The 121,857-nt window shown below is 42.5% G+C and overlaps 4 protein-coding genes and 1 long non-coding RNA gene across 9 annotated transcripts; 2 read left to right on the plus strand and 3 right to left on the minus strand.

The window, feature by feature from the left end:
• Nucleotides 1-669: 669 nt before the first annotated feature.
• Nucleotides 670-64,325, minus strand: syt6a (synaptotagmin VIa). The gene is made up of 7 exons (XM_084365532.1): nt 63,968-64,325; nt 14,562-14,970; nt 11,881-12,442; nt 5,083-5,203; nt 3,890-4,061; nt 3,026-3,176; nt 670-1,840 (listed from the first exon to the last, which is right to left on the minus strand). Exons 1-7 carry the CDS (start codon nt 64,122-64,124, stop codon nt 1,769-1,771), a joined length of 1,644 nt encoding a protein of 547 aa, XP_084221658.1. The 5' UTR covers nt 64,125-64,325; the 3' UTR covers nt 670-1,768.
• Nucleotides 64,326-74,130: 9,805 nt separating this feature from the next.
• Nucleotides 74,131-82,612, minus strand: LOC311264565. Of its 2 annotated transcripts, none has more exons than XR_014623473.1 (4): nt 82,546-82,612; nt 75,108-75,279; nt 74,861-74,970; nt 74,131-74,216 (listed from the first exon to the last, which is right to left on the minus strand). It is a non-coding gene; the product is annotated as an uncharacterized lncRNA (long non-coding RNA). The 2 variants fall into 2 exon arrangements; XR_014623474.1 differs by lacking the exon at nt 82,546-82,612 and adding an exon at nt 81,730-81,807.
• Nucleotides 82,613-90,106: 7,494 nt separating this feature from the next.
• Nucleotides 90,107-102,786, plus strand: klhl21 (kelch-like family member 21). Of its 2 annotated transcripts, none has more exons than XM_084367468.1 (5): nt 90,107-90,238; nt 96,878-97,962; nt 99,332-99,737; nt 99,861-99,933; nt 100,240-102,786. In XM_084367468.1, the coding sequence occupies exons 2-5, from the start codon at nt 96,936-96,938 to the stop codon at nt 100,573-100,575; spliced, it is 1,842 nt and encodes a 613-aa protein (XP_084223594.1). In that variant the 5' UTR covers nt 90,107-90,238; nt 96,878-96,935; the 3' UTR covers nt 100,576-102,786. The 2 variants fall into 2 exon arrangements, with proteins under 2 accessions (XP_084223594.1, XP_084223595.1); XM_084367469.1 differs by lacking the exon at nt 90,107-90,238 and adding an exon at nt 95,870-95,986.
• A 987-nt stretch (nt 102,787-103,773) lies between these two features.
• Nucleotides 103,774-113,859, minus strand: zbtb48 (zinc finger and BTB domain containing 48). 2 transcript variants are annotated; one of them, XM_084367465.1, is made up of 11 exons: nt 113,682-113,859; nt 111,336-112,060; nt 110,907-111,220; nt 110,731-110,836; nt 110,553-110,645; nt 110,377-110,463; nt 110,136-110,290; nt 109,881-110,017; nt 109,023-109,187; nt 108,854-108,942; nt 103,774-104,855 (listed from the first exon to the last, which is right to left on the minus strand). In XM_084367465.1, exons 1-11 carry the CDS (start codon nt 113,692-113,694, stop codon nt 104,454-104,456), a joined length of 2,286 nt encoding a protein of 761 aa, XP_084223591.1. In that variant the 5' UTR covers nt 113,695-113,859; the 3' UTR covers nt 103,774-104,453. The 2 variants fall into 2 exon arrangements, with proteins under 2 accessions (XP_084223591.1, XP_084223590.1); XM_084367464.1 differs by having other exon boundaries at nt 111,336-112,089.
• A 167-nt stretch (nt 113,860-114,026) lies between these two features.
• nol9 (nucleolar protein 9) lies at nt 114,027-119,974 on the plus strand. 2 transcript variants are annotated; one of them, XM_084367467.1, is made up of 13 exons: nt 114,027-114,386; nt 114,728-115,250; nt 115,347-115,557; nt 115,659-115,789; nt 115,901-116,036; nt 116,697-116,793; nt 116,910-117,007; nt 117,193-117,360; nt 117,455-117,707; nt 117,807-117,921; nt 118,036-118,210; nt 118,716-118,849; nt 118,935-119,974. In XM_084367467.1, the coding sequence occupies exons 2-13, from the start codon at nt 114,789-114,791 to the stop codon at nt 119,052-119,054; spliced, it is 2,100 nt and encodes a 699-aa protein (XP_084223593.1). In that variant the 5' UTR covers nt 114,027-114,386; nt 114,728-114,788; the 3' UTR covers nt 119,055-119,974. The 2 variants fall into 2 exon arrangements, with proteins under 2 accessions (XP_084223593.1, XP_084223592.1); XM_084367466.1 differs by having other exon boundaries at nt 114,027-114,310.
• The last annotated feature ends 1,883 nt before the right edge of the window (nt 119,975-121,857 follow it).

Raw genomic sequence — 121,857 nt, forward strand, 5'->3', positions numbered from 1 at the left:
TATAATACATGTTTCTTACCACAAAGCTTTATGGAACCTCCTTTTTTTAATTTAAAAGCTATAGATACGTTACTGTTTATCACCTGAACAGTTAAAGGACCGTACTGTCGGCCTTAACTGGAAATTTTGTGCATCTTCTATCCGACAAAAAACAAGTTATTGTGATGAGAACGAATAAAATGCAGGGACCCAATACAGGAATCGTACCGACGTAAACTGATGTCTTTTTCTTAATCACATCAAATATCTTCAAAGATAAATCCATTAGCCACATGTTGCAGATCAACACGCGCTAACAGCATGAGTAATGACCGGATAAACATCGAGAAAGTTGCATGTTTCTAAGTTCAAAAAGACGAATATGTTCACCTTTGTTCAGAGTTTTTCTCAGTCATCACCAACGACAAGGCTACATATATTCAAAACGTCAGTCTTTTTTTTTTTTTTTTTAAATCTATACCTATCATTTTATCTTTTCTGGTTTTCTGTTAAGACAGATGAAACATACATACAGCAACCGGCAGACGGCTTTCACATGAAACTTATACACATCCACCAAAAAAGACCTGTTCGGAAAAAGAACAAGAGGAGACGGAGAAGAAGAAGAAGAAGAAGAAGAAGAAGTGCTCTTGAACAGTGTGTCTGAAGGAAAAAACATGAGCGCTGACATGAGAGTTTTTTCATTTGGAAGAAAAAAGGGTGACATCGTTCAAAAGCAAACATCGTACAGAGAAGGAGGTAAGGGTGTGTAAAGTGTGCTCCTGTTTACAGAAACCTCCAGAGCTCCTTTGTTTCTGTCAAAGTGTCTATTTTAGGAATTGTCACGCTGCTTGTGCCGTCGTCAGGTTGTTTAACCTTCTGCTTCTTGTATCGAAAATTGAAATCAGCAGCCAATTTGCTCTCGTAAACACCGATAATTACGGTGTTTTGCACATAAAATCTGTTGTCTTGCTGCTTGTTAAAACACACCAAAGCTGCAAAAAATTGCCAAATTGAGAATATTTTGGATCCAGCCTGATCCACCCTCTCAGATAATTTGTTCGTGGTAGTTGATGAAACTGGAAGTACAGAGAACTCAGCTGGATGTCAGAAATGAATTTCAGTTTTTTTTTTTGCTATTCACAAACAATAACGACTAATGGAGCAGTTTCACATCTAACAGTTCAGTATCGTTTTATGCTAATACGGCACTGTGAAATTCAATGAGAGAGCGCTGTAGAGTTTTTGAAAATTGCTTCAGATCGTCTCTTTTTTCTACACCCGGCTGTGTCCTCAGCTTCTCTTTGTGAAACTGAAACCCGCTGCTCTCAGGGATCTAAATCCGGCTGAGTTTTTTTTCCCATCAAAGAGTCTCCGCAGCACAAAGCTGAATCCTCAACGGTTTGGAAAGTCTCCTGTGAGGACGCCGAGATCCGTTTCACCTCAGTATTAAAAGTCTGCAGGGCTGGACGTTCAGCCGATCTCTTTCCGAGGACAACGAGGGCAGGGCTCGGTCATCACAACACCCACATTTTCAAATCAGCGACCCCTAAAACCCGAAAAGACTGCGCTTCACACAACTAACTGACTGACGGTGGTCCTAGATCAGTTCTTGGGAGTGCTCTGGGACTAGACTTGAAGGAAGGGGAGGGACAGAGAGAGAGGCAGGGAGGGAGAAAGAGAGGGAGAGACAGTGGGGTTGTGTTTCTCCTCAATCAGACAGACGGGAAGTGGATCAGCAGGAGGGAGGAAACCCCCTTCTGGGCTGCTGGGTCACAGGTGGCTCTGCTCAGGGACTCGCAGGGGGCCGGGGTGAGGGGCAGGAGCCTTGGCTGTCAAAGCTGGCTGTCCTCGCCTTCCACTGCAGGACACACAGACACAAGGAAGTGATTCATAACACATATGTTGATTTTTTTTTATTTATTTATTTTTTAATAGCACCGTCACTCTCTGGTCAGTTTCAGCACAGGGCGAATGTCTGTGAGGAAGAGACTGTCGGTATTCCAGGGATATATTTTTTATGCCATTTTCGTATTTAGCTTGGTGATGGAGGAAAATAACACTGAAGAGACTGAAGGCACTTATACAAGGAACATGGACTCAATAAATAATACAGATACCCGCATACAATCTCATCAAACACAGAGACAAGACAAGAATCTCTGTCCTGGGTCGTTCAATTATTGAAATAATAAAAACAACAACATTAAAAGCCCGGACACACACCCACATTGTTATTTTTTAAACATTATTAAATTATAATGTGTTTCGGATAAATAAATTACACAATAAAATACAAGACTGGTGTTGACAGAACATTCTGTTAAAAACATACCCACAACTTTGCCTCTGTTTGGAAGATAATTGTGCTAACTGAGCCACATTTTTAGCCAACATTTGTCCAAAATTTGGCAAATTGTCCCCATTCAAGTATGCCGAATGAACTATTAGCAGTTCCTGTTTGCAATGTACCCATTTATGCCCAGACAGCTATCACTGGATTATATCGGTACTGAAGAAAACTTAAAAATGCAATTTTTTAAGGCAGGTTCTGTATTTATGAGGAGCGTCTTTTTTCCATGCAGATTTATGGATGCTTATTCGTGATGGACATCAGATAATGACATCCTCAGAAAGATTAAGTCACACTAACTTTAAAAATGTGTGTATCACGTCGGTGTGTTCAGATTTGTCTGAGTTATGAGTCCGAAAAGGAGTCTGATTTTTGACCCACCAGTACCTTTAAGGTCCAGTGTCTAAAATTTAAGAGGATCTATGGGCAGAAATGGAATAATAGATTCATTATTATGTTTCATGAGTGGCTCTAGAGAGGGCCTTTTACATTGTTTGTGTTTTTACTGGCCATCATAGGGTTCTCCTATATTCTTGGAAAGGGAGGGTGAGGTGAGGGGTATTCAGTTGGTTTCAATCTGGAAGCTCACTGCTAGATGCGACTAAATCCTACATACTGGTCCTGTTACCTCATCCTAGATGATGATCACGTGCGGGATACTCCTTTATAATTTGTCTTCAGTACCAAACCCACCTCCTTCTCAGACTTCTTGGACTCCAGCAGGGGGTGCCAGTGTGCAATGGGCTTGCGCGGGTAAGCCAGCATTTCGTTCCAGTGGTCCCTGCCAAGTCCCTCGGCGTGGCATCCGAGCCTCATCACACCAATGATCTCATTATGACCTACCCTGTGGGGACACACACACACGTACTGTATAAATACGTCTGACTTAACCTGACACGACATCTCATACATCAAATAGTTGTTTATAATTGCAAGAAGGGCATCTCGTAATGAAAGGAGACACCGATCTGAATCCGGTTGTCCTGCCGATTTTATCCAGCGAGTCTGCGGCTGATTGTCTCTGTGACACTAGAATTGACTCATCTTTGGACGCCTATCAAAGGAGATCTTGATGAAAGCGGAGTGTTTTTTCTTGGCATGCTCCCTGGGTTATTAGCACAACCTCATTTAATCCCAGCATCATAGCAGCCAGTCAAGAAAAAAAAAGCAGGAAGCTGGGTTTCAAACTGGTATCTGCTCTTTTTATACTACACGGTATAAAAAAAAAAAAAAATACCACTCACAGTCTGACCTTTAACACGCCTGTTCTCATTCTGTCAGCTGCACTGCGTCCACTTTTTCTCTTTCCAGTTATAGCTTCACATACTGTAAATATAAAGGTACACTAGTGCACCACTCTGAGGGATAATCAGATCTCCTCCAGATGTATAAATACACTCAACGTTCAACAATAATTCACGTCTCATGTGGTTTTTCCACACAAAGATGACATATCCTCTTTCTACTTCACTGAAAAATCAAAAGGTTTTAACTACAGAGCACAACATGTCTCCTGCATGTCTGTGGGGTCGAAAGGATTCGAGTTTTTGTACGTACAAGTCGTAGTCCATGACGGAGATGTGCAGGCTGACGTGGTCCATGCTGTCTGGGGGGATGTCGAAGATGATGGCCTCGTTGTAGGTGGGATTCAGAGTGTTCTTCTTTATGCTCGTCTTCTTCTTTTTCAAACGTCTCCCGTCACATATGAGCGACACTTTGACGTAGGGATCTGATCGTGACGGGAATAGAGGAAGAAAAAAAGAAGTGACATTATCGAAACAGGAACTGCAGATAATTTCAAATCGTGTTTTCTGGAAACGGCAGAGCGATAATTAGCATGAAGAGGCTTTGGGGGATTATTCACAGAGAGCAGAGCTTTTTACAATGTTTGCCTTAACATCTTCAAAGATGTCTGTGAAGATAGAGACATCAGTGACCCATTTTATCAACCAGTGCATGTGTGTGCGTGTGTGTGTGTGTGTCTTCTTTTCTGGTTTCTACTTAAGCATGAAAGCCACCCTGGAGGACCTGGCTACAGTAATAGTGCATATAAAAGTAGATGAGTCAACGCCTTGTGTAAACAAAGAAGACGGGGAGGCCGCAGATAGCATGACGGAGAGAGCTTCCTGATGAATGCCGATTTCAATCTTCATCCCTCAGCGGTAAATCGCCTCGTATGATCCATTATGCTCGGCTTCTGTCAGACGTAAGCTGCCCTAAATCTATAAACAACAAACAAGAGTTGCTTGCTTTGCAGCCCCTAATATGCTCGAAGGCACAATTTGATAGCTGCTGGGTTTACGACGACCGAGATTGAAATAATGGCAGACAGCTAAGCCCCCTAAAAAATCCCGGGGATTAAAATGTCATTAAACACGGGAGGAAAAATGCCACATCCACTCCGAATTACACCTGAACCCTGGCATTTAATGCACAATAAAATGTCACATTTTTACAAGTGATATCAGTATAAGAGGGGGAAACATGGGCATTGGGAAAAAATGGAGTAGCAGTCGATTAAAACAAACAGACCGCCTGCAACTATTTGCTGACAATGTCTTAATATTGCAAGTGTTGAATATTAATAACTGCTGAAATCAACAGAGCGCAGCTGTAGAGACGGCTCTTCACTGTTTGTTCACTTTATCTCGCGCGCTCACAATTGGATATTCATGCAGGGGCTCATTCAGTCTGAGCCACTGCAGCTGTAAGTGAATGACACAAACACACACGCACACATAAACACACACCTGAGTATCCAGTGATGTCCATGGCCTTGAGGTTCCTGCACTTGATGACAGTAAGTGTGAGTCTGCCTGCGGTGGGCAGGTAGCATAGCGAAAACATGATCTCCCCGAGGTCGACGCTTTCCTGTGGGAGCACGCAAACAAAACAAAACAAATCCATTTTCAGATTCACATTTACATTCAACGCCGCTCCTTTTGATCCGGAGTGATGTACAATGAGCGTAGTGTCTCGTCCTCCAGGTCCGTATGTGCGATCGATGGTATTTTTTATTTATAGTCTGAGCTGTGTAACTGCCAGAGTGCACAGTCAGTGAAGCAAACAGAGCAGAAGAGCAGAAACACTATATTTTATGTGCCACTGTGTCATCTGTGATCCTCCTCAATCATTAAAAACATGGTAAAGTTTACGGTTCCCACAAGAAACACAATCCGATTCCAACAATTGGGTCTAATAAACGAGCTAATTGGAGCACAGATTAGACATAAAGCCGTGTAAAAACAACAAATATGATGTAAAATAATGCAACTTCTCAATTTGCATTTTTTGCCGTGAACAATTACTGTGTTATGAGCCTGTTGTTTGGTAACTGCTGCATTGTTTTTTTTTTTTAATCAGGCACAGGAGGAATGCAGGCGTATTGTGAGAGAAATGGATGATGTTTGTTGTCGTTGTATTGTCGACAATAAAAAGGCATAACAATTAAGAATATGTGCTTTTCTTACAGAGATTCAGCTGAGAGCATCGACACCACCCCCGTGTTTGTTTATGGAGCTACAGCCGGGAGGTGATTAGCTTAGCTTAGCATAGAGAGTGAAACCAGGGGCTAGCATGAGTACACCAGCATCTCTAAATGCTGGTCAGACCTGAAAATGGCAGAAAATTGGACATAAATTATTCTAGTAATGGTTTTATTAATGTGACAAACAGCTCTTTAAACTATTTTTGCCAGCCTTCTCTTGTGGTGTTAGCTGAGTCGCTAATGGGCCAGTAAGTTGTACAGTATTTGTACAATCAATTCATCACTTCAGACCATATTCACAGAGCAGCCATTTTCCTCTGACATCACACTCATGTCGTATTGCTGGGTCTCAGGCTTTAAGTCTTATAAAAGTCATTTTTCACCACTTCCTGGTTGAGAACAAACTGAAAAGACAATATTTGAAGGTAAAACAACATATTTGATAACACATTAGCCCCCGTTAGACGAAAGCTAACGTTAGTATTCAACCACTTTCTGACTAACATTTCAGTTTATACAGGAAAAGGAGGAAATTAACTCTAAAATATTAACGCAACACTGGATGAAATGATGAAGTTGATTGGCTGAATACTGCATGTAATTGGTCTGTGAGTTTCCTGGGCTGCTAGTGCCAGAAAGACTAGAAGATGGAAACACTCTTTCATAATGTGATGTTATCAGTTATGGGTCCACGTCCTATTAGTGATCTCTAGGGGGATGGCTGTTTAACAAGGGGATGCATTTTGGTCATTTTGCTCACAAGAGGGATGGAGTCCACCTTCAAATCACCTACTGGCTCCAGCTGCATTAAAATTATGAATCACAAATAATCTGAAACAGCCTGAAGCACACAGGGGAAAAAAAGGTCTAAAAGTCCGGCCAACAGCAGCACAGAGCTAATCAGATGAGAAGCAACAACAACATCCGGGCTTCACTTCAAGTCCTTCAAGTTATTAGGTTAAAAGTTTCTCCTTGAAAACGATCTGGTTCTGAAATTATATGGCCGACCTTCTGATCAACTCTACGATAAAACTGCCAAACGGAAAATTTCATTATTCTCACCGCAGGTTTTTATTGCATTGCCTTCTGATCATGTTCCAGATGATCACCGTGAGTAAATTAGAAACATCAGATTTACAGCTCAATAACTTCAACATAATGTAGCACAATTACCCACATAATCAACAAGTGAATGAGTCGAACAGGCAGAGAGAGATGCCTCGTGTGAGCATGTTTCATATAATCTGAATTACCTTTCAGACAAAACTTTCCAACCACAAATAATCGCCTTCTTGTGTGTAGAAGCAGCCGTGCGTGAGTCCCAACTGAGCTAATAGTCTCAAGTGGACTGAAAGTCCTGTTGTCTGTCTCATGCGAGTTCTCAGCCACCATCCTATAAACAGTATTAAGGTCGCGCAGACCCCTAATCTCTCTGAATGAGCTCGGTGAGAACCCCCGCTGATTGGCAAATCTCCACACGTCTTGTCTGAGCGCTGCAGTCTTAGCGTCTCTTCACACATGCAGCTGTGCTTCGGCTTTCTCTCTGCTGCGGAAGTGGGGGATTTCTTCTGAAGGGTGTGAAGGTTCAGCCATAATGTGAGAGCACAGCAGAAATGTCAAGTGTTGTAAAAGCATAAAGTGACACTTTGATTGTCCTTGTAGGAACACAAGCTGTTTCGGTGCCAGTCAGTATCATCTGCACGACATTAATCACGTTTAAGCCACGCTGGCAGCGAGACTGCGGGGATGACGATGTCAGTCCGTTGAGCGGTCGTTAGGTCAGACGGGAAAATCTTATATAATGAGCAGTTTATTGATATCTGTGAAATCCTGTGGAGACTTTTGTGATCCCAAGATGATGTATCCCAATAACTCTGGTGATCCCCTGACATTTCACACGTGATAAATAACGCAAAAATAAAAACACACGCTGAACTGAGGTATCAGTCAGTCGGCGGTTCTGTGCTGCAGCACAGCCTCTGTAACCTCCTGCTTATTGTAGGCTGCTGTTAAAATGCCAGCTGATAAAAGGCACAAAGGATTTCTTAAACTGATTCAATTTGCACCTCTGAGCTCCGGTCTGACGGTAACAGCTCACACTGAGAGTGCAGAGTGAAGCATGAATCACAAAGCATCTCTCCAGCCTGTTTTAAGAACAACGCTGGTCAAAGACACACTGAAGACTGTAATGATCCGTCTGACCGATGATCACATACTTGCACTTTTTATAAATGGATCTGTGCAGATATAATCACAAATAGCAGCTGCAACTGGTCCAAAAGATGTAAACATTTTTTTTATACAGAGCAGTAGGGGTCGACTGATATGGCTTTTTAAGGGCCGATACCGATTATTAGCAATCAAGGACCGATTTCATCCGTAGTTTGTGTTTAAATTTCGAACAACCGATGATGAAAGTACAGTTTACTCAAGTACAATTTACAGGCACTTTCGATTTTCTGCTGCTACATTAATTTGATACATTTAGTTACTAGTTACTTTGCAGATTCAGATTATTCAGTGTTTATGATTGTGACGTGTTACCAATCAGATATTGTTGTGGGCGGGACATAGTGTGAGACGATGCTGCATCAGCACCAAAGTAGCACATTTTGAATTAGTTTATTTTATCTGCAATCTGACAGAAAAATCACAGATACCGATAATCGGAAAATGCTGAATATCGGCCACGGTCGATAACAGGTCTACCCTGACAGAACAGGGTTGCAATTACTTTATATAAGGAACTAATTTGGATGTCCAAATTAATCACTTGTGTCCCCTCATGCTGGGAAAGTACCCTCTTGAACGCCCTCTTGGTAGCTAAAGTCTCATCCAGTGAGCTTTCTGCAGGCTGGTGCCCCTCCAACTTTTCCGAGTCCGCCACTGCTATACCGTACATGTGCTAATTTGCAAATGTTAGCATGCTAACACAAATAAACATCAATGCTAACATGGTGACATGAGGATTCAGCTCTAGCAACACGTGGCTGTTTGCTTTTATTGGCCGATCACACCAAGTAGCATTGCCATGCTAGAAATGTGTCTCACCTGCCATGCGCTCTTCTCTCACTATCTCATTACTAAGTTGAAATATTTGTAACTTTTCAGCGTAAGGTGCAAAGTGTCTGCTCTCTCCATTAATTACATATGATGACCGGTTGCCCACGCAGCCCTGCTCCACAGGCAAACCACGCAGTTTTGCCCAAAATCTTGCTTTTCCAAGGTCGGTTTTGAAGCGGCCGCACCTGTAGAGCAGAGTCTGCGTGTGATCATAATGACACTGTGTCTGCCTCATACAAAGACCGACCACCTCCTCCACATGATAAATATTCTCCTCCATTCATGCCCCTGATCAGCATGTAAAAACCTTCCCAAAATAGTTAAGTCAGATCGAACACACATGAGAAATGGTCTGAAATCAATAACTCTCCTCCGCGCTCATTATCTTAGTAATGCCTGTATAAGTTGGCGGTATTGATGAATATCTCTCCTTGATCTATGAACTAAGTAAAGCTGCCGGCTCTCTCCTTTCACTCTCCCTCCCTCTGCTCAATATTGCCAATTTTTCCTCCCATTAAACTTTGCAGAGTCTTTTAAAGCAGCGTCTCAATCTCACCCAAGACTTCACATTGCACATCACTTCATGTTTGTGTTTTGTTTCTACCGAGCCTCGCCATCTGTGCATCGCTTTATGTTGCCAATCTTGGATTTAATGTGAGCATGGGATTTTGTCATAAAATCATTTTGGTGGTTCAATAAAGTTTGTGTGCCAAGGATAGGCCACGCCGCTGTTCTGCCTCCTAAGCAATAACGTTGAGATTATTGAACGACCCTCGAAGAAGCTCAAGTTCAACAACTGGAGGGGTAAAACTGTCAGATGTAAGGGCTCTGTGGATGTGATGAAGTGGTGAGGGCTCTCAGGTCCTGAACATGGTGCCAAGAGACGGGGAACACTTAGTTCCTGAACACAACGTCAGCGAGTAACGAAGCCCGCAGAAACACGATTGCATGAGTCAGAAATTCTTCTTCTATGTGAGAGATGTTAACATCTTATGACTCATCCCTTAATGTATTTTCATAAGTGACAATTATGTTTTGAAGAGTATTAATCTGATTCATCATATTGCACTGGTTGATACATCTCCAGTCATTTGATTCACATTACAGGGCCGCAGCCAGGAATTCAATTCCCTCAACACACTTCTTACTGAAACCAGACACTTGGAAGACATAACTCTAAATCTTTTATTATTGTTGGGATTTTTTATTTTTAATTAATGAGATCACTGTTGAATTATATTTTCCTGAAAGTTGAATAAAGATGCTGAAATGTTGCCTCCTCTCCACACCGTCAGGAAGAAAATTCAGATGGAGGAAAACTGAATCCGTCATCGTTTTTTTTTTTTTTTTGGCCTAAAAGTAGTGAAAATTTGGCATTTTGGGACATATTTTGGGATATTTTAGCAACACTCGGCACAAAGTCAATTGGCAATAGCATCACGTTTGCATTTGTTTTTTCAGCTCTGCATAAAAATATAATCCATGCGAGCGTGTTTGCTTGCTGTCCAGACTGCACCGACTATCTCAGAGGGGGACTAGATGAAACAAATTGTAACTTACATTGCTGTTGGTTGAATAAAAACAAGCCAAGCCTCGTGCATTTGGAGGTTTTACCAAACTTGTACCAAACCGTGACCCCAAGTCCCTGGTGTGTATTGAACTGTGGCCTCTGCGTACCTTCACACCTCTGATGTGCAGCAGTGCAAAGTGCAAACAGGCTAGACACAGCTGGTAAAGTACGACAACAAAAGCTCAACAAAAGTGTCACTTTCCTTCGTTCTTTTGGCCCGCTGGTCGTGGCTGTACTCGTAGAGCCTCACTTATTCAGTCCTAATGTGTTGCAGCTTCGTGGTGATGACTTCAGACTTCAAAAAACACAAAGAAGTCTTTGATGAACACCTCTTGCGATGGCCACTCCAGATACATGCCTGGACTCATTCTTGTAACACGGGTGTGACATTGAGCCAGAAACTGTCTAAGATGTCTATTCTGAGCACAATGTCTAAGGTCCAGTTTCAACTAAAGTACCAAAAATGTGCTTTGTGCATGTGTGCACCAACTGCTAAAATACCCCACAGAGTACAAAGCGAATTTCAAGGTCAGAGAAATACCAAACCGTCAGAGTGCTGCTCGCACTCGTCATTGAGCTGCCACGAATGTACAACACATCTGAAGGGCTCATTTGCAAAACAGTGAGTTATCTTGCTCTTGAGTTATTTTCCTAAATAAGGATTTTCAATTGTGCACACCAGGGAATATCAGTCAAACTGGTGTTAGTTCATTCATTCAAGAATGGATATTATCTGTTGCTACAGCTGGACAGACACTGTTTGCATTTTTTTTTATCAATCTTGCATGTTGTCTTAAAGGACCTATTTGTGAGAAAAGTAGATTTTTGAGTCTCATTCCCAACTCAGACTCACACTATGGGATTGTAGGACGGGTCGGCCGCCATCCCAAAGCGTCAGTTGTTGACGAGTTGGGAATGAGACTCTTCTTTTTACAAATAGGACCTTCAATGTACACCACACATTTTACTTTGCCTTTCTGCAGGACCAGAACCCACAACTTTTATCTTCATCTCCGGATAGTTTTGTCCAGTGACATCTACAATAAAATGTATTTAAACAAGACAATCGCATCCTCAACAACTACCGTCTTTTAACGGCTCTCGTGACATCAACCAACCATGACGAACATTGGACCTTAAAAATGTTCAAACTGCACGAGGACCGAAAAAAAAAATCTGACATACCAGAAATCCATCAGATCATCTGACAGGCACAACGTCAAACGAAAACCAATCATTAAGTTGGCCAGTGGTGATTGATTCAGAGTTAAAATCTGTTGACCCTGTTAAACCTTCTCCCAGATTTCCAGTAACTTTCCAGAGGAACCTGACCTCAGTGGCCAGAGCTTTGACCCTGGGTGAAAATCTGACTCAGATGTATAGATTGTAATGCATAGTGTATCAGAGAAAAAGCCAATAGATTCTTACACTGGTGGCGTATTGGATGTCCCTCCATATGTTCGTCTCCCTGGAGAGGTCTGACGTCTCGAACAAGTTTTCCAACACCACCTCCCCGATCATATCATGTCGAGAAAACCGGTCAAAGTCAAAGACGCTCATGTGGAGCTTCCGGACCGCCAGCTCGTCGTAAGGCACAGGAAACTGGAAGCTCTCGCTGAATGTGGGGTTGAGTGTCTTCCGGTGGACGCGAGTCTGGAACTTCTTGCGGTCGGGCAGCAGGTAGATCTTCACGTACGGGTCAGATGTGCCGCATAAGTCCTTGGCGGGTAGGTCTACTGCCTTGAGGATGTTGACTATGAGGCACTCGTTTTCGTAGTCGTACTTGAGAGAGAAGTTAATGGAGCCACAGTTTTTGCTGCTGCCGTTCTTGGATGAGTCCTCTGATTCAAGCGCCTTCTGTTGGTAGAGCTCTGGCTGGATGCGGCCGATGCTGGTGGACGTTTCCTCTTTGTCCGGCACATAATCATTTCCCAGGTCTAGGCTGCTTACCTGCATCTGCCTGGGCAGGTGTCTTTTGAAGGAGTTGTGCCTGCAGGGACAAGAACAGACGGAAAGACAGAAAGAGAGAGTGACAGGGAATGGCTCGTGTTAAAGTGCTGCAGCGAAGACGAGCAGAGAAACTGCAGGTGGTTTTGACTTCACACATTCAAAGACGAACCGAGCTGACCTCAAACAACTAGCGCTGACAAAGGGTGACTGATGATGTCACCTCGTGTAACCTCACATCTCCTGTTAAAGTTGCAGCTGATCAAAGACAACAGCCAATGACTGGCTGGTTCTCCTGTGGGAGGAAATAGCTTGTTGCCTCTGGCTTGTTTGTATATTGCTTTTAAAAATGCATGAGAACAATTACCCTACTATTCTCATGCCACTGTCACTGCCTGGAATACCAATTAATTATGAATTATGTATAATTTGCAACAGTTAAAGGGCCCTATATGTACATGTTTTAGTGTGTTATTGATTCACACCCAACCTAGTGTTTGAAATCGGTCCAGTAGATCACGTCAGCTGGCAGCCGTGACACAGCTGCTATGTAATCCTTTGGGGCAACTGCGACTGTCAAAGCTACGTCCACTTAAAGTTCTTGTTTTTGCCACAGGCTGAGGTTGTTTTAGACCTTTTTGTCAAATAATAAGATCATTTTTCTAACCAGAAACACAAGGCTTGTTCAAGGAAAAGTCTTGCTCTGAAATCTCAGGAAGACGACGATGGAAAAATGAGCCAAGAGAGTTGGAGAGAGGAGTTTGGAGCATAACTAGACAGCATGTTCTCACTCCCAACACTTCAAATACAGCCTGGTCATCCCTCTAGCATCCCTTCTTGAGGCACCCTGTCTAGTACAGTAGTATAAAGACTTTCCCTCTGGCAACTGGTGCTCATGTATCATTGTCAACACTTTATTTTTTAAGTCTAACCAATGTTGTTGTTATTATTGCTAACTTGACTGTGAAGCCCTTCCTGTGCAAAACTGAAGTTAGACGTGTAGGTAGAGCGTCGTAGTTTGGAGCGTAAGGGCGCAGACCAAGCTGCTGAATTCGACGAGTCAGGAGTGAGAATGCGTTGACCTTGAGGAACTGCCGACAAGAAGTCATGGCTGATTATTGGACTGATTTTGACAATCAAGATGAGGCAACTGCAAGACTTCTGCTTGAACCTTGAAGGTTTATCTCATTCAGACACCAGAATAACAACCTCAGCCTGTCAGTGACAAAAACAAACACTTCTGCCAAAGGATTACACGGCAGATGTGTCACAGCTGCCAGCTGAGGCAATCTAGAGGGCGGATCCCAAAACTTTTTGGTAAGTATGACTCATTTACACACCAAAACATGTGAATATAGGGCTCAGGTTCAAAAATATTGTAATTCTCAAGTAAGTCCCAGGTCATTTTTTCTTAGGCAAGCCAAGACAGGATTTATCTATTTATGTTATCTTATGTTACCATAAATACCTGAGGAATAAAAGGTGCAGCTGAAAAATAAAAGTAAAGTCAACATAATTTAAAATGAATTCATGAAACAACAACAACAAAAAGCACAGTGACAGCCCAATGAGGACCAAACGAGGACCCAGGAGTGACTGATGCTTTGCTGTGTCAGGACCCTTAATGCAAATTGTTGCTGCTTTAATCCAAGGACAGAGAGACGTGTGCTTTTTAAAGGGTAGCTGCATAATAAGCAGACTGATATTCAACACTAACATGCCGAAAATGTGCAACTCTGCTTACTCTGGCACGGCAGCGTTTTTTCCTCCACTCTGTTCCATTAATTCTCATGAAGAAGCCATCACATATAATTAGCCTTACCATAATGACCTGCAATGAGCTGCCTCTGAGGCAGCGAGCAACACGATTTACAGTATTTACTATAATTAACTTTTGTAGATACCAAAGTGCTCAGATTGAAAATTCCTGCTTTCATTAGAGATATAATAAGGCTATTAGGTGCCTAGTCTCTGAAAATACACAATGAGTAGCTGCTTTTTTCTGACTTTTTTCCTTGTTTCATGACCCTCTGTGTCTTAAACTCTGCTTATGTGCGCACACATGCATGCTTGTATGTACCCTCGAGCGTGTTTTCACATGAATAACCACATGGCACAGTCTTGTGTAGCATCAGTTGCACATGCACATGTATGTGACTAACCGAGTCGAGGAAGTCGGCTCGGTGGTTTGCCTCTGCATGCGTTGCGTGCGGCGCAGGAAGTGCTCCCTCATGGACAGCTGCACATCAGTGGGGATGTCAGGAGAAGTATGGCTTATCTTCACGGCTGCCTCCAGGAAGCCCATCGAGCCCACGGGGTCCTTCACCTTCTCCGTCGCCATGGTGACCGCTGGCTGCTGGGGACTGGGGAGCAGGGGAGGAGGAGGAGGAGGAGGAGGCGGCTGCAGCGGGCAGTGCTCTGGGCCACAGGCCGGGCTGAGGGCCGGACTGGGGAAATGGGCCTTAGCGCGCCAAGGCTCACAGCACAGCTTCCAGGAGACGACCGTTAGAAGGCCGAGCAGAGCCAGGCCACAGACCACAAACACGCCGAGCAGGAGGCCAGAAGAAGCGTCTGGTGACGAGCCGCGGGGACCAGAAACAGAGGATCACACAATATGGACAAACAGATGGTGATTACAAGGGTTGAGGGAGGAGAGAGAGGGAGAAAGACAAGCTATTAGGATGTGATTTTTCAAATCAGTCTGGTGCTATATCAGTGGTTTTTATATATAAGACGTGGGACAGTGGGCCAAGTGCACCGGGAGATGTGCCTCATAAATATTAAAGTAACCTCCATTAGTCTTCAGTTAGGCCACAGGGTGAGAGCAGCATATTAATGTAAACAGAATTCAAAATGTGGGTATGGTACGCTCTCGTGCACATGTGCGCATATCATTTTCTATGGCAAGAGGGCTCGTTGTGGAGGTAAAAGCAATTATAGTCAGACAAATGATAAAAAAAAAAAGCAAACAATGTCATAAATTTGAATTTCTTTTCTACTCATGGGAATAAAACCAATGTGTCAGAAGCCTTTCTCTTAGCATGAAACAGATAAAAGGAGCAGGGCACAGTCAACCTCATTTATTTCCTGCCATTTGAATATTGAATATGCTTCTCAGGGAACACGCAGAATAAAAAGACCTGGAGACGCACCAAGAATGCTGACGAGGACGCAGAAAACACACAGGACTGTATCTCTGCTGGTTACCCTTTGGGACATTCGCCACAGTCCGTCCATTCCTGATTTTAAGTAATTACATTTCACCTGATACTGGAAGGTTTTCCACACTTTCTAAACAGTGAATTCAATTCTTTACATTTTTGCTGCATAGCTGTTTTTCACACATTTATCTACAATGACTTCTGCAGAGCAGCGTCTCGGCGGCCTCTCAGAGCAGCCCTGAACTCTCACACCCGACACTCCAGAGACAAGCTGCTTCGAGGCACGCCGAAGAAGCTCCTTTTTTTAATATTTACCTGGCTCAACCTTCGCCCACATTAGTAAAATATGAGCATCGACAGGCGCTGAAACCTGCAGGTGGGGTTGTGTTTTTTCGAGAGAATATGTGTGATTTATTATTTATGTGAAAAATCAGATAGTGATTGATGTTGTGGTCTCTGGCAGTGGTGGAGGAAGAAACTCAGATTCTTTGCTCAACTTAAAAAACTGCAATATCATGAATGGAAAGTACCAGAGATGTGGACCTGAGTCACTGTGACTTGGACTCTAGTCCGTGTTTTGATGACTTGCAAATTGACTTGACAGAAAAATAAATGACTTGAGAAGTTGAAACATGGTGATAAATGTGTTGGGAGGGAGTATTTTTTGATTAAGAACAAATTAAGAAAGCATTCATAGAGTTTTTTTGGTTTGATTTTGTTTATTTCACTGCATCTTAATTAATAAATTCAATTGATTAATATACTTTCGAAACAGGTTGGATAATTGGTTCTGATACCTCGTATTTTCTCTTGACTAACTGACTTGAGTCACATGTCTGGAAAACACTCTATTACAAGTAAAAGTCCTGTAGTGGCAGAATGTAAATACTTAAATACAACTTTGAGGTACTTAACTTGAGTATTTTGATTTTATGTTACTTCAGGACTTGTGGTACTTTTACTTAATCATCTGACTACTTCTTCCACCACTGAGTAGCAAAAGTAAAAGTGATCATTGTGCAGCAGAAAGGCTCTCGTCAGCATCATAACATAATTACTCTATTACTATTATTACACTGTATTATATTACACATTCTTGTGGACGGGTATCTTAATCTGTCGCAATCCATCACATTTTATCAACGCTTTCATGCATGATTGATTAAACCATAGAGTAATCATTTTTTCTGTGTTTGTAACAATCATGTCAATAAGTTTTATTCAACAGCGTATTTGTTATTTCGAAAGCATTAGATCGGAGACACCGTGCATCAGTGGTAAGAAAAGTGATCCAGGAATAACTTTTTAAACCAGGACTACGATACTTTTCAACTAAACAAGCTTCTAATATTTCTCTTGTGTATCTTAAGATACATCTGTGCACTCCAGGATGTTATGCACCAAAGGGTTTATTCTGTGGGCCTATAATTAGTGAAAATAGACATGTATTTCAATGAAATCTAAACTATTACTGTTTGATAAAGCTATTTAAGTGTTATTTAATATATCATAATTTTAAATAAAACATGCAAAATCAGGAAAAAGACTCCCGCACACTGTCTACTTCACTTGCGATTCAGTTTATTGACAACAACGCTTCAAGTATCGAAACGTTGTTGGGTTATCCAAGATAACCTGATGAAGGTCTAAGTACCGAAATGTTGTTGTCAATAAACTTAATCGCAAGTGAAGTGGACAGTTTGTCGGCCTTCGGTCTCCTACTGTGCAAAAGCTGCCCTAAAACATGCAAAAAAGGGAGAATTACCCTTTGACGCATAACGTCCACTGGAGTAGACGGACGTATTTTCAGCCCCAGAAAAAAAATTTACAAATAAAAACGTATTCATCACAACACTCCTCCTGAGCCGTTGCCTGTCTAGTTTTGAGAATAAGACAGTTATATGACTGCGGTACTGGATGCATCTCGTCTGCCCTCCATCTCTGCAGTAACCACAGGTGTCTGATAAATATGACGGAGTATAAAGTCTGGTACGACCCTCTGAGGTGTGGTCGAGTAGACTTATAAAAACAGCATCAAAGTAAGTTGCACTGCTGGTCTTTGATGTCAAACTGTTACATTTTTTAAAATATCTCAGTTTCGTGAACGACAATCTTTCATGTCTAAACTATCCTCAGTTGACCAAAAAGGCTGTAAAAAGACCACTTTCTGCACAAATTAAGAGCTTTCATGTCCAAAATTCAAACTAAATGGACTGTCCACTAAGCCGAATTTATAGCTTAGCCAAGCGGCGGACAGGATTTCAAGTCCGGAGGATTTATGCCTGAGGAGGAGGATTTCTCAGCTGTCCACAGCCCCGGTCTCTCTCCCATGTCATCTGAAATTTCACACAGCTCTCCACAAAGCTTTTCGCCTCGACTCGACTGTCGCTCGCAGAGTCTTCATCCGCCGTCACGGCAAATTGAAGCCGACCCTGCGCTCTGCACCGATATACGAGCGCCCGTGGTGACAGTGTATCGCTAGAAAACGCGTTGACAGGTCAGAAATGTGTATTTGAGTATGGAAGTGTGTCTTGTTTTACTTCTTTTTTTTTCCACACTGCAGCAGAATTTCTTCAAAGTGAAGTATCCACTAAAGCGGAGTTTAAAGTCTGACACTGCGTGACCCTGCCAGACGAAATCAAGACAACAGACCCCCCCGCGTCAGCCGGACGTTCTGAGTCCTACTCCTGTCAAAAACATCTATCGATGGTGAAACAGCAAAACGTTTATATTAATGGATTTTGTCACTCTCGTTTATATTCTTCGTCTTGAATCACAGAAAATCGTGACGCAACTTTTGGAACTACAGTTCCCATAATGCTCAGAGTATGTAAGCAGGAAGTATAATATTGATAGTCACTGAAGGTTCTTCTCGTTTCTGTATGTCCCCATTAAAGGTCCAGTTCGTAAGACAGTTGATTGTTGAGTCTCATTCCCAACCAACAGGTCGGGTCGGCCACAACCCAAAGCCTCAGTATTTGTGATTTCCTTTTGTGTTCATGAGCGCTTTTTGTTTTTATTATAAAGCTACTATATTTTAAAATGTGAAATAAAAAGTCCAAACCCGACTAGCTTACAATCAAACACTTCCCAGATGATTTAGGGCTCAACAAACGTAAAGAGTGCTAAAGTTGAGAATCAGTTATAGCAGAAAACATCCGACTTTCCGTTTGAAGAAAAAGCATCTGGATTATCAGTGTTTTCTCAGCATTAGGACATAAAGGGCTAACAATGAGAGCCCCGGACTAACCGGGAAAGAGCTTTAAAGCCTGTGAGTCTGTGAGTTCGGACATTGGGATCGGGCCTCTTTTGTGCCTCCTCGTCTCCTCGCTTGTTTGTCCTCCTGACTGTGACATGGAGAGCGATCTCAGCGTGTTATCTCTACGGATGTCTCAGTTCCTTAAAATGCGTCTCAAGGGCAGAGGAGCGAGTTGAGAGGAGGCTCGCCAGTCGTATTTATCTAAAGATGACCGATCGAACTTTCTGCCCTTCCTTGTTGATGCAAAGTGCTGCTCTGCCCACATTCCTTCATGCCAGTTCACCTTTAATTTCCTATTATTGTAACATAATGCCACGCTGTGAATTGAATTACAAATAAATATGTTGTCATGAACACTGTTCTGCTCATCAGACAGAGATCATAAAATACAGCTGTAGGCTATAACATAACCACGGACAGATAACGCAGCTGTCACATATAATTGACTTTCTTTGAAATGACGCTCCAACGACGGACGTCTCATTTTGTTGAACATTCGAAATCAGTGTGATGGGACGGCAACTGTTACTAGCAACCCCCGACGGGTTCCCTAAGCAGAGCCGGCTGTCTGAAACCGAGCGGGGGAATTCAAAACTCCCAAATATCAGGCCCATTCACTCAGAACCAGCACTGCACCAAACAAAGAGCCGCCAGGGATTTGTTATCAGCCAAGACGGAAACCAAGCGCATGTGTGCATCTCCCACAACCATTTACATTAGTGACATAACTTCACGAAACTTTTCAAAGTGTACCAGTAAAAGTCACGAATCAATGTCCACTCAGAAGGCCACAACAGAACGGGAGACCACACAGAGGCAAATAGTTAAAATAACATGTTATTAAATTGAATTTAACCGAATTAGACGAAATCTAAATGAACGCAACCAAAACTTAGATCCAGCTGTTTGTGTGAGTGTGGGAGACAGAGAGCGAGATCCAATCAGCAATCAGAGGAAGTTACCTCTAAAGAAGAAGGAAGGGTCATTACGTCACCGAATCTCCATCTGGTGCCGGACTGTGGTGGCAGCTGTATTGAAGTCAATGGGAGATACATGGAGAAACATGCTAAAGCCCACCATATCTACGCCGTCTATCACTTCTGATGAAGAGATGCCTCCAGACATTGAGAAACACACTTCAGAGAGCAGGTTAACCACTGATTTTTTTAATCAACACGTTGTTTGTGTAGGAAAGTCTCGTGTTCGCAGCGTAATTACAGTCTCATCAGCGGAAATCAAGTCGGACCTGCCCCGTTTGATCACAATATTATCAGCGCTGTCAATCAAATCAGCGATTAATCTACTCTCTGAAGAGTGTTCTTCGTTTTCTGGAGGCATTTCAGTCATACAACGTAGATACGTTGGGTTTCAATGTGTTTCTTTCCATTGACTGCAATACATCTGAGCCCAGAGCGAGACTCAGCGACGTGACGACCTTTCCTTCTGTTTTAAGTCCCTTGCCTCGATACAGGAACGGGTAGAAAGAGTGGAAGGAGTCGTCACAACTGTTGCCTCGACTCCTCCGCTTGCATCTTATAACCTTTTGTTCACATCACATCTCTAAAATAACACCGCCGCACGCTAACTTATTCTTTTCTTTACCTTTAACACTTGACGGATGCCACAGCTGATTAAAGACTTTAAAGAAGCGGATACTCTTGATTGTGTGTAACTTATGATGGCTTCTGTGATAATCACACCAGCTGGATCTTAATCACAAACCTGTCACCAGTCTAGCTCGGCGTGACGAGGCTAATGAGAAAAAAACCCCCAGCACTGTAAAGCGAGTAGTTTCTAACATAATGACTGCAAAAATAGACGCGTCGGAGCTGCTAAGTTCTCAGTCCTCGTCTTACAGCAGCACCTTTTAGCGTTCGAAAAGACAAGACGGACTGCATGCAGGGAGATAATGATGCGGTGATAGACAGAGAGGGGAGAGAACTGGACATGAATAGAAACACGGAGTGATAGAAAAGTCATTGTTCTCCCTCTCCAGACAGATGGGTAATGGAGCAGAGCTGTGTGAACAGATTACTCCCCCCGGACCAAACCTCCCCTGACAGCGTGAGACCAGACCGACCTCAGGGTTTAGCACACTATTAATGATTACACCCACACCACGGAGGAGTCGACTATCACTATCCTGCAGTCAATCAAAAGGGTCTTTTCGGATCCTTTCATGCTGCAAACTAAAATCAATACTTCAGAGCCTGAGTCATTCTCACTGTAAAGCTCCTTCAGGTGGGTTTCAGGGCAGGTGCAAAGGGCAAGGAAAGGGGAGGCGGCGGCGTGTGAAAGATTGGGATTTCATTTATAGGGAATGAAAACGTCCAGGTATTGACCTCCGGGGGCCGGGTGAGTTGCGTGATTGCAGTGACAGCTCCGGTGCTTTAAAAGCCGTTGTGGCACGCTTACCCTTTACCACAAGCTGAAGCACATCGAGCTCTGCGGCGAGCAACCGGTGGTGGCTGCTCTCCCCGCTGCCACTTCTCATGTTTCAGTACGATCTCTGTCCAACGGCCAGTTTCGTGTTCAATACCAAAAACACGACCGCATTATCAGGCGTTTCAGCGGGTGCACAAAATTTTAATCGAGGTTTGTTTTTGAAGAGGAGTCAGAGAGCAAAGTGGAGCCTGAGGGCTTTTTCTCAATCCTCTCCCATTTCAAAAAGTAACCCGGTCATTAGAGGGAATAAGCACCCTGTCTGTTTGCCGTTACGAATTGACACATCTTTGGCAGAAATAGTCCACTCCACCGAGGATAACACACACAGGTGATATAGACGTCAAAAGGCTCTGTAAGTTAATTAACGCAAGCTGCAGTCTGCGGTGTGATGAGGACACACTGCAGGCTTTGGTGCGCCAGCACCAGGTGAAGGCAGAAGGATTTCACTGTCACATAAAGGGAAACTATCAGAGGGGATGATAATGTAAGTTGTCTCTTTGTTGAAGGGATGAAGGTCTGCATGTGTGGATATCTGTTACAGTGGTTCCCACCTTTTTATAGCATCTTAAAAATTGAGCTTCAACATAATAGACCAAATCATTGTGACGCAGCTGAATACAACAGTCACTTCCTGGTGGGCTCCCCCAGCTGCATGTTGAAGTATCCTCCGGTAAGATACTGAACCTTCAAATTGCTCCTGATGAGCAGTTGGCACCTTGCGTGGCAGCCTCAGCCATCAGCGTATGAGTGTTGTGAAGCGCTTTGAGCGGTCAGTAAACTGGAAAAGCGCTATACATAGAAACGCAAGTCCATTTACCATCTGTTTGGTAGAAAAGCGGCGGTTGCTTTGTGGAAATCACCACACTTGTTTATTTCTGTTGTCATCCGCAGTCAAAGCTGTGAAGTTTAAAGCAGTATAGTTAAACACGATGGTTCGACCTTTCTGCTGTTTGTACCGTGCTTATTTTAAGTACTGTGTTGCTTTGATATCTACACGACAGTGACATCTCGGACTAACTGATTTTCTTAAGTCTGTTGCCCAACAGGTACATTTGGTGTCCAGCCTTGTGTTGTTATTAATGAGGTGTGACAGCATCAAACATGTATTTTTAGATGAAACTATAAGAAGAAATTGCTACGTGATTGTCTTAAAGAAGAAGATATTAATAACTATTGACAGGGCCTTCCAAACATTTAGCACCCCATTAACTGATACAGTCCCTGATCGATAGGCCATAAAACCACAGCTGCCTCGTGCACTGCTGGCCTCACTTACCTAAAGGCCATCTGAGGATGTTGGTGACTGCCGGTGCTGTCTTCGCCCCGTAGCCCACAATTACTCACGCTCGCTGCCTGTCACATGTGACATCTGATATTTCCGCAGGAAAAACACAAGAAGTGCAAAATAATGTTTGAAAAAAAATGTATGACAAGAAAGAAAGTTGACTTTTAAACTCTCTGACTTGTCTCTTCGGATTTATATTCCTTCTGACAGGCTCAAACATTTCTGACAAACGATCTTTTTCCTCCCAGCCGCCACAGATGCCATCTACATCTACACTTTTTTCTTCTGGCATCGGTGGAACGGGATAAATGGCAGCCAGCTTAGAAGTAATTTCAGCCGAGATATTAAGTGTAAGAGGATCATGTGCGGTTGGCTCGTTATTAACGGCAACCACTTCCAGAGAAAATTAAACTAGCTGAGTAGAAAGTACACTTTAGACAACAGGCAATGACACTTCCTGAAATTGGAAAAGTGCATTGAGTGATTCTAGCGCAAAAATAGGCTTTGTGGTTTCACTACAGTCGTCTTAAATTGTAAATGTTTCCACAACACACTTGTTTCAGGAGCTGTCAGTAGTGGCGCTCCTGTCTTCGTTCCCAAAGGGGGGAAATAATACCCTCTTAATCTTGATGTGGGTACCTCAGCCATTTTTGGATTTCTGTATCCCATGGTGTCTTTTTCAGAGCAATCAGAAAATCCCTTAATCCTCCAGATCCTCAAATCCTAAAGCCCCACCACATGCGAAGAGGAGTTTAGGCCCAGCAGATCAGCCGGAGGTGTGAAGATGATTTCGAGGCTGCGGAGGGAAACATTATACTAACTCTCACTGCACCGTGACGGGAGAAGAGATGCTTCATTTACAGGGAAAACTCTCTAAATTAGGCTCGCGAAAACATTTCTTTGTAATCATCCTTACTTAAAATGTTTATAAAAGCGCATTAGTCATTATTGATTGCTTTAATTCCGGGTTCGTCCGCGTGTCGACGTCGAGGATGTAAACAAGTTTTAATGAGCGCGATGGCGAGTCAACACTCAAAGTAGCGGGGATGGATAAAGATGTTTCCTTCCAGCTCACTGAGAATTGCTTTTTTATTACAGAGTAAACTTCCACTCAGAGCGCCCAGTTGTGTTGGGCAATAACGATGAAAGAGACAGGAAGTTCACAGCCTTAAGTGAAACAGCCTGAATATTGGGTACTGTGTCAATGCAAGCGGCGCAGACAAAAGATTTCGGGGGGGATGAATCTCCTCCACGATATCCCCCTGAAACCATCTACTCTTGTTTGTCAGAGGAATCATTCAGGCTGGTTGACAGCTCCAACCTGTGAGGCCAAGAGAGATACTGTCAGGTGGATATATGTCCAGATATTTTAGCAGCTGTGTGATGGAGCAGCGTGCTGTTTTTACTCTCCCGTCTCGGTTTTGCCAAAATATGCGACGGGAGCTGTCGTGTCCGGGAATGTGTCATCGTGAGAGCGTTCAAACTCGGTGACAGCGGGAGGATGACGGCAGGATGAGCGGATATTTAGCAGCTGAAATGCAAAATGATAAATATATTCAACTCTGCTTATAGCCATGATTTAAAATAATGATGAGTAGACCTCAGGTTGAGCAGCTGTTAACAGCTACGAGAGGTGTTAATGATTAAAGCCTCTTTAATTTTTGAAGGTGTTATGAGGGGAATTGTTTGCTATAGATGAGGAAATGAGTGTTTCGGGGAAATGTGCTTCTTTCCTCTCTGGTGGAGAGAGATGAGGAGATAAATACCACTCTCATACTGTGTAATAGCAGCTAGCAGCTTAGCTTAGCAAGAAGACTGAATCAAGAGGAAACGTCTAACAAAATCAGTAATTATCACGTTTTATCTCATAGAGTTTTACCGATATTTGTTGTGGACTTTCGCTTGGACGTTCAGGAGAGATGAACAAAACTCAGACTTGCGTTGAAGCAGTCTATACAACCTCGCAAGGAGGAACAAAATAACCGCACAACTGTATGCACAGTGCATTGTCAAGTTAATCCTCCCGAATCCTTCTCCAGTGTCTCGTTATATCCTTTAAGCTCAGAAAACGTGGGAGACAGTTAGTCTGCTTACAGCAGGTAGATCGAAGGCCATCCTATGAGTTTACGTAAACAACCTTGGTTTGTCAGTTTTGTAGACATATCTACGGCAGCAAAGACCACGAGAGATATAAACTCATAGATCAGACGTCGCTACGCCCTCATCCATACCTTATCGGGCCTGACGTTTACACAGGGTACGTACGACATCTTATCTCGTGAGGCCAGAGTCGTTCTGGGCCTTAGATTTGTCTCCCACACTCCCCTTAGTTTAACTATTGCTTTAATCAAAAGCTTCATTAGATGGATTTCCCATTTACAAAGACTTGGGGATGCGAGCACAGCATGAGCGTAGAAAACTCCACACTCCCATTTCACACTTTCAGTATTGAGAAAAAGAAATGACTTTGTGGAAATCAGTAAAACGACTGGTTGGGGGTAAATGTGGGACTCGTCAACGCACGTAAGCGACCGTGGCTTATAAAACTTATAAACGTCCTCAGTTTTCACCAGCAAATGTTCGTTAGCGTCGTTCTGTGTGATTCATATTGACGCTTTTCAGAAATCAGCTTGTTTAAAATCAATATTTCGCCACCTGGAAGCCACATTCTCTTCTTCGTCTGTTCCCACTATCTCGCTACGTAATGAGTGGAGTTTGCTAATGGACTTCAGAGGGTTCATACAATGTGCCAGCGCTCACACTCAATAATCCACCCAGGAGAGACTCTCAGAAAGCTGTTATCTCCTCCACAAGTGCGAAGTTAATCAAAGTGCAGTCTCTCTCCACTCCTCCACGTCTTCTAATCCTCCAAACGGTTAAAAAAAAAAACCTGTCGTCATCCATCCAGGAAAGTTTGAACATTAAGCTCATTACAAAAATTCAATATATTCTGGCCCGAGCACATTTTTTCTGTCGTGTCAAATGTCACTCGGCTGGCTCTGTTCTGCGAGCCAATCAGAAGCCACGGGGGAGGCTCCTGCCGGGCGCCGTGATTGTCGAGTTCAGGCCAATATTAGCATCTGGTCGTATCACACAATTAACCTGCTTGTTGACCAGGAGCCCCTATCTCTGTCGCACAGCCTGCAAGCGTGCCAGGCTGCCTTTACTCGTGGGGGCTGTTTGCAAAGGGCAAATGTTGAGGGAGACTGCAGAGCCCCACAGGCGTGTTCAAGGGAAAATAAAGCATCCAGAAAACAGGGAGGAGACGTTCACACTTCTGCATATCTGTTGCGATTTACATTACTAATGGAGGTGCGCCGCAAAATCAACCCATTACTCATTAGCGCTTAAAATAAATCATGACTTTCTGGAGGCAAACAAATAGACATTGATTAGGTACGTTGGTGCTGAATTAAATCTTCAAAGCTGCGTCTTATTATTTTTAAAACTGGTAACAGGACTTTCACACTTAAAAATCAATCATTTCCACGACCTCCTGATAGATACATGGGATTTTTTGCGTAAAAAAATGTGCAAAGAGATGCAGAATCGAAAAAACACCTTAAACAGGGCACGAGCGCACCTAATTTTTCATTTAGGTGCACGCAATAATACATTGCGACCAAAACAGTTGCACCCCGGAGGCCTGTTAATGGTTAAGTGTTAATTTTAAGTATGTTTTTTGCCTTTCTTCATAGGACAGCTTGGAAAGATGGCAGGAAACGGGATGAGAGAGAGGGCGGATGACGCACAGCAGGGGGTAACAGGTGGGACTCGAACCCTAGGCCGCTGCAGCGAGGACAAAGCAAAATATTAAATAAAAATATAAGCTGAAAATCATTTAAAGCTCCTCTACAACATGTCAAAAGCAGCACATTAACCCACTAAACTAACACTTCAAATTTAAACTACAACCATTTTAAATTCTGCTTAATTATTCTCGTGCACCAGTAATTTATGTAATTATGTATTCAGGTGACTATATTTAGAGTTATGATTAATTCAGACGGACAGAAAATTCAGATTTTTTCCATCACCGTTTCAAGCTGTGCAGGAAAAGACTCCTGTGTACGAACACCTCGTCGTGTCTCAGCTCTGTCGCCCATGAGACGCTGTACATCAGTGATGTTTACACACACTCAGAAAAAAGGAATCACCATCTCCTGGAAATGAGAATAATGAAAGCTGCATATTTATTATTAACTGCCTCCTCAACAGCAGTGACAGAACTTCTGCCCAGACATCTTCAGTAGACGGGCAAATTAAAAAAAATCACAGATAAGCAACGTTATGTTCAAGGATAAGTCTGGAGATTATTTTCTGATTGTCGGTAAACACACTGTCTCAACAAACAAGTATCATCTGTCCTCTTAGTCACTGAGCTCCATTGTTGTCACTGTCAGACTGGCTGACATTGTTTCGACCCGGCTCAGAAGGTCGCAACAAAAAGGGAGACTGCACAAAGGCAAAGTTTGAAAGAATATTTAATCAAATCAACTTGAACTAAATCTAAAGAAATCCTAAACTAATTTAAACACAACAAACTTTGAATCCTGCTGATTGGGAGCACAGGAGACAATGAGAGCAAGCAGGTGACTTGTTTTTAAAGATTTACAGTAGGAGCCAGAAGTCAGACATTATGGAGACTCATTCTAGTAAGTTAAGTAGGTAGGCCTCTATAAGAAGTAGGCCTATATTAAAAAAGTCATTTCATAGTCAACGCTTGAACAATGATTAAGCACCTTATCTGTCATAGAATGGCTTTTCTGACATCCTAACATATTGTAGGTGTAATATTCTTAACAACACGTCTTCATACGTAAGTCACCGAATAGGTCCACTGCCACCCACAATGACATATATGACTGTTGGAGAGTACCAGCGACAGGCAGAGCCTACGAGACCTCTGTCCTCACGTGGTTAAAGTTGTGATATTGTTAGGGTTAGGCACTGAAACTTGTTGGTTAGGTTAAGGAAAAGGTAAATGTATAGTAGTATTTCACCACTGGAGAGATGTGGTCCATCTATGCAGTAGAAAGACGGAAATAGTTTTGAAATTGGTGCGACTGAAAACAGAGAAAAGGAACCGTAGTAGTCACTCTGGCTCAAAACCCTTCCCCCTGATGGATGACATACTTCCTGCTTGATTTTAGCTCGAGTCTGTTTTGAAACAGTACAGCAGCCAGCTGGTAACAAACATAAAGCCAATCAGTCCACTAAAATACGTTTCTGATTACCTTTTAGACAAGAAATCGATGATGAACAGGATCGTGGTTCAGCACCGCCCGGCTCTACAGTTTGATCGAGGCTTTTCAGGCTCTGTTTTCACAATACAGTGAAATACATCTGAGGCGGTGTAGCAACAGAGTCTCAGTTTATAGGATCAGCACCGCCTCGTTTAGACTGTTTGATCCTCACTCGATCTGAGAAAGACAGAGGGGCGGCTCTGTCTCTTGATCCGACGACACTCTTTGTCTGCGTGCGTAGAAAACAACAATCTGTCAACAACAATAGTCGACACAACAGCCCTAAAATACGCCTGATGGCACATTTTGCGTCATTTCTGCAAGGGGTTCTGAGTGCAGGCGAACTGGAAAACAGTTTAACACTGTTCACTTGTATAAACTACCAACATTGGATCGATCCAAGTTACCATCATATATACCACGTGAGCACTGGACCTCTCCACGTGTGAACTGAGCTTATACTACAGTGTCCATCCACCCCTCCGCCCTGCACGTCCATACAATCCACCTCGCTACACAAAGGACACACTAACTCCCGCACTGACGCTGATCATGAGCATTAGATATAAACTGTGCGATGCAGAATCATCCAATATGGATGTAATTCCTACAGAGACACTGAGCTGAGACACTGTACATCATCCAGGCTCCACCCAACCTGTTCAGCATCATCCTTCCCTCAGGCGTTTTTATTTTTTAATACATTAACCCAGAGCAGTGAGATCCCTCTGCATAGTTTGGGTGTTATCAGCCTCTGACCTTGCGTCACCTCATCATCACTCCGGTCCAGCCCGAGTCAGAAGGCTAACGTGCCATTCCTCAGCCAGCTGACATGTGGTACGTCTGCATCCTGCCTGATCCATCATCCTGCACAGCCCTTGTCTCTCTAATGAATTTTTACCGCACAGTGAGCTATAAATATTATATCCAATATGAAGTCCTATGATTTGTTTTATATGAGATGTGCAGGAAAAGACTATCATAAAGCAGCCATAGTTAGAACCGCTGTAATACCAGAACCCGTGACACCAGCTGGACCGCACGATGCTATCAAATAATAAAAGGCTGACAATTTACGAAATTACAAGGGTGGAGAACCTTTATCGATTTGGCACATGCTTCCCGAGTGCCACTGCATGGGTGTTTTTAATTTCCAGGGGTATCACAATAAAGACTAACATGCTGCAATCCGGTCCCTGTAAAAATAGCTTAAGCTCATTTTCAGTCTCAGTAATTTTCATCACCAGGGATTTTAAATGGATGTGCTACATCCATTACAGGCAGAAGTTATAAGCGCCTGTACGGCACGATGAAAGCTTTTCCCTCCACTCAAAATGCTCCATTGCCCTGAAATATTGCACTGTTAATCATGACGAATAAATATGACTAACAGCCGGAGGGGGCGGGAAGACGCCATAGCTTCTTAATGTCTCTGATTAAGTTCAGGAAAAATATGTGGGAGCGACCTAATTGAAATGGAAATATGTCGTGGCATTCTTAAAAGCCTATTAAAAATGTTTGATTGTTTACCAGAGGCTGTAAGGGCAATGGATGTTTGATTGAGTTTGAGAGGAGACAGAGTGAGGCAATAAATCTGTGTACATTAGATAATACAAATATGTTCATTGTACTTTTGAAGGACTAGCTAGACATTTTTGTGCAACGCTATGAGATCCGCCATTTGAACAGAGCTAGCAGAAACTCTGAGATTTCTTTGCTGCCCTCGGATCTTTCCAGTTGAGGGAAGTTGTGTGCATTATACAACCGTAAAGTCATCATTCGACCAGGCTACCTGCATCAGACAAGAGTGTTGCTTGCCTTTCAGTAGCCTGGCGCCTGCAGGTTTTCTTTTGTTTTTCTTAACTAAGCCCTTCAGTGTTTTCCCATTTCATTTCAATGGGGACTTTAGGAGGTGGAAAAAAGTATATTTCAGTTTCGTTATTACCTTAAGAGGGATTTATTCATTATGGAAGCACTTGGGACATTGGTATTCCTCGTACAGTATATTTACATAGTTTTATGTGGTTTGGGACGGGTTTTTAGGCATTTTCCTGCCAGTACTGCAACAAACCTCCCCCCAAAAAATGAAGATTCATTCATTATCTCCTCACCCTCATGCTGACGGAAAGTTTAGTCCACAAAACATATCTGGAGCTTAACCGCAAAACAGCGTTGCAGCATCTCATGAACAACTGAAGTAGATGGGGAACAACCCAGAAGAACATTAAAAGTCTCCATACAGCTCGTCCTTGGTGATCCAAGTCTCCGGAAGCCCCAAGATCCCAAATTGATTTGAAAAGACATTATTGGCAGCCTCTGCATGCAGTGGAGCACCTGCACCCACTTCAGACGGGATGTACGCTAATGCATTTAGCTTGGCAGCTACACTGAAGATTTCAGCTTTAAAAAAACGGTGTAAATATCAGTCGGGGCTTCTGAAGACTTCCATTAAGCCGGACAAGCCTAATGGAGCCATTTCATATTTGTATTTGTTTAGGATTAGGATTTAAACATCGTCCCCACTTCAGTTGTTCAGGAGAATACTGCAACGCTGTTTATCTACGAAGCTCCCGAACTATTTTGTGGACTGATGTGCCTATTTTGGGTGAACATTTCCTTTAATTGTGTTGCTTTGCAGGTGTCGGTAGGTGGATTTGTTCAGGGTCAGGCTGACTGCTTTCTTCTGTTTCCAGTCTTAACGCTAATGTACGCTAGTGTTAAGTATGAAGCTACAGCCAGGAGAAAGTTAGCTTAGCATGAAAACTGTAAACAGCCTGACTCTGTCCAAAGGTAACAAAATGTGCCCACAGTCACCTCTGAAACGTGCTTATTGAAATGTGACGTGATGTTATTTATAAATTGTTTGATTTGAAGTGTAAAGACAACAATCTTTACAGGAAGTTATGAACAGAAGAAATAGTTAAACACATAAACTCCCCCACAAAAACTACAAATACTAATGTTGACACTTACACTACACAAAAATTGGGCCTAATGTGTCTTAATGGGACTTCATATTAAATTCCTCACATCAGCACAAAGTTTAGTCCACAAGGACACATCTAATCTTATTCTGTGAACCTCCTCGTGCAGTGAAAAATGCCAGCACGTCAATTTTTCTTTGTGGGGGCGGGACCTTGACTTGACCTGACCTTCGGCCTCGGGGCCCCTGAGTGACGGCGGACAACAAGTCACCACGAGGAAATGATGCATCCATCACTTGACCGTTGAATCAACCAAGGCCTGACATTTGGGGCCCGCGTGCTCAGAAGTAATTCGCCTCATGATGCATTATGGCTCAGCTGATAACAAGAAAAATGGCCAACACAAAGCGTTTCATCTCGAGGGAGCGTTATCGGGCTACAGAGAACCCCGGCGCTGCTCGGCAAGGCGGTTCACCTGCGAGGGTTTAGCAGCTCATTTCTCTGCTCAGTAGCCGTGTTGACTCGATCCATCAAAGCTTGATTAATGGATATTGATTGTGCAGAAGCAGCTCAGAAGCTCTCTGCATTGTGTCTGGTGGTGGCGTGAAGTATATTATTGTTTAAAACTGAAACAACTCCGAGTGCACTTTGTGTTCAAATGTCCTGCTGTTGAACGGTGCAGGATAAATAAAGTTCATCATTTTTATTACATTTACAGAAAAGCCATGAATAAATCATTGATTGAAAATGTTTCCCGTACTTTTCTGTGAGGACCGTTTATATGTTTAGTTCAGCTCCCGAACAAAAAAACCCATTAAAGCACTTTTCTCTTTCTGTAAAACATTTTGGGATGTAACCTCCAATGCAGAAAAAACGTATCGACTTTTTTGGGGCCGACCGTTTGAACAAACCTAAATTTACACTCCTCCGTATACAGGACAGAAAACAGAGTCAAAAAGTGCCTGGAGGGTGTTTTTTAGTATTATATCTGCTGCTGGTGTTTGGGAAGAGATCACAGTGTTCAGCAACAACATCAGGTTGTGATGAAAGATTTGCTATAAAGCTGCAACGTTTGAGCTGATAAGGAAAATAAAAGGCGAGTAAACAAACTGCAGCTTATGAAGTCTTGGATTATTCAATTAATTCATTTCCTTGCAAGTTTAGATAGAAAGTGTAGTTATTAAAGTGTTTTATTGATAATTATTCAACAGCATTTTATCGAGTCTGATCTTGTTAGGTGGTTGTTTGGAGGCTAACAAAATCTTTGGGGTCAAAACGATTAGCTGATTGATCGATTAGATGATCAACAGAAAAATAATGAACAAATCTTCTCTACCACGTTCAATTTTGAAGATTTAACTGCTGATAGTTGTCAGCGATTCCCAACGTGGTGGCCGGGACCCCTCCTGATGGTCACATGATTCATTGAGATGCATGATGGGAAAGATTAGGAAGAAATACTGCAACACAAATTTGATTTCTCATCATCAATCTTTGCTTTTTTGTGTTTTTGGGCCTCAAAAGTGTCCTCAAATGATACAATGTGAAGTTTAGAGGTCAAAATTAGTAAATAGTTTAATTCTGACGCCTGCAATCAGGGGTTATAAGTGGTCACTAGTTTATTTTAAGATGTTACAAACCTAAAGATTAAGGAAAATCTGACTTATCTGTTATTGAACTTCAAATCTTTTAATGTTCTGGAGTGATGGTCAGACAAACAACAGCCGATAACTGATATTTAAAAACGAAATATTGATATTATGCTGATGATACACATATGATAATATCGGATAAATAATACATCAGCTCTCGAATCATTCCTGCTTCTTTCTGTTCTCGCTTTGTCATAGTAGGTGGCGGTCATGCACCTTATCTCTGGTTGCCACCCAACATAAAACTGAATAATTCATTAAGTATAATCGGTCTTTTTGTACAGTTATGGTTACAGACTGTCTTCACCTCCTTCCACTTCTGTTTCGAGTGTATTTCATTTGCCAGAGAAGCGACACAACACACAAAAAAACAAGGTTACATGTTGTTATAGTGATTTCTTTAGGTCAAGATAATGGTTGTAGTGAAAATGTGATATCGTGACAGTCGTATCTTGGGTTGCAGGAAACTGTAACGGGTGATTTTTAAATAATCTGTACTGTTTTTTTATTTCCCTCAGTATGGTACCTAAAGGGCGGAGGGCTCTGACTGCTGCGTGACATTCATTAACCCCTCCCTGACTCACTTTGTCTTTATGCTGAGAGGGGAGGAAAAAAAAGGTGTTTGGCTCGTCAGCGGGGGGTTGTGCTACTGCACAGCTGCAGAAGCTGTGGATGCTAAAATAAAAACAACACAGTGGAAATAACATTACCAGTAAGTCCACTTTATCATTCAGCAAATATCATCTGAATAAACTGCCATTTTCTTTCAGCGTGGATGAAGCACTTAGCATTTACCTGAAGGCAAAATCATTGTTTCCACATAATGATTAACATCGGTAGTAAACTGAGGGCGGATCGCTTGTTCTTATCAAAACGTTGCAACATTAGATAAATATTAAAGATAATCCTTTAAAAGAAGCGACTTATTGTTCCTGAACATGTCATGAGTATCGATGATCAGTAAGGAGGTGGACCATGTTCGACCAGTCAGTCTATCTAAGAGAGATTGTGAGCTACAGATTCAATAAGGGATCGGTTGGCTTTAACTGATGGCACACTGTCGTGGCTGTAGAAAAATGACACCATCTGTGGATGGATCGGTTGTTGATAAGTCTTGCTTACACTAATCTATTCAGTCTGCCACCAGTTTCAAATTTCCCGGAAAAACAAAGAGTTGAATTACAGCACAAAGGAAGTGCGCAACCAAAACAGGAAGAGGCATTGATTTACCCGGTCGCCATCCCCAGGTAACGGTTCAACAACTGGAATAACTGGAAACGCTACACTGCAAAAGATAAAGAACCCCAATGAAGACGATGAAGTGGGCGAGTGATCACAACCGAGGTAAATCAAGAGTGAATAGACGAGTGTGCGCTGAATGGAGAGCACCAGTGTTGTGTCAAAGTCTGTTCCCCTGTTGATGTGTTCCCCCTGATCGCTGCAACTTGAGGCGGTTCAAAACCAGCAAGTTTTCTACTCGATCAATAAGTAATAAAAACCTGCCTACCTATTGATACAACCAGGTGTTTTACTCTGTCTTTTCATTGCACTGAGCTCAGGGAAATTCGGATTCTTAGGTTGGTTTTTGCTTTGGACAGTAGCCAGGCTGCGAACGCTGTCGTTGCAACAGCGACGCCAACAGTAATACCACAAGGAAACGCCACGAGGGGAGGAAAGTCGAAAAAATGTTATATTTCTGCTTTAAAGGTGCAATATGTAAGAATTGGCCACCTTGCTCAAAGCAAATAAGGGGCGGCATATCACCAGAGTAACCACTAACTGCCTCTAACCGCAGCCGTTAGCTTGTTAGCTCAGGTAGCCGTGTAGCTAGTGGTCTGGACTGGGAGCTCAGGGACCAGATGTGTGTCGGTGTTCGGACTGCTAGCACGAGAGCTTTCGAGCAGGAGGGGCTGGGGCTAGCTAGTTAGCATGCTAACTACTCTGCAACAGAATAAATGGACGTCATGAGGTCAAAATTGTTATTTCTTTACATTCTGTTGATGTTTTTAGTTAAAGGGGCAGTATGTAGTTTTGGAGACGAAATTCAAACTCAGGATTTTAATATTTACACTATTAAGGAGGTAATAATACAAACTGCAATATTTATTTTTTCCATAACTGAATAAACAAACTGTTCTTGGAGGAAAACACTGTTTGAAGCTAGAAAGGTGGCAGGGTCCACCACATATAAACAAAATAAAGCAGTATGAAGCTGTGTCGTCCTTTAAGGTGAGTTTGTTTATTCAGTTTATTTAGATCTTTCTCTTTCTTACCCAAAACTACAGAGTAGTTAGAGTAGAGACTAAATTCTTACATGTTGCCCCTTTAACAGCGTGGAGCAAGATTCAAAATGGCACCATCTTTCAGAGCCAGTCCCTACTTACTACACATCCATCTGCACGTTAGGAGCATCCTGTCATGTCAAGGCTTTTTGTTTTTCTCACAATTTAGAGATGTGCAGGAACATTTTGCCACCTCGTGAGCGCCGGCGTCTCCCCTCCTCTCAGGTGCTTTATTTAGAATTAGCTTCTTGTGCTTCCACTTAACGAGCGCAATCATTGTCTGTAAAGCATATCCTCTTGTTAACAAGAGCAATATTGTTTCCCCTCACGGAGGGCAGCGGCTGCGCGTATTGATCCGGGCCACAGGGCTGTCAGAATTCAGTCCAATTTTATAACGTATTGAAACAAATTGTGCCTGGAAGAGAGAGCTCGGCATTATCTCCCCCATCCTTGCAGCTGTGCATTCCCAGCTGTGTGCTTTACCGGTATTATCACAACGCTGTGCACTATTGTTCACACACTAAGCCCCCCCCCCCGACGCACAGGGACATTTTACAGTCCAGCCTCAGTGAGTGACATTTTAACAAGAAGTCATAAAACATGTCACAGGAGAGAGGAAGGGAAGACAAATGCCAGAATCCCTGAATCCGCTCACAAAGAAAAGCAAGCGACCCCTGAGGCTTCCCCCGATCACACACAATCATGTCAGTGCTGCTGCTCACCACACACCCACACACACACATGCATGCACTCTCTCGGTCACATGCGCTTTGTAACCATGTAAATGTGCACACAACCAGAGCGGAGCCACCACACACACATCCACAAACACACACACATGAACGCAGCCTGCCAGGAAGGAGGGCCACTGGGGTCCAGTCATGGCAGGAGCCAGCAGAAAACTGATAAGCCTGGCTGGATTTGTTTTAATTCTGCTGCTGGAGGAGGGGAAGGAAAAATATATAAACCGCACTGTAGGAACAGGTGGATCCAAGTGAGCCGCAGAGATAAACATAAACAGTGACAGGGTTTAAGACTCGGCTCGACATAACAGGTCGTACATTTTTGTTGCAACGTTTCCAGCAGTACTTGGTGGGATAAACCCAAGGCAGGGATCTGTGCTTATCATCACACCTGAAGTACTTCAAATCCTAAGTGACAACATGGCAGGCGATGATCAGAATAACACAATTTCCTCACACCCGGGCTGACGAGAGGCGCAGGGTATCCTGCTGTATCTCTCCTCCTATTAGCCCCGCAGCCCTGGCGCTTCATCAAAGTGTCATGATGCACGTTGATCAAACCCAGCAAGGGCGAGGAGGGGGGGAGGAGGAAGAGGAGGAGGAGGATGAGGAGGAGGGGGGGTAAAAAGTGACACAAGCATGTGCAAACACAAGCAGACAGGCACAAATAGAAAACACACACATGCACACAAAAGCTGTGACCTGACTTAACATTTTACGCTATGCAGCCGAGCGCGTCGCCTCACCTCGCCGCCGTACAGGTGGAGCATAAAAAGCACGAGTTCAGTTTGTTCAATAATTGATAAAAGCTGTGGAAAGGACAAATCAATATCTCTTCAATTTCACCAGGGTTCAGACAAGCGATATAATGGGCAGAGGTGTGTAAGACAGAGGCGGAAAGTGCAGCTGCAGACATCCACTCTGATCAAATATTAACACGGTGCTTCATAAATGATAGAGAGGAGTATGATATAGTCAGAAAGGCTGCCACAGAAGTAGAGTTCTATCAGCATGTATTATTCAAAAGTAAATACACTCTGTTAGACAAAGATTACCAATTGGAGAGGTTACAGCGGCTGATAATGACTTGATTAATAAATGAAAAAGCCACCGCCGCTCTGCATCTGTCTCCGCAATCTCGCCGTGTGTCTCACCCTGTCACATCCCACAACAAACTGACAACCTGCAACCTGCTTCTTCACAGCAGCACTGAAAACGAGCCAGAGAAATCAATCGGCAAAAGAAAAAAGAAAAAAAAGCGGACAAAGAAGAAGAAGAAGAAGAAAAAAAAGACGCTCAAAGCATCCGATTTGAACCGCTGATTCAATCTGCTGTGACAGCTTTGTACTCACCAGTGACAGTGTCTCTCACTTTTCCTTCTCTTGATCCCTCACTCTCTCCCTCTCTATCACACACTCACACACACACACACACACACACACTTTCTCGCTTTCTCTGCTCTGTGTTGCCTCTTTATTTTTCCCACCCCTCCACCACTCTTCTCCTCCTCGATCCTCTCCCCGGCTTGCTCCTGAGCAGAATGAGCCTCCACTGCACTCAGGAACCCTGTTTCTATGGCAGTGTGAGCAAGCAAGCAAGTCAGCAGGATACTGTAGTGCAAATGTCTGGGGGCAGATCCCTCACTCAGCCCAGCGAACAGTCAAACAAGCTCAATAAGCCTCTCACTTCAATCTTGTTGTGCTAAAACACCCGCGAGCCACTTCAACTTCTGTTGCAGAGAGCACTGCTGGGACTAAACGCGCAGTGGAAGGGTAAAACAATAGAGGAAAAGCCACTAAGGAAATGTTTATTTGCTCCCTAAAAAAAAAAAAAAAAAAAAACAGGCAATGCAGCAAAAGAATCATGCATAAGTTCCAGGAGGATGAATATACATGAGGACATCCTCATACATATCAAAGCTTTTCTTTGAATAGATGTCCAGATAACACATTCAAAGAGTTGTTTTATATATTTTTTTTATTTTTCACATAGAATGACATTAGGCAAATGCGTCGCGAGGGATCAAAAGGGAGTCTTTTTTTGATGAGCAACACATGCGAGCCCTGTGCTTTGTTCTGTGTCAAGAAGAGAAAGCTGCTGTAATGAACACATGTACATCCACACACACACACACACACACACACACACACACTGCTTCAAGAGGCACACACCGTTGATTTAATAAGCATGGGAGAAACTGCACCTCAGCCTGCAGTTCTGGCCATGGTCATGCGACATATTGCAGCACAATCAGTACAATCTGAGAGAGGAGAGAGAGAGGGGAGAGAAGGAGGGGAGTATGGGTGGGTGGGGGAGAAAGTGCCAGCCCCCAGTCTTCCCTCTATCTAAATTAGCATCAGTTCCTCAACAGGCTGTGGGTCCGCAGAGGATGCTTCTGTGACCGGAGGCTCGGACTGCAGGACCACCTTGAAATCAATTGGCTGTGAAACACGGGCAAAATAAATAAAAATTAATTGCGTTTGAAGCGCCGCAACATGTATGAAATGCCGCAGTTGGCAAGCGTTCAACAATTGCGATCCTAGAAAGTGTTCCTGATAAGACGAACATCAGGGGGAAAGAGGTTTTTTCTTTGCTATCTGTTACTGTGTAGCTAATGCATTATGTATTACTCTGAAACACTCCTGCAGAATGTTTTAAAAACTCTCATACGTCTGCTCGTCCTTGATGCATATTTTATCTTTTTAAATAATCAGGGAACCTCTGAGGGTTTTCGAGGGGGGAACGACAGCATGAGGCGTTTCAGGAAGTGTCCCGACGCAACATATACGTTCAAGTGAGAAAGCCCTGTACGAATTATAACAACAGGAAAGGAGGAAGTCGGGTGACGCTATTATTACATTATTATTATTGCATTAGAGCAAAAAAAAAAATATAGAGAGGATGTTGAGGAGGATGGATGGATCAGAGGGTGGGTGAAATTTTTACAGAAAAGTTTAACAGTAATGCTGCAACGTTCTCCCAAACAACTGAAGTACCTGGGACTTCTTTAAAAACGTCTCAAAACAAAACAAATCCATGCAGCTCGTCCAAGTCTCCAGAATCCCCGATATCCTAAATTTATTTGAAAAGCCGTTATTTACATCCTCTTCTACATCGAAATCTTCTCTGTAGATGCTAGGCTGAATGCGTTAGCACATACTCCGTCTGAAGCATGGATAATACAGTTAAAATCTGGATTCAGCTTCAGAGGCGGAGTCCTGTACATATGGAAGCTGCTCAGTGGTGCATGAAGCCAAAAAAGCTCGACTTCTTCGGTAAAAAATTACCCGGATCTTCAGCTTTGTGGGACCAATAGAGCTGATCGAGCCGGCTAACTTCCAGTTTAGCGCCCTGCTAACTCGAATAGACAAAATGATTTGAAAATGAAACTCTTCAAGACTTTTCTAAACGTTATGGGGCTGAATGGCTTAAATTCTGATAGTGAAACAATTAATTTCGCGGAGGTTGTGACGATTACAAAAAATGGATCCGCTGTTTTACGGCTGCTTCTTTCACAATGTCAGCTAATGGGAAAAAGTATTTTGCGGCCCCAGTACATCACGTGACCTGAACATGTGTCGAGGGTGGCCACCCATATCCCAAGATCCTTTGCGCGCTGCTCCTCAGTCCCAAAAAAAGAAGAGGGAAAGCAAGAAAAATGGCGACATCAAGTGGCGCAGACTTGACATTTAAATGTAAGTATTGGGTTTATACTCGGTTTTTACTCATTTGAACATCCAATGCCAGATATGTTTAACTTCAGCGGACTTTCAGTTAAAATGCGTGACGCTGGTAATGCATTAGCATACGGCATAAATTAGCATTATGCCGTTGGAAATAAAGCCTTAAAAGCCTTCACTTTCAAAATGTTAGACGTTCAGAAAACCATAAAATCCATTCAGTCAACTCTCTTTCGCAGGCCTGGGCGGCAGCAATCGTGACGTAAGGGTAAGGGCGGGAACATCTGGTGACGCAACCAGGAAATACTCCGAAGGCTAGACCGTCCAATTTAACAACGGTTGACGAGTCCACAAAGGCCGGGTCCTTCGAGGATGCAGCCCCTGAATTTGGACACAGCTATAGTCTGCAGTGAGCTGACCAATCAGAGCAGACTGGGCTTGTCGGCAGGGGGGTTCTTAAAGAGACAGGCGCTAAAACAGAGCATTCAGACAGAAGCTGTATAAACCAATCATTACCTTTCTCTAAACGTAACCAAGCCAACCACAGCATTATCAGGAAATAAAGTGGATTCTGAGGGCACGGACAGGTGATGTCAGCCCAATGATTGGGGTCGTCAGATCAAAAAACCTTCCTCTGTTTCATTCTCTGCATTGGACATAATGTAACCGTCGGATTTATCGTGTCGAATTTTTAGGTGTATTTTCAACCACCACACAGATATTATTCATCCACGCGCTGTGAGATGAGTAAATAACTGGTGTTAATGAAATAACTCCTTGGTGTCAGAGATTAGCTCCAGTAAAACCTGCATCAATATGTCTGTCTGATACCGACACTGGATTAAGTTGGGGGGGGATTTCATCACCAAAAGCTTCAACACACTGCACATCCTGCTAAGAAGCTTACTGTGATTTTGACTTGCAGCAATGTCCTTTCATTTCTTTAACAATTAAAATCAAATCAAGCATCTGTAAGCAGAACAACCCCCCAAAAAAAGAAGTGTATTATCAAAGAAACAGATGCACCCATAATCCGGTGGTCCTGTAGTCGAATCACATCACTTTCCAGCATCCTGTGATGGAGCTACAGCGAACAGCATACACAACAATATCCTTTAAACATTAACAATGCATGACAGATTGGTTTATAAGAAGCGAGCGGCATGACAATCAGCTGACAGCGGCTGGACAGGCCCTTGATGGGGCATTGATGGGTGTAAGCGGAGGGATTGTGATGCCTCAGCTAAAGGTAGACTGCTGATGAGCGTTAGCCAAACAAAATGCCACTACCTGAGCACAATACGTATGAGCCGGGACTGTCAGATGGAAAAAAAAAAACTGCTGTCTTAAACATGATTTATCTGATATCGATGATGCAAACAAAACATACTCATTCCTGGCAAATCTCATTAATCTGGCCAATTACAGTGGGATAATTAAAGGTCAGAATTTCAAACTCGGACTTCTTAAAGGGTGATTAATTGATTTTTTGCCATTTTAGGTTCAGTGAAAGACCTATGAACACAACATTAGATCATGATCATAACGTCGTTATGGTTGTCATGTTGGCAAACAATTACACATCCAGCAGACACAGAAAAACATCATCGTTCATCTCTAGTCAATGTTTCTGTCCAAGTCAAATAATCACTCTCCTTTTAGCTCTGTTTTGGTCGTCACCAACTCCTGAGGGGAAACATCTGTTGTTTCCTTTAGCTGCTAAAAGCTCTGCTATATGTGGAGCCGCCCACTTGCAGAGCTGCTTCAGAGCTTCGATACAGAAAACAGCCGCTGTGACTGGATGAGAATGGTGGGAGTGAACCAAGACAGTAAAGTTGTTGTCAATAAAACCAAAACAACAAACTAAAAGATGCTAAAATGTGATTAACATACATATAACAGGAGCCAAACACTTCGAGACACATATGCACTTAAAGAGATCTTGAGCACCATCTGAAAATCTTGTCTTTGCTGACCTCCGGTGGTTTAACGCACTCACTTCACTGCAGAGATGTACAGGTGTACTCCAGGACTCTGTGACATCACAGGTGGGTGTGGTTACAGGTGACAAAATTTGGAGCAGTTACTATGGAACGACAGCTAATTAACCATTCGTTAATGAGTAACTCGTCATCCATTTTTTTTACAGAGTAGTTAATGATTAAGAAACAAGTGAGGGAGGACTCAACAACAAAAGGGAAAAGGAGACTTGTTAACCAACAGACAGGAACTCTTGATGCAGTCCTCAGTAAGGACACAGTGTCCTGTCTTGTATTGTAAAGTGTTGCCCAGGTCTTTTATAACAGTGTTTTCACAGTGTGGTATTAGTACGTTTACTTTAGTCAATGATCTGAATCGATCCTCCACCACATCTCACCAGCAGGGACACAGGGACTTAATCTAAATGGGGCGAGAAGGTCTGAGTTTGGCTCGGCTCCCGCCATTGTCAGTGCACAGCGTCTGCTTCTTCTATGGCTCTCGTGAGGTGCATACAATCGGTGGAGGGACAATATCAGCATCAACATAAATGACCAAGCCTCCTCATTATAAATGCAAAGGACTACAGCAGGGTCTGCCCCAGCGGGACTGGATGAAATGCTCTGAGGCAAACAAGAAACGAGAGAGGGAGCTGCCCATGTGGCTCAGAGTAATGAGGGTCACGACATGGATCTGGAGCCTGAAGCGAGGCGCTCAAAGGCCCTGAATCCATACGGTCCAAGGCATAGGGGCCAGGGTCATTCATAGGGTCATCCATATCTGCTATTGCCCTCGAGTCTTCACTGTTGAGAGACACGGCCTTGTATCAAGGCACTGATGCAGCAGGTATTCGTTGATGACTACACCTGGAGAAAGCACGAGGTGAGCTCTTTTCTTTCTCTCTATATATACTATAATATTCTATGACTAGTTTTGCAGAGAAAATGGTCACCGTGGTGTTGTTTTCTTTGTGTGCTTGTGCTACTGAAAAGAGCTCAGCGTGGTAAAAGCAAAGGCACGACGGGATAAAATAGCTGAAAAACAGCAGCAACCACAAACCCAAATGGAAAGTCAGCCATGCCGCCCAGGTGGTTTCATAGCCTGGGGACACCGGGCAACCAGCAAACACACTTAGATATGAGATGTGAAGCTAACGTAGGTGTGGGAGAGTACACAGGCACCAAGCTGAGGGGCAAAAATAAAAAAAAGTAAGGTTCACTTCGAACTGTGCCAGAACCAGCAGGCAGAATTTATCCCTGGACAACAGGATAAAGTTATTCCCTCCGGAGCGGTAACCCGAGCATCTGTAACTGACAAGCATAAGTGGATTAACACTGATTAGGGGGCATTAAGGGCAGATGTCTACCCAAGAGGCCAAACCGAGAATGCTACATAGCACAAGATACACTTTACTGAGGTGTGGCTGTTACTACAATCGTCTGTGTACAAGCCACCAAGCCAGAGAGGCCTGGAGTAAGTGGTTGTACATGTAGTACAAACTTGCGGTACTTGTACTTGATTATTTCCATTTTCTGAAATATTGTACTAGATTTATCTGACAGCTGAAGAGACTGGTTTCTGTCCATATTCACATTTTACATCAAAAATAGATGAAGTCCATAAAACGCACATACTGTAGTTAAATATTAAACCGGTGCTTCTTTTTCCGGCTTGTGACCTCTTATATAAAGTAGTTTCTTGTGTAGAGGCCATTCGACATGCGCCAGATGTCTTTGAGTCGTTCGCAGTTTAACTGAAGAGACATTTACTTTCTAAATGTCTGATGATTGAAATACCAACATTGGGAACCACTGGACCAAACTACTTAAAGATATAATATGCAAGAATTCTGCATTGAAACATATAAAAACGACAATTCCTTTGTTATATATTTTGGTGAGTTGTGTGCTTAAATTTCCAACAATGTTCATACCCAGAGAAATCCAGGTTAAGGTGCATTTCATTTGCAAGTAAAGTCTGCAAATGGGACCAAACATAACGTGAATGAAGCAAAAATCAACACCAGTGAAGCTAGTTTGACTTCGGACACATTACTTTACTGTACATTAGCCCTAAGCTAGCAGCAACAGCACGCACCAAGGGTGTGTGTATGGCATTCGGGTCAATCACTCAGCTCAGCACTCACTAGAGGCTCTGGTTCTCCTCTCTGTAACGCTACATTCATGATTACATTTTTCCTCCAACAGTCAATATTACAGAACATAAACACCCGACAATGGAGGTCATTTCCGCGGATCGCTGCTGCAGTCAGGTTGATAAACAGGAGTGAAGATAAATCCCAAAAGTTTAAAGGTAATCTACGAGCTCTGCTTCCGTTGATAATCGGCTCTGAATCAGAGCAGAGACAGATGTGACTTTGGTGTTTATTCCTCCAGAAGGTCTGGATCTGCACCTGACTCCCTGGCCAGCTCACAAAACTAAGCAGCAGCAGGACTTTTGCTTGTAAAACAGTATTTTTTGTATTAATGTGTTACTTTCACTGACGTAAAACATCTAAATACTTATTCCACCACTTTCTGGAGGTGATTAAAAAACCTCACTACCTCCCTGATTTACTGAAACTGTGTGAAGCCCTCTTCAAGAGGATTACAGATTTTAAAAAAAGAAAAGATAAAGAGATACTCTGATGCTGAGGGCAAGGTGGGGGCATGATGTCAGAGTCTTTCCTACTTAAATCTCTTGACCTGTGCTTGTGTGTTAAGTCGATCTTATCCAGTATTAAACACTGCCTCAAGCCGTCAGGAAGAAAGCAGTTAGCACAGCTTTTCAATACCAATGTCATGATTTCTCTAATTGCAGGTCAGAGCCTCAATTCACATGCAGCTTTCCAGGCGCTTGATTACACTTGAAGGCTTTCACGGGATCTGAGCTAAGCTTATTCCATGATCAGGTCAGACCTCGAGTATTGGAGCCAATACTTCGATCGCTGTTTCCAATTTCATAACTAATCTATCATTGTGTGAAGAAATTGCTCTGGCAGCATGTTTCCTATATCCATTCATTCTGAAATATTTGTTTTTGTGGCTGACGTGAAGGACAAAACCTGCAGCCGGGTCACAAATCAGACAGTGAAGTCAAGTCTTCAGTGTCTGCCGACAGACAGACAGAGTGAATACTCAGCTTTAATGGACGACGGACATTATGAGGCTGCTGAGTGCTCCAGTAGACAGCTTGACACCAAATCCACACACAATAATTACACAATAGCGAATGAAACAAGACATAGACTGCAATAATAATAAAAAAAGCATCCTGCACTAAAAAGCACCCTGCACACGTCCAGATCAATCACCCTGCACACATTATTGACAGAAGGCAGCTTTACTGACCAGGGCAGAGTTACCTTTGCACACATTTATCTCAGAGACCACCACGTCTTCACCAAACTTTTCTACTTTGGGAGTTCAGGCCTGTTTTAGAAGAACTAAGGCCCCTCGTGGCTCCTCCAACCCCAAGTTTACCCATCTTTGATGGATGTCTCTGACTGAGGATGTTTCCACGGTTTCCCCTTGACACTCTTTCTAGGTCAGCACACAAACTCCAAACCTGCTCAAACCTCTCCCTGCGAAGAACATTTTGTACTTCCAGGGTACAAAAAATGTTATATTCAATATTACTTTTAGCATAAGCTGGTTTGGATGGACCCACCAAGCAGACTCCAGACAGGACAAAAGTTCAGGGGGTTTTTAATTGGGCACAGGCCGGCACCCTGACAATCAGGCCAACAGGCAAAGGTATCCAAATCAGCAGGCAAAAAGGTAGGTAATAAAGAGGAGCAAAGGTCTAAAACTATGACAAAAACTAGAAATCTCACACCAAGGCAAAGAAGACGTGGCACAGGAAGGAAGGGAGGACACGGAGTAAATAAACTAGGAGAGCTGAACTGAACTCCTGTCAGTCAAAGAATAGATGTCAAAATCCTGCTGTTGGTTCATAAAGCACTGAATGGTTTCTGATCTGCTGCAACGTTATGAACCATCCAGACCTCTGAGGTCGTCAGGTACAGGTCTGCTTTCAGTCCCTAGAGTCAAAACTAAACATGGCGAAGCAGCGTTCAGTTATTATGCGCCACATATCTGGAACAAACTCCCAAAAAACTGCAGGTCTGCTCCAGCTCTCACCTCTTTTAAATCAAGGCTGAGGACATTTTACTGTTTGCCACTGCCTTTTACTGAAGCAATTTAAACCTCTTCTATTTTAGCCTACTTTAATATTTCTGCACACTTTGAGTTGCCCTGTGTCTGAATTGTGCTGTACAAACTTGCCTTGCCTAGGAGAGGGAAGACGATGAGAGGCAGGTGCAACACATTAGGGCCGGGGAAGGCAATCACAAACTTGACAGGAAGTGGATATGAAACAAGAAAAAGTGACCAAAATAAAACAGGGAACACTCTATATTGTTAGCATTAGCTACCATATTGTTAGCTTTAATTAAAGACAGAGCTTTAGTTCAACATGTGGACGGCGGTAAAGCACAGCACTGTTGCAGGCCGGTCGTCTCTGTCTACCTCCCACCCCTCTGTGGTATAATGACAATTCAAACTTCCTTCACAGGGACTTTAATTTTTATGTTAGTTTTCAGCCTTCAAGTGCATCCACATTTCTTGTGCAGCCAATAGATGGGCAATTTCTTTTTTCCAGGAACAGAGGAGCCATTTTCTGCTGCTGCCGCCTGTTTAATTTCAGATTTTCACTCATTGCGATTCCTTACCTCTTACACGAGGACATAGAGTAGCCTAAATATACCCGAGAGGGAGGCTTTTGTGTGGCTCATCCGCTCCTTATCGTTCTCTTCATCATGAAAATGTCAGAGTGGCCTGGCACAGTGTGCTTTGAAAAGGGAAGGAGAGAGAACTGATACCTCACCGAACCTGGAATTGTGTTCCTAATCCCACTGAGTTGTGGCTAAATACCACAAAACTATAATTAAGAATCAATCAGCGCTTCACGTGTGCTTGTACGGCCTCATCTGTATTTGGTGCCGTGTGGAATTGATCGTTAAAACTGGAGCCTTTAATCCTCATTGATTAATAAGCCTTGTTATCCCTCCTTGAACAAGTGATGTACTGATAAACCTGGATTTGCTTTTGTCGAACATTAATATAGCACCACTTGTCAGAGTTTGACTAAACTTGAGTACCCCTCTAGTGTCCCTTTAGCACATGAAGGCTTCTGTGGTTGATACAGAAGTAATACGTAATATGCAACATGCAAATACAAAATGTCCAGTTCACATATCATGAGTTAATCTGACTTTTCTCTTCATTAGCGCTGTTAAAAGGTTGTGGTTTGGTTTGGTTAGGTTTAGGAAAAGATCATACTTTGGGTTAAAATAACAACGTTCTGCCTCGTCGATTCACCTAAAGCAACTGATGGAAGTTTGTGATTTATGTAACGTAAGTTAAGTCATACAAATATGTTAACTTGCTTCGTAACGTAACTTTAAACAAATCATTCTTGATTCTGGGTCACCAACCCAGTCGCCACAATTAATGTTTGCTAAGCACGTTTCTGCAAAACCACAGGAGTTACCATTTATCTCTCGTCACAACGCTGTGCTCAGGCTCGTTTGGTTTATTCCAGCACTTGATTAGAGTCAGTCTTCATCTTAAAATACCTGAATTGGTCGCCGCGTTCACAAATGGAGATGGTCCGAATTTCGTGGACGCAACAAAAAACCCACTGGAAGTGTCCGCAGGTGTCCTTAAAAAACTGCGGTCGGCCTTGCTGACTTGTAATATTGCCACTACCATCCCCTCCTCCACCTCGTGGTGTGAAAGGTGGCCAATAAGTATATAATAATAAAAGTGATATACCAGGTTTGTACAAATGTCAACCTCTGTAGTTCACTGATATATTAACCACCAACATTATATCATGGCGACTGGGCTGTGGTCACAAAGGAGACGCGACCCCTGGTTTCCAGAGGGAAAGTCCACTGTATGACCCATCCAAACACCCCAAACACCCCCTGACTTGGACTTTTCTCGCTGTTAATAATACTGCAGCAGAGGCGTGACGCTTGAGGGGTAACTACAGCATCAAACTTAGAAGAATTGAGAGTGAGAATGGGCTGGAACTCACAGTCCTTAACCTTTGTCTTCTTGTCTGTTTTCTGGTTTGTTGTGGTGTCTCTTGCTCCGTTTCCCTCTTGTGTTCCTGAGCTCCTCCACACCTGTCCTGCATCAGCTTCGTCAGCCCAGCCTTGTCCATCCTATCAGCTCCTTCCCTGCTCTTGTTTCCTCCCCTCATCCTCCACCTTTCTCCACCTGCACCTCATCCCCTCATTAGTCTGTATTTTGTTTCTAAGTCCAGTCAATTGGTACAGTAGATCCTTTGTTCTTCACCTGAATGTGAACACTGCATGTTCTATTTCTATGTATTCATTATTTGCTCTTCCCTTTAATAATGTACACTCACTGGTTTTTCTTGTGTCTGTAGCCGACTGCCACTATTCATTTGTTTCGTATTCGAGCCCTGCACTGTACAATTGCAAGGTAATAAAAAAGATGTCAAAGAAAATTCTCCAACAGTCTCAAATGTATTGATTCATGACATTTAGCGCTCTCAGGATGCTCGACATGGTCAAAGCGGCCGGTGAATGTGGAGAAAGCGACGGTCTGAATACATACATAACTTCAAGAAACACTCTGGCACATCCACCCTGGGTCGAACCTCACCAGGGATGCACTCAGCACAATTCATGTTTCTAATCAAGCATACATCAGGCGCCTCCTGTCCTCTCAGGTCTCAACAACACATTGGATCTGCTTACGGCCGGTTGGCTCGGCGAGAAAAATCTAAGTAGAGTTCAAAGGGAGCTGAGCTCAGGCTGGAGGACTGTGCTCCCCTGAGCCCGACGCTCTGAGAATAAAAAAAACCTAAATCAGAATCCACTCAGGTATTCGCCTGAGGTGATTTAATGCAGCGCCCCCTGAATCCTCTCATGTATCAGTAAAGGCTAGCCTGGACCTGGGAGCTCACTCGGTGAGGATGGGGAGAAGGTTGAGAGCTGCAGGCATGCGAGCACGTCGAGGGAACGGAGGGCATCTTCTTCTGCTTTAATCAACAACAGAACAGCTACAGGCTCGATCCTCTTTCTCTCTGGTATCACATGAACTGCATTAATTACATTTCAAAATAATCTCATGTGAGATTTTCACTTACTTCAGCGCCTGATCGCGTCCTTCTTTAAGTTTATTCACACGAATCTATTTTTACACATGAAGACAAGACAAAGTCAGTGTCGGTGTGTTCAGGTGCTGAATAAATTGATCGGGAAATTAAAAATAACTTTGTTCTCATTACCGTCCGCCTTTTTCATAATAGCACATCCACATGTAGTCGTTATTGGATTTAGGGTGAAGTTAATATACCAGCGACCCAGGATGCCTGAGTTAAAGATACTGTTTGAATTACATTAAAATCAAATGGGAGTCTGATTTTACATTTTTTATAATGTTCCTTCTTCATTTCCACATGGATCATCAGTATGGAGGCATGAAACTGCCAAAATCAAATAAAGAATTAAATACATGGCTCAATAAATAAATTAATATTCCATTAATGCATCAAACATACTACTGAAAATAAATGCAGGCATTTGTTTATTTATAAAATGTGACGTTAATTGATATTTCTGCTTTAATTCGCCTCCGTGTTTAACTTTGTATTGATTCAACTATTAATACAAGGGTAGTAATAGCACTTATATTTGTATACTGAAGCAGAAAGGCATAAAAACATACAGAAATAATTAAGTTTGTGGAAATAGATGGGGGAAATGCATAAATGCAGAAGTAAATAAATACATTTAAAAAAGTATGAATGAATAAATAAACAGTTTGATTGGCATATTAATTAATTCAGTCCTTCATACATCAAATTGTGTGGATGCTGACATAAAGTGAGAATCAGCCACAGTCTTATAGGACAGCATCTTGTGCATATAAATCAAATACATATTAAGGACTCAACATTAAAGCCGCTGTATCGCTGTAAACCACATCATGTCACGTCCGAGACGTCAACACTTGACACGCGGTGCAGCGGTAACAAAGGTGGACGGGCCTTAACAAATGGTCAGTTAACTGTAAGAGTGATTGTTGTATTTTTAGTCCTGATCCTGACAAAGAGTGAGCACAGGAGCTCTTCGCTGCGGCGCAGAGGGATATATCAGCTCCTGATCAAGTCAGGCAGAGGCCGGATATTACAGGACTTCTCATTCGAGTGGTTCGAGCGTCCTGGGAGAGTGTTTCCATTTCCTCCCTCGGACTGACCTGCTCCGCTCTGAATGCAGGGCGGCTCTCCAACACTGACACTTTCTCTGTTCAGCCCTGGCCCGATGCCACGGGGACTGTCTCTATAAGAACGCCCTCCTATCCAGTGTATAATTTTTTGCATTGTATACGATCTTGGAGGCGGACTAATTACCATGAAGCTACAGGAGAACCTGTTGGCAGGCTGAAGGGTATTTTTAGAGTCGGGCCCACGGTGGATTTACGTGAAGGAGTTTTCTCAAAGCTGATTAAATCAGAGTCGGCTGTATAAAGTGAGAGGGAAGCGAAACATCTTCAAACCACTTTATAAAAACCTGTTTAAGCTGCACACAGGACTGTCTATGTGTCACATGTTGGTGACTACCAACTATTTAAAGCTGTTAATAAGTCATTATTGTGTATGCAGTTTGTTGCACTGCCCCCAAGTGTCCGAAATCGATAACACTGATTAAAAAGTGGAACTCAAACTGTGATCTCTTTAAATATGAATTTGCCAATAATATGTAATTTACCCAAATTGCTAATTGTACTGTTCACCAACTGTTTGCAGAACAACATGTATATCCACGCGATTATTTCAACACACAGTCGACCTAACAATGAATTAATACATATTTAATTTAGAGTATAACGTCCCTTTTCAACTGCCTTGTGACAAACAGCAGATGTTCAGCGGTGTCTCTTGATACAGCTGTCAAACACCCGAAACAAACACATAAATATTGATATTAATATTTAAAAGGACGGACGTACCGGAAACATAAATTCACAAACATATTTTGCACACTTGATTATATTTGTGTTGAATACTGCTACTCGGTGTATTACTGTGTTATACTGACCTGCACAGGCCAGATGAGAGGAAGTAGATCTCAGATTAAGTGCAGTCATTGTTAAATCTGTATTAATTGATTTTTTTTGGCCACTTTGAGGCAGCAGAAACTAGTCCTGAACATAACACAGACATATCATCCCTTATAAATTCATACGTTGAACTAACCACATCTTTACAGAGACCTGTGTCCACCACAACACTCTACACAGGACTACAGCGAGACGAGGAGAGGTGGACTCTGTGTTTACAGCATGGATGCTTGGTGCCCAAACACAGTCGGCATTAATGGTATTTACCTGATGTTGAACTCTTAATGTGATGATGTCATGTTATCATCACCATCTTGTTGCAGCTGTTTACATTCACCTTGACACAAATTCAAAAAACGCACTTCTATAATTATTTCCTGGGTGCAACGTGTTTATATTTTTATGTTTAGAGCCATAAATAACTATACATTCTATGTTTGTGCAGCATGAAGGAGTTACAAACATTTATTTCATTTTGCACCTCTGTGTTGTATAATGACAATTAAATCACCTTGACGGTTGAACCTTAGCAGTCGTATTTACACATCCAGCAGATGTGTAGCAACATTATCATTCATTTGCTGTAGTTTCTGGTCACCTGACAAACATAAAACCTCTATTTTTGGTCTGTGCCAACACCTGAAAGAAATATCTGGCCCTATAGCGACAAAAAGCTCCGCTATGTTCACCATCTGGCTAATAGCTAAACGTGTGTGTCTGTAAACTACCTGCTCAGCATCAAAATGCAGTCGGGTTTTTATAGGTTGTTTCTTTACTGAAACCAGCTGCCTGCTGCAGCCAAACACGACACTATAAGAGCAGTGAGAGTCGACCCAAACAGTCAAGTCTCAGGCCAAGAACAGTTTTTAAACACCCAATAATGCACACATTGCATTGGCAGTTTATTTGATCTCACTTCTTACAATATCGCTGTAGGTTCATGTCGAGCACAGCAGAATGGTAGATGAGAAGGTGGCCATCGTGATAATATAACGTATAACAGTAAGTGGATCGCTAAATTCTCGGAAACAAACTCTCAGGCACCATTCCTGCTGGACGGACGTGATCATGACAGGGTAATATAGCGGTTTAATATGGATCCAACATTGTAAAGGGTGGTTTATGTCGGATGCTCCAAACGTTGACTCTTCCCCGCGGCCCGACAGTGCAACATTTTCAAATAAATATTCATGGTTTTGTCTTCTGCAGAAGAAACATCTTGTGCATGTGACAGACTGCGTCTGTCAGGACGTGCATTTTATAATGATGCTCCATTAATCACTCAGTAATGCTTCCTCTTCTCTGTCTTCATCCGCACCTGAATTCATAAGTGACTGTTTGGTCAGTAACAGTCGGTGACAGGTGATTAGTTTCCACACTGATGGCACGGACCGCTTCCTCGCTGTCATGTCGCAGGCATGCACCGCATTCCCCGCGTACCCGACTCAGTTCTTAATTACACGCTTGACTGCGGATTAGCTTGTCAAAGAGGGGGGTTATGATCTACCAGGGGATGAATTACCATCTGCAAAACTTATTTACATAAAGACATTTCCATAAGTGACCCGCAGGTCACCGCTGATAGCTTGTAAATTGGGGTGGCTCATTCCTGTCCGTCTCCCAACACGTCTCACCTGTTGTAATGTTAATACCGTACTGGTACGTCTTAATTGTCATGCTACAGAACGCACATCAGCTGTTTATCTAGATGATGAAACCAGTATGATGCTGACTGGTAACACTTAGTTTAACAGGTTTGTGATTTTCCAGTGATTTCCTGCTGATATTTTGAAATTCTGCAGGAAATAATTATGTAATTTGTTATTAATTATCGGGGGAAAAGTGGAAGTTCTGACATATTTTTACAGATTAATTTGTCGTGTTGAGTTTAAAAGCAGTTTCCCTGAAAGAAACGCTCCATTAACCCAAATAAACATGTTTGTTTTTTTATCGTTCATAAATTATTGGATACTTTACTTTCACATATGTTGAAGTGCTTTCTTGGTTTGCCTGAAGACAGTTCGTACCCACTGAACACAGTATCGATTTTCTGTATTTCCATTCATTAGCTATGACCACTAATCCTTAAGAGCACCATGGGGGTGCTTGAGATGATTCCAGCTGAGAGGAGAGGAGAGGCACGCAATAGACAGGTCACCAGCCATCAGTCATCTCACTGAAACTGAAGCAAATTTCTATGCAGATTTTGATGTACTGCAGTATTTAAGTTTTATGTTTGAGGTGGTTTTTGCCCTTTTTTCAAGAAAGACTTCATACGTAACTCAAGACTGATCAGTTTCCTCTCAAAGAGAAGAAGAAGACGTTGTTTTTTAGCAGATCACTTCCTGAAGAGCTCTCCAGAAGCCAAGAAGTCTTGTTCCTTCAGTTAAAATCAAAGAAGATGTTTTTCTGACACAGTTGTTAATCTTTTGTACTGATGACTCAACCAGGAGAGTTTCAGCGCTCCAGCTGTCAGAGACGAATCACTGTGGATGGAATAAATTACTCTGGAAAACCATCTTTCACTTCGCTATACTGAACTTGAGAGGGTGTGTTTTATTACTTAGCGTTTCTACTTTTCATTTGCAAGAGATTTACTGCCTGTCAAACAGTTTCTCCTGAACTGCTGATTCATACCAAGTTTCTACCAAAGCACTGGGAAATATATTGATATTACACTGTTGTCATGATATGAGACTGTATGTGGTCTTTGACATGGATACCGTTACATCATGATGTGGCATCAGTGTTGTCTTTTCCTGATTTTAAAGGCTACGTTACAGTCATGTCATTTTCTGAGCTTACCAGACTGTTCTAGTTCTAATATTTGCCTTTATAAGTCATTATATCCACATTGCTGATGATTATTTATCAAATGAAATATCAAGATATATATTTATTGCAATAATTGCCTAAAAACATTGCAATATTTTTGGCAGTGGAGCCATGTGTGCTGCTATTTTCTTTTCAAAAGTTTTACTCTCTCCCGCAGAGACACCCACTTTCTGGAGAATCTGTTCGAATTATTTATATATTTCAGAAAAAGTTACACTTCTACTAAACTTTCTCGTCACATTGTTGTCCGGGCAAAACCTCTGCTGCAGAATTAATACATTTCGACTACTTTTCGTCATTGGACACAATCTCTATCTGGATATTTATTACTGCATCTAACAGACAAATGAAATATGCAAATGGTATGGATGCATCTGTGAATGAATAATGGAACAAGGCCCCCAGAGTGTGTGTGTTCGAGGGTGATTATAACTTCCTGTTGTCTGGCTGGCTGTATGTCAAAAATACACAATCTACCACATATTTTACATTACATTACTCATAGGAGTCGTTTTTTCTAGATCTCTTCTCTTCTGATCTCTTCTGCCACAGTCTGGTGAACGACGGGGGATAAAAAACACAAACCTGGATACACGGCTGTTTTCGCTTCTCCAATGTTTCACCGAAACCGCGGAGCAATTTTCCGCTGGTGGACAAGCTGTAAGGTCATTCCATCAATTCTTGTCAGCTTAGGTAACATCATTTCGGACCAGGCAGCGCCTGCTTTGCAGAGGGCGGTAATATAATAAGGGGATGAAATGTCACAACAGACCTCAAATTGCACCTCTATTTTCCTGTTCTGTGCAAAAAAAAAGGAGGAGAGGGAAAAAAAATCTAATTCCGTATTTAGTTTTAATGAAACATGATCACCGGGTTGTTCAAAAGCCTTGTTTTCTGCCGCCTCCGTGACCCTACTAACACACAAAATAACACATTTGCACACAGATTGACATCCTCACAAATGTAGCTCACGCACACAGACGCACTTTTTCTATGCCTCCGAGTCTTTTGTCATGAGGTTGTTATTCAATTTGTCCTTCCTCCCCCATCTCCCTGATTGTACTTTCTTGTGGGTCATGTTTCCTCAGGGGGTTGTTAATGGCAGTATAAGTGAAAACACAAAATATAGGAAGCAGCAGAGATTCCAGGAAATGGGAATGATACAGTCTGGACGGATGGACGGCCTCCGGCTCCATATGTTCTAGGTGCTCAGTGACTAACACATTTTCTGGCAGCTCACGAACACACTGGATTTATAGGCTGATACAAAGGAGTCCCGTCCGCAAACTAAAAAAAGATATTGTATCATGGAGTATTTTATCAACCGATATATAAATCGGTGCTCTTCCCCCCCTTTGGCTGAACCTTAAAATAAATTAAGAACAACATCTTCGATCACTGTCATAACAGAATTGAGGACACTGTTGGCAAAACAACGCAGCGTTGCATACGTATTACACCCTTGGTTTGTCCCTCAAGCATTGATATTTGTATTTAATTTAGCCTCTCATGCGTGCAACGTCTCTATCTAATTAGTGAGTAAAGTTTTAATATAGTAGACCTCCTCCTCGTTAGGTTGTCATAGCCTGTGGTTAGTTACAGTTTTAGTATAGAGGAAAAAAAAATCTCACATCCTCCATCCGCAGGCAACAGGAACACCTCACGCCCTTCTGTTGACTGGACCGCTTATTGTCAAACATGACATGTACGTCACTCTCTGCCTCGTCCGTAGGAGAGTGATGGCACTATTGAATCACTCTACTTATAGGTGATGCACGTCCGTAAATGCAGCGTGGTTTAATCAAAACTTCCCCCTGAAGGAATTTAAAATCTGCCCGAGAGGAGAAAGATTCAGCGCGCTCCAAATATAAGGTTGGTGCTTCACCAGGACTACAACACAGGATGGTTATGTTGGGACTGAAAAACAGGATCGGATTTGTCGGTTATGTCAGCTCAACGAAAATGAAAATGTATTTTTACTCCCGTCTTTTATATCATGATCTAAGCACGAGGTTGTCGTGTAAAAACCGGAGAGAAAAACACTCTTTGTTCGAGGACGCTGGTGTGATGAAAAGGCTTTATGCAACTGACACTGTTGAGTTGTACCTTTGGACAATGCGGGGTGTGTTGTCTACATAGCTTTTTTATATTTTGTTTCTATTCTAGTGTGTTTCTGTGTAAAAAGCCTCTTTTGTTTGGTTCGGGAACTATTTACGCTCTGTGGTCTGCAGCGCTGTGTAATTATGAGTCGTGGAATCCCGTGTGGGACGCACAATTACAATCGTATCACAGGAAAAAAATAATCCATTCATCCATTTATTTACTTCACAGCTCCAATTATATCAACAGCGAGCCCTGACATATATTTATTATTTTACATTACTGCCCAGATGGAAGAGCCTGCAGTCGATATCCCACTAGAAACACCTTTCAGTATAATACAGCACCTCAGACTACAGCTTGATGATGATGATGTTATAATAAGGATCTTGGTCAAAATGTGTAACTGTGAAGTTTTATTTCTTGTTTTTATTTAAATATAGTCTCCTCTTAAACCAGTGCTGGAAGATGTATTGAGATTTTTTAAAACAAAACAAAGCCAGATGAAGATCTTTATGACAAAAGAGGCGGTGGTGCTCACGCTGCTTTTGTCCACAGGGGTCGCCAGAATCAACTAAATGAAAGTTCCTCGTAGCAGCTTTAAAGCGGTAACCTCGAAGATTTCTGTTTCTTTCTCTTTGGCGACACCGTTGGCAACAAGCGACAATTGCAGGTTTATATTTGCTAGCTCGCTAACAGAGACAATAAATTAGCCCTGAAACGGTCCTGTTCGTTGTCTGCAAACCTCATGACTTCCACAAAGATTCATGAAATTCGGGCCAAATCCAAAATCCTGCTGACAAACGGGAGGCAACCACCATTCCGACATTAGGCCCTAATTGTCGGAATGGCAACACTTAAACCTTTAATGAAACATCCCATCATTCTGACTTTGTCTGAATGCCGGGACGTTCGCATGTCGGAATGGCGGTATGTCGGACTTTTGGGATGTCGGAATTTTGGGATGTCGGAATGCCAGCATATGTAACCCTGACAAACGGCACCAAAAATACAACCTCCTTGGCGTTACGTTACCCCAAAACAAGGTCCACAATTGAGGTAGAGTCGATTTTATATCTGACATTATAAACTTTAGTAGTACCTACCAGTCCAAGAGAAAGACAGCAACATCTGTGCCTCCCCTCAGTCTCTTTTCTTATTTTAGTGCTCTCCATCTTGGCATGGCAACGGCGATACCATCTCTGTTTTATCCGTGCTGATGGCCGCTTTCCTTTGTAGACCTTTTGCCTTCCTCTGAACGTCTAATTGGTTTCTGGGATTTTTTTCCGCATCTTTGCTATTACAGCAAATGCAAGGGCTTTCATCAGTGGGCCGAAGGCTCAATCATCATTGTGTTACCCCATTCGGTGATAGATAAGTGAATTAACAGATATTTATTTGCATGAAAATTTAAGCAAAAGTAACAAAAACACATTTAAAAATACTCCATTACAAGTAGAAATTCTGCATGAACATAATTAATCGAATAAAGGAACAGTAATGACTTATTTTCAGCAAAATATACTTAAAGTATCAAACATAAGTTTACTGATCTGCAGCAGTGTTACATGATTATGTATGAGGTGTATTGTCATTGTGGATCCATCACTCTTACTATTGTCTGACCAGTGTCTTTACATTTCTCAGTTTTGATTATTTTCTTTGCCGGGAACAACAGAGTATTTACAGTGTTCAACCATTTAGTGATATTAGCCTGTTAGACTGCACATTAATTTGTGTGATGAAGTGTTCAGGCTCCATGTCTGATTCTACACCATCAACCCTGCCAGCGTGACAGGAGTGTGGGCCCCCGAGGCCTGAAGCTTTCACCGTGACAGACAGCTCAACAGCCATTATGACAAAACAGCAACATGAACCGAAGCAGCCAGTGAAACCCCGAGACAGAAGATGTACACAGAGCTTCGTTAGAACAAGAGAGGAATGAGAAGAAGCTTGACATCGGTGACAAGACGACGTCAAACGAGGCAAAACAAAAGACTATAAACTACTTTCTTCTCTGGTCTTGGCTTCCACCTAAAAGTCAGACCAGAGCTGTAATGAGAGCAACAGTTTGGAGATCCAAGAGACTGGATGAAAGAGTGTTTGTGTGCGCTAATCTAAGGTTTTAACGATAGCATCTCCAGCTGCAACACTAACCCAGTACTTCTAAAAGTCTTCTATGTGGATCATCAACTGGTGATGCAGACCTCTTCAGCCTCAGTCATTAGCACCAAAGACAACTCTTGAAGCGAATGTTAGCTTGACTAGCTATCTCTTTCAAAAAAAAGTCTAGAAGAGCCGCACGATGAGGTTATTTTATCCCCTTTCAAGATTCAAGTTAGCCGGGCGCTAAACCGAATGTTAGCCGGCTTGGTCAGCAGAAGCCTCTTGTGCACACAATCTATTAGCCCAACACAGGCAATCCAGGTATTTTCATATCCGGAGAGTCAAGCTCTTTTGGCTTCGAAACACCATCGAGCGGCTTTCATAGGAATGAACGGGGCTCCACCTCCAACACTGTGTCCAGAGTTAATGTAGCGACCTTGCGTATATCGAGCAAGACACTGTCTATGACAAACTGTGACTTTCATGACTATATTTAAAATCGATAAATATCATACGTGTGATTCATGGCACAACCTGAGCGGATCAAACCTTTATCTCGCTTCCCCCATTGACTAGTCGGCAAAATAAGGTCCGATGGGGGACAACAGAGGGGGTGGGACGTAGCCTCCCTACAGTAACGAAAAGGGACAGGGTGTAGCGAGCGTTCAATTGTGTGTCAGTACTAAATTGTAGTAAAATGCTTCACTCCAGTGGAGCGGAAAACAAAAAAAATGTTCATCCTCTGTTGTGTTCGCTCTGGTCCTGTGAGGCTCTGATCGGCTCGGCTCGCTCGGGGCCTGATTCTTTAATCAATAAACCGATGTTGCTGCTCGATGCCTCAGCAGAGACCTCGCCCAGCGCGCTGACCTGAGTATCACACAGCAGGTCGCTACATCACTCGTCCACCTAACTCCTTTGTCATTAAAAGGGGCACTGTGTAGTTTTGGAGAAGAAATTCAAACATTCATGAGGTAATAATACGAACTCAGAAATAATGATCTTTTCCACGACTGAATGAACAAGCTGTTCTCAGAGGAAAACGGTGAGAAGAGTTTGTTTAAACAAAATCAGTCAATGAAGATCTCTCTCTTCTGATTACGATTTCTTCCCCGCAGCTACGTAGTGCACCTTTAATGACACTTTTTGGGGGGAGGGTGGTGAGAAAACCCTGCAGAGAGCTCGGTCCTGTCTGACACTTATAACACAGTGTGGCATCTTCTGCGCTGAGTCCAGGAAGAAGGATTTTTATTATTTATTCATGGAGATGGATTCACATTCAAGATAGTTCCACAGCTGGGGGAGCAGATAGCATCACTAGAAATTAGCACCTTTGGGGACGTCCCAGCTGCCATTGAGCTTCAAAATTAAAGTGTTGTGGGGGGGAGGAGGAAACACCAGAGAAACCTTCAGAGAATAAAAGAGATGGAGGCGTTCCCGTTCGTGACGCCGCTCGCGGGCTGCTTACAGATCAGCTGATTGGTATTCCAGCCACTGTTTCGCTTTTTTTTTTTTGTTTTAGCACACACCTTTTAATGAAAAATGTGTTCCACTTGGCCGGTCATTATTTCCTCCTCCCACTGAACTGACTCACTGACCGCACTCCACCGTATCTGTTTGATTTTAACCCCGGTGTCACTGAACACTCCTACGTTCAGATCATCTTATACCTCCTCACTCTGAAGAAACGATTAAGGGTTGGATAAATAAATGCGTGCACGTAAACCTTTCCCTAATGCTGGATCCATTTCCCTGCCCACCTTTGCTTGAGTGAACGCTATCATTTTATTATTGTAATGATTACAGCAATAAAGGGCTCGGGGGCCCTTTGAGGACTGGCGTTTGGTCTTTTAATGTCAGCTGAGACGGACATTTTTCCGGGTGTTATCTCCCGCAGCAGGGACGGACAGCGTCTCCAGTGTTCTTTTGTGGTCTACTGTGAAATGTTGTATCAATAAAATACAGAGACGGTAGACAGCGGGTATGAATTATTGAAAGGCACTGTGATTCGGCTGGGGTCCTAATCTCCACTGTGCAGTTAATTTGATGTTCTTGTTTTTCTTGTATTTTCGGATTCAACCTGCAATGCACCATCCGTCCCTGCAAATACCACGGACAGAGAGAGGAGCACACTGGTGGGAACTAAATGAATGATCGGCTGATGCTAATGTCCTCTGCCAGCCAAGGTCTCGTTTAATAAACCTCAAGATGAGATGGGCGTGCGAGAAAATAATGTGATCAAAAATAAGCCTCGTCAATTCAAGCCCACACACCTGAAGCTGCAGCTGATAATGAAAGTGGAATCGGTAATGAGGGCGAGCGTTGTGTGTGTGTGTGTGTGTTTGTAAGAGGATCCTGCCATTCAGGAGCTACACAGGCTTAAGGGATGTGTGCTGTAACCTGGATCAAGGCTCTGGAGAGAATATCAATATCTAAGGCTGGGAGTTGATCAGTGGGAAATGTTCGCTCAGCAGAGTGTGCGACGCTGACCCGAGCTCCCATTTATCTCCCTGAAAAGAAAAAAAAAAGAAAAGTCTTGTGTTGCCTTTCGCACGCACAGCAGGGCGAATCTGGCACGGCGACTTACAGAGCTTTGATTGGAATACAATCAGCCAGCTCAGGATTCAACAAATTGGTCGATAAAGACAATGGGTTATTATCTCCCGGCTGCATCAGGACCGGGGAATTAAAAGTCCCAGGCTTTCTAATTAGTCGTTCTTATTTTATCATAATCGATTTTGAAACTAGTGAGGGGGGATACTCAGCCACCAGCGTGGGGGGAAGTTCAGGGCGAAATTTGCTCCGGTAAAAATGAGTCTGCTGCGAGAGCGATATAATAAAACAGTTCGCAGAGCTAATGCGCTCTTTTTGCTCCGTCACAGAGGAGAAAATGGGGCGAATTAAAGCCGCGGATTGCATTTTTGTCAAATCTCCTCAAAAGCCGAGCTGAAGTCGAGAAAATCATGACAATTACAAAAATGATGATATAACGCTCAGTGTGCGTATATTCAGTAACAATACAAGTTAATTTATAGTTTCAGGAAAAAACACTCCCAGTTAACCATATTTAAATTGGCAATAGACAAGGTTTATGCTTCAATTTATCATCATGTAGTAAATGTTAATTGCACAACGTAAGTTAATGTAATTGCTATAGAATAATGACACCATATAAACCTCACTCTCACTACGGCATGAAACCTCTCAGCAAAACGAAGTCTCACTGGCGATATCCATTAGCCTTTCTATGTGCTTTGACGTTTTCATTAAAGCCTAAATGACTGAATAAACTTGTGTTTAGTCCTGTGTTGTTGGGACTTGCTACTCCGAGGAAACTGGAAACAATCCAGTTGTCTTTGCGACAGCAGAACCAGCAATAATACCACTTGGAGATGTGCACACGCTGCATGTTAGAAAAACTACAGTTCAAATTATAACTGAAATTTAAATTCTCTTTACATTTAGTGCAAGGAAATATGAGCTATTATGACATAATAATGATTACACTGGCATTGCTAGGAGAAGGACAACAAACTTGAGAAGATTTATGCATTATTCTCTGAGAAATTCAGGAAAAATGCTGAAAAATGCCCTGTCTCGCAACGCTAAAGACAGGAAGAAAACAATCCTGGATCCGTTCATTTATCCGGATCCCAACCAAAACTTATTGGGGTCTATTCTGGGCCGAGATCCATCCTCGATCCAAGTTTCGTGGAAATAAGTTCTGTAGTTTTTGTGTAATCCTGCCGACAAACCAACCCGACCGTCATACAAATGGACACGGATGAAAACATAACCTCCTATTTCACTCACAAAGTGAAGGTAAGCAAGCTACATAAGAAACTACCTCCCAATTGCCATTTGAAGGCTAGTCAGCTCCCGTCTGTCTCTTTTCCTGCATATCCATGTACTTCAGAAAGCCCCAGGAAACATGACGCCCAATTTAAACATTTTCGACTTGTTCAGACACACTTTGAAGTAAATTCGAGCACCACTCTTCCTTCTATCAACGTCCACTGTCTGAAGAGCCAGTCTTACTTGCCACTGATTACCACTAAAGTTGTGTTATTTCAACACCTGCTAAGTCACTTGCAGGAAGCTCAGTGTTGTGTTTGCTCTGCATCATATAAAAATGATCAGGCTGTCAAAACTCACAGCCAGCAGAAGTCCTGCAGCCTCTGCAGTCCATATTCAGACTGTGAATCCAGCCACAACATGTCGGTGGGTACGGATGAGTCACAGAGGAACAAACAGACAATGTCGTCCCCCCACACGTTAACTCCATATGTCGAGATGATGCCGATATGTATAGATACATCAATCTAATGTTGTTATTTATTTAATATTTCTGTTTTTAGTGGCTGTTAACAAACAGTGTTATCAAGAACATTGTGAAAAGAGAGGTGAGTCCATGAGCGAGTCGAGAGGCAGCAGCTAATTAAGACGTGTTAAAAAGTTAAAAAAGACGACAGAAGAGACGTGTTGACGGACAAAACCAACTTATAATGAGAAAGTACTTCAGATGTTACACTTGTGAAAGAAAAAAGTATAGTTTAATGAATAAAAAATGTATTTTAGCTATAGAAAAACTTATTACAAGTATAGTTTTACTTTTTGGGCTTAATTTAAAGTATTTTTAAAATGTACTTTTAAAAAGTGTACTTCAAAATAGACGTGGTGAAGTTCAACGTCAATGTACTTAAATATACTAATCCAGCAAATACAAGTGATATTTTAGTGTACTTCTATTATATCAATTATATACACAAATACTTATAGTTGTAATTTAGTGTACTACTTCCATGTCCTTTTTTGAGGTTTACTTTAATTTCACTTCTTTATCGGTATATTTTAGTATATTTACAAACGGTGCACTTTAATGCGTTCATTTATTTTAAGTTGTACTTCTGCGTACTCTTAATGCACCGTAAGTGTATGTGAGTATACTTAATACATGATTTATCTATAAAATGTACAACGTCCACAAAGATTATCATTTATATGGAAGTTGTACATTTTGTGCGAAACAAATTAATCGTTTATTTTAATAATTATAAACGCGAATTCTTCAGCTCCGAATAGAAAATAATATCAAAGTGCTGCAGTGTTTTCCCATTTTTTTGCTGAAATGCTGAATGAAACATGAACTGAGTTACAGAAACCAGTCGATGGAGGCGAGTCCAGGAGTTATTTTCTCTGATGAGGCAATATTGCAGTATTTTAGCACCTGCCATCACACAAAAAAAACCTTGTGTGGAGTTTCAGACGTCCTGTCAAACGTAGCACCACACATTTCTCTGTGTGTGATCTATACAGCACCAAAGACAATATATACAAAGAGACGTTCCATACAACCCCCAACCTACATTATGAGGAGCAGCTTGTCTTTAGCCTCCATGTGGCAGAAATAATCTACATCAGTGACTACATAACATGCGATGGCATTTAATGTCCCCACAGCTCAGTGGTGGACGCCAGCGGCACTGTGATGTACGTTCAATTCCCCCACTGAGAATGATGTGAGGCGACAGTGGATTTGGTCAGGATTGGTGTGACATGCACTCTGAGAATCGGAGGCATTCCTTGAAAAAGAAAGCACAAATGATATTTTTCCTCTTTGCTCGTGCGCCTGAAGACAAATCAAATATTCTGGAGAGGCACAAAGAAACTTATTGGTTGGAAGAAGAAACGTGAAATTAGATGGATGTGTGAGATTACAGTTATGCTTATCTGATATGCAATAGATTGTGTAATTGCTATGAAATCACATGAGCTGAAATCCAAATAAAGTGGCTTTTTTTTCTTCAAATTGTGCCCTGAATCATTGTTTTCCCTTCAGCTTATCTGAAGATCTTTACACACTGCCTGATCGGAGCTTTTCGCTGCGATTCTTCACACACCCTTCGGTCACATCTAGTGTGATCCGCATTTTAACACCACGTTCACCAGTTTTTCCACGGCTTTTAGACAGTTGAACCGGCGTTTCATAGATTTTCTCGACTAGATTTCACACAGCAGAGAAAAGCATGCACGTCTGTCAGAGCCCGACAAGAAGAGCTGCTCCACTAACAATGCATCTGAGTAGAGAGGGGTTATTATAGAAGCTGAAGCCCACTACAAGTGCCAAAGCAACAGCTGCGCAAGGCTGCAACAGATGTGTAAATTAACCCTCATGAATAAGTCAAAACTCTCATTCAGGAAGTGCTGGAACTGTTTTATCATGTGTTCATATTTGTTGTTTTAAGCAGACAGACATTTCTGCAAAAGGGTTTTGTTTTGCTTTTTCTTTGTAAGCCTGAGTGGTCAGGACAGCATCAGCTGGCATTAGTCAGCCTTAAGGCTTATCTATTAAAGGTATAGAAGCTGTGCTCTATGGAGCAAACTGGGCAGTCAATGTGAGTTTGTTTTATGCACCTACTGCTCTCACTTGCCCCGGGGTCACAAAAACTCATTAAGATGTATTAATGGCTCTGTCTGAGGAGCCGTGATCTCTGACCGCACATGTGGTAAACAAGAGGAGAGATAAATAAAACCGCATGTTAAACGTAGCTTCTTCTGGCATGCACTTACATACTGTGAATAGTAAAGCATTTCTACACATAATCCTTTAAAATTAGCTGGGTTTTTTTTTTTACTCTTTTCAAAGCACACGAGGAAAAAAGCTGGCAGGCTTTCACCCCAAAATAGATCAGGAGTTAATTATGGTCCTTACCCAGATCTTTGTGGTCAGAGCTGTGGCTGGACAACAGGAAGAGGTAATCCTGACAGGTGTCCTGATCCAGCAGCGTGCTGTTGTGGAGGCACAGGTCAACAATCAGGGTCACAGCTCTCTGACAGACCATGTCATACTCCTCTCGGTCAGAACTCATGCTCCCAGCAGCATCCTCAGCCGTTGTGTGCTCATCCAAGAGGGACTAACACACCCACGCACACACGCGGCAGCCTGGCATGCAGAAGATAAATGCAACTTGTCTCCGTCCTCGGCTCATTCTTCTCCTTCTTCCTCAGTCTCTCAAGTGTGTTTACACACAAACACGCTGGAGTGCGTGTGTGTTTGTGAGCGAGCGAGTGAGTAACTGTGCTTCAGCGTGTGTGTGTCGATGGGCCGAGGTTGTGAAGTGCATTAACATGTTGTTTGTGTGTCTTTGTGTGTGTGTGTGTGTGTGTGCAATAATGTGTAAGGACTTAATGAATCACATTTGGCCCCAGGTGATGTAAGGACAGAATAATTGCATCATATATTTACTGAACAAAAACATTCATGAGCAGCCCTCCATGTGCACACAGGCACCAGAGCCGAGCGACCCCCCCACCCTCCTTCACCTCCTCGTCTCTTTATCGGTCTCTGTCCACATCACTCCCTCACACCCCCTCCTTTCATCTGAATACAACGCCGCTGCTGCCATCACTCCGGCTCCGAGTGTGCGCAAACCAAAATAAAGACATAGCGACCACTGGGCTTGTTTTTCTCAGGTCTTGTCCCTGCAGGTCAGAGTGTCTCCTGTGATGAGTCTCCCCCCCCCCCCAGAGCTAAACCACCTGTGACTGCCGCCGCCGATCCCTCGCCGCTCTGATCGTGATCCCTTGACTGTTTACGACCTGTAACGATGAGGGTGTAACTATGTGTGAGAAAGAGGGGAGAGACCAATTTGCGAGGCTGCGTGCGATGTGAGCGAATGTCGAAATGTGTTTGTTTTCTGTCTAACCTCGCAGCTGTTTGTAAATGTGGACTGGAATGTGAAAGTGCTTTGAGCATACATCTCTGGAAGATGATCCTTTGAGGATTCAATTCAAATTAATTTCTCGTATCTGATAATTGGAATAAATGAACATTCAGTTGTGTTTATGTTATAATCAAGCCGGTGAAAATGAGCAAAAAAAACCCCAGGTGATGCACAGAGAAAAAACTATAATTGACTTGACTCTTTTCTGCTCTGTTATGTTGAACTATGTGTGAACTTGCCTCACCTCATCCCTTAATTATGTTCTTACCAGCTTAACCGTTAATCAAGGTAATTCAATAAACCCTGTGACGAATAAGGCGTCAGAAAAATGATTTCATGCCAATCTAATTACACAGCGATATTGAGTTTAACCAGATCTCGGTTGACTCCCTTCCTTAATTGAGTTTAAACCAGGGCGTAAATGCTATGCTGTCCACGTTGGCGGGTTATGGGGCTTATCTTCACCCCCCCGCCCTCTTCACTTCCCTCAAAGTTTGGATCAACGGTCCCGTGTGCTTCCTGTTAACTGAAGATTGGATCTACTCTCTTTAAGCAACCGTGATTTACAGGCAAATAACAAATTGTTTCTGGCTGCCGGTTTTCAAACGAGTCAATTACTTGTGTGCGTCTGCTCCGGCTGATACTGACTCACCCCCTTTATTTGCCCTGCAGTCTTGTTAATGCATATTGGTTCGCTGCTACCTGCATTCGCATTCACAAGCGGGTGGTTGGATGTCAAGACAAAATGACTTAATGATTCCTTCCAGTGCTGCTAACACTCAGCTGTAATGGTGGTAGGAAATAGACCTGGGGTGTAGCAGTTCTTCCTTGTCCCATTACATTATTTATAGGGTATTGTCCAAGGATGCCCAGAATGTCAGAAAAGTAATGCCACTGTCTGTAATGGCTCCTTGTTAGCTTAGTCAGCTGGGAAATAAGCCACCATCAGAGAGTTAATGCACCATTACCAAGACAAGCTTCCTTCCCTCTTTTTCACATTAATAATTCTCGTCTATCCGCAACAGTTTGAGGTCAACTTCACTTCACAATACATACATATGAGCGTAAGGGGAAAAATAACACTCCCTTGGTTCCTGAGCTCCCTGTCTGGACCGCTAGCTGCACGGTTAACTGAGCTAACTAGCTAATGGCAGCTACAGTTAGCAGCAGCTGATGGTCGCTCTGGTGATATGCTGCCCTTATTTGTTTTGAGTATGAATAAGACAGGTGGCCAAAGTTTGTAAGCTGTGAAGGCAATGCTCTCTTACGTTAGCTGCCAAGCTAATGTCTATCAAATCCCAAGTGCTTCATCCCAGTGCTCCTCAGCACTCGTACCAGCACTTTTGCAGCATTCAATTACTATTATTTTTTATTATTCAAATTATATCCGACTCACAAATGTCGTTCCAACAGCCCTGGCTCTGATGGCGCTCGGGATTCATCAGGAGGGCGGCTGCTTTTGTACGTGTAGAAGAACACAGCACATTAATGAACATTAGATCCTGAGCGTTCCTGTTGATGTGTTGGGAGATGCAGCTAAGATGCTGTGCCTCGTGCATAAATGTGCCCAGCATCGGGAGACGCATTTTTAATTTCTACTGCTGGGGGACCCCTACAGGAAATGTAATATATTCCCCATTAATGATATATTATTTTACCCACGGACGACTCTTCCGCTATTAATCAGAATGTTCATTTTATGACCTGGACCACCCGATCCACAGATTATCCGCAGTGCCCATGGATATAATCACGAACGATACAGTTACATGATTTAAGTTGAAGGCAATATTGTTTAGGCTTATTCTTGGAAATTACACTCTGATGGGTAAAAATAAAGACATCATGTCTTTTCCCTCTCTCTCTCTAATAGCGGAGATCTATATCTGGTTTATTGGCGGGCTTTGTGGCTTGTGTGAGTTTGGTTTCTATGCTAATTCTCATAATATTCAATCAGTAATTTGATGCATTAGCCGGGAGATGATGCACCTGCTGGTATCCAGATTTAATAATCTTGTCTGCTGTATACATTAGATTTCCTCTAGCACCTTAATGTTCAAACTGGCAAGCAAAGCACACAGTGGAAGTCAGCACAATAATGCAACAGAGGCAATAGTACAGTATGAACAGAGGCAGCAGCCGCATCAAATCAAAGAGAAAATATTATCAACACTTTCCTCAACCAGACACGGTTGTAGTTATAAGCTGTTTTACCCGCTATAAGTAAGACAGAATAAAACATTGATTAAACAGCTCAGATTTAACTGTGCAGTGCATTTCACCGTCTTTGTTAATTATTCACGAGGCAACCAACACAAAATAGTGTCTCTCATAAAAAAGTGTTTCCAAGTCTAAATAATTCAGAAGCTCCGCAGCTACAGAAAGTGCTTTAAGTGTGTGAATTAATGCCGTAATCAAGACAACTGCTGAGAGAGCTTGTTTCAGATAACTACTTACTAATAATCTTAAAACATTTCTGTCTGCTGTCATTAGGAATTCCTCCTATAGGCCATAAATAAATGAGGAGGGGTAGTGGTGCTCACATTGATGATGTTGTAGAAGGTGCGGGCATATTTTTCACAGCAAATGAGGGGGGTTTGTGGCGCAAGAGGTCCTCGGTTTGATATGCAAATCAACTTCATCTGTGGCAAATCTTTCTGTGGTGACAGCCCGGTGGCTGCAAATGTTGAACTTGATTCATTGTGGCAAATGCATGACAAAGGGTTGGCTCACTCAAAGCTATGCTAATCAACATCAGCACTTCCGAACCTGTCCTGCGGGCCACGATGGCAGGATTTCTACAGTATATAGTGAGTGTGTATCGGCGTATTCGAGTGTGTACGTGTGTTTGTGTTTCATTGTCACAATGTGTTAATCAAAGATTCCCCACTCGGCTGCGGGGCAACGAGAGAAATATTTCTATTTTGACTCAAAGTTAAGCTCATTAGTAACAGTCTCTCATTGTGTGTGCAGGATTTGATGGCTTGTGCTCTGATGCTTCGATACAACAGATGAAGCCGATGATCTGTGAACAAATAGATGTGCTGATGAATATTACACAAGAGCCTGTAGGATTTACATTGAAACGCACGCATGCTATTTCCGTTACGCCCCCGAAAAAGGGGCTTAAAGTACTTAGTATGGAGTTATTTCACAATGTTTCTCAATAAGGCTGAGCACACAACACATGATGTATGAGAATGACACACCTGCAGTATGGATAAGGATCAGCATAATCACTCCATGTCCAGGTGAAATGTGCATATAGCGCTATCTCATCCAAACACGTCCTGAATGTCACTGAGACGAGGTGTTTAATTGAGGCGCTGTCAGCACGGCTAAGAGGAGCGATAGAGTCAGGATGAGTCGGTTCTCAGCGCCCGCCGTCATGCATATCAATCCCACGGCATGTAAGAGCTACCGGCTTCTTCAGTTTAATATTCTTATGGTTGCTTAACAGGTCAACACAAAGTAAAGCCAGAATTAGCCCAGAATTTAAAGGGCCGCTCCCTCTTTTCATGGACCACCGTTCAACTTATTATGTAATGAGAAGACAAATCATCTCTGTCTCTGAGAAACAGCTGTTTGGGGCGAGTTCTCAGGTTCCTTTAGGGTTCACCTATTTAAATTTATGACTGAAAGGACCTTTTTAATACAGCGCAGAGCTGAATTCAACTCCTGTTCGACAATCATAACTGGTCATTATGATGAAAAACCAGTAGGGGGGTTACGCTCGATGATGATGTGTTATTAAATCAGATTTTTTTTAGCACTTCCTAGCATTATATGACAAAGATTCCTAAAGATATAATACATTTAATCAACTTTGACCTGGATAAGCTGCATAACATAGATAGAAGCATGAACCAATAAAAGACTATGGATCCATGGATGCTCATCAAGCTTTTGCCAAAAAGTTACACTCACTTATTATATGTCAATGTATTTTTAGTTTATAGGCATTAAATATCTTCCAACAGCCTGCGATCAGGGCTGTTACTAACATTACTGCCTACAACAGGCAAGAGAACATACAGTATTTCCAACTTTTTTAAATGAAATCTATAATTATAAATATACTATAATCTGTAATTTTATAGCCGAGAAGTCAAGCTTTTTTGGTTTCATGCGACTTGAGCAGCTTTAATCGGAGTGAATGGGGCTCCACCTCCAAAGCTGTATCCAGGGTGTAACGTAGCGTCATTGGTAAAATAGCATATTTTACAACTCATTCGCTAACGTTAGCATTCAGCCACTTCCTAGCTAACATTACTGTTTGATACTGATACACAATATAATAGGAAAGGCTTAAATTCATTGGAAAATATAGGGCCAGGCCACTAATGAGGACTGAGATTTAGCTTTTAAAAAGCAAAAAAGTTCAGCAGTTTGGGAAAGATGTCTGTCCGAAAAATGTCTGTACAGGCATTGACAGATAGGAAGCAATTAGCTTAGCTTAGCATAAAGACAAACGGCAGGGAAAAACAGCTCGTTTCTCTAAAATTTTAAAGACACATCTACCACCACCTCTAAAGCTCACTTGTTCACACTATGTTCTGTTTGATCCAAACACAAAACAGAAAGCTAAGCTAAAACAAGTTGTGGTTTTACAGGAAGTTGTGTGCGGGAACTATATATTGACACACAACGCTCATGAGCAGTGCTCGCTGTTGCCTCCGGCTTTCCTTGCTTTATGCTAAGATAGGCTAAATGCCTGATGCTTGTAGCTTACAGTTTGTAGCATGAGTTTACCCAGCAGACAGCCATGAACTGGAGAAGAAATTATAACTGGTGTCACTTCCTTCCACTTTACTCCAACCACACAGCACTCTCACTGGTGACTGCAGTAACTGCAGCAGCACCTTCTCCATGTAGATTACTGTCGCTGAGTGTTACTCATCAGATCTGAGAGCAAATGAAGGCGGAGAAGATCAATGATGTCTTTGATCCATTCTCTGGGTTTTACAGAGAGCGATGCAGAAGAAAGGCTCTGCTTTGAAAGTTGGAATCTAAAAGACAGTGAGTGGTGTAAGGAGCATATTAATGTTTTATTTTGTGTTTCCTTTTTCATGTTTCAGTGCATTATGTGAAGCCATTTGAACTGTCTTTTCATATGAAATGTATTAAATCACCTCCCTAGATCTTAAACTGCTGGCAAAGCTGTTTATCTATGAATTTGGAGGGAAAAAACATGAATATTACTTTAGACAGTCATAGCAATGTATGAGCTCTATCACAAAATGTGTTGATAGTCTTTGCACACCAGCCCTACAAAACAATGAAAACCAAAAAATCATCACGTTAAATTATTCAGCTCCATATGAAACAATACTGTTCGCTCATGCATCCACATAATCTTCATTTTTTATCTTTATGTCAATTCCTGGAGAGGTGAAGGTGACATTTCCACCAAAAACTCGAGCTGGTTTCACCCTAAAGTTTCTGAAATTAATCTTAAGAGTCGGACACTCTATCTGGCAAAAACAGATATTGGACTTAACATAAACGCAATATGCTTTTCGGACCATATCGTTGAGTCCTACTTGATCTGGCCTTTTCCCATGACCGTGGGAAGCATTTTTAAAATGTGGGTGGGACAGTTTCAACCGAGGTTTGGGGCCTCTTCCCTCAAATTTTTTTTTAATAGAGTAGATGTAATTTCATGTATTCTGGTGCATTTTATAAGTGGTTACCTGGCTAAAGTAGCATGAGATGAATTATTGGTAGGTGTACATTTTGCAATTTAATCCAGAGGAAGTGCCCCAGATCACATATTTGTGCACAAGCTCGTGATATACTGCACTGTTTTGGCTAAAACTTGAAATTCAACACATAATAATAATAACAAAGAGCTCCTCTCTGCCTTTATCCCCTTCATCCCTTTTTTTGTTTACTTCACTTGTTCATTCCTCACCTCGTGTAATGGCTGCCGTGCCCATGCCTTTTCCACATCTTTTTATTAATGTTGCCACAGAAATAATGCTGCTGTTGTTGATCTGACAGCAGGTTAACTCCTGTTGATATTACATTGGCTAACTGTTATAAAACCTATTGCTGTCAAGACTGGCGATAACTTATTTTCGAGTTTTGGGACTCATTCCTGCAGCGCTCCATCCTCTCATATTGGCACAGTGCTTCCTGTCATTGTAGCTGTAATTTACAGTATTTACCATGCAGAGAGGCATATCAACCAAATGAAATCCACAATATATATGCAAAACCAAATATGATGGTTGTTATCCTTGCAAGTGTGAACAACACATAACTCTGTGACACTATCGCACTATACTAAGACTTTAAAACATTAGACCTGCTAAACATCAGCGTGTTAACTTTGACGTAGCCTCTTAGTGTGTTGTCATCGGCGTATAATGACCCTGTGACTGTATTTCACCTTAGATGTAACTATGGGGTGAAAAGATATTTCAGCCATATATCATCTTGTCCCTGCTGCTCGGTCAGGATTACCCCTCTGGCCTGAGGTGAGGGACATGCTGCCGTTTGTTCCCGTGCTGTTTCTGGCACCGGCGGTGTGTTTACAAGTCACAGTCAGCCAAACAGAACTCGGTATGGGAGAGATGACTGCATCTGCATTGTGAATCATTCCTGCTTGTAGGTGAGTGTCGAGTCAACTGTTCACCAGATCAGATAGGGCGGCTGCCTGATTCTGAGGAAAGATTCAGCCAGTGAGTAGGTGGAGGATGCTGAAATGGGTGCAGTAATGGCTGACTGGAAGGATGAAGTGAATAAGTGGGTAGATTAATTAAAGAATGGAAGATTGGATTTTAAGGGATGTGGCTCTAGGGGCTGGAGATGTCGATCTGTTATTAGGTTGGTTGGTCGACCACTTTGATCCACACTGAACTTATCTGAACAACTATTGACTGGCATGAACTTTGACATTAATGGTCCGCAGGCAATGATTCAAGATGGTGACATTTACTGACTTTGGTTCTCCTCTGACATTTGTCGAGTGCAACCGTGAGGGTGAGATTTTTGTTTGAGTTTAGTTTTCATGTTTTTATGTCACGTATCCAGTGAAATATCTCAGTGTTCACAGGCATTCTCCTACTTGATTGCCAGTGACCCCTAAAAAAAGTGACCGTTGCAGCGTACCAGTAACCGTAACTTCCTCGTACCGTCACGGTTGGGTTTAGGCAAGAAAACTACACGGTTAAGTATAGGCACTAAAGCTATTGGTAAGGTTTAGGGAAACACCATGGCATGGGTTCAAATAACTAAGTTACTTGTGTACATTGTTACAAATGTACTGACGTTCCGTACGTAACTTCAGTTATGCTACGTACGTGACGCCGCTCCATCAGAAAAATTAAAATAACTCACCGTTTGATGTCCTGCGCTTCTTTATCCCAGCTGTGAACCCCGTCACACTCCCTATGCAGACTATTTGCTCTTTATATTACTTCCCCTGATGACTTCCTCCTTTGCTGCCGTAATCGCGGCATCCTATTGTCCTGTTGATTTTAGTGATCCCATCACTAACTGTAGCATACTAACACGCTATACGGTAAACATTATTCTGGCAAGACATCAACATGTTAGCATTGTATTTGCAAGAATTTTAGCATGCATTAAGCTCGAGGTCACATCGAAATGCACCCTGCAACTGTTTTCTTCAAAGATTTGGCTTAATGTTATGTTTTCCTGTATTTCAGTTTATTCTGTCACGCTGTAACGTGTGCTGGGTTCGATACTAATACTCCAGTTTACCCACCTTACAACTGTAGTGATGGGTTCTTCCATTAGCGCTGATTACTGTCAGTTTTTAGAGGTTTCTTCTTCTTCTTCATGAGCCCCATAAAGCCCACCCCAGGGATGCACTGCCCCGGGTGACTTATATACGACCTGATAGGCGTGTTAATAATCGAAGACATTTATAGCTTTGCATTGAGCAGGTGCAGAAACACCGGACCCATAGACGACAGAGCAAATTAGCTCGTTTTCATTTCACAGGATGAAATGACATCTGGTCACCATGGCAACTGAACCCACTGATGAACGCAGACTTAAGAAATTATAGTTAAGGGGGTTACATGAGCAAAAGGCAAAAAGAAAAAAATCCATATTTGATTAGCAACGGGTCAGAAACAAACAAACAAAAAACTCATCTCCTTCAGGAATCTCACAAAAGTCATTGTTTTATCAAGTAAATGCCACAGAGATGTTTTTAGGGACTCATCCGAGGGTGGTTTTGACGACTCAAGATGTTTGTGAGTGAGTGAATCAAATAGCTCCTGGATCCCCTCAAGCATACACTAAAGTGCTGTTTGAGATCTAGCGGCCCTCGGAGCAATAAAGATGCAATATACCTGTGTTAAATGTGGTCAAAACAAATCAGTTTGTCTGTTTAGAAGATGCTGCCTCCCCCTACCTGATATATTCTGCTTCACCTCAGCCTCCCCCAAGCATGAAACCGTTCAGGCAGAATGATAAGATGTTTGGGTTATGGAGGGGTAGCGTGAGATTTGTTTCTGTGCAGATAAACACAGCTTTGACTATTGTCTCAGCATTTCTCAACATTTTTCTATTTCAATTTCAAAGCGTGCGAGGCAGAAAATAATAACACGAGGAACGAGCAGGTTCGCCAAGCTCGCCTAATTGCCTTTGATATCCGAGTTGTCCGTCGTCGGCGCATGGAAAGAGATTTTTGTTTTGATACCGCTCTGCCGTGACAAATACGTTCAAATTATACCCTGTTCGGTGTTTAAAAAAACGGTCTCGGATTCAAAACAACCCAGGGAAGAAACAAGCATGGAACCATTAAAACAAAGAAACTAAAGGTTGACAACAGTTTTGTTAACATCTCACTGTGTAGAGGATCTTTGTGTATGCAACTAGTTTCACAGGTAGAGTGTGATTTTAACAAGCAAAACACCTCATTTAAAAACTTGGAGTTACATTTCACATGGACCTTTGGTAAAATAAGACATCACCCATACAGCACCCTACCCATCTGGCCCAGTTCTTGTTGGAATAGAGGTGTAAGGTGATGTTTTAGGGCTCCAAACGAAGGTTTTTTAGAGGCACACTTCAAAGTATGATGTTCCTTTTCTTTATAACAAGCATAAATCCAATCGCGACTAGTTTGCTGATGTCTTGGACGTCCCATTGTTAATGCCCGTTTGTGCGTGACAGACATTTTGACGTATTTCAATGTTATATTTTATTTATATTGTCCTCTCATTCATTCTCTCAGCGCGCCTCTTCTTTCCCTCCCTGGAAAGAGAAGCAACAAGAGATTGCTATGATAAGTTTGATTTCATTATATATGCTACGCTTGAGTCGGGCTCACAGGACTCCTCGGAGTCTAGACTGGAGGGTTAGAGAGAGGATCTAAATGAGCGACTGGGCGGAGAATGGAGGGAAGCTCTGCAGCAAACAATGAATACACATTAGAAATTTCTACAACATAATTGGCTCGTGCACATCAACACCACTCCGGCCAAACTTCACCGATTCAGTAATTATATTCTTGATACTTGCTCTAAATGTAATGAACTGAGGGGAGCTTTGTTTTACTGTGTAAGGGTGTGGGGAGAGTCCCCACAGAGGTGAACTGTAAAATAGATGACTCCCTCAATATTAAAGGGATAGTTCCTTCTATATTCCTTCTATAAAACATAGTCCCTGCAGGATTTCTCGATTGTGGATTTGGTGATAGTTTTGGCCTGAAATGCCTGATTTTGCAGCAGCTTTTCTAAAAAACTGCAATGGAAGTTGTGATGTTTTTAGTTAAAAATTGCAAACTCAGTCACGCACAGACACAGTTTGTCAAGCAAACAGCTTCTATCACTTTTGCTGTTACTTAAATTTCACAAACGTTTTCACTAAATATGCACATTTAATGTTGACTTACTCACCTCTATTCTTTCAGTACTTGCAGTAGCTTTGTATGAAACAGCCTCTGTCATGGTGATTTGTCTTGCATGTTGTCCACATGTTTCAGCAATTCTGCGGCTGTGTTTCGCAGCTATAATGACATCAGTAAATGTCCATTAACACATGAAATTTGACCTATACATTCTTAAAAATGTATACATTATTTGCAGTTGCGCTTAAGTCGCAATCGCCAAATACAATCTCTGCAAAAAGACAGTGAAAACCCACCAGGTCGAATATGTCCGATCTCTCAGTTGCTTGCTGGTAATCGTTCATGCTCCATATTGTCCATAATGCTGTAAGGTCAATGTTGACAACACTGCCTTGACATTTGGGGATATGTCATAGATTTTTCACAGATTTTTGGGGGGGTGATGGAGACAGACCAACTGGATTTTCTCTGGAAAAATGAAAATAAATTATGTTGCAAATGGGTCCAGGATCAATAGATAGTGACTAGTGACTCTTTAAAGACATGTCTTTGGAATTGTGCCATCGTTCCAATGTGCTGTATGTTTTAATAAAAATATCGATATTTGGTGCCAGCGTATTGATAACCGATCTCATGAGATAGTATCACAATATATTGACGTATCGATATTTTGTCCCACCCCTAGCCCAAACTAGCCGCAGCCCCTTTACTCACTCAGGGACACGTTACATTTCTGGTCTGGGGCTTGTGGGAAATGGTGTTCATTAAAGGCAGCCAAACATATATAATATCTTTGACTTTTTCCGACGGAAAATTTTTAACCAGCCAGCGTCCTTAACTTCTTAAGACACCATGTAATTGTGCCTGGCGGGGCGGAAATTAACGTGAGCACGACCCGTGGGTGTTGTGTGTTCATCACAGCCGATCAGAACCGGAGTCGATAAACACCCGCGACTCCTGCAGAGTTCCTTGACGTGGGTTTAGATGCTGATTGTACACATTAACATTGAAGACAAAAGCCAGATGTTAGCGTCAGTGGGTTTTTGTCCAGTGTGAAAGGGGGACTGGACTCTCTCTGTGGTTTTCAACAGGCTGCCTCGGCACAGCGCTCCGCCTCTCTTCACCAACTGGCAAGTCAAAGATCCCCTTGAACATAAAAGGTCCCATTTTCAGTATGAATTTAACATTTAGCCTTTTTGTGGCAAAGGGTTCTTTGATTTGCACGACCCTGGGCCCCTTATTGAACCATTTTAAAGGAGCATTTTTTTAAAGCATGCAGAATAATTGCGTTCAAGCAGCAATCCAGCTGAGCGCACTAACAGGCAGGGCTCTTTGTTTCCCTAATAATCAGTTGAGGTCGTCCTCTGCCCACCACCACTGAGTAATCTCCATCCATAATAACACAGCTGCTTCAGAGATGTGGCAGGAGGCAGAAGCCCCCCAAATCTAAGCGCCTTTGGTGAGGAGGAGGCAAATCCGCTCTTCGAAAGACAGGCTGCAAGGAACATAAGGCTCCCCAGCCCTCCTAGGGTTTAATGTCTTATTATTTTCCACAGACAGTACCAAAATGAACAGTTTTGTCAGCAGGGACGCTGCTATGCTGGTGTCACTTCCTCTGTGCACACTGTGAGGGAGGGAGGCCGCAGGCTGAGAAATGAGGGAAACTAGAGAAACCAGCTTTTTCGTTATTAGCTATTCATTTGGTTGGAATCTTGCATCTGAAGATTATATGGGGAGGGCGCTGGCAAGAGATCAGTCTTGTACACAGGATTAAATAAGGTTGAGGATTGGAGAACACAAAGAATAAAGCCAAATATAGCATTATCCAATTATTTCTTTCAGTTGCTGTCACAGTCCTGGAGTGTCACCACATCTGTGGCTCTGTTCCGGTTATAACACTGATTGAATTTCTCTTTAACACGTTGTTGGATTAGGGCCGTTTGTTCACTTGAACTGGATGACTCATTTTATTTCTTGGAGACAAGATTAACTGCATGTAATGAGCGCAGTTAGAATAAGTGGCTGGGATGAGCAACAGAGTGCTGCGGGGATGACGTAATTCTGTAGGCTAACGCGGAAGCTGGCGTCGCTCTGGTGCCCTCGACAAGAAAAGCCTGTGGGATTTCTCTTTTGTGTTGTCGCAGAAAATAAGCTGTGTGGCAAACACAACGATGATATTTTGTTCACCAACAGGATCTTCAAAGATAAACAGCACTTCCGTGACGTAAATTAAATCGGCAGAAGTAGAAAGCTAATGCTAATCCTAATTTATGCTCCCTTTACGTACGAAAACAGACGTCCGCTTACATTTTTTATTGTTTTTTAAACCGTCGCTGCCCACATACAGTACTTCCATGCGTCTTTCATGTTGGCATGTTCAGGAATACAACCACTAGAGGGAGCCGCTCAGAGTCAAATCTTTCTTTTATGAACCTCCACTTTTCCTTCGCCACCCAACTCACATTTAATTTCCTGTCCAATCTCCTCCCAGCTGGTCTGTAGTAACGATTTGTCTCTCTCTTCAACCTTTCTTAAGACATGTTAACACTTCATACGTAGGCTATGTGTAAGCTTGTGTTAACCATAGACCTTAGTTAGGGCGCACTCACTCACATTGGGATATTTGTACCATGCCCAAGCACATTTGACCCCGAAAGTCCAGTTTGTCGGACCGTGCTTGACGGTACACGGTACACTTTCTTGGCCCTGGCACAGTTGGAAGAGGTGTGAACGAGCAAAAGTGCGGGTACGACGTATGTACGAGAGGTATGTAGGTGAACAAGTGTGAGTGCGCCCTGAAGGCTTCTTAGCAAAAACCCACTGACTTTGAGAGGAAGGAACCGGAAGAGCTTTTTATCAGGATTCAGGGCTCTGTTCATTTCTTTAGACAGCTTTTTTTTTTCCTTTTCATTTTTTTTTGCCGTGTCCTAAAGGAAATGACATCTCTGAGGACAGCTGACTGACGTCTGAATAAAGTGGACTCTGAGTGTACAAAGTAATTATGTAAAGGCGAGACGACTAATGCACACTCCGACGCTCTCTACTTGACTTAAGTCTCCCATGGTCGCAGCCGATGATAAAATTTCCATTTTTGCACATGCGAGAGTAGTTAACATCCTCTGCTTTTTTGTTTGACTGTGTCACTCTGTGCCTTGCAGCCCTGGGCCATCTAGCACTCATGCGTAGATGGTGTGACAGCATGATTAATTGCGTGGTGTTCGGGGGGCAAACTAAACTAAGCAGATGGATATGTGAGGAGTCCTCGGCAGTGGGGGGAGAAGTAACTGTTTTCTCGCTGTTTGAAAGAGACGACTGGTATAGTGATAAATGAAACCGCAGAAAACATTTCGCTGATGTCCTGGAAAATACGCTGTCTAGGAATCTCCAAACAGTATATTTTTTCAGAAGGATAAATGACTCCTAATCTCCCGTTTTGGCACTTTGATGGCCTTCTGTAATGGCAGCATAAACTATCACGGTCGCATTCGATTTGAAAGAGTGAGAACGGACGTCGGCCGATTTTTACTGCAAATGCAAAGAGAGGGAATAGAGAGGATCTTGCAAAAAATTCCCACTATATTTCTCTTAGTGTGCACTCAGCAAATGCAGATGTGCCAGCGGAGGCAATATCCACAAGTAGTGTCCTGCTCATCAGCTGCTATGATTGGATTAGACTGCAGATTATCATGTAGGGCTGTGAGCACGAGGCGAGCAGAAAAAACATTCCTTCAGAAATTATTAATCACAACAAACCAAGTCTAAAGTGTTTTTCCCCCTCAGAACGCCAAAACAGCCTTACATGTAAGATGAATTATAATATGCAACCGCAAGCACAGCACAACCCCGACTGGTGCAGAACACGTGCATGTTTCTTATGCACGCATTGCAATTTATGGAAACCAAACACAAAGAGGAAACACGTTTCAGTCACTTGAATTTCAATCTCATCACCGACACTGACAGGTTTTTATGATTGCGTTGTGCAATTTTGTTTTTTTTCTTCCGCAATTCTGCCCGGCGATGAGAAAGATGACAGCCGATAACGATCGAGACTCGCAGATGACTGAACACGAATGAGGGGTTTGTTGTACTTTTCCAATTTAGCTGTAATCTCAGCAGGGCATGTAAACACAGGCTGGGTGATAGGGAAAAAGGAGAGCGGGCTTTAAGAACACAGAGGTGGCCTCGATGTGTAATTTGGCATTAACCCTTGTATTACATGTGACTCATGGGAATAACACTGACAAGCGAATGTTTATCGTGGGGATTTTCAGCCTGTGATGGGATTCGAATGCACACACACTGTGACGCCCGGTTGAGAGATGCTCTTGATGACACGCTTGAAGGCACACTAACAGTGAAGCTGGGCTCTTGCAACGTGGAACAACAAATAAAATGTGGCTCGTGCGGATCACCTTTGAGCACAGGGGAGTCCGCTACAGCGCTCCACCACGTCTCCATCGCTACATATCAACAGCTGCAAGACGTTAACTCGTGGGCACAAACTCTGAGGTGCTGGAGAGATGTGTAAAGTACACGGCGACTTGAGATATACATGTCACAGAGTGCAGTGGGGAGTCATGAAGCAGCATTTTAAGAAAGAATTGATGTTTTGATTTTGCTTTAGGGAAGTCAAAGTAATTTCGCTCCTGCTCCGTGTGAATCAACCTAATTATCCCGGATAGATAAATGGATGCTGGGATCCTGATATAACAGTGCTGAAAGCGAATATTCAGGATCTTAACTGAAATAAATCTACTCTCAGGTGTGTTTCCAAGCGCTGTAGACAATCGCAAATAACCCTGCAAATAAAAGGTAATGAATAATAATACAATTTTGAATGCATGAATAAGTAATGACTTTAAAAAGAACTTGTATAGAAAAAGTTTAGAGCCTTAATTTATCCAGGGAAAGACGTAGCAGCATCCTGCCTCTCAGCGTGATACAGGCCTAGTGCGCATGTATACAGCTATTTTTAAAAACACATTTTTTTCCTCCTTCCGTTTTAAAACAATTCCCGTCCGCCACAGCGGTATTTAAAAAAGAAAATCTCTGTCCACATGAAAACGCAGGCTGTCAAGCGATGTCAAGCGCACGCCAAAGCAACAGGTGGCGATATAACCTCTACCGTAAGGCTACGCTGCGTGAAGAGTCATACGTGCGGACTGACACTGGAGTGGAGTTACTCCTCAGTGTCACACTTGAATATAAAGTGATTAATGTGATAGTATAGAGCGTCATAGTTGAAGCCGTTTTGAATCGCCTGATGGCCGTGATACGGTTGCTCGAGCAGATCACTGCCGTTATAGAAGATGCTCATGGTTCCACCGGCTGCTCCACGGCCCGTTTTCAGCAGCGTCCCAGCAGCTCTGCTCCACGGAGAATACGCGCCAAGTCTGTTTCTGATGGAAGTGGACCGCAGCCACGTCAAGCTGCACAGAGCAGATCGAGCCAGACAGGAAGTCAGACAGCGGAACGGCACGGTGCAATTTTCAAAAGAACACCCTGTGCAGACTCTACAGCACAACAAAGTTGGAAATATTAAGCATAAACACACTTAAAACAGACAAACAACTAAACAATTTACCTATGTAGCGTACTCAACCACAGTAGAAGTACAAAAATTAAGGCAAAATGATGAAATATAATAACAGGGCCCAGTGGAACGGGTAAGGCCACTGTCCAAGCTGCCATTTTGGACGAGCTATGAGTGAGAACGTGTCGTCAATGAAGATGAGTTTGTTCAATATTTGAGGCTGCGGCTGAATGTTTTTCTTTTTCTCCGACACCCAGAACCACAAATAACACACCTACTTATTCAACACGGCCGGGGTGCTTTATTACAGAGCTCTTCAAAGCTGTCACCCCGCGGAGAGGCGCCGCTGTGCAACAATGAATTTGGAATTCAATTAACTAAAGCACATCTTGACCTTTGATATTGTCGCACAGCACGAGAGGGGTAGTTATTATGGTGTGTTGTGTAACTGTGTCCTGGTGCAACGTGCAAAAACTGTATGCGTGTGCAAGTTGCAGATTCGTTTTCGAAAAACGGATTCAAACTTTTTTTGCAAACTTTTTTTCCTGCCGTCATCAGCAGCTCCGCGTTTGTCGTTTTCACACTTCTTTTGCTTTCTTGGTGATATTTTACTTCACTTCCTCTCTCGAGCCACCGCTCCGTCTCTATTGATCAAACTTCTTCGTCAGGGCTTTCTTTCATTTTCTGTCTCGGGGGAGATGTATTGACATTCAAAGCCGCCGTCTGTCATATCAATAATTTACAACAGTGACTGCGCCGTGCCATTAAATATACATCAGAACACATGAAACAAATGTTCGTGACGTGTTGTATGTTGTAGCTGTAACTACCGTCCAGTCGATTAACTGCTGCGCCATGAGAGCGCTTTATAAACTGGATGTTTGTCTACATTCATGCCCGTGGCCAAAAGATGATGTGGAAATGAGTTGATTGATTAATTGATGAATGATGCTCTTTAAAAAGCATGCTTCATACAGTGCTTGGAGGAGACTGCAGTTATTGTTCCATCTGAATTATTAACATGAATCCATTTTTTATTTCTAAAGGCCCAAACACTGAGAGGGATAATTGACACGTCTCATTTAAGGAGCACTGCAGGCGTCACAAACACCACAGAATCAAAACAGCATTTTAGGAAAAAAGTTGCTATTCAGGCAGAATCTGTTATTTATTACAGATAGTCTGAGATTCATTTGCAGCTAAAAATGAAACTGTCAACATTTCGAACAACCAGTGATGAAATAAACCCAAGTAATGTTCTTAAGTACAGTTTTGTACACTTAAGTACACTTCCTCTGCATGTATTAGATACATTTAGTTACTAGTAACTCTGCAGATTCAGATTATTCAGTGTTAATAGGCTAGTCATTATGATGTGTTACCAATCAGATATTGTTGTAGGGGGCGCCACAGTGTTGGTTGGTAGGGCTCGCGCCCCGTGTGCAGAGGCTGTGTCCTCGCCACGGCGGCCCGGGGTTCACGTCGAAAACTGTGGCCCTTTGCTGCGTGTCACCACCCCCTCCCCTCATCCCGTTTCCTGTCATATCTCTGAGCTGTCCTGTCAAATGAAGCCAGAAAAAGGCAAAACAAATAAATAAATACTTGCTGCATCAGAGCCAAAGTAGCACATTTTTAAATTAGTTTATTTTTTCGGTAATCTGGCAGAAAAGGGTTAGGTTCACTGATACCGATGATCAGAAAATGATGCAGATGCAGATATGTTGGGTTATAGTGGGTTTCACCTGCATCTCCCATTGACTTCAATACAGCTGGCACCACTGTCCGGCCCTGAAGCGAGATTCAGTGAACAAAATTATTACAAGTGGATCTCCAAGATTCTTCTCCAAGAAGTTTTGTTGATAAGAGCCACATCTCGTCCCGTACTAGAATACCAGACAGACATTAGTTTTTTCATGTATGTGGTTCAATTATGACCTCATGTCCTGTCTGGAAATATCTATGGCATATCTGTAAGTGTCACTGCACAAACAAATATCATGAACATATCATTACTCTGGATTCTCTACAGACAATTTCCTCTGTTACATTTGGCTAAAGGACCCAGATGCAGGAACGCACAGGGGGGAAGCAGGACTGGAAACTTAAAACGAGCTTTAACGTCAAGACAAAAAACTGAAAAGTAAAATCCAAACACTACAACAAAAAGCAACGTACAAATTGAAAAACCAGGAACATACCACAAGGAGACACTGGAAGAGAAAACCACAGGTGATGACACAGGAGGAACTGACAAAGACATCAGGAAGCACACAGGCACTGATTGACAAACAACACACAGGTGCAACACACCACACATGAGGGCAGACTTTCAAAGTAAAACAGGAAATCACACGATAACAAAACAGGAACATGACGTCCTCTGTGTATTCATGTACCGCATCTGGTCAAATATGGATGAAAGATACATTTTCCAGACATATTCTGGATTAGGATTTAAATCTTGGTGAAGATCCCAAGCATGCAGATATAACTTTCTTAATTCTCAGCAGAGAAATATTTAAGCATAATGTTTTGTTAATAATACTGCAGAAAGTGGGCTGGTTAGTTCTGCACACAGACATATAGACTTATGGAAATATGACATCAGTATACAGGGGTGTATAGAGTACAGTGCATTATTTATGACAGATCTCTTATTGATGTCGTTCTGGGTAAGATATTTAGAGCCTATTGATCCTAATATATAATATAATCAAGAATCTATAGATTTCTATCACTCGTTCTTCAGAACAGACGACTTCTCAGGATGTCTCAAATATTAGGAGTTTTGTCTGTGTGCCCTAAATTTGATGAAATATAACTCCGGGACATCAGATATGCAGCTGTCAGTCATTTCAGACACAAACAGGACAGGGCTGTCTGCCCCGTCTCTCTCCTTCTTACCCAACCAGTGGACTCTCTGCTGTCACCAGGCGGTGACGTGTCTTTTAAATGTCTCGTTGGTTAAACACAGGGAGGCTGGAGGAGTGAACAGCAGCAGATCTCCGACCTGACACAGAGAGCAAACTATGTTGTCAAAGTATGCTTCACCTACCTGGTAAATAACCTGGTTTATTGCTTTAATTCTGAAGTGTGCCATTATGGCAAGCCCCCTTAACGCTAGCTTACCCTGCAGCATGTTAGCTAATTAGCTCTGAATTGAAATGTGCTTTCTAAAAATCAGAAATGTCATTCTCAGGGGGTTTAATCACACTGAAAGATGCAATGTGTTTCACGTTTTTAATTTTTATCTTATTCGTCAGGGGTTTGCTCTGTAGCTGGCTGTACAAAGGGGGAAAAAAAGACTATATAGAAGAAAAGATTTCATGAATATTCATGTATCTACAAAGAGACGTAAGCTGATACACTTTGTAACAGGTATAAACAACATCTCTTGATGCCTCCTCTCCTGTACCAGCTGCTGCTGCTGACGCTGCTGTCCATGGCTGACCTCATGTTTCTCTCATCCGCCAGCATCTTCCTCAAATCTTGTGCCTTTCCCTTGTCCTGTTTGAGTTCCCTCTCCAGCTTGGCGCTGGCTGTTTTAGCAGACAGCAGCTGAATATAAAGGAGAAGTTAATTTGTTTTTCTCAAATACAAAAGAGCAACCGATTGATGTGTTAGTGCTAATTTAACACACAGGTGTGAATGTAAAGCAAAAGGAAATGTAATATAAGACTGTGTCAGTTAAGTATTTCAATGCCAACTTTGATTGTCTTGGCTTTCCTCTACCCGCAGGTACAAACTAACACGTACTCTCACTCGTACTGGAGGAAGGGTTAGTAAATGTTGTTAAGATCTGGCTCACCGTAATGATCTCCTCAAGGGTGAAGAAAGTCTGTCCGGCTGTCTGCTGAATCTCTGGCAGGTCATCGGTTTATTGTGAAATGTATTTCTTACCCAGAGAGCACTGGGGCGACTCCTCCGTGTGCATGAGGCAGCATCACCGGCTGCAGAAGTGTGTGAATCAAGACATCTTGCAAAAAACTCTGTCAGCATATCGCAGCATGTTGGTGGTATCCTCCATGCTGGAGTCTGCAGGACTGACACATGCAGTCATCAAAGTGTGTTTCTGTACAGCTTTCCCTCTCTTCATTTTCATCTCTGCGTTAGTGAAGAAAGTAAACACTAGCCAGCTATGGGTTAATTCATTCAAGTGAAAGTTGCACCGGCATGACGGATGGGCACTTTTTAGGATAGTGTGTATAAACACAACCGCGGCACAGAAACTATAATAATTCAAACTTTGATGAGATTTATTTTAGCTTCTGGACCGCGGCTGATGTCAAATAAAGTCTGACTAATAAGTAATTTATTACTCTACACAGACATTAATATTGTAACGTAATGCATTACTTCAAATTAGAGGTAACTGGTAATATGTAATATATTGCATTTTGAAAGTAACCAACACTGGTTGTGATATATTACTGTTACTACTAAGATGTTACTCTGACATTAACACACTTAACAGGGGCTTAGTAAGCTAGCAGCCTGCTTGTAGGCTCTCGTAGACAGTAATAAAGTATTTTGTTGCTAAAGTAGCTTAAAATCAAACCCAGTGGTCCCTTGAATTAATGATGCAAATGTATTTGCCATTTAGCATTTATCCAGTGAATACTACTAACACTACTTAAAAAACTTCTCCATGCATGTGAATATAAGTAAAACAAGGTCTTATTAACATTTATAAAAACTGGAAGTCATGTTACAGCAAACATTAATACATTTTTTCTAGCACTCTGAGGTTTTATTGGTGAAACTAGTTAGTAGTTACTTAAAACTTTGGGAGGACCTGACACACAGACTTATTGTTATATAATATTGTTATATAATGGATTAAGAAGTAAAGCGAGGAAGCTTCAAGCCTTTTCCACACAGCAGAATCCACAGTCACAGCTGGTCTGATGTACAGTAAGCAGACAGGGTGCGTCACAGTCTTGCCACTACATAATATAACCCCTCTGAACGGATCATTTTACAGCAGCAAAGTTTTGTTTACAGCCAGCCAGCACAATTTAGACAGGCACACCCAGAAGTGCCAAGATCTTTCCATTATAAATTAATGAGGGAGATATGAGTTTTTGTGCCGAAAGCTATTGGTCAACAGTTGTGAGTGTGGCTGTGACGCAAAAACTGTAAAATGTCTCCATCTAGTGACTGAACTGCAAACATTCAGTTTTATTTCTAACCTTGTGTGTTTGTGGAGAGCTGTGACATCTATCAGAGGAGTGGTACAAGCTCTGTTTTAAATTATTAGGGCCCGAGCAGGGAACCTGCGAGGCCCTATTGTATTTGCTGGGATTATTATTCATCATTCTGCGCATTAGGCGGCTTTTTGGAGCCCTGAACATACCCCAAAACTCACTAAACTTGGAATATACGTCACACCTGGCGAAATTTTTAAAAAATCTGTTGTTGTTCTGAATTTTCACCACTAGGTGCCGCTATTATCAAGTAAAGTGCGTTTTGCCTAATAACTCCCATATACTTTGTCGCACATTCAAAAACCTTATGTCCACGCGTTCAGTGAATTGTGCTGAATCTAGTGATATAGGCCACGCCCATATCCGCCTACCGTTTTTTTTTTTTGTGAAAGATTTGGTGAAAATCGGCCAATAGGGGGCGCTTTTATTGCTAAATGACAAAACAACAGCTTGACTGCCTTGACTTTTGATTCCTCAATGGAAGTTCTTGCATCAACAAGCCCCGACAGCAGCACATCGCAACAGCAGCATGCCCCGACGCGCGTGGACTGAGAGGGCCCGTTCATCGCTGCTTGCAGATTGAATTTTTTCTTAATTTCTATATGTAAATATTAGCATGTTAGCTCAATAGCTTCCAGGTCATGTGATCAATTGACTCAGAATCATGTTGGGATCATGTAACTACACTGGCTGCATGAGATACGCCTCTTGTTTTTACATTTTACATCTCTAAATATTTTTTATTAATTTTTAGAAATTTCTATATGTAAATATTAGCATGTTAGCTCAAAAGCTTCCAGGTCATGTGATCAATTGACTCAAAATCATTCTGGGATCATGTAACTACACTGGCTGCATGAGATACGCCTCTTGTTTTTACATTTTACATCTCTAAATATTTTTTATTAATTTCTATATGTAAATATTAGCATGTTAGCTCAATAGCTTCCAGGTCATGTGATCAATTGACTCAAAATGAGTGTGGGATCATGTAACTACACTGGCTGCATGAGATACGCCTCTTGTTTTTACATTTTACATCTTTTCATATTTTTTATTAATTTTTATTAATTTTTATTAAGTTTTATAGGTAAATATTAGCATGTTAGCTCAATAGCTTCCAGGTCATGTGATCAATTGACTCAAAATCATGTTGGGATCATGTAACTACACTGGCTGCATGAGATACGCCTCTTGTTTTTACATTTTACATCTCTAAATATGTTTTTATTAATTTCTATATACAAATATTAGCATGTTAGCTCAATAGCTCCCAGGTCATTTGATCAATTGACTCAAAATCAGTGTGGGATCATGTAACTACACTGGCTGCATGAGTCATGGGTCACCAGATTTGGCCCGTAGCTCGTTACACATGAGTATGTTAATTCGATACTACAACTGCCCTCATGTGCAGCACGATAGCTCAGTAGCGCCCCCTAATGCCCCCTTATGGCTTTTCCCATTAATTTTTTTTCATATCTACGCCTCGTACTTTATTTCACTAGGCCTACAGATTTAACGCCACAGACTTCACAGTCACCAAGACTCATCCTCATACCTTGATGATGAAAAGTTGTAAAAAGCTTTCGCCTACATTATTCCTGGTGGGCATGACAGTCTGAACTTTCAATGCTTGGCCACTGTAAATTTATATCGCACATTTAAAACAAATACAATGTAGCACAAAGAGCTTCACACAATAAAAGCAAGCACAACAAAACAGAAGTGAAACCAAAAGACACACACACACACACACACTTTCTCTCACACATAACACACACGCTATCTTTCGCTCAGCTATGTGCTGTGATGACAAACATCATCCAATTTACATGACATTCACAGGCTGTTTTCTCCAAATCATACATTACAACATGACATATAATTGATGGGTGAGCTCTAGGGCCACATAGTGGACAAACTTGCCCTCTGCGTCTGCCCTCCGACGGCGCCACGGCCCGACGTACGTGGGGGGACGAGGGCCCGTTCACCGCTGCTTGCAGCTTTAATTTCTTTTGTCTTTATTTTTTCAAGATCTTTATAATATTTGAAGCTGATAAGAGTTGAGCTCCTCAGCTTTAAGTCTCATTTAGGTAATTGTTTTGGTTTGTTGTGGACCACAAACTCCACATCCATGTACTGTTAGCTGCAGAGCTTACCGGGAGCCAACCAGACTGGGGGCATTGGGGTAGTGTCGGTGTTTACAGGGCTAGTTCAAGAGCTTTAGACAGTGATGGGCACGGCTAGCTGGTTGGTAAGCTATCTTTTTCAACAATATATAGGCGTCATAATATCAAAACTGTTATTTCTTCACATTTTTTGGATGTTTTCAATTAAAATTCCAACATATTGCGCCTTTATTGCAAATAAACTGATCACTTTCTCACAAGAGTTAGATGGCAACACCCCGCTCTCATCCGTCTCAGCAGTGAGTCTTATCCTGGCTAACAATATATAACATTCTAGTGAGCTTTCAATGTGCTGGTAGGTGGCTTTTGCTACCCTTGGTAAGGCTGTTTCCAACTGATTTCAGTTTTTCTGCTACGCTGAGCTACTATAAGAGTGGTATCAATGTCAGACTATGTTTTTTTAAAAAACTCTACTGTTTATTTTACAAGCACGTGTTCAGACTTTTGGCTCAGATACATCACCATTCACACTGGGGACGATAATCAAATGTCAGTCAGAATTTAATCAGTAAACCTCAGTAGGGTGATATAAAATGTCAGCTACAATGTGTGAACTTCCTGTGTGAGCACCTCATTTAGCAGAATTTGTTCAATGTCACCGCGACCCCCTTTGGAAGATGTCCGTCAGCGGTTCCCACACTGCCTGAGGGACACAATGAGGCCAGAAAGTTCGTCAGCAGGTCACTCTTAATTGCACTGCAAAGGGTATTTCGCTCTTTATTTTAAATTCCACACCATCACGTCCTTCTTGCCTCCTCATTATCCCCCCTCTGAGAGATGGAGGTAGATGGATGTACATGTGTCCTTCACGGGCTGAATTTTAAGCAGTTTATTGAATTAAACATCCTGATAGCCTGGGAGGAAATCCCCTGTCAGTGCTCTGCTGGTTAAAAAATTGGTGCAAAGCGGCCGAGGGATTAATTTATTAATACATACGAGAATCATGTGATTTTAAGGCCAGTTTCACATTTTGTGACAGTTTTGTTTGTTTAGGTTGACAAATAACTTTCTAACTATTATAAATTAGTCTCCATTGCCTCGAACAAACATCTCATGTTCAAGGTTTATTTGCACAAAGATTGCTTCTGAGTATTCCTTCTTGCAAATAGTTATTTTCTAAATGTGACCACCGGGAGATGGAAAATGTTAATGATGCCTGAGTTTAGTTTTAATTAAAAGATGAGAGAGAATGGCCAACACCCCGAGGCATGGAGGAGGACTGTTGGGATTTTATGATTTCAAGCTCAGACTTTTGAAATATGAGCTTGTCTCACTGATCACACAGCGCTGTTTGCAAACACAGCATCGCTCAAAAGATTACTTGGAATAACTTTTAAAGAAGAACGCGAGAGATGTTTATCAGAGTCGAAGAAGATATAAATAAGGAAAGCTTGATACACAGCGCTAAATGAATCTCACTGAATTCCACTTTCTTCCTCAAATGTGTCCGTTGATGGTAGTTGCACATAATTATCCTGCCATTATGGAAACATAACAGTAGCTCAGCTTTCACACAGTAGCCTAAGAGTAAATCATATGCAATCATTAATTTATTTTCTTACACATGTTTTTCTTCTCTTGACAAGTCAGAACATCTTCCATCTCATTTTGACCCTTTTGTCTTATTCTCCAACACTACCACCTGAGGTCTCTATACATTAGAAATGGTCCATTAATTGCAGACAATTAAAATCTCTCTGAACACAAACATCACCATGAGACGTGAATATGACCTTGACAGGAAACATCTGGTACTTTTAAGCTAATTCATTCATTGTGTTGCCTCATGATGTTTTACAAAAAAGAGAAATGTCACACAAACAGTAATCCTTCAGTGAAATGCCAAAAACCTGAAGAAAATTGTCACCTAGTATCAGTCGAGTGAGTCATGCCACTTTGTTTACGTGTGGTGGACCCTGCCACCTTTCTAGCTTCAGTGTTCTGAGGACATTATTTTCCTCTGAGGGCAGCTTGTTCATTCGTTTTATAGACGCTATGTTTGTATTATTAGTTCACTGATATTGTAAATATTCAAGATTTTGAACTTCTTCTCCGAAACTACGAAATACTCCTTTAAGGTAAAAACCTGCCCAATGCTGCGTTCAAGTACTCTTTCTGAAAGTTTTACAAGTTTAGTTTTGTGTGATTTTGGTCTGAAATAAATTAGAAACTATTTTTAAAATCGCTAATTATGGTGATACACGGTTTCATTTAGATAGACTAAGATTTAAAAAAAAAATTGTAATCTGAAAAGTAACTTGTAGCTAAAAAGTTGATTCCAGACCGGAGACTGTCGAGTGAGGGCTTGTCTGCGTGTTGAGTTTAATATTTCCGACAGCACCTGAAGGCGTCATCTCTTACAGTGCGGGGTGTCATGGCGCAGAGGAGGCCGAAGAGATCCGCGGCGTCAAACTTTCACTCCAGCTCGATTTCTGCCGTGTTAACGCCTCATACTCATTAAAATCGTTAACATCAGCTGAAGACAAGTGCTGGTAAGTTGTCTAAAAAGTGAGTTGGCGTGTTTATGAAGGTGGTTATTTTCTCGAAGCGGAGGACAGACGGACGGTTGTTAGCAGCGACGTTACGTCCGTTAGAAAAATTAGAAAAATAACCTGACGAGCTTCGTACAAACATGACATTACTTTAATGTCGGCTGTAAAATGGAGCTCTGCAGAGTCTTAAGTAGTCTGTCATTAACATTATGGAAATACCCTTTACATCACTTTGAGAATGAAGTCGTCATGTTGTTGAAAGTTGATTAAGCTAGCTAGACAGAAGTTGCTAAACAGTTTTCGTGTTGTTGTGTCATTAGCATAATAAGTGTGCCTCAGGTTATAGACACACTTCATCTCTGTGTGTGGCTTTGGGGCCTAGCTGTGTATTATGAGTATGATAGCACTGTGTACTACATTTGAATACATATTGAATATCTTTTTTTTTTTTGTCAAAGCAGTTTCAGACTGAGGCCTCACTGTGCTCAGCATGTCTGGGCTGCATGATGCAAATGTTTATAATTATTTCCAACTGTAAGTTACAGGAGCAGGAGGAGTTAGAGGGATGTAGGAGGCAGAGGGAGCTCACTGCCTGGTGTTTGAGATGGTGGAGAGGTCTGAGACATGACATTAAAATAAGCGTATTTTGCCCTGAATTTTATAAACAGGACTAATCAGTAATAAGCTGTTTTACACTTCTCAAAATGAGTCAGAGATATTGGGATATTTAAGTTTCACTTGATTGTTTATTCCGTGAATATGTGTTTTGGTCCCCAAAAAAATTGTGACTAGGTCTGCACGATATGATCAATGATTATGGATGATTAAATTCTATATCACAATTCTCATTGTCATTGAAAAACCAGTAAAATCATGATGATGTGGCATTTCTCCCTGTCTCTGCCAAACAAAAATGTTTTATTGCATCTGGAGAACAAGGTTGTAGGCCAGAGCATCTCTGCAAAACTAAAAAATGTCATAACTTTTGTAACTATAACTGTGAATTAAATGTTGTGGGGTAAAAGAGTACATTTATATATTAAAACATCACTTTCCCATTATACAGTATTGCACGATTCTAATTATTAGTTATTGTTACTACTGACCCACAAAGGAATGAAAACAGAAGGTTTTTTTCGGGGTTGAACAAACTCTTTATTATTATTTTACATAATATTATGCTCTGACCGACATGAAACTCGATATAAACTTGAAATATCTATCATTTTATAATGCTATTATAGAAGAATTCAGTACCGTAGATAAGCCAATGTACACAGTACAATAACCATCAATTTTCATACTGCTCTATACTTTGAAAACCCTAAAATAAAGTACTTGTTTATACTCGACGCTTGGCTGGACATGTGCTGACTGAGACCCTGCTTGATAATGGGTTGTTGATTTTCAAGGAAAGTGATTTGAAACCAATATTCAAGTAGGCCTCTTGCTCTGTGTGTTCATCAACAACAACAAAAGTGCAAGGTTCAGATGAGACACTGCTCTATCACCATACAAGTGATGCATCCACTAACCCTAACCCTATATCTCACACCGCCTCCTTATCTGAGAGCTGCTGCTGCTAGTGGCCTCGTGCTGGCCCTCCTCCGTGGGGAATGAGAGGAGTGTGGCGTGGTTGCCTTTTTATGGCCAGGCCAGGCTCAGCTGTGGAGAACCAGGGGTTTATGTCACTCCGCTCTGATGGTTGCCTCGGCCCCAGCAGCCTGTAGCGACAGCACAGAGAGCAGCTGTCTTAGTGTGGCTGTTAGGATACCAGGTGCTGTTCTGGACCACATCATTCTGGGTACTGTCTTTATCCCAGAATGGGTCAACGTGATGATGATTTCATGTCTGTGTTGCTGCAGAAAAAGCCTTCCAGGTTAAATGCAGCTTTTAATGTGTTCATCTGATAATCAAAGTAGACAGCGCTTAATATTTGCCTACTAAAACACTAAATTTGAACAGCCAAGCTTCAGCAAGGTAATTCTGCGGACAGTAGAGCTGTTGTTCTGTAAGGCTGACTGTTACTGAGATGGGAAAAAAATGCAAAACAGTGTTGAAGCCTTTATGCAAATTGTCTTTGGAAGTAATTGCAAGCTTGCACCAGCAAGGGGCAATGCTAGCGGTCAAACCAAGAGACAGAGACCAGACTGTAAGCAGCTACATGTAAGCTGAGCCTGTTTTTGATTTACACTGTTTACATGCAGAGAAAGGCTCGACTTGGACTCTTGGAAGCCACATAATTGTATGAAGCTGTGGCACAGTGTCATGTCTTGCAGTGGATAAATGAACCCAACTTTATTTTCTTTGCAAGATGATGATAATCCTTTCATGTATTTGTATAGTAATGTTTTTGTTCCCTTGAGTCTTCTGCCTTTGAATGTCTTACCTTTTTACTCTACGAATGTGGATCTTGATCTCTCGGTTTGTCGGCCCACCACTTGGTCCAGATTCAATTATCTCAGCAACAATTTGATGGATTGATGTGACATTTTGTAAAGACATTCATGGTCCCTCAAAGGAGGAATCTGACTTTTATGATCCCCTGATTTTTCCTCTATAGCCACCATCAGGTTGATGTTTGTAGATTTAGTAAAATATCTCGACTAAGCTTGCCACAATAGTCTGTGTTACCATACGGTTTTTGGGCATACACCAATTACATTACTTGTCCACAATCATAAACTGAAAGTGTCTGCTATGTGCAGCGGAGCCGCGGCACGAGTAAGAAGAGTAAGGACTCCGAGAGTTGACCAACAAGATGATGAGTGAGGATTTGTTGTCGCAACAAAGCAAAAAGAAAAAGCGCCTATTTTGCAGTATCTCAGATTTTAACCCAATGCAAATAGGGAACCTGATAACGTTAGTGAGGGGAAAGGAGTTGCTTACCTCACTGAGAAGTTGGAGGGGTGCAGCTGTTCATCAAACATCTAACTGAGCTGCTTCTTGTCCATTACTCCCACAGAAAACTACTACCTGTAATATTTCAAACTAATCTGCGTTCAGATGGCAGATTCATATGAAATTTAGTTAATAAATTCATATAATTCTTACTTAATCCTCAATTTTTATATCCAGCACCATAATCAGGTCAAAATATACTTTGCCCTTGGTGATAGGTCACCTGGTAGGGCCTCGGTAGAGTCCCCAGCAGTGGCCCAGGATCAGTTCCAGCCTGTTGCCCTTTGCTGCATGTCTTCTCCCGTTTCCTGTCAGTCAGTTGTACTTTGTGTTTGCTTGTTATTGGCAAAAGCTAGCATGCTAACGTGTAAAACTAAGAAGATAACAATGGTAAACATTTGATCCCAACATCAGCATGTAATCACTGTCATGAGCATGGTAGCATGCTGACTGTACTCTGTTGCAGTCATAGAGCTGCTGGCATGTCTGTAGACTGTTGTTGGATGTTTTAAATCTGATTCACTTGCTTCATTTAGTCAAGTCCTTACAAACAAGTAAAAGAAGACTGTCTATTTCCAGTAATTCTGATTGATTCACTAGTATCATGGTTCCCAAAATAGGCCGTCTCTACAACCTTTTTAAGGAATAGTACATAATGTTCGCCACCAATCCTCTAGAGTTTTTGCCAGGACATTTCTAAAGTACTGTGACTAACAGCATTGTACCTCTCTGAGTGTTTTCGTCCTGGATGTAACTGCAGGTCATGAGTTTAGCTCCAGGGGGCAGACAGGCTAATGCTGTTTTGGTATGTGATGAAAGGGGGCATAGGGTCCCTTTCACCTATATCGCCGTCCTGTGTAGGTGGTATACTGGCTGTTACACAGGTCTCTCTGTACTCCTCACTCATAGCAGTGACATTGTTTCCACTCACCACTGTTTCCCTCCCTCTCACCTACTCTCGTTCCTTCGAGAGTATAAATTTCTGTCGGCTATTCTGGGAGCTGGTTGGTAAACACACTGATTAAAAGTTGCTCAATACAATACTCACAGTTAGCGTATTGATCCACCCTCTATTTAAAGATTTTGACAAATTTTCCTCTTCTTATAATGTGTACTAAAAGATGAAACGGTGAAAGAACAGATGTGACAGTAAAATGTCTCCACTGAACATTTTCAGTCGACTGAGCGAAAGGAAACCTTGTCACATCTATGTAAGGAAATGTCATTATCGAGTCTAAAGCGAGGACTTCCAGAGAAGTTACAAAGATGTGTTTTTTTCAGTGCAGGTCTGGGTTGTAAAGTCCTGTCTGCCCTTCAGAAGAGCAGTTTGATCCCTCACAGACTCTATGTGCACCGCTGCATTGTTGAACCCTTGTGTGGAATGTGCATGTGAAAACCTTTTGGCCAGAGGACCAGGGGCTTTATTACAACCTTTAAACAAATCTCTGAAAGAAGATACCTGTGTATTTTGAGAAGGAATGATCATCTCCAAATATTGACACGAATCCTCAATAGGCCTTCCAGTTTTTCCCACAGGTTCTGAATGTACTGTGGTGGTGGTGGTGGGTGGCACGGTATGTGACGGGCAGGTCCAGTAATAAACTAGTCAAACAAAGGTTGATGAATAACTGTATTTATTGGAGATGTAGCACACAGCTCCTAGCAGTGCTGGTACTGGAGGACAGGTCAATTAGTAAAATAATAATCAGAATCATCACAATCAGAAGATACTCAAACAGGAGGCAGAAAAGGCTTTTGACTGGTTGAGCGTGCGCCCAAAGTACCAAGCCTGTAGTCCAGCGGCATGTCGACAGAAAGTCCAAAAACACAGTTTAGAAATAATGAATCTCGTAGCCAACTGTAAGTGTAGGCTGTATATCCAAGTATAAATCTCTGAGAACTGTTCATACAATCTACTTTACACTTGGCAGGTTTGTTGCTGAGGACCCAAGGAAGTGGAGTGTTGACTTTGGTGCAATTTGGACACGCTACATGTTCAATATTAATACTTTTTGAATAAACAGTGAACACCGCTGTTTGCTGCAGCCCCCTGGCTTCATTGCTCTGCAGACAGAAGCTGGGCTCCCACACGATCCCTCTCAAGTACTGTTGGGGAAGCAGACGTAAACAAAATGGAAAGTAGCGTGCGTGGTGTAACAACTTGCTGTAGCAACGCTTGGCAGTGAGAAAAAAACAAAAGCAGAAGGTTAAATGAGTCTGGTTGAGCGGGGAGACATGGTCAGCACAGGTTTTTTGCTCTTCAGCGAGAACAGGAGGTGAGATTTTAAGTTTCTGTCAACCGTAGTATGCTAGCACTGGGGAGCCTCTCTCATTGGTTGCTGTGGTCCAGCTTGGATATTAAAAATGGCGCTACACTAGTATCATTAATGTGAACACGTTCATAATGAGCTCCTGTTCCTGTTTGTCTGCTGCGATCAGAGCAGCGCTGTGGTTCTGTGGAAACTCATCGCAGAATATTATGACAGGACTCTGTGTTTTGGTCTGATGGCGGTCAGGAGGCCCGGGCTCAGCTGGTTACTCTCTCAAAGACCACTCACTTAAGCTGACTGACCACAGAGTCATACCAGTGGGGGGGGTTTATACTCTCCCCACAGCGTCAGCCCACGGTATGTTAGGTGTTCTCTCTAAATCCCCCCCCCACCCCTGCCTGGAAATGGACACTGCTGGTGTATTTATAGCCCCTGAGCACAAGCGAGCTCTCTTTCTTAAACGCGAGCGAGGAGCTGGTCATATTCAGAAGAGTCGCGCTGAGCGTCGCTGTCGTATATTCTAGACTGTTGTCTGCTGTCACTTTGCTTGTGAAACGCACTTGGAGGGGCTCGTCAGGTAGGGGAAAGAACAGATTGGGTGTTTTTAATCAAAATGTATTGATTTACTTCAGTTAATGACCTGTTTCATGTTTGGTTTCATCATACTCAAAATTACGATCACCTAACAGTGAAATTAACTCAAGGAAATGAATCAAGTGTTTTCTTTTAGGTACTTTCATCTGACACGGACATTGTAGAAATTGAACTTCACTCATGTCTCTGTTTGAACTCATGTTCGGACCTTTTTTAACTGGGAAACTTTCTTGAATGTTGTTGAAAGTCATCATAGCCATTTCTCATTTCTTTCATCATTATAGACCACCGTTTATGGATTCAGTTTGTCAGTTGTATACATGTTGTAAAGCTGCCAGGATTAGTCGGTTTATTGATTTGTCAATTTTTATTTATTATTATTAGTAATCCATTCACCATTTAATCCATATCAAGCAAAACTTCCCCAGTTCTGTCTGCTGTTTGTGAGCATTTACTGGTTTTCTTGGTCTTGAATGATTGTGAACTGATTATTTGGGTGAGTTTAAGTAAAGTGATGTCATTTTCTGAACTTAACAGACTGTTGTACCAACTGTCATTATATCCACATTACTGTTACATTAATATTTTTAATAGTACTTATGGTCATCCCTACAATATTATTGCAATAGCGATATTGAGGAAAATACAAAACAACTATTGTGATATTTGATTTTGTCCTAGTGTTACGAAGTGCTAATGAGATGTCAAAATGTTGAGATATATTGTGTATCAGGATTTAGCCTAAGAATATTGCAACATAAGTTGAAGGCCATATGGCCCAGCTCTACTTGGTACATATTACATAACATATACATGTATGTAACATGTGTTGGTCTGGATTTTGATGTATGTTTCTGGTGTGTATCTGTTCTAGATAAAAACAGGATTCTGAGCACAACCAACAGAAACTGAGACACCCAGAGAGAGGAGAGATGGAAAAGCCAGTCCTGCAGACACAACCATCCACCCTGCCTTTCTTCGACACGGCCCACGCCTTCAACCTGCTGCGGGGGATCCATGAACTCCGTGCTGAACGGAAGTTTTTCGATGTGACTCTCTGTGCCGAGGGCCGCGAGTTCCACTGTCACCGCACAGTGTTAGCCGCTGCCAGCACCTACTTCAGGGCTATGTTCGCTGGAACGTTGAGGGAGAGTGCTATGGACCGAGTGGTTCTTCACGAGGTGTCAGCTGAGCTTTTAGGTCTTCTGGTGGACTTCTGCTACACTGGACGGGTCACGGTCACTCAGGACAACGTGGACGTCCTGCTGAAGACGGCTGATCTGTTTCAGTTCCCCTCCGTCAAAGAGGCCTGTTGTGCCTTTCTGGAGCAGCGGCTGGATGTTTCCAACTGCTTAGAGATCCAGGACTTTGCAGAGGCCTACGCTTGCAGAGAGCTAGCGTCCAGTGCTCGTCGCTTTGTCCTAAAAAACATAATGGAGCTGGCTAAAGGGACGGACTTTGAGCGGTTGCCGTGGAAGCGCTTGCTTGAGTTTGTGTCAGACGATGAGCTTTCTGTGGACAAGGAGGAGACAGTTTATCAGATTGCAGTGCGCTGGGTTAAGGCTGACCTCCAGCGGAGACTTCACTACTGGCCCGAGCTCCTCCAGCAGGTCCGACTGCCTTTCGTCAGGAGGTTCTTTCTGTTGGCTCGCGTGGAGAGCGACCCACTCGTCTACCTTTCACCCACCTGTCTCCGCATGGTGAACGAAGCTCGCAGCTTCCAGTCCTGTGAGTACGACCGCCATGACAGGCCCTGCCACCGAATGCGGCCGCGGCCATCCACGGGACTGGCAGAAATCTTGGTGGTGGTCGGAGGTTGCGACCAGGACTGTGATGAGCTGGTCACAGTGGACTGTTACAACCCTCAGACCGGACAGTGGCGCTACCTGGCTGAGTTCCCTGACCACCTGGGAGGAGGTTACAGCATCGCTGCCCTTGGAAACGATATGTATGTCTCAGGTAAGTTATTTTAACAGATATTTTGCATCAGATTTCATTATTGTGAATGGAAATTTGTGTTCAGTGTAGAAAACTGAAATGAGGGACTGAGGATAATCCTAAAATCCCCAAATTAATGTTGTTCTGTCTGATTCTTGTGTGTTTCTTGACGCAAGAGATCCAGTTTAACTTGTGTCCCACTTCCTGTCAGACAAGTCACAGACGTTGTGCAGTGGTTACCATTTCTGTGTATATTAGATTCACTGTGGTGTGAAAGCTTGAGTCGGTAGATTTCCATTCCCGTTCCTGCATCTTATGAAATGGCCGTCTGACTGTGCTTATAAATAAACTGCAGCTCTTTGGCTAGTTGCTCTATGTGTGAACAAGGCAAAGTGAGGCAGGACATGGTGTGCTGCCAGGACAGCAGTGGCGCTATCATCACCATCGTCTTCCTCATCTTCACCACCCAGTGGACTGGCCTATCCTGGAGAGAGTGTGTTTCCCCTGAGAAATCATCCCAAAGCTTCACACAGAGCTTGTGTTCCCTGTAAGACTTTGGTGGTGGGCCATAAATGTAGCAGTGTTAGTTCACTCCCTCGACGACAGAAATAACAGCAGTATATGATTGCATAATGTTGACAGGCAGATTTTGTTTTTATAACCTCAGATACAGTTTCTGTGGAACAACATTTGAGATATGGTTATTTATGTATTTGGTGCAAGCGATATTTAATTTGAATAAAAAATGTAATTGAAACTTCAGAGTACATAGGGTTTTTTAAAGGCAACAGAGAAGATTGAAATATTATATCTTTGCATCTAGACAGAAAGAGAAGGAGGACTGCAACTAGTTACTGTAAAAATATGGAATGAAGAGTCTGCAGATCCTATCAAGAGTCCTAAAGCTGTAAATTGTCAAATATAGGCCACTATTTCCATCATATGAAATGTCTTAAATTTTGAGATGAAGCCTCAACCCAGGAGAAATTGTATAGATGGTCAGGTGACACCACGTGGTGATTAAATTTGAGGACGATTACCTGACATTGTTGGTGGAGCTACATAAACATTTCTAATGTACTGCCTGCTACAGGATGTCAAAACAGATTTAAAGTTGGTTTATGATCCACAACGCACACACTGATTTTGCAGAAGCGCAGCACACTGTTGTTGCACACACGTAGAGCCAAACATGTCATTGGCGGCGTGGACATTTTTTTGTTGTTGTTTTCCACACTGGATGCTGTTACCCAGAAGCCACTGTGTTAGTTAATAAGCCCCACGCACTACCAAACGGCCACACCAAAGAAGGAAGTAATAATATGACTACTGAGGAGCATGTTCAACCTCACAATATTAACTGTTGAGACGTCCTATCTGCATCCTCCAGGTGGCTCTGACGGCTCTCGCCTCTATGATGGCGTGTGGCGCTACAACTCCAGTGTGAACGAGTGGACGGAGGTGTCCCCAATGCTGAAGGCTCGCGAGTACCACAGCTCCTGTGTGCTGAAAGGTCAGCTGTACGTGGTGGCGTCTGACAGCACCGAACGCTACGATCACGCTCTGGACTGCTGGGAGGCCTTACCACCCATGCAGCACCCGATGGACAACTGCTCCACCACCACGTGCAGCGGACGCCTGTATGCTATAGGCTCTCTGACCGGGGAGGACACCATGACCATCCAGAGCTACGACACAGACACCAACCGCTGGTCCGTGGTCAGCTGCGGACAGCTGCCGCCATGGTCCTTCACACCCAAAACTGTGACCCTCAAAAGCCTCATCTACTTTGTCAGGTGAGTTACACATCCAAACTCATGACACATCGGTGTTGCGATGGTCCATAAAGTTAGCTTGAAAACTTCTGAGGCAGTTATAGTTTTGGCAGCAGTTTGACTTTGGTGTGTTTCTATTCGTAGGGATGACTCAGCTGAGGTTGATGTTTATAATCCTCAGAAGAACGAGTGGGACAAGATTAGTCCGATGACCCAGGTTTGTATTTCACGTCTGACTCTTGTCTGCATGCTTCATTAACGATCGTTTGTGATCTCTTATAGTCCTTGTTTAATCATTAAGGTATTTCCTGTTTTCGAAAATATAACACATCACCAGTTTTCCTCGTGCTTACATTGTGACGTGTGTGTCCATGTGTGTGGTTAAAATAAAGTATAAAGCATAATATATTTACACTCACTCACTTTTAATAAACCATCTGTGATATGTATTTGCTTATTTAAGTTTAATTTGTGGTTATGGATTACAATGTGATTTAAAAAATTATATATTTCTTTTATCCAGGTCCATGTTGGCGGCAGTGTGGCCGTCCTAGGCGGAAAATTATACGTCTCTGGCGGTTACGACAACACGTTCGAGCTGTCAGACGTGGTGGAAGCCTATGACCCAACCACCCGCTCGTGGTCTCTCGCTGGACGACTACCTCAGCCGACCTTCTGGCACGGCAGCGTCAGCATTTTCCGACAGTTCATGCCGCAGGTGTCCAGCGCGTTCGAACCTACTGACATCCCCGAGTCAAACGCCATTCACCTGCATCGGCACCAACGCCACCAAGCGCTCCACAATCTCAACAACAATATCAACCAGAACCAGAACCAGGATGTGAACCCAGCGCACTGAGTTCGGACCTGTGACATTTTTCAGCCTGCTCTCCCTCATTTGTGCCATGAGTAGTTTACCTCATCACTATGCTGAAGTGTGAAGAAGTCGGAGCTCCTTCTTATCCACTTGACTACCACGCTGTCATACTGATAATCCTTCAAGTCTGTTGAACAGATGATTTACTAAATGGGCTGATGTTTGTTCAAGGTTGGAGAAGATAACCAAACCAAACCAAAGGGTTAGTTCACAGGGTCGGGTTAGGCTTGAACAGAACTAGTGTACGACCTCGCTGGAAATGTTGTGTTTTTAGTTGTTCAGAGCGGCTACAACCAAAGGCAGAGGGAAAAGCGGGCCTTAGAAAGGGGGGGGAGGTATGATATGATTCAAATACAGGGATAACAGTGTAAATCTTCAGACTGTGCCTCGTTGTGTTGGACTGGGTTGTTCACATGAAACGTGAGAGAAGTAGTTGTGTGACGAATGAAAAAGGAGAAGTTGAAACCGTGGCTCCTGTCCCACAGCTGACCAATCACAGCATGTCGTGGGTGTTAATGTCAGATTTTTAGATTTTGGAAAGTTACAGAAATTGTTACAGGGGAGGGCGTTCATAAAATGTTCAAGAAGCAAACTGGCAGCTTCATCTGTACAGGAATTTTCTCTCGTAAAGCCAAAATATACTGTTGGACAGCATTTTTCCGATAAAGCAGCTTTGTGTCGTTTTCTGGAAAAAATGGTGCCGGTCCTCTTGTCCTGGAAGATTTCAGTGTCCTGGACAAATTCTAGTCAGGCATTACCTGTGTTTACTGAGCGATGAACCAATCACCCAACTTGTAATACGATTCAAATTATGCTTGGAGGGAATGATTTTCACCAAAGATTATGGACTGAGAGATTAAAAGTACATCACACTACAGAAAGGTTATTACTGAGTAATGAAAACTCTGTTCTTTGCCTCATTTTACTGCATCAGGCAGTAAACGACGATGAGCTTATCGTTGTCCAGCTGAGGCAGGAGAACGGACAACACCCACTGTGACTACAGTGTGGTGGTGTTTTTCCCTCATTGGCCACAAAGGGCGGCAACAAGTTTATTTTACACTACAAAAGAAAAAGTGGGACAAAGGTGAGATTTATGCTTGATGTCTATTTTCCAAACTGCTTGTTTTGGTTACAAGAAAACGACGGCCGTCCCCTGATCTTTTCTCTGTGAACCATCCAGGACTTATGGAAGAGACAGACCCGAATATGGTCAGGTGTTTCTGTGTGTGGACATCGTTCTGTTGGCAGCGAGTTACAGTGTTTGTTGTAAAAACACAAGACATGAAGGGAAACTTGCATATCATGTTAGCAGGTCTTGAGGTACTACCGCATATGTGAAAAAGGTTGTATAAAGCTTTTCTCTCAGAATGAGCCGCGCCAAATCTGATTCTGAGTCCAATCGATTTGCCTCAAGTGTTTGTCGAGTTGCATTCTGGGTTATGTAGTTTGGACAAGACAATCTCTGGTTCTGCTGCTTTGATTTTGATCCTTTTTTTTTTCTGTTCACCATGAATCTGACATTGTTAAAGGAGTGTGATGCTAAAGAGTTCGAGTACACTTTTATATCTTTTTATCAGTTTGAATCCCAAAGAAGGAGACCGACGTTTGGTCAGAAACGGCAATAATCTGATTACATTCCAAAAAACGGACAGCGATCACAATCGATATCTAACACTAAACAGACATATTGCTGAATAGGACGGGTTGGAATATGTTGTACTCACAGGTGTGCTGAGTAATCCTCTGTCATCATAGTAGATCTTCAGGATGCATGCGATGTCAACCTGCTAGTGATAAATAACGCTGCGCAGCATCTCCCTGTGTCCCCTCCTAGACCTTTAAACTGGGCTTCATCAGCCTTTATAACCACCATTCAAATGTGCATGAAATATTTTCTTTAAAAAATTGTATTTATGGATGTTTTGTATGTTTATTTATGAATATATTTGTGCTGTGGCTGCTTAAGATGTCTCTACCTGTTAGTTGCAAGACCTCTTGGTAAATGTCACAACTGGAAGTGCAGAAGAATCTCAGTTTGTTTGTTCTCATGTAAAATGATTTTTTTGCTTTAATGGTAATAGTATTTTGAGTGTTTTTACGGTGACGTTAATGCATCCTTTGTTTTCCTAGTTTTCATACGAGTTTGTGTTGTTGAATCAGTTTTGTAAATACAGTATATTCTTAACCTTACGTACTGTGTTTGTATAATGTTTACAGAGTGGTTACCCTGAAATGAAAACCCCAGGCAGGTCTGAGAGTTTTATTTTGCCGAGTCACATTTGATGAGCTGTTAGCAGGTTTGCTAAAATATTTCTTACAAACGATGGACAGTAGTTGTTGCTGAGAGTGAAAAGACAAGTGCGTTTAGTTTGTTATAAATAGCAAGAGGAAGCTAATGTGTTCACTTATATAAAGCTGAATATTTTAACACTAAATCATTAACCTGTGTAGCGTCTTATTTCCAAGTAAGAATGTTCTGATGTCTGTAAAGATGTGCATCTGTTCCAACATGTTTACTGAGGAGATGGTAAAACAAACAATTAATTTTGGTCTTTAACGTTAAATGTGCCCCCGTGGAAAATCAAAACTAGCATTTATATTCAGTGATCCTCACAAAATGTATTTTCTTCTGCAAAAAAATATTTGTAAAGCCCATTTTGAATTATTTTTATCTTTGTTTGCGTATTTCTTGCACTTTAGTAGTCAAAAACACCACAGGGCACCTTTAAACCAGGGTTTCTACATTGAAAAGAGTCGACATATACAGCATCTCAAAGCAAAAGTTTGACATTGTGGAAAAATATGCTAGTTTGCTTTGTGCTGAGAGATGAGAAGATTGAAACCACTCTTGCATCTCTGTGGGTTTAGCTTAGCTTAGCACGACAACTGGGAGCAGGGAAACAGCTAGCCTGGCTCCGTCCAAACAAAGCAAAACCTGCCCACCAGCTTTAGTTAACTTCAGCTCTCTCATTAACGCATTATATCTTGTTTGTTTAATATGAACAAAAAACAAAATGTAAAATGTGAAGGAGGTTATAGGGGAGAATGTATTTAATGTGAGTAGTGGGCAGGAAACAAGCTTCTTGAAACTCCAGGTAGCGGTCACCTCCATACAGCAGCAGTTATTATCGTTTCCGGTTTTTGTACTAAGCTAATAAAAGCTAACAGAGAACATGGAAAGGAGCAGCCAAAAGGTTTAATGAAAAGAGGAGGCACTTTCAAAAAAATACTTGGCAGGTGGTTGGACGAACCATCTGTCTACAACGGGCTAACTTCAACCAATCAGATAAATAGCAGGAGAGCACTGAATCAAACTCTTTCTAAAGGCAGTCGGGAGAAAAGCAAAAACATCTTTTCCATCAAGAGAAGCTTGTAGTGCAGTTCACTGATCTCCTCTCATTTAAACATACTCTCCAGCTCTGATAACTGATCTAAAATCAAAAGCAGCTCCTGGCTGTATCCTTGTATTTAATGAACGGATGTGAGAGTGGTAACAATCCTCTCATCTAACTCCGAGCCAGAAAGATATTAACTGTATTTCCCTTCAGTAACAAAACCAAGACGCCTTTAAGGGCTGCAGTAGGCACATCGATGAAAAGAGGCTCAATAAAACAAGCCGCAAACATTATTTCACATTCAAGCAGCCTTCACAAGCATGCAGCTCACTCACTGTGTAAACTAATAAAGCATGACACATCATCGCTGCTCCTCTCCTGCAATCAGACTCAACAGTAGCTCACTCGGATGCAGTTTCTTTGTCTTCTGCTCTGTCAGGCTGTGCCTCAGCATCTCTTACGTCACATTTAAGTTCATATTCAGGAAGTGGTCTTCACAGTAACAGTCTGGTCTTTCAGTCTTCAGGTCTTACTCTCTGATATATTCTCAACCATTCCCTCCATGTCCATCGAGGACTCGTACGCCTCGGGGCCCAGCTGCGTTTGCTGCAGCACCTCTGGCACAGAGAAACCCTCCCCTGCCGCGACATGTCCCAGGTTCTGGTTGGACATCACCGCGTCACTCGACCCGATCACCACCCTCACTATGCAACCAGAGCCAGGTCCTGGGTTTGTGGATTCCTGGACGTTGTCTGCGAAGGAATCAGTGTCGTCTGCGATCAGCGAGGATTCGCCTGCGTCAGCTGCTTCGTTCTCACCAGGACTCCGGTCCACATCCTGCACGATCACGTTCCTCAGTTTTCTCTGCCGGGGGTTGTAGTTCTCGGTGCGTTTGTGGATCTGAATGTGTCGTCGTAAGTGTGCCTGGAAGACAGAGCATGTAGAGAGTACACTTGAAGGATTAAAGATATATTATACAACATTTCTGCATTCAAATGTCAAAAAACACCTAGATCTTTGTTCTACATTTTGAGTAGTGAGCTTTATTTATCTGAAATATATCCAACAATGTTCGAACCTCAAAGAAATCTACTTTATACAAGGTGACAGTGCGCCTGATAGTATAACATCTGGGGATGATGCGTCAGAGTGAGGGAGGAAGCCGGCGAATGTGACTAAACAGCATAAAACTTTAAACACATTATCTTGTCTGTGAACATAATCTCTGGCTGAGTCACATCTGATGGCATCGATGGTTTCATCTCTGGAAAGTGACTCAAAAAGCATTACGTGTGAACCACCAGTGACGCTTTGAACACAGTGGCTTGGGGATTCACCTCACACAAAGGCATTCATCTCTGTCCGTATAACAGTGACTCTAACACGGTTCTGAGGATGAATACCACCAAATTCACACTGCAGCAGCCTCAGTGGCCTAATGGATAAGGCACTGGCCTCCTAAGCCAGGGATTGTGGGTTCGAGTCCCATCTGAGGTGCGTACATTAGCAGAGTGGCGCAGCGGAAGCGTGCTGGGCCCATAACCCAGAGGTCGTTGGATCGAAACCATCCTCTGCTAAGTTTTATACAGACCTAACAATGACATGATAAAGCATCATGAGCTGTAAGATGTGTAGACAACAGAGACACACAGCGCTGACGTAGCAAACCATAGAGTCACTGTTACATGGACAGAGATAAATGCCTTTGTGTGAGGTGAATGTGTTCAGTGCCTGTTCATTGTGTCGAAATCCCCAAGCCACTGTGTTCAAAGTGTTCACTGGTATTGACACTTAATGCTTTTTGAGTCACTTTCCAGAGATGAAACCATCGATGCCATGTCAAATTTTAGAGACTAGGATGACAACAGATTTTGTCATATTAAGTTAATATTTGTGAATCAAGGTAATCCTGAATATCCTGTATTGGTTTCCTGACCAAATATAAGGTTAAAGGTGCACTAGTGTAGTTTTGAGGAATATATTTTAATCAGAAGAGAAAGATCTTTATTGGCTAAACAAACAAACTCTTTGTTTTCATGACTGAATAAACAAACAACACAATTTCATACTGTTTTGCTTTGTTTATGTGGCGGACCCAGGGGCGGACTTACCATTAGGCAAAACTAGGCGGTTGCCTAGGGCCTCAAGTTCCTGAGGGCCCCATAATAATCCTCATACACTAATGGTTAATACAGTTATTACTTATTTGCGCGCATTAATTATGTTTTTGATTAAAATCCTCTGGCTAAAATGCCAGCAGAATGCTAATCGTATTATGTGTGTGTCGGGGCCCCCCCTTCAGTCTCCACTACATTGGATCAGTCCATCTTACTGCGCATGTGCAGAACAGATCCAGGAAGACGGCAGCAAAACGAAAACAAACGGTGCGAAGTGGCGAGAGAACAAGAGGAGAGTATAGAAGAGAAAAGTAAAGAAAAGAGACAGATGAAAAGATGCTACCCCAGCCGTGCTGACAAGAGGAGAAAGAAGGAGGAAAACAGAAAGCTGATCTCCAAGTTAAGAAAGTGACTACTGTCCCTGAATACATGTTTTGTAGTAAGAGCTAACAGAGAGGAAACTTTTTGTATTTTGCTAGGTGTTGACGTAACTGTCTGTGTCTTCCTGTTTCCGTTAGTGTGACTAGCTGAAATCCATGCAGGATGCAATCATTGTATCATTGTATTCCAAAATCATGTTGGGATCATGTAACTACACTGGCTGCATGAGATATGCCGCTTGTTTTTACATTTTACATCTCTAAATATTTTTTAGAAATTTTTATTAATTTTTATATGTAAATATTAGCATGTTAGCTCAATAGCTCCCAGGTCATGTGATCAATTGACTCAAAATCATGTTGGGATCATGTAACTACACTGGCTGCATGAGATACACCTCTTGTTTTTACATTTTACATCTTTTCATATTTTTTATTAATTTTTATATGTAAATATTAGCATGTTAGCTCAATAGCTTCCAGGTCATGTGACCAATCGACTCAAAATCAGTGTGGGATCATGTAACTACACTGGCTGCATGAGATACGCCTCTTGTTTTTACATTTTGAACCTCTTAATATTTTGTATAAATTTTTATTAATTTTTATATGCAAATATTAGCATGTTAGCTCAATAGCTCCCAGGTCATGTGATCAATTGACTCAAAATCAGTGTGGGATCATGTAACTACACTGGCTGCATGAGATACACCTCTTGTTTTTATGTTTTACATCTCTAAATATTTTTTATTAATTTTTATATGTAAATATTAGCACGTTAGCTCAATAGCTTCTCAATAGCTTTAAACACAGTATCTCTGCTTTAAATATCCCACATTTTTATTTTGAAAACAGGAAGTCGGTACACGCTGTAGCCATCTTCTCTGTGTGTTTATTGTAAAGTCTGCAATACAGGTGCACTTGAAATGTTGGAGTGGCTTGCGAATGTCGAATATCCACCTTAAAACTAACTTCACTGAAGTCTTGTCATGATGTATTTTCCAGCAGCCCCAAGATTTTTTAAAGAGCTTTGGCTTAAGAAGTCACCCCACAAAGGAAGACTCTTTCAGTTTATCACAAATATTAGCATTAAATCATCATTTTGAGGGTACATGGTTTTCACTGGGCAGGAAGGGTTTGAAATATGTAACCAGCAACGTAAATGATGTACAGTAGTGGAGTAGAAAGTGCAGTATTTGCCTCTGAGATACAGCGGAGCAGACAAAATTGAAGTTGCATGAAATCCTAAAATGTCTACGTCAGCACTTGAGTAAATATACTTACATTTCACCACTGGGTACGAGCCTTATACTGTGTTTTGTGTGTGTTTGTTTTCAGAATGAGGGAGAGAGACAACGTGAAAAAGGGACAGGAAGAGAGGGACAAAAGGTAAAACAAATAATACATGTGTATTCTGTTAAAATGTATGTGTCTGTATAATTGACCTGTTGTTTTGTGTGTTGTCTTCTCATTTCAGAGGGCCCCATGCCTGCCTTTGCCTTGGGCCCTAAATTTCTTAAATCCGCCACTGGGCGGACCCTGCCACCTTTCTAGCTTCATACAGTGTTCTGACCTTATTTTCCTCTGAGAACAGCTTGTTTATTCAGTTACAGAAAAAATAATTATTTCTGCGTTTGTATTTTTATATCAAGCTTTAAGAATATTTTGATGATTATCAGGATAATATCATGAATCTCAATTATGTTGGAGGATAATCGTGACTTTTCACATCGTCCCACATCTTAGAAACCTATTTTTTAAAGAGATTAATGGATTAAGTCATTTTTTAAACAGAAAATGCCCCCGAAAATTCACTGGTTGTAGCTTCTCAAATGCAGATATTTGCCGTTTTTCTTGGTATTTGCTGATAGTTAACTGGATATATTTGGGTTCGGGACTGTTCGTCAGACAAATCAAGACAAGACTGTAGACAACATCTGGAGTTTTGGGAAACCATTGAGGTCATTTTTCATTTTTTTCCTGACGTTTTACTGACTAGACTTTTAGCTTGGGGATTTAGACACAATGAACACATTCAGCTCACACAAAGGCATTCATCCCTGTCCATAGAAGAGTGACTGGCACGATGAATACCACCAAAAGCACACTGCAGCAGCCTCAGTGGCCTAATGGATAAGGCACTGGCCTCCTAAGCCAGGGATTGTGGGTTCGAGTCCCATCTGAGGTGTGTACATTAGCAGAGTGGCGCAGCGGTAGCGTGCTGGGCCCATAACCCAGAGGTCGATGGATCGAAACCATCCTCTGCTAAGTTTTATAGCCCAAATACTGGGATCGACCACCAATCACGACAACAATGTGGCAAGGCCACTGTTAGAAGATCACTGGTGCCTTGTGGGTAATGTAGGTATAATGCTAAATCAGATTAACTGATGGTGTGAATGATATCTGGTGCAGATGATCGTACCTGTCGAGTGAACTTGTAGCCGCAGTCGACACACTCAAACTTCCTCATGCCCTTGTGGCGACGCAGATGAACGCGAAGCTGCTCCCTTGCTGATGAAGAAGAAACACATCAGTGAGTCCTTCATGACGTGTTGACTGACAGTTAAAGTAAACATCACGGTATATCTCACCCTTGAAGGTTTTGCCACATATGTGACAGCAGTGAGGACGGCCCTCCTCGTGCTTGCTGGCCTTGTGGCGGACGAGGGCGCCTTTCTCCGTGAAGCGCTGCTCGCAAACATCACAGCTGAAAGGACGCTCGCCGGTGTGTGTCCGGTTGTGTTTATCTAGGCTGGCTGGCATCAAAAAGATAGTGATTAATACAATAATCAACATGGAGGCAAAATGGATTACATGCTGTCTGATTTCTGGCTTCCTGTAATGCAAATGACACGTCTGGGCTCTCTGAACCTGCCAAAGTAAGCAGCAGATGTCTGTTTCACGAGTGATCACAATATCCCCAGACTCCCTTAACAAACTGCACAATTCTGAGAGTTGTCTTGTGAGGACAAACTTCACAAACTTAAAAAAAGTCTGATGGTAAATTCAAACTCTCATTCAGGCCTTCTTGTAAATTCGGCATTAAACGCAACACATTAAGTTGTTTCTTTCATTGTTAAAAGTGTCAGATTGTCACGGCATCGCTGTACCAGCCTGTCTGAAGTGTGTCTAGTCTCCCAACATTAAGCAGCTGTTTGAACACACTGTTTCAACTGATTTCACCATAAACACTACATTTATAAAAGAAGGTAAATTTCGAAGGTAAACATGTCAAAAATTACAAAAAACTTAAACGGTAACCAATATAGTGTACTTCTGTCTCACCTGTGGAGAAAAACCCCAGACTCCCTTAAAAAAACGCTCAGTTTCATGTGTTATTAAGTGAAGAAAAACTTCAAATGTTATCTACGACAAATTCTGAACTATTTCAGTCTTCTTGTTAATCCGGCATAGTTGTGTTCAGAGTGATGCAGACCGAGAAGGATTACCTTGTGTCCTGAAGGTTTTGCCACAGAGGTGACACTGGTACGGCCTCTCTCCGCTGTGTATACGCAGGTGCATGTTCAGGTTGTTCTTCTGGGAGAACGCATGGCCACATAAGTTACATACGAAAGGGCGCTCATTCCTGTGAAGCAGAACGAAGGAAAGGCTCAAACAATGTGCACTGATGCCATCACAGATTTTATTCCCAGGTCTCTCTGGTGTGATCACAGCAACAGACAAAGCCGAACCCGTTCCAGTACCTGTGAATGGCTTTGATGTGCATCTGCAGGCCGTTTCGACTCGAGGCTCGGTGGCCGCACTCCTCACACACAAACGGCTTCTCTCCTCGATGTTTGGCTGCTTCGTGCACGCGCAGCTCAGTCCGAGTTAAGAAGGTTTTAGGGCACTGGGGACACTAAAAAGTAAATATATATATATATTTTTTAACATAATCAAGGTCATAGGCTTCTGTCTGTCATTGAAGCAGTCAGGAACACTTACTGCGTGTGGTTTTGGATATCCATGGACCTTCATCATGTGATTCGTCAGGTTTTTCTTGTGCATGAACTGTTCAGGACATGTTGTACACTGAAAAAGGATATTTTTAACAACTAATTATAGATTTGACATAATAACAATTAATGATATGTTCTGTGTTCAGTAGCTGTAGGCTGCACCTTGTGGGGCATGTCTCCTGTGTGGGAGACGACGTGCAGACGCAGCTCCTCTTTTCCACCAAACGTTGCGGAGCACGTCACGCAGGTGTATGTCTGTGATTCAAACAAACACTGATGTTTAACTTTCTAGGTTCTCACAGCAACTCGAACTGATCTGATTACATGTTTTCTCACTCACCTGTACTCTGGCACAGTCTCTGATCTCATGTATCAACAGATTCTCCTTCCTGAAGTACCTCTTTCCACATTTAAGGCAGCCGAATGGCCTCTCGCCTGTATGTCGCCTGTGGAAAAAGACACATTAGTGGCCGTTCTCTTCACATTTCAAAAGGGAAACACACTGGAGTCGTGTACCTGTTGTGGACTTTGAGGTAGTATTTGCTCTTGAAGGATTTGTCACAGATGGGACACTGCACAGAGTCCTTCTTGGAGTCTTCTCCCACGGCCTCACCGTTCTCGTTCTTGTCTGTTTTAGTCTGGGCCTTGCGTTTCCGTGCCGTCGACGTGGACGGAGATAAGGAACTGGGCTCGGAGACGGGCACGTACTCCTCGTCTGTGTCTTCAGTGATGCCCTCGAAATCCCCCACATCGTCTTCTTCTTCTTCTTCTGCTTCCTCAATAGGCTGGCGAAAACTGTTGTCATTTACATCAGTCTGCGTCTCAGCTACCTGCAAAAATAAGCACAAGACATGTGCGATTATTACCAGTATTCATCTTTAAAATCATCTTTAAAATCATCCAATCACTGTAAAGCTTCTCCCTACATGTGCTCATGTATTCTACCTCAGTTTCACCAGTTGGCTGGTCTTGGTTTTGGCTCTCATCACCACTGTCTCTCTCTGTGGGAGCGGCTGAAGGTCTCTTGCTGGACTTTTCAGGGGCTGTAAAATCGTTAGAGGGACTCTCGTCAGTCACCAGTCGCCTCGGGCCCTTCACCACACGACCGGAGCGGGTGGTGGTGGAGGTGGCGGTGATGCTAGAAGTTGCTGTGGTGGTATCCAAGCTGGACTCTGGATCTTTAGTGCCTGTGAGCGAGTTCTCCTCCTTGACTGAGCTGGGAGGGTTAGCATCTGATGCCGACTTTCTAGGTCGGCCTCTCTTACGCTTGAAAGGAGCGGGATCCTCAGAGGTTTCCTTGAACTGCTGACAGAGTGCGAGTGCTTCTGGCACGCACAGGCTGGCAGCTGCGTGCTGCACCTTCTCCAGGTTGCCAGCATCCAGCTTCAGCTCTCCGGTGTAGACGAAGTTGAGGAGCAGCTCCAGGCCGTCGTTGGGACACTGCTGCAGGCAGAACTCCATGCACGGGGCAGCGGGCATGGTGGGCTGCTGGAACAGCTCGCTGAAGCAGGCGAGGATGTTGCGATGGGCCAGGTAGACCACCCCACCTCCCACGTTCAAGACCGCATCACAGAACCTCCCTACTGCCCTCTGCTGGTTCAGGGAGGACAGGACACGCTGTGCATGGCCGCTCTCTGCTGCAGGCATCCCTCCAGCTTCACTGTGGACTGCTGCTGAAGAGACACGGACAGACATGATGCTGTATGCAAATAAAGAGACTTATTACTCACGCGATATTTACTCCAGAAGCATTTGCATCAACATTACATGCTTTATCTGCCCATCACTTCAGAGATGTTCAGATTACAGTCACATATATGGAAATAACATGTAAAAAAGTCAGTTGATAGAGATCACATTAGCTGCAGGTTCATTTTCTGTGGATCCACTGATGGTTTCAACTCCACTGTAGTCCTGTCCTCCATTCAGCTTTGTGTGTGCTGCATATGTATCATTCTAGATTCATCAATGAGTCGATCAGCAGGAGAAAAATATCAGAAACTCATTTTTTCTAATTGATTTACTTATTGTTCAGTCTGTGCTTCTTTTTTTTAATTCAAAAATGCTGGTTTTACCTTCTCAGATGTTTGGATTTGCTGCTTTTTTGTCTTTTGTGATAGAGAACTGAACATGTTGGGATTTTGGACTGTGCATTTACCTTGTTTAGTTTTTTTTTTTTTACTGCTTGTGTGTTTGATGTCAGTGCCGTCTTAATGCGTAGTTTTTATTGTTTTTTTCTTATTTTAATTCTCTATTATCCTCAGTGTTTACATTGTACAGCACCTTGTAACTCTGGTTTTGAGCTGCTGCTTAATGAAAGTTTATTATCATTATTGTGATTAAAACGGTCGGATGAAACAAGCGATTTGAGGGACGCCACAGTGAACTTTTAAGATAGATAGATAGATAGATAACTTTATCAAATTATTATTATTTATCCCTGAGGGGAAATTAGGTTATCATAGCAGCGGGTACATTCAAGTACAAATACCATCAAAATACAAGGGCAAACACTAAGAAACAATAAAGTACTATTACAATTTAAGGATTTAAGGAGATTGTGATGACCTTTAACTATTTTCTGACATTTTAAAGTCATTAAGATTGATCACAAAAAGGGAAAATTAATCAGTGACAATAATCATTACTTGTAGACCACACACACACACACACACACACACACACACACACACACACACTAAATCGACTTCAAAATGCAATCTCATCATCCCAATGTGCAATTTCTGCGTCTCAGTGTGCAATAGTGTCAATATTTTAATATACATGTTTTAATACATGTTATTTACTTATATTTTTATATGTTTTTTTTACTTATTTATTACTATAACACTGCTGTGATATTGCACATGTCCCTGTTTTTGGCACTAATAAAGGATCATCTTATCTTATCTTGCAACACTACACACGCACACGTATCTGTCCATAAACACCAGGCCAATAAATCTGACTTTGATTATTTCACAGCCCGTTTTAAATTTGACAAACTCCGACAGAGTAAACATTACAGACAGGTTGTGATTTCTCTGTGAGCTTCACGTCAGTAACATCAGCTCCACCTCTTGAAAACAAAGCTAAGTGTCAGTGACAGCTGCACATTAAACATGTTGATCAAAAACAGCCAAAGTCTCGACGCTTTCTGCTACAAGCTGCCAGCCCTCGTCTCCACGCTGCCTCCTTTAAATTATCGCAAACCCCTGGCTACCTGCGCAGCTCGACGTTTGTCTCCTAGCACATATTTTAAGACGCTCCCTTAGCATGTTAGGTACGAACCCGACAGCTGCATCTGGAGCCTCCTCACATCTGGAGAGTCGGTGAAAACTGAGCGGGTTTTTTTTTTTTACTCGTGTTTGTCGAGCAGCTTCATCAGCTCCAGGTGAGCTGTGAGGTTAAGATAGTTTTTTTTTTTTTTTTTTGGAAAAGCCGCAACATGCAGCAGCTTCTTTTTCGTTTCTTGTAGGCCCCTAAAAAAAAACGCACAAGGAAGAGGATGTGACGCTGTTTACGCGACTGAACTCCGGGATAGTTTATTGTTGTCCGTTGTTAAACGTCAACACGCACAACGGTTAAAACAATACCCCTACAAACAAAACTATAATGTCTGACTATAATGCTTTAAGCTGCTTTTTTTATTTCCGTGTGAATATAGAAATAAAGTGTACATGTTAGCTTAATAACGTCGTCGTAATTCATAAAAACTCCGGATGAGATCATAGTCGACCATCGCGACGCGGCGTCTTGTTTGTGCCTCACACATGTAACTAAGCTAGCATGCTAGCCGTGGTGTAGTAGCAGTTGGCCAGCTTCCTGGGTTCACCTGTGCTAAGTATAAATGCTAACCATTTAGTAAAATCATTAAGGGTCACCTCGACAGTCCTGCGTTGTTTTCTCAGCAGCGGGGGGTAAGTTTTCTACACCTGAGTGCAACAACATTAGCTAGCAGTTAGCTGTTAGCGTTGACAAGTGACGTTAGCCGTGGTAAGTTCACGCCAAGTTTAAACATTCACGCTGCTTTGTTGTCTTGTCAGCTGGTTCCTCTTTTTATATAGTGTGTACTTGTTTAGTACTACTCAGCCTCACATATTGAGACATGTACACATAAGAAATATACTCCATATGTTAGCTAGCTCGTGGTTAGCCTAGCTTTCAACTGCTGTCGCGTTTACATGCAAATTAAGCTAGCTGTAGCTAATATGTTGTGAAAATAAATATAGTTATCAGTGAATGAATTAGTGAATGGTAATTTGTTGACATTCTTTCAACCTCCTGGTGACACCTGTCCTCTCAGATGCTAATTGTCTTTGCATGTCTCTTTGCAGGCTCCCCCCTTTTGTTTTTCATCAGCACCCACATGAATAATTACTGATCACACACACAGTCATGAAGAACAAACCCAAACAGGCTAAGGGTAAATCTCAGAAGTGGGCTGATGTGAGGGGCAAACGGTCCAGGCCTCCCATCAACTCCTCGGAGCTCAACTCCAGTCCTGTCATGGCCCGGATGGTGAAGGAGCACCAAGCCTCTGTGAAGAAGAAACCCAACGTGAAGAGACTGAAGAATAAAGCAAAAGCAATCTCTAACCCCAAGAAAAACCCTCCTCAGGCTGGAGTAAAGAAATCTCACACGCAGGCTAATGGGAGTGCAGCGTTTACGATGGACAATGAGTCGAATGACTCTCAGGACTGGAAGGAGTACTCCCAGTCCGCCCATGGGAACGGCGTGGACGCCTCAGGTGACGTGGAGGATGTAAAGCCGGGTAGACTGGAGGGAGAGGCTCTCCATTACTGTGCAGCGAGAGATGATCGACGAAACCACGCGGTGCTTGTCATGCAGAAGGATCAGGTACGCCTTTAAGATATTTTGGTGCAGATCTGGCAACGTTTAAGATGTATATCTACCTGATTTCTGTGACTGAGCTTTTACACGACTCTCCTGCAGACCCTGTGTTTCCGTGGGAAGTGCTTTTTGACCTGTCTGTACGGTCGGGTAGAAGTGATGGGGTTCACCATCGAAGAAGGCCAGGAGTCGTATCCTCTCTTCTCCCCGGCCTCACACTGTCCGCTGACCATCAGAGCACTGGAAAGCCCCGTTCGCTCCAGAGACGGCAGAAGCGAGGCTTCAATCATCCTACAGAAGTATCTGCCAGCAGGTAAACGCACAAGCAACTGGCCTTCAATGTTATAAGAGAGTGACGTAACAATTCTTGTGTTATTTTATGGACTGTATTTTTTACGAATTTGCATTTTGCAGCATCGCGGAAAAACCTGCTAAAAAGGATCATGACAAACTCAGCCATCATCCTCCTGGAGCCCATGGAGACGCCTCTGACACGGTTTCTGGGAAGTTTCACTGATCTCAGTGAATTATTCAGCCCCCCGATGGTAGGTCGACTGATATTTCTACATTAAGCTCAATATTCACCTCATCACAAGAAGTTAAACTACACCGAGGTCAGTCTAACAGAAGGTCTTCCTCCCTGTTTTGTTTTGTAGAGTGAACTCATGTCAGCTGTTCTCGACACTCCACTCAACGGGTTGGGTATGATCCCCCTGGTCAGATCCGTCGAGGGGCTGAACATCTCACAGAGCTACAGAGATGCTCTCAACACGGTGGTCAGCGCCTGCAGAGGTGAGCTCTTCTCACACGTACACTTCCTTAAGTAAATGTGATGCATCGTATGTGTGTTTCCTGCCTCACATTAACATACATGGCAGCCAGTTGAGTGTCTAATATTCTGAAATGATAAAATTAACTGGGTCCACTCAGTTTAAGGGTTAAGACAGGCCATGTACGTTAACGAGTCCAAAAGGAAACCTTTGTTAAATCACTTTTATATCTCATCACTCTTCTCGCTCCCTAATAAAGGCGTAAAATGGCCCCCGAAAAATTAAATTGATGAAAAACTCTTATTAGAAGATTCAGCACAGGGGACACTTGCAGCAGAAGTCATCAGATTGTCATTAATTAACACCCAAGAGGTGAAATTAATGAAAAAAGTCCATCATTGATGCAGAGAGAACAATAAAAACCCTCTTCTTCATTCGTATCATTCAACTTTTTCACCTCGTCGTTGTTCTCAAGCGTTGAAACAACTTCTTTTCGTGCACCAGATCACAAAACATGTGTGAGCTTTGTGGCTGCTTCTGTGAGTCCTGTCATGTCTGGATAAATCCACACAAACATTTAAGTAACGATTGAGACAGCAGTGGTTATGTCTTCCATGTGTGGATGTACAAACACTCACATCTGGTGGGAAATGACTTGACAGATGTCTTGTTTCATTCACAGGGGACATGGATGGTTGTGCAGTTATCTTCGTATGTGGCGCCAGGAACGTGGGCAAGTCCACGTTTGTCCGTGTCCTCATCAACACTTTATTAAACCAGTGAGTTCTCATCTGTACATCAAACAGATTCTCTTTAATATCTTCAGATTTATGAGCTCGGTTTATATTTGTATATATATTTATAGTTAAATGTGTGTGTGTGTTTGTGTCTGTAGCACAACAAGTGTGGATTATTTGGAAGGTGACCTCGGACAGACAGAGTTCACTCCTGCTGGTTGTCTGTCTTTGTCGACTGTCAGAGAACCACTTCTGGGTACGTTTCTAACCTCTTGTTACTTCACAGAGCCTCGTCCACATCTTAAAATAAAAAAAATGTATATATCCTTGGTTAAGTTAAATGTTGAACTATCCCTTTAATATTTATCTGGGCCATTTTCTACATTTCTTTTCTGTGTGTGTAAAATGGGATCAGTAGACTTATGCTGACTTATGTTTCAGGTCCTCCTTTCACACATCAGTGCCCACCAGAGCACATGACCTACTACGGTCAGTCCACATGCGAGTCGGACTTGGACCGCTACCTGGAATCCCTGAAGTCCTTGTGGCGCAGACGCTCCCAGAGCAGAGAGACTCCCGTCATCATCAACACCATGGGCTGGGTCAAAGGTCACCTCATACTTACCCTCTGACAGCAGTGCAACTTTAAATGTACCGATTGTAAACAGCGTCTGAACGTGTGCGTGTCTCCGGCCGTCCGCAGGGTTTGGATTCCAGCTGCTGGTGGACATGATCCGCTTCTTCCCGGTCTCGCACGTCGTCCAGCTCGGTCACAGCGGCGTCACACAGTGTGCTCCTCTCACTCCAGAGTTTCTGAGGACGGCGCAGGGCTTCCAGACGCACCCGCCTGCCCAGACGGCTCTGGACGAGTTCACAGAGAGCCACGTTCCCCCCAGAAGTTACACTCACCTCGTCGTACAGGCGGAGTTTCAAGGAGTGGCGCGCCAAGGAACATCGTAAGTACAGTATATGAAACGATCAGGCTGCGTTGGCATTAGCGGCTGACAGCTTTCCTTTTTTATGTTAATCGTCCGTGGGTGCTTTGCCATTTGCAGGAAACACCAGCGCAGTAACGAGCACAGAGAGCTGTCACTGCTGTCCTACCTGAGTCAGCTGCAGTCTCCTGACCCTGGACCAGTTAGACCTCTTCACAGCCTCACCCCATATCAGGTACATGACAATCAGGATCCAGTAAAAGTCAGCGAGCCCGTTCACCTTATTTCTCAGATTAAACAACCCAGAGTTATTGTTTTAGTAACCGTTCTCCCTTCTTCTGGCCTGTAGGTGCCCCACACGGCGGTGGCTTTAGGTGTGATCCACTGTGAGGTGGCGCCCAGTCACATGTTTTACGCTGCCAATGCCAGTCTGGTGGGACTCTGCTGCCTGGGAGAGAAAGTATCAAGCAGGGGAGGCCCAGTCCTGCTGTCACAGGCTCCCATCTGCCCGTGTGTGGGTTTCGGTACGTATCCTGCCAACCAGCCCTCAGTATGAACAGCCAGAATCAGTTTGATGCTTTAATTGTTTTTTTCTTGACTTTTTTCCTTCTTCTCTTCTAACCTGAACTGAGCCAGTAACAAGCAGCTTGTCTGTTTACCCTGATGTACAGTGTAGATGACAGTGAAAAGGCTTTATTCTATGCACGTAGATATACCATAAAAAGATGAATGTCAAGTGATGTGACCGAACAGACATAATTTCTCATCTTTTGTCTGAACTTGGCCTGGCTGTCGAGTCCTGAGAGGTTACGGTCAGGTATCCCTGCTCTCTTAGGTGTACCATGAGTCCATAAAGCATCATACTTACACCAAATAAGCAGACATTTAAGGTTTTATGAGGTAATATGGGCTGTGTGAAGAGATGTATAGTATTTTATCCTATAACGTCACGTGTATAAGCACTTCTAAGAAGAAAAGAACAAAGACTTTAAAATGATTCAGGTGTATTAACATGTAAATGTGTTGCAGGTGTGCTCCGAGGTGTTGACATGGAGCGAGGGCTGTACTTCCTGCTGACGCCTGTAGATCCCTCCATCCTTCGTAAGGTCAACTGTCTCCTCTTGGGGGCGATATCGCTGCCTTCCTGCATCCTCACAACAAAGGTCAGAAGACGACACAATAACTTACTTCTCACACTTCAGATCCATGAACATCCGTCATCTTACGGTGCCTCTGTCTGTGTTTCAGCATGGCTTTGACGGAGAGATGCCCTACGTCACCACAAACTACAGTTTTGATCTGAATGGAGCAGGAAAGCTGCGAGTCTTCAAGGGCCTGCAGAGATCCAGCCAAATAGGGATGCAATGAGATTTTCTACACAGCGTCTGTTTATCGCCCTTTACTCTTCTCGACTGGTGTCTCAAGCCGAACCAAGTCAGTGACGGCCTTTTTGAATGTCCAGAACCGGGCTTGAGCCAGACAGTTTTTTTTCTCTTCATCAAGTTTCAGTCTGACGGAGCAGCAGCCGGTATCACAGACTCTGCAGGAGGAGACGGCTGCCTTCCTGTTACTAGACTTCCTCTCTGAAAAAACCCCTGGGTGTTCCCTTCACGTCTCACAGCCTCCTACTGTAACGTACATCTTGAAGCCGCCGTGAAGGAGTTTCTGTCACAATAATATCACAATTTGTAGTTTAAGCTCTTGTCTGGTGTCTCTACTCGTGTAGGTGAAAATCCAAAGCTGCAAGCGAATACAAAAAGCTGCCAGATATTAAATGAAAAAAGGACTTTTGCTCATATTTTGTGCTTTTTCTTGCTTTCAAGTGCATTTTAGACCCATTTAGTCACATATTTATACATCCATGTAGATTTCAGTCAAGCTACAGCCATTTAAATCAGTATTTCACAGTGTAGTAACTGATTCAGACTAGTTTGTGACAGTTGTATCATTGGATAAAAATGGCCACTGCCAAGACCTATCAGGTGTTTTATGCTCGCATCCAACAATCAAGTGAAGGACGGAGCTAACGAGGATCTTTCTCATGACTCTCTCTGTAAAACCTGATGAAAGAAGCCCATTTTCTCAGTATTGTGTTTTACTGAAATAGCTATTTTTATTGCCGACTCGCTCCTGCTTTAACTGTTGTACATTTGGTATTGTGTTAAAGGGACGTAACAGTACTCCTGCAACTTGTAGGTCATTGGAGATGTTTTTGTAAATGCGACCGGTTTACGATTTCTTATGTAGGCCTTCTGTTGGATATAAAAGATAAAAACATTTAAACAGTTTTTGCTTGTTGGTGCTACTTTTTCAAACCTCCAGGGGGCGGCGTATGTACGTTGAGATTGTGCCACTGAACAATAGCAGATGTTCACTTCACAGAGGGCAGGAAGACGAGCAATAAAAGCCGTCCAGACACCAACTTTAATGTTTCATGATCCCCCGAAATCGAGACTGATTTAAGAAATGACTAACCTCGTCCAACGGTGTGTAACTGACCCTTCAAAAATGATCTGAGCGGAGGAATTAAAGGAGGCCTGGGCTGTAAACATCCACTCACGCAGTGAAGAATTGCTAATTTGTTAAGTGGGCTGTTTTAACATCCCCTCTCTGCCCCCTCGCTCTTCTTTGTTCGCCGCTCCCCGCCTCTTTATTGAGGGTGGGGAGCAGACAAACACAACACAGCTACATTTTGGCAGAGTCATTGTTTTGGCTTTGTCAGGTCAGATGTTTTCCCAGAGACCTCATGCAAACCAAAAGAGTGATCTCTCTGTAGAGGTGCCAGTTAGACAGTCAACATGAACCCTAATGATTGGAAATAACAACACGCATCGTGAAATGCGTTTCACTGCAGAATACAAATTAAAATTGTTTTTTTTTAATGAAAGACAGTTTCTTCACCCTTTGGATTTATCTGATGCAGCTGCCTTTTATCTGCAGACTTCAAATGAAAGCTTAGAGTATGTTACCTGTTGTTACCTGACTTTAAGGTGGAAAGCGGAAGCTTGTATGCAAATCAAATAAAGATTAAAAACCTGTTAGCCCTCAGACAGTTAAAATAAACAGTCCCTGGATACTAGCCTCTCGATTGTGCAGATTTGCAGTTTTTCCCTTAACATTAAACCATCGATTTCCTGAAAATTTATCAAGGACACATCAGACAAAGCTCTGCAGAGATCTTGTTTGTGTGCCTCGACTTCGACCCTCCATCTGTGCCAAACTTTTGTGATGCTGTGGCTCCCAAACAAACTGTGCATCTGTTGCCTGCAAAGACAATTGTGCTGAGTAAAGTGACAATACAGAGGCAGTGTGCCATTATAACCGCTTAAATCCCCCTCCTGTTAGCCACAGCTCAAAAATACATGGGAGATCCAGAGAGGTTGAGCAGCATGTCACGATATGGTTTGACTTTTGACTACTCGGGGCCCCTCCGTCAGATCAGGCAATACATTAGTTATTAAGTCAGTTGACATTGAATACTAGTGCTGTATGTTTTCAGCCAAACCTAAAGTTACATTTGTCAAACTATTTTATTCTTCATGCTTAAGTCCTTTTCTTTTGTAAAAGTGAAATGTGAACCGAGCTTACCGCTTGTTACTGCTGAACATCCACACTATCCAAAGGTTATACAATAAATAACATTTAAATGACTTTTAATACAAATAATACTGAATTGGTGTGAACATGCTATGCTATGGCTAACCAGCTCCTTTATTTCTATGTCGCCTAGCATCAGTTACTTCTAAATATGCTGAATTTTTATCACTTTATCCTCAGATTCAGTAAATATTGTGTACTTTACCATAATTTGCTTATTTTTAACGGACTCCGAGGGTGTTAGCACTAGCATTAGTTCACACCAGCTAAGCAAAAAAAAATCGACCGTTGTCAGTTAATATTGAGAAACTGCAAATATTTTATCAAATTTCCTTGTGTTTAAGGTGGAATTAAGACACATAGGTTATTTTCTGTGAATGTATTCACTCAATTTGACTATTTTAGCATGATAACTCACTTGGTACAACCGACAGCAAAGACGCCTGACTGTTTAACCGACCCACAAAGTTTTGGCTCTCACATTAGCTCAAACAAGCTAAACATCTGCTAGCAAAAAACAAAACAACCATTGTCAGTAAGAGTTAATACTGAGAAACTGAAGATTTGATTAAAT

This window comes from Pagrus pagrus (genome assembly GCF_965226575.1).
Source record: "Pagrus pagrus genome assembly, chromosome: 11".
NCBI lineage: Eukaryota > Metazoa > Chordata > Actinopteri > Spariformes > Sparidae > Pagrus > Pagrus pagrus.

What these genes read in the sequence shown, in the direction of transcription:
- klhl21 (XM_084367468.1), top strand. Translation starts at nt 96,936, where the DNA reads ATGGAAAAGCCAGTCCTGCAGACACAACCATCCACCCTGCCTTTCTTC. An exon ending in AAACGATATGTATGTCTCAG is followed by an intron (nt 97,963 to 99,331) that starts GTAAGTTATTTT and finishes TGCATCCTCCAG; the next exon opens with GTGGCTCTGACGGCTCTCGC. An exon ending in AGATTAGTCCGATGACCCAG is followed by an intron (nt 99,934 to 100,239) that starts GTTTGTATTTCA and finishes TCTTTTATCCAG; the next exon opens with GTCCATGTTGGCGGCAGTGT.
- syt6a (XM_084365532.1), bottom strand. Translation starts at nt 64,124, where the DNA reads ATGAGTTCTGACCGAGAGGAGTATGACATGGTCTGTCAGAGAGCTGTG. An exon ending in CTCTGACCACAAAGATCTGG is followed by an intron (nt 14,971 to 63,967) that starts GTAAGGACCATA and finishes GCTCGTCACCAG; the next exon opens with ACGCTTCTTCTGGCCTCCTG. An exon ending in GGACATCACTGGATACTCAG is followed by an intron (nt 4,062 to 5,082) that starts GTGTGTGTTTAT and finishes CGTCACGATCAG; the next exon opens with ATCCCTACGTCAAAGTGTCG.
- nol9 (XM_084367467.1), top strand. Translation starts at nt 114,789, where the DNA reads ATGAAGAACAAACCCAAACAGGCTAAGGGTAAATCTCAGAAGTGGGCT. An exon ending in TGTCAGAGAACCACTTCTGG is followed by an intron (nt 117,008 to 117,192) that starts GTACGTTTCTAA and finishes CTTATGTTTCAG; the next exon opens with GTCCTCCTTTCACACATCAG. An exon ending in CCTGCATCCTCACAACAAAG is followed by an intron (nt 118,850 to 118,934) that starts GTCAGAAGACGA and finishes TCTGTGTTTCAG; the next exon opens with CATGGCTTTGACGGAGAGAT.
- zbtb48 (XM_084367464.1), bottom strand. Translation starts at nt 112,085, where the DNA reads ATGTCTGTCCGTGTCTCTTCAGCAGCAGTCCACAGTGAAGCTGGAGGG. An exon ending in AGCCAACTGGTGAAACTGAG is followed by an intron (nt 111,221 to 111,335) that starts GTAGAATACATG and finishes TTATTTTTGCAG; the next exon opens with GTAGCTGAGACGCAGACTGA. An exon ending in GCTACAAGTTCACTCGACAG is followed by an intron (nt 104,856 to 108,853) that starts GTACGATCATCT and finishes TCTGTCTTCCAG; the next exon opens with GCACACTTACGACGACACAT.